The sequence below is a fragment of the Pyrgilauda ruficollis genome, unplaced genomic scaffold, assembly GCF_017590135.1.
Source record: "Pyrgilauda ruficollis isolate IOZ18807 unplaced genomic scaffold, ASM1759013v1 scaffold73, whole genome shotgun sequence".
NCBI classification, from domain to species: Eukaryota; Metazoa; Chordata; class Aves; order Passeriformes; family Passeridae; genus Pyrgilauda; species Pyrgilauda ruficollis.
The window spans coordinates 2,408,416-2,552,594 of NW_024529155.1; positions in this window are offsets into that span (position 1 = coordinate 2,408,416).

Below are 144,179 nucleotides of genomic sequence, written 5' to 3' on the forward strand. Positions count from 1 at the left end.
GCATCCAGAAAAGTGAGTCAGGACTTTGTCCTAAGGGCCTCTCTCCTGGTGCCCAGTGTGCCCAGAGCGCGACAGTGAGTGGCTTTTACAACAGTAAGGGCAAACAGCTCTTTGAACTCCAACTATTTCAGAGCCATCCAGGGAAGAGCTCAACTCTTCAGGAAAAGAGCCAGTGGTTTGCTTTCAACGAGGAAAAATGGAACCTTCTCCTGATTTAGCCCCACCTTGACTCGACACTGTGATGCAGATGAGCTGGGGAAATGTGACTGGGAGGAGAAGGGTTCTGCTCTGTGGGTCTGCCAAAGTGCTGGGAAATCATCCTTTGAGAGTAGGGTGCTGTCGAGTTAAGATGGAATTATCCTGAAAAAATAGGAAAATTGTCCAGGAAAAAAAAAAAAAAAAAAAGAAAAAAAAAAGAAAAAAAAAGAGAGAGAAAATTATTAGTAAGAAGTTTCCCTAGGCTCAAAAGCAGGAATGATAAAGTGCATGAGTAGAAGGTGGGGGACTGGAGCAGCTTTACAGAAAAGAGTACAGATGTTATTTCAGAACCAACACAGAGGATTAGGCAGCACTTTCTTTACTCAGGAAAGCAAATACCACCTTGGGATGTATAAACAGGAATGCAACGTTCAAGATACACAAAGTAATCCCACAAAACCTCAGAGGGAGCAGTGTGTCCAGTTTGGGGTAGCAGTGTTTAAAGAGAAGAGAAGGCTCTAACTGGGAGCAATGCAGATGATCAGCAAGCTGGACCACAGGACCTGTGAGGAACCTGTTCTCCTGCCTGGGGAATCAAAGTGTGACAGTGACTCTGAGGGTTTGAGAATTCACACAAAACTCGTGTCAGGAGGTAGGAACTGATCTAACCCAGACACCATAGACATTTATACCCCACTTCCCTGACAGGCGAGATTTAAAACTGGGCATTTGCTATAGCAACATGGATTTAGGAGAAATCTCACGAAAGCTTTCTGTCTCCAGGAGATGCTCAGACTGTACTGAAGGTCTTTGAGAGGAGGCTGAGTCACATTTATATCAGAAATGCATTTTTGTGTAAAGTCTTCTGCCTTAGGAAAGGGGACATTTCTGAAGCCCTGACCAGGGTGGGGCAACACTACTACAAAACAAATGCTGTTAATTGAGATGGTAGCTGTCTTTTGCACACAATTTTGAAATGTAAAGGGATTTTTTCTTCTTTTTATCAGATACCTTGTCTTCTTTTTAGAAATTATCAGTTGTCTAATTTTAAAATGAATGTTTTGAAATTCAATTCCATGCATATGATACAATTTTATCAAAAAATGACATCTGTTAAAAATGGCACCTGAACTGCCCTTGCCAGTGGTGCTTGATTTCCTTACTTTTAATGCTCTGAGCACAGAGGAGTAAAGGGGAACTGGAGGGTTGGAGAGAATTCAGGCTCCTTGTAAAATTACCCAATATTATTTTTTCCTGGGGCTGCAGAGCCACCCACCCACGGGAGCACATTGGTCACCCTCAGGTGACAGAGGCAGACACAGGTGACCCAGCAATATCTGAGTTTTACATAGGACTGCTTGTAGGCTGTTTCTCTTCCTTCATTTTACAAATCTTACCCAGTAATGTGCTGGAGAAATGTCATCATGATGACCCAGAAAAAGGTAAATTGTCCAGCTCCTAAGCCACGTGGGAGTTTGTCCAATAGAAATGGTTGAAATCAACCAGTCTGAACTAGAGGTTTTTTCTATTTTCAAGAAAAATTTGGCTGTGTGTTTTCTCCCTCTCTCATTCTGCACTCTAATCCAGTGCTGAACAGCTCCTCCTTTTTGTGTTTAGCTGTCACCTAACATTTTGACTCTTGAGCTTTTTTTTTTTATTATTTATTACATTTTAACAGTTTTCATTGCATCCTCAGAGACTTGGTACATTCTTGGCTGGAAACTGTTTTTAAGTAACACTGAATCAGAGTTGAAAAAACTCTGGTAGGAGCCAACAGCATCTTGCTTTTTCCCTTGTAGGTGTTCACTGATCCAAATCTCTAGCTCAGTTCTGGTATTCCAGGTTTATTGTGGCTTTTCACTGCACCCCTACCTACTGCATGACAAATTGTTGGCTACCTGCAGAAAGGGCTGAAAAACTTCCAGCCAGTTTTTTGCCATGATGAATCTGTTTTCTGCAGCACTGTTTCTTCCTGAAATGTGCATGAAAATATCCACAAAGAAAGTATTAATGCCAGAAGACTTCCTGCCTCTCATGGCTAAGCAGGGGCAAACTATAACAGTTCAAGGTCAGACAAATAAATACCTTGAAGGACGTGGGAATGCACATCTTATTACCTACAGTTTCCATACCTATATATGCACATATATAAATGTATGTATTATTTTTCCTTTCTTTTGGGAAGTAATTTTTTTTTCTTCCTCTCCTGGAAGCCAAAACACGGAGTCTATCCGGTCTCATTTTCTTGTGGGTGAGAATGTTGTTGTCAGCTCTTTCAGCCTTCCTTTCCCCCCTTGCCTCAGTGCTGAGATATCAGATGTTTATTCACTGGTGCCCACTGTGCTCTTAGTTAAGAACATGTGTCCTGGCAGGGAAATCATTAGATTCACTAGTTTTTAATGTAGAAGTTCATTTATGTAGGAAAATTATTTCTATGTCATATGTTAATAATAAATGTTGTGGGGTGGGGGGCTGTTTTATTTGGGTTTTGGTTGGTTGGTTGGCTTAGGGGAGAGTTAAGGGAACAGAAATAAAAGAAAAGCTACACTTAAAAAAAAAAAACAAACATTGGTTTTAGTTCACCAATATTCTTTTTTCTGTAGATGCTCTGTGTGTCACTTTTGATTCATTTCAGCATAGAAGATGGAATTAGCCCAGTCAGCTCCATATTTCTTTGTTGTCTTTTGCTTGCTGAAAATCATGATTTAGCAAGGAAGTCTTGTTTCAGCTGCCAGGACACAAAGCTGACTTTAGAAATAAAATCTCTCAATCTAGAAATTTGGATTTGCCATTAGAACACTCGAGTCTGTATTTCAGCTTCTGATCCTTTTCTGCTTGCACAACTAGACATCATTTCTTCTGAGTGTTTTATATGTAACATCTTACTTCATTTAGTCCTTAACCAGCAGAGCTGTCTGTGTCTTTTGTACCAATTAAGTCAGTTTTTATGTCACTGTGATTATTTGACTTTCTGTGCAGACTCAATAACCTTAGTTTGGCCTCCTTTGGGGAGACAGATGATAAATCTCTTTTGTCTTCTGAGCATATGGCTAACTTACTTCAAATCTCCCTTTCTGGCTGTCAGTCAATCACTCTCCAGAGCTCCAGAAAGGAGTTACTCCTAATGACAATATCCAATCACAATTGCCTGGGATGAAAGGCAGACTCTTTTTTTTCTTTCTCATGTAAGAAAAACCAGAGTAAGCAGTCAGCCCCTACCTTTGCACAAAAGGGCCACATCCTCTCTCCCCCTGCTCTGGGTGGCTGCATCCCCACACGTAGGTGAGCTCTGATGTCTCACATTCAGTGGTGGAGCACATCTTTTCCTTGTTTGGGAAAAGGAAATTTACTTTTAGTAATATGGTCATCGAGTTCTAAGATGAAGAGTTTTAGTGGTGCGTTTAAATTTCTGATTCTCCTTTCATATATCACATGCATGTTTCTAAGACAATATTCTGGGCAAGCTGTTCAATATATTGCTCTTTGTTTCCTCTCTAGTTTCATAACTTCTGATAATATTTAGATATTATTAGAGAAAAGATGCATTTGGCACAGTCTGAGGTATGTTCTGAACCTCAGCATGAGAAACTGCAAATGTAATTTTTAAAGTGTACTGAAAAATATGAAGAATGTGTAATTAAGGATTGCTGGGAGTGTTTGTGGCCACTGAGAACCATTGTCACATGTGGACAGTGGTGTTACAAACCTCCACTGAGATTTCAATGTATGAAAAGATTATTGTTATGTATTGGTGGTTTATAAAGGGTTCCTAAAGGCAAGGCTTATTCTTTTTAATCCATTTAGATCATATTCCACAACAAAAATGTGCTGACTTTGTATGTTAGCAGGCAAAGGGCTTAGCTGTTTATAAAATTCAGGCCCCAGGCTCAACATTAATGAGTAAGCTAACCTCTAGCTAAACTCTTGATATTATTAATTTGCAAAAGTAAAGAATAGGTATTGAAACCTCTAAAAGAAGAGAAATAGAAAGTTCAGCTTGAGGCTTCAGTCCATGCAAAGTCCTTAAAACTGTAGCACATACAGTCAAATGTTCTGGTGGGAGAGGCTTTCTTCTCTTCATACAAATGCATGTAATTGTGCTATTGTACCTTCCTCTTACTGACAGAAACAAAGACAAATCCTGGTTTTTGTCAATCACAACCTCAACCCAAATATTTAAAAAATAAAAAAAAATTTAAAATCAATTACCCTCCTTGACACCCACCTTCATTGCATTTATTATCACTTTTTATCATGTTCCACCTCAGCCCTCCCCAAGGTTTCCTGCTTCAGGCATATTCAGAATTTAATAATCTTTTATTTAGACATCTTTAAACTCCAGATGTGTGCACAGATTAGAAAGCTCATAGCTTAATATGTTTTGGGGGTTTTTTTTTGAACCAGCCTTTAGATTTTCTAGTGCCATAAAGTCTATCAGTCAACACCTTGTCTTTGGAAGTCCCAAGGTAAATCCATGAAGGGCTGCAAATGTGTGATATGTATGTACTAAATAATGGTAAATATATTTTTATTCAGTGTAATGAAAGCTTATCCAAGCTTAGTTAATGCATTTGTTAAATTGCTGCATGAACTTCCTGACACTGACATGAATTGAAAGCTTCAGTTACATTCACCACATAACTAAAATCTTGTGGTCAATGATCTCATCATCCAGCCATGGTTTAATTGCTCACTTGCCACTTTCTGATTTATATCACAGTGTGGGGATGTTTCTTTCTAAAGCATTTTACTGATGTTTTTCCTTAACGCCTTATCTCTCATTCCAGGGGTTTATTTTTATGTTGGGATTGATTCTCCATTCTGGGTTGGTTGGATTGTTGAAGTTATCCCTGAACCAAAGTTTTTCTCAGCACAGCTGGTTCGCCCTTTGCTTTCTAGGGAACATCCTTCCACACCAAACAGCAACATCTTAGATTTTTCTGTGTATTTGGGGTATTTTCTTCAATACCTCCACACCTAAGCTGACACTTCCAGTGATACCCAGTGAAATTAATTTCCTGCTGCTTCCACCTCCTAAGGCCACCAAATGCCTTAGGTAAGATGTTCTGGGAAAAGCAGGCTGCTAATCTTTTTCTGTTGCAGACTTTTTTCCCCATACAATTCATTAAAAAAATGGATCTTTTTAAGCATCAATTTAATGTTGAACAATGTACAATAAGATCCTAAACTAAAACTCACTGGGATATGACCTGAATTCACTTTGCTCAGTCAAAATGTCTTCACCTTCACTGTAAATGCTGATGCTGTGAAGATCTGCCTCTGACCTTGACCCTCAGATGTGCTGACACCTTATTTAATGATCTAGCTTTGGTTTCTTGCTAGAGAACAGCAAGGAACACTTGGAACAATGAATGTCTCAATCACACAGGGCAGCAGAACCTTTAGTTTTGTTTTCAGGGGCATTAAGATAACACTGTAGAAAGATGCCAAGCTGAAAAAATGGATCAGTTTAGTAGAAGGTTGCTGGAAGTGTTGGACCTCTTAGAATCAAGGATATTGTTTGGAACAGCATCAGCAATTTGTATTTTATACAATATCACATATCACAGTTTCTCAGGGTGGAATGGCAATCCTGATGACATGATGGACCTGAGGGCCCTGGTATTTCAACTTGTGCAGGCTTGTGAACATTGATGCCTTTGGGCAAGGTTATCTTTGATGTGAAAATTTTCCTTTATCTGGAAAGAAGAATAAACAGGAAGGAAAAAAGGAAAAGATCTTCAGTCTCTGTGTTGAAAACTGGAGGTGCAGGGGGGAGGAAAGCAAGGCTTCCCACAATTTTTTGAGATTTTTTAGACTGAGGGGCCAAATTGGTCTGTTGGCAAGGGTAAAACAGTCATCTGTCACTTTTGAGTTTGGAATAAATCCTACATATCAGAAGTCTGGTGAACAGTGATCCCTAAGGTCAGTTTTACTTTAAAACATAACCTCATCAAGCTTCAGAAACCTTCACAGTTAGAAGTAATGGAGTTTGCTGTAGCAGTGGCACAAACCTCCCAAATCTGCTATGAACAGAGAGTGCTGTGTGCCATCACTGCCTCTGAATGAGAAACAGAGTTTGGGATAAGATGTGGAGCAGTCAAGTGGCATCACTTCATGCCAAGTTTCAGTCCAGAGTGAACATTTATGGGCTCTCACAGCTCTTCTGCTGCGCCATAACAGCTGCCAGATTCTGAGGTTCAGTGGTGTTAGTGGGCTCCCAATACAATACAAATGTTTTCTTTCTTCTTAAGATTTATTGGCCTGTCTCTGTATCTTTTATTTTTTCTGGGGTCTTGGGTAGGGAAGTGGAGTCTTGAGCATGGCAAGCCTCTCTGACTGACAGCTGTCTCAGTGGCACCAGGAGGAGGGGGATTTGTTGGCTGCAGTACCCACTGACCAAAGAAAACTGCTCACAGTTGGCATTGACAAAGAAAAGTGGAGTAAAAATATCACAAGGCCAAATATGCAAACCACTGGCAGCTGAAGCCAAGCCTGGACACAAAAATGGTGCAGCAGTTTGGACCAGCACTTTTTTCCAAGCAGATAAAAGAATTTATATGAGGTAGAGTTGTTAATTTTCATGCTCTGTAAAAATGTTCAGATCTTGGAAAGCTAAGAGTTTTTAAGTGAAGCCATTGACAAAATGAAGTGCTTATTACTGAGGAAGTGCATGCCAGGGTTCCTTAAGCAGTGCCATTACTATGGCAGGGATAATTACCCTGCTGATAGAACCAAGACATAAATACATTGAAGACATTAGGTAAGTCAGGAATTTGAAATTCTATAACTTATGTGTATGCCAGGCTCTGGAAACAGTCTGCTGTTTGTGTGCCTAACTTAGAAACTGAGAAATACAATTTTGTTTTAGCACTCACAGTCTTCAGGAAGAACTGATTTTTTAAACACATGCTAAATATCCAAGATACTTTTCATTACTTATTAATACAGAGTCATTTCATACTGTGTTCAATATTATTTCTCTGTCCAGCTGGCCATTTTCAGCTTTTATTCTGGAAGAAAGCACTTTCAGACACAGTACAACTTCTCTCTCATATTTCCATGCCAGCTTAAACCTTTCTTGACCTGGAACCATTTCAGGACACACATTTTTATTCTCTGAGTTTTTGCTGCTGGAGCTGTTCAAGGCTCAGCCTGCCAGTTCTGTTCACCCATCACTCTGAGCCAAGTCTGACCCAGGTGGTATTTTCCTTTCCCCTCAGAAATAAAACTAAATTCGTTGAAGGATAAGAGCTCTGTCGTGTTTATAATGATGTATGATGGTGTCATCAGGAACTTTGGGAGCTTATAAGAAGGCATCCACCATTCACAGACCTGAAGACAGAGCAGTTTGCAAAGCCTGTATCATGTTTTTTACAATACCACAAGCATGAAAACCCTGTGCTTTGAGTATAAGGTGTGAGCAGAGTGGAATACAGCTGGCCCTTTAAAAAAAAGGCTTCCCTTCTTCATGAGGTGTGGAACAGAACAGAAAGTATCTATTTTCAGGCCAGATTTTCTAAAATTTGGATAGACTGGATAATTTTAGAAAGTTATTTTATACTGAAAAAGTGTAATTAAAGGAGATGCAATATTACCATAAAAATTACAGGTCTGTTCATATTCTAGTTATGTGTCTTCTTTAGCTTATGGCATATTCAATTGACATCATAACAATAACTTTAATTTCAGATATTGAATGTCCTTTAGAAAGACTTTATTGTAACATGCTAGTGACAGAAGAAAAGCTTAGTTTCAGGCTTTTAGCTCTGAATTTTTTCACAGACTTTATTGGTTACCTGCTTAGGAGACTGGAAGGCAGGCAGTTGTTGCATGCTGAGTGGAATGGGGAAATATGACCATGAGGCGCTGCCCCCAACTAGCTTTGGTAATTTCTTTCTGCTGTTGTCTGAGGACTGCTCAGAGTGAGTCCTTTTGGGTGCTGTTCAAGCTTCTGCTTCCTCTGCACCTTGCCCATGTCTCCACTGTTTGTGTGGGAAAGCACAGAGCACTTTCAGGTCTGAAATTGTGGGAGAGAATAAGCAGGGCGGACAGCCAAAGTGTGGGTTTAGTTTTCACTAGATCAATAAGGAAAAGTCTTGTCCCTCTAAACCAGCAATTCCTGAATCAAGCTCTAAGTGTCCTCTCAGTGATGGACTTTTACAGCCTGTGTCAGTGCCTGGTAGTGGAATTTCCCAATGCCTTCAGAGAAGATTTATTCCATGACCATGGAGAGAATCCAAGTCCTCTGTCAGTGTTCAACCTGGCAGCAGTGCCAGCAGTTTTCTCAACTTTCTAGATTCAAGCTAAGACTTGACACAGTTTTGATCTAGTGGCTGGTTTAATAAACTTCTTTGGCTCTAAATGTTGCTTCTCTGAGGTTTAATGATCATTCATTAATTGTGTTTCTGCCTAATATGCTGCTGACTCAGCATTAGGAGGCATTTCCTTTGTGGACACATAAAAAGGGAATGCTCTGATTTTCCTTGGCTCAACTCCTTCCTCAACTGAAAAGAGCAGTCAACAAATCAGAATGCTGATATGTCTCTACAGAGGAAAATATTCATTAAACAACAGTTTGTTTTAAATAAACCTAATTTAAAACATCAGGAAATAATACAGTGCCCTACATTGCAGCAGCACTTCCAGTACATCCTAATAACTGCTGCTTATTTACATCATATCTGTGCTTTCTGGTGAATATTGAATTTATATAATGTAAATAAAGTTTATGTTTACCTGAGTGTCTATTTCTAATTTATGTATTGTTATATAAATACTTCCTTTACATAGTTAGATAAATCTCAATTTGTTTTGAAACTTTACACTGGAGTTTACTATCAGACTTACAAGGTTGGTTTTCTTTTAAAGTAGAATAAATCTATTGCACTACAACATTAATGTTCATTTTATACATTATAGTTTGATTAAATTGTGTAGCTAACAGCTGAATTTAGTGAAAAAATGAGTAAAACTGAACTCGCTTCCTTCCCATCCCTCTGTCTTTGCCTGTCAAATCCATATATCCCCCACAAAATGAAAGACTAGTGAGAGAGAGGCTGAAAAACAAAATGTGCTGCTGGATTTCCTGTAACTTTAGTTGGGAGTTGAGTGTTTATTTTTGTAAAATCCATGTATGCAATAATTAAAAAGATGAAACCATTGCTGTGCAAATCACATAGGAAGTTATTTTTATTTAGTTATCTCTTCAGTCCATGCTTTAATAACTCTTCTCACCAAGCTTCCTCCTCTCTGTTTAAAACATGGTGCTTTTTAATCCATCTCATTTATTATTGGATTTCTGTAAGTCAATGGAAAGGCTTTGGGAAACATGCTGATAGTGCAGCTCCATTTTACAAGCAGCAGGTTGGAATCAGTTGCAAGCTGAGGGTGATATTAATCAAATCCAGTCCAAATTAGTCTTTTCCCCTCCTCCTGGTTTATACCAATCCAGAAGGGAGGGCATATTGCAAAGGAGACACATATTAAAGTTATTTTTCTTTCAGGCGTTTCAAAATGCTTTAAAGCTTGTGCTGACAACCCTTTGGGCTCTCACAGTCCAGTTTAAGCTTTATTTTGGGTGGTTCTTTCAATAGATTTAAGTAGGTATTGATTTGATTACCTAAAATCCTTGGATGCTCTACTCCTTGAAAGCCATTCCATTCCTGATGTTTTAAAGACAAATTCTTAAGCTTCAGTGTGCCAGGGAATAATCTCTTTTCCTTTCATCTTCATGGTTCAATTTTGTCACTTTTCTAGATGCGGACAAAATAGACTGGAGAGAAAACTGTTCACTTTCAGATCAGGCAAGACAGAGGACAAGGAAGGAGGTGCTCTGTGGAGTTCCTTCCTCTTTTGCTGATACTAGAGAATGGGAAAACTGGTCATGCTGTGCACTACATCAGACCTGTGTCAGTGAGGGGGATGCATTCCTGGCTTTCCTCTCTCATCAGAGACATCAGAACAGGGACATCTGTACTATTACTGGGCATGTGTATAAATGCATCTTTGTGCTTTCTACTGGATTCTTTAAGGCAGTGCCCCTTTTCTCTTGTCCTTTCTTTTACCCATAAGACCCACATTAATCTGGACAAAATAAAAACTAAAAATCTTGGTCAAAGCAAGATGGAAATCCCCTTTGGTTTCAGTTATGGAATAAGCCTGCTGCAATAAGGAGTGTGTAGGATATTTTCTATACACTCCATTGTAGCATGAAGGCCCACGGCAGTTGCAATAACTGTTATGTATTTTCTGCCATGGATGACACTCCTTTCTTTCCAATTCTTTTCTCCTGTCTAATTTTATCAACAAAGCACAGAATGTTGAAGGGACCTGAGTAAAACTCCTGTCTGGAGTCAAAGCACCCCTAGCAATTTTCATCATCATTGTATTCTGTGTATGAGCCCAGCAAAACTGCAGAAATTGAGGAAAAATTGAGTGATCACATTGTGCTGCCAACAGAGGATGGGGAAGACAATTAATGTCTGTGGACACTCCTACAGCCCTTCTCTCACTGCCCTTTTCACTCCTGTGAAAAGAGGAATCAGCGCAGTGTCTGGGGTGCATCACTCACCCTCATGGATCACATAGCTCTTACCCTGAATATTGTATTGTTCCTGTTTGCTCAGAATAAAGATAGCAAAAACAGCAGCCAAACTTCCCAGGGACAATTCTGCTGTCAGAGCTTCAGCTAAAACAGCAGTGGCTCAGCACTTTTTTCCCCTCATCAGCGGCCTCTCTGTTTCCCATGTGTTCCCTCTCTCCATTTCCAGTGGGAGCCTTCATCTGCATCCACATGGTGGAATTTCAGTGGCAGAGATTCCCACTGCCTCTTCTGCTGCTTCAGCAAAAGGGATTCTTTGTCAGGTAGCTTCCAGCATTTCTGATGCTTTGTGTTGTAGCACTTTACCCACCACAAATGAAAGCACTCCAAAGTCTCTTTATACTGGAACAGGCACTCAGAGATCTCAGCTTCAAGTCAGCTTTGCTGTGCTCTTCTGTGCATTGTGTATTTTGTTATCTCAGCTATGTGCCTGCATGGCTATATTGCACAGAGCAGCAAACATTTTCTTTCTTTTGCCCCCCTTGATTGTGTAGCTTCTTCTGTGAAATACAAAGCAAAGTTAAACATGCTGCATTATATGTTTTTATTGTGATATCTCGTCCCATGGAATTCAGTGGCAATCAAGTAATTGAATTCAACAGGCAGCCTTTCTGTTGGATTTCATAACTCCTTGTCGCTTCTGTTTATGACCACAAGAAGTTTTCCTCTGAAAGTATTTTATCTGTAAGAAAAACTCTAATTACTATCCTTTGTTTTGGATTCACTATAAAATTTGTATGTTTGCACACTAGGCACGGGCTGCCCCATCCCTGGAAGTGTCCAAGGCCAGGCCGGATGGGGCTTGGAGCAACTTGGGATAGTGGAAGGTGTCCCTGCCCATGGGAGGAGGCTGGAATTAGGCAAACTTTGAGGTCCATTCTAACCCAGGCCCTTCTATGGTTCTCTGAAACCTGCACTGATACAAAAACTTTTGCTCTGAACCTAAACTCCACAAGAATGATGATACACCAGTGACATTGTATTGCTCACATACATTGTATGTGAAAGTACACTGAATTGCTCACAAGGAGTTTGTATATAGAGAATAACCTTCCACTGATACACACTAATCATTTTTTGCTGATGTTGTTTAGTGACTGATATTGCTCTGAGAAGTCAGATTATCTCAGCCCAGAAATGATCAGCCATGCTAACAAGGCACCAGAGGATGGGTTCTGCCACATGACCAATGTGACTGGTGTGACAGTTCTAGAAGTCTTGTGTTTATACATTAATTAAAATTTCCTGGTGATCCAGATGCTGGTTCCCATTATCTTTTAATAAATGTTCGGACTAACATCTTGCAGTGCCCAGAAGTAGGCTGTTGGCTGAGCAGTCCAAACAAATAGCACAAAGTGGCTGCCATAAAATGCTCAATATCTGAGCCTCATCTTGCAATCACACAACTGTGGCATTCACATTCTCTGAGAAAATCCCTTCGCCCAGGATTTTTCTCCTGGGAAACTGAGAAGCCTCAGAGAAAAAGGAAAACAATTTTATCTCATTTGCTTCTCCTGTGTTTTGCTCCTTTGGAAGGTGTTTGGGGATTGTTTACCCACAGGTGATTGTTTCATTGGATTCTGGTGTGAGTTGTTTTCACTCTTTGGCCAGCCAGTGCCAAGCTGTGTCAGGACTCTGGAGAGAGTCACGAGTTTTCATTATTATCTTTTTAGCAGTGAGTAAGTATCCTTTCTGTATTCTTTAGTATAGTATAGTATTCTTTAATATAATACAGTTTATAAAGTAATAAATTAGCCTTCTGAGAACATGGAGTCAGATGCATCACTCCTCCCTGCCACAGGGGTCCCTGCAAATGCAATACAAAACCACATCCATAGATTTGCTCCTGTGAATGGCTTCAGGGATTTCATTGGAACCTCTCAGGGAGATACAGCTATACACTGCTTAAATGTTTAAAAGTTCAGGACCTAAGAGGGAACATGGTATGACTTAGTGAGGAAAAAATAATACCAGGAACAGCAATGATGTAGATGGTAGATATCACTTTGTTAATTTTGTATTATTAAATACAAATAAATAAATATACCTGAATATTTTTATTTCTTTAAGATTTAGGCTTTTTCACATAGTTTAGAAGAGACTTTACTCTGATACATTTTCTTTTGCTTTCTGTTTCTTTGATAAGACCATTATTAATTCCCTTCCATCAAGGGAATTATTTTATACGTGTATATATTAAAATGAAATATTTTCTGTAACTTTGTTTATGAAAGCTAGCATTTAAAAAAATACGAAGAAAAGAACACACAAACCGGGGTTAATATATCCAGGGCTACTATAAAAATAATTATCTTTCAGTGTATCTTCCTAGGGCAGTAAGTCTTTGGTGAGATCACAGTCTTTGATCTGTTACTATTTTCTCCTCAAAACTTTAAAACTGTGATAAGTTTCAGAGCTGACAGGGAAAAGGGACCTTGAAGATAAAACCACTACTGAACCAAAAGGAAAATGTGGCTGTTAAAGAATCTCTTTGATAGGAGATAGACAGACAAGTCAATACAGATCCCAAGAAATGTCTGTGGATCGAGATCACCCACAGTGCTTGTGTCTCTTGGCTGACAAAACCCTGAAGATAAGGAACTGCTCCAATGGGAAGGAGTTGAGCCTTTCCTAGGGTCACTGTCCATGAACCAGGTGGTTTCCATGTGGTGATGTAACTCCAGTTAAGGGGAACAGGTGACCTGCTTTACAAATAAGGTTGTATGCAAAGGTCACTTGCTTGCTCGTCTGTTCACTCCCAAGGAACTGAGGCCAGATGCAGCACCTTGTTGTGCCTCTTCAGTGAAATTGGATGCTCTTACACACAAAAGGAAATAAGAAATGCAGTGGTGCTGAATTCTAATGACTCCCACTGACCCAGCAGTCTTTATCAGGTAAAGGTTTTGTAGCCTCCTTACAGCAGCAGCAACTGGGAGAAGGCCATGGGATTCACTGCTCTGCTTTGACCCTTTGAACACTAACCCGTGGATATTGTTCCTTCCTCTGCCCACATTCTGCCAATTAAATGCACTAGAATAATGTAACAGTCTGTTAAATGCTGGGGATGGAAGCAGCTGCAGAACACAGTCCTGCCGGGACACAGACAGGTGAATCTACTTGACTCCTGGTGCGAGTGAATGGGGGCAGAGGAAGGAAAGTAATTTAACACCACAGCAGTGAAGGCAGGCTCAGGAGATCACTTTCTTCAGGGATACCAGATGGTGAGTGGCTGTAAAGAATGACCCCACCCAGCTCTGCATGTGGCACCCACCGTTTATAATGGATGGCCCTAAATATTTATTAAGTGTTATTAAAAAGCTTATGCTACAGCATCCTTTCAGATGCACCAAAGCCAGGGTAAGGTTACAGAGGTGGCAATATTGAGCCTTTAGTTGGTTTTTTTGGCAAGCATTTACATAGTGTTATTTCTACAGTAATGTAAAAACACTGAACTTGTGTCAGAAAACTTAAATGAAGATTTCTGTGCCGACATAGGAACTCTGGCAGCTGTAGAGATTTTAACAGGTGGCTTTGTCATTTTGAATGCATTTGTTAGAGAAGTACTTTTCTTCCTTCTTTCCTCATGATTTCAGCACGTGCTGGCTGACATAATTAGTAGGTTACCCTCATAAGAGAGGGGATGTGAATGATAGTCTTTGTCACTTAAAGAAAATTGCGTCCCTCACTGAAATCTTCGGGGGTTTGAGTCAGTTGGTTGCTTGGGGTTTTTCTTCCTTTTTTTTTTTTTTGGTTTTTTGTTTGTTTGTTTTTTGTTTTAGTGTTTTTTTTTTTTGTTTGTTTTGTTTTGTTTTTCATGTCTGAATGTGCAACAGCCTTGAGAAAAATGAGAAGAGGGGAGGTTGATTAAAAGGGCTGAGTGCCACAAAGTGGTCATGGTCAGCCTGGCACCCCGTATCAAATTGCAGTGTTTGCTTTGTGGTGTGTCTGGAGTGGATACCACATGCTGACTTTGCCTTTTAAACAGGCCATGATGAGTCCAAAGACAGCTCTCCAAGAGGAGAGCCCACCTGAGCTACACAGGAATTTTGGTCTCCCACAAAGAGGAGGATAGGTTTTCTTCTCTCTTCCCCTGCCTTGTCCCTTATGTTCCTCCCATGTCTTTCCTGGAAAACAAATGTCCTTCTGAAACAGTGCTCTCACTTTGCAGGAGCTGGTTGCCACCAGATTCACATAAAACAATGACAGGAATAGTGGGTTTTCAACATTTTTTTTAGTTACACATCCTAAACATTCTCCGGTGAGTATGCAAACCTCTTTCACAAATGTACACAGCATAAATGAATGAATTAATGAATTTGCTCTCATTTATGGCATTTCCTAGCCTCTTATAAATAGTCTGCAGACTCCAGGTTTCTCAAGGCAACAGCCAGAAAACCAAGGAGCCATTATAGTACCTCCCTGCTTCATCTTTGACAATAATGGCTATGGATTTGAGCATTCTGCTTGACTGAAATAAATCACTTCTTACTTAAAACAGTGGCTTCTTAGAAATGTTTGTTGAAATTCTATTGTAACTGGTATTCATGAGTTAAATTCTGGCTATATGTAAGTAATTTCAGGTCTTCCTTATTGCCTGGAAGCACATTTTTGTCATTGTGTTGAGATAGAGACTGAAACCAGCTGGTGTTAAGGCAGAGCAGTGGTAGTAATGAAAATCAGGATACTGCTAAATCGTTACAGTATCACTATTTGTTTATCTTGAAATGTGAAAAAAAATCTCAGTTTTATAACTTGGTGAGAAGAGCACCTGTGTTCTCAGAGGATGCAGCTGACGCTGGGATGAATATTTTTGAATGAGATGTTGTTTTGACAGTTAAGGTATAAGCTAATGTAAGTAATCTCTTGGACTTTTAACTATGATAAAAATAGATTATTCATTGCCTACCCTTGGAAGTGTTTTTTTTAATGTTAGCTATGTTTCTATGTTCTTTTGCCCTAGAAAGTGAAATAGTGATTGTGTAAACATTTAAATTAGCCTCTTGGGTCTTCTACTAATTAATACAGATGGTTGGCTTTACTTAGATGTGTGATTTCTTATTTTAGGGGAAGTACCGTATTCCTCATGGATGGGGAAAGCTGGCACATCTCATGTGAAGGAAAAGCCCAGGTCCATGCATTTTAAAGGGCAGAAAAGAAAAAAAATCAAGTAGCTAGAAATCTTTTATGTGTTCCTGCAAGACTTAAGGACAATCTGAAATGTCCTTTGAGAAATATTCATGAGTTGTCTTGCAAACTGGCGCCAGTTTGAATTTAGTCCTGTGCCAAACCTCTTTGACACTTAGGAAACCTTCAAGGGACTGAAATCTTCCAACAAGTACTAGACCCCACTTCAAGTCTCATCTGCCTTGTCAGAATGTTGTCTTTACATAAAGTTTTCCTCCAAATCTGTGGAAGTTGTGACTGTAACATATCTGCTGATGTAGGTCTTCTTGGCATGGTCTTATTATTTTATTCAGTACTCTCCTGCTGTTTTGTTTTTTTTTTTTTTTTGGTTTTTTTTTTTTGGTTTTGTTTTTTGTTTTTGGTTTTTTTTTTGGTGTGAAATTTTGAAGGACTAGATGAGAAAAACTTCTGAGGCTCTTTTTTTGGAGATTTTTAGTTTAGTTATATCAACTAAAGTAAAAATCATTGAGTCTACAGTAGCTTTGAAATTTTGCTTCCCAAAAGTATGTTTGGAAACCAGGTTTGAAAACTGCAAAATTTTGTATGGCTACAGTGAAAAAATTTCTTATCAATTCTGCTTCAGGACTTTAATTTTGCAGCAGCAATCTAGGAAGTAAGTTTTGACACTTCCTATACTTTAATCTGTGTTTTCACTTGCTCAGTTTACAGAACAAATGCTTCTTGTAATACATACAGAAATAAAAATGCACACTACCATTATTCACTTCACTCATGACAGCCTGAGACTGATTACTTCTAAACTGTTCTGAAGCAGTTGTGCTGTATTTAAACTGGAGAGAGCTGTTAAAGACTTACTCTGCTGTATTTTTCCAGAGTTTTCTGCTGTGAGACAGGAATACTTGGGTCTGACAGGTCTGACTCAGAATTTGAATATTTTACCCCATGACATTAGAAGCAAAGGTGAAGGTATTAGTGAACAGAGCTGTGTTTTAGGGCACAGGGCAACATATCAAGACATTACCTAACAAATAAAAATGGAGTCTTTCACCTTATTTGTAAAAGAAAATGGTGAAGATTTACTTTTTAGAATTATTGTAACACACATGTAGTGCTGTTTTATGTCTCCAGCGAAGTATAACAGATGGACTGTGGGTTTATTGGGAAAAAAAAAGTGTGCTGAAAGATTTTTATTATGTGAGAAAGAGAGAACAAAACCCAAGGAAACATCTGGACAATTAATCTCTCAAATCTTTGTATATAACGTGAAGAAAAATACTGAAATATTTCAGAAGTCTTGCTCAGAAACAAATTAACTATTGTTAGCAAAGCACAATAAATTACCATCCATCCTTCATGTGAAAAGATCTTTGTAATTAATAATTAATTGATGCCACTTTGTTCTTCACCCCTGGAAAAACAAAGAACAGGGAGGGTAGCATGTTCCTCCTGAGGTTTCTGGTGTGTCATTATAAAGTGATGAATCACTTTCACTGAAGCTGAGCTGATTTGTCATCTCCCAAGGAAGAAAACGTCATTGTGGGGGAAAAAGGTTCTTTACCTGTTATTCAGGCCTGTGTGGTGTCTGGTTACTGATCTGGACCCAAACATCTGGCAGCCCTGCCACCTCTCCCTGACACGTGTGCACAATATGCACTTCTGCTTTGTGGCCCTCCGTGTGGGGAGGGCTTGGCTTTTCATTTTAAAGCTGCACAGTGACAGGTGAGCAGGGAAATAGGTGCTTTTTGTCTGGGCTGGTGAAACATTATCTTTTTTTGAGAGGGCAGGTTGCTGTTTCAAGGGGTGTTTCTCAGAGCTGTGGGGCTCTTGAGCTGTTCTGCAGGGGAAAGGGGAGGTTGCCATCCACACCTGCTGACTGTTTCTCCCTGTGCTGTTCTTCCCTGTGACACTGCAGAGAACAGCCCCAGATCGAACCATCCATGCCCTCATTGCTCTGCCCTTAGATGGGATCTTGCTATGTTGACTTCCTTTCCCTCAGCTTTACACATTTTAGGAAATAGGAAAGAAGTCCATTCATTGGTTTACCCTCTTCTACCCTTTGAATTCTGGTGTTGGCTTCCCCTCCTAGCAACCCCACTGGGGGTTTTCTGGAGACATTAATTCAAACACTACTAGAAGTGTGTTCTTTGGCCTTCCTCCTGCTGCCCCAGCCAAATAAGAACACGGATATTTTTGCTGCACCATTTCAGAACAGCTCTCTCTCTTGACTGGGGCTCCTTTTCCATCTGTAATCGTGGCAGCTCCAAAGCAGGAACACAAAGGGAGCGATAACCAAATCCCACCAATAAATAATTCCCACAGTGCAGGCTGAGTTATGGCCAAAGCTGGGAAATCAACCTCCTTGTTGAAGCTCAGGCTCATGGTCTGTGGCCAGCCTAGGCCATTTTATGTCTGGATGTTTGGTATACAATACCTCCCTTTGAATATTATTATTTTATTATTATTTTTTAAATGATGAATGAAGAAAACTCTCTAGTTATGGAGAGGAATGTAGAATTATTTTAGGCTTTTGGTTTGTTTTTGGTTTTTTATTTGTTTGGTTTGCAGGGGGTTCTTTTTAGTCAATCTAACAGATAGGAAAATCTTTAAATACATAGGCTTTAAAAATAGTATGGTTCAATCCAGGCTCTTGAAAATGGAACTATTTCCAATAACCTGATTTACAGTGCTCAGTATTTATATGATCTCCCTCATTCAGTTTATCTGTTGCCTAATACTGTCCAAAAAATATACTGTCCAAAAATTCCTTAGTGGCAAAGTATTTTTAATCAGACTGTTTAAGATCTAGTTTTGGTAGAGCACTTACTTCATGTCAGCTGCAATACTACTCAATATGGTGTTGCAATTTGGGCTTCTTGAAACAAAATTAGGACAGTTATAAAATTAGGATAATATCTAGTGCCATCAAAAGAAGTTAAAATTTAATTAAAGGGTAGAAGTCTTCAAAAAACTTCAGTAACCGTATTAGGAAACTTCTGTTACCATATCATATAATAAATTCTGCTTTGGTTTTGTCTTGCATGAAGACAGAAAACAAAATGTAAAATTCTATGGAAAAATGTACCAGGGTGTTTCCCTCTGGGAATGATTTGTTGTTTTGAGTCCTGTGTGAATGATGATCTCAGATGAATCAAAGAAGGTTTATCATGTTCTCACCAGTGATTTAGGGAAAAAACCAAAATGAAATGCCATCGCTACTTTCATTGATTCAATGTGTGTGCTGTGTTTGTTTTTCTTTCATGAATCATATTTGAAAGGGCATTAGGAACTAGATTTAAATAGTGTCTTTTAACTGTTGTCTGTATTTCTATATTTAATTTTTATTTTACACTTACCAGTTATATTTGCCAATTTAGTTGATCTCAGCCACCAAAAAAATAAAGATTTCAGGATCTAGATTGTTGTACTGACATCAGCTTCTGTGTCTCCCAGTTCTGCGTGTGAACTGAGATTAACATAAGAGTTTTCCTTTGTGATGAATTTTTTAAACAGCATTGTACTGGGGTAAATGTTATTCTCTAAAATGGACTATTTAATACTTCCTTCAGTTACTGGTCACTGAAATAATCTGAAATTCACCATGGGTATATCCATTATCAATGTATCGCCAAGTCATGTCTGCCTGGTATAATACTATAATTTTTTTTTTTTTTAATAACAATGCTAGAAATGTATGACATAGCATGAAGTTAACTAGTTTCCCTTACAGATCCTAATTCAAGCAGTGTCAGACCTCAGAGGCAGAGGGTGTGTTTGGTTTTTTCCCATGGTTATTTGCTAGCTGAGTCATGGTGGTATTTGTGGCATTTTGCCAGAGAAGTGTGGCAAAAAGAGTTTGATGGCCTGGAAGGACCAAAACACAACACCTTGTTTTGGAAGAAAGTAAGAGATTTTGTTTTTCTGGAGTTTGGGTAATATTTTAATTGTTTAGGGATTAGTAATGATGTCATTAATTAAAAGAAGTAAAAGGATAGCTTTCTTTAAAAAATAACTCATAGGAAAAACCCAGCCTTTTCTCACAATATCATAAAAAATGTAATAGAACCAACCTTCCTGTTTCCTAAAGGAATAATTAAATCCAGTTATTACACATGAACCTGGGATGTTTGCAGGGCACAGCCATGGCCAACCATAATCCACTTGAAAAACTACAGCACCAAATTTCTGCATTAGCTCATTCTTTAAACAAATAAAATTATTTGCATTCGGATACAAAATACATTCTGCAAATGAAGAGGGAAACTTTTTCTGCTTTACTTGCCTAATTCCACATCTGCTGTCATTGATGGTGGATTCAGAGGACACCAAGAAGGGCAGGAATACAAACCAAAGCAGAATGAGGTGGCAAATGGAGACTCCAGGAATTTGGCATGGCAACTGCTGACATCAGTCTCATCCCTCACCCTGCTGTCTCCTTCAGAGTGGAAGGATGTTGGAGCCTCACTTGCAGCTCTGGCATTACACTTGGAAAACAGATGGTTCTTCTCCCCACCCAGGTTTTTTTATTTTGATGCAATAAAAAGCAAATGTCATTATTTATCCTGCACAGAAATTCCTGGCTGCAGGTTCACAGCTGTTTGTCCTGCTGTGGTGCCTTTGGTCCATCTCCCAAGCAAGTCCAGCAGGGCAGAGGTGCAGAACCTCACACACCTCCCAGTCTGGTCAGGCAGATTGCAAAGGAGTTTGGACAATTCACCCTCCTGCCCTCACTGTGAATCACTCTGGCCCAGGCAGGTGCCCTCAAACGTGAATTTTACAAAGGCAGTGAAAAGGTTGAATTGTCATGGGAGAGCTCTCCTTTCACTTGGCTGCTGCTTGGTTTTGGCAAAATTTGGGAATAAAAAAAAAATGGTGTGTCCTTTCCCAGTTTGTATTTTTCTGATAAGTTGGATTTTTACCTTTGAATGCACAGTGAATGATGTTTGTGTCCTTCTTGTATGACTGCTCCTCTTCAAGGTGAGGCTGACAAAGAGAGGAAAAGGCCTTGGAGAGGACTTGTGAGAAGTCCCTAAAAAAGCCTGTTTTCACTGAACAACAGAGGCTTTTCCTTTCTTTTGGTTTTCCTTTTTTTTTTTTTTTTTTTTTTTTTTTTTTTTTTTTTTTTTTTTTTTTTTTTTTTTTTTTTTTTTTTTTTTTTTGTTTTTTTTTGGTTTTTTTTTTTTTTTTTTTTGTTTTGGTTTTTTTTTTTTAAATTAGATGGTGTCTTCCTTCTGAATTGACTTCCCCATTATGTAATGTTTTGTTTTCCTGACTTGTTGAGGACATCAATGAAACCTGGTGAGACATTTTCAGTACATGAGGGCTGAATCGAGCACCTGATTATTCCCTTGAAGTAAGCTCAGTCTCTTAACCTGACAGTATTTCTGAGCCAAAACTGCTTCTTTTCCTGCCACATGCTGCAGTGGCAGGAAAACCCAACCCATGTTGTGTGATCTGGGTGAGCAGCACACAGATCAAACCTTATCTAGGGTGTCAGTTCCTTTGAAAACACAATGGAGCCCCTGCTGTCGCACACATTTTGTACAACAAGGGGCAGGTGTTGGGTTCCCTTTATTAATGAATGTCAGGGCTGAAGTTGCTGGCACTGAGCAGGAGTTCCTTTTGCTGCTCACAAACAACACAGTCCTGTCACAAGGAGCTGACACCTGCAGCCTGTGTCACTCCTCTTGTCCGTGTCCCTGAGATCTGTGTCTGCACACTGGCAGTAAAAGCAAACAAGGAATTCTGAGAGAATTTCTACATATTCCACCTCACTAGTGGTGGATTTAAGTCAATCTTTCAGTGCCTGCTCATTTTCTTCATTTCACTGAGTATTTTTGATGGTGTCATTATGATTTCCATTCCATACAAGTTACTTCTATGGAAAGTGTTCTCTGAACCCATTTTTGGTTCTGTTTTTGGATAAGCTGTCACATTGTGGAGCAGAGACTGAAGTGAGAAAAATCAATTGTATGTGATTCTTGGTTCTTTTGTTGAGTTGGTGGAGTATGTCCTCCTCCCAGGATACTCAGCTTGTCGCAACTGCCATGGGATGTGACAGCAGCTTTTTTACTGTAGCTGTGTGCCTGTAAATGCTGTGCATTTCTTTTCAGCATCTTGTCCAGAAATGCAATATTCGAAGTGGAAGCCCTGTATCTCTGGAGTACATTGTGTAATACAAAACATATTCAAGTCAGATGTGATTAACTGCTTCTGTAACTCTGTACATTCTGTTTTTCTGTAATTCTTATTTGCTCTAGCACTGGTGCACTGCACTCCAGTCTCCACTGTAGTCAGAACTGCACAAACACATAAAAATGCTGTTTTTCTGAAAGAGCCTTTTTCCATACCAAAATGGGCCTCCAGCCCCAATGGGCTTCCTCAGTTTGCAGAGACCCATTCTCTTGCATGAAGTGAACAAATTCTTTGAGTTTGAAACTCTACCAGATCTCTCTTAGCTTTTTATTACTGCAGTAAATCAGGGCAGTTCTATCAAACTGATGGGATTTGTGTCTGCTTTACAAATGCACATAGATGAAAAACACAGAACTATTACATATAAAAAATGGCATTAGAAGGACATCAGTGGTTCAAATGCCATAATTCAGAGGCTGGAGGTTCACTGTGTGTTCAACTCTGTGTGTGTAACCCAGTCTTTAATTGCAGAATCTCTTAGCATATTTCAGTAGAATATTTTCCTGGGGTTGTATGAAAATACATGTTTTTAACAGGTATTTCCTCATTTCTGAAGGCTTGGCTTTGACACCACACTATTCCCTTCACAGAGGTGCTTTTATTTATGTCTGTCTTAAAATGTAAATTCCAGTAGCTGTGATGTCCCAGTCAATATTCTTTAACTCTCATTATCACATTCCCATTTTTTTTAATGCTGGATCTCAGGTTCCTAACAAGTGTTGAAAGTGGAGTCTTTGAAAGAAAGCATATCAGCAAGCAATACAACCCTCAATTTCCCATAAAAAAAAAAAAACCAAAACAAGGCAAAAAAAACCACACCCCCCCAAAAAAAAAAAAAAAAAAAAAAAAAAAAAAAAAAAAAAAAAAAAAACCAAAAAAAAAAAATACACCAAAAAACAAGAAAGTTTACTGGTACTTAAAGTCAGCAATTTAATTAAACCCATGAATGGAGCAAGAATACAGCAGCTATAGAGAATATATTTTTGTTTCTCTCTCTCTGGTTTAGCTACTTTTGTGTTCCTGTTTCACAATTTTCTGTGTAGTTCTAGTGGATATTAATTTTTTGGTTTATAAAATTATTATTATTAGTATTATTTCAAAGCCTGTCAGATATTTGTTGGGGAAGTCAGCATGAGGGGAAAGAATTGGCAGAAGGATCTCAACACTGCTCTTTATTCTTTGTGTGTATGTGTGTGTGTTTCTAGCATAGCCACCCTGCACTTGGAAAAAAAAAACCACTATCAACAACTTTTACTTTCTTTCACATTTATGAATATTAATTAATATTAATTGATATTAATTAGGCAAGGCTGTGCTTAAAATCAAGTTCTTTCAGAAGCATAAACCTGTCTTGAAGTGCACCCTTGTGAAGATTTACAGCCTTTAGGAATATGCAGATTTCCAGAGCACGTTTTGGGAGTATCCTGCTGGGCACTCAGGAACCAAAACACTTCAAATCAATTATATTTTTAGAACCCTTGGGCAGAATTTTCTTGTTTTCTCTGTTTTTCTGCTTTCTGTGTACTAGTATCAGTGGGACAGTGTTATATGATTCCAGGCATAGGGGTTTTTTGGCACAATAAATTTTTTTTTTTATTACATTTTCCAACAATCCCAACAGCTACTGCCAATTTATGTCACTTGGAAACTGAGCTACTCAACCATAATATTTTCATATTATTGCTTTGGCTTAGGATGTTTCTCCCTTGTGTTAGGCAAGCTGGATATGATGTCTAGTGAGGGAATTGAAGAAAAAGAAGTTTAGAAGAATGGTTAAAGTTAATTTGAGATAAAGCATGAACCTCACTCTTGAGGAGGTAAAGAATTTCTTGAGGGGTTGAACTGGATTTTAGCTGTTTGTTGTTATGCTCTGTTTGCCACCAAGCTGAAATTTTGCCTTCCAGCCCCTTCTGAGTTATGGTGTTGGAAGGAGTCATCTGCTGTGTAAGGGACATCTGGGTAAAGCTTAAGGATTTGACTTAAGGGTATGCTCATTGGTGCTTTGAACAGTCTACATGAGAGGTGCTGCTGTTTTGACTTTTGTCATTTTCAAATTTTTGCTATTGATAGGTTTTTTGGAGATGTGAAAGGTGAATCTCCTTTTTCTCTGCTGTTTCTGGGCCAAGAGTTGCTTTAAACCTCTGTGTGGAAGTGGAGAGAGGGGAGGCAAAGGGAAAGAGAAGTGTAATTTCATTTTTTGGTACCTTAACCCCTGTGTGTCAGACTGCTTCAACACTTACACCTGTAACCTGAGGTATTTTGAAGAGTTAATTCCACTGCTGCAGACTGTGATCTAGGAGCAGGTTATTTACTAAAACAGATTTCCTGTCATCAGTGAATGCAGGAACTGAACCTCTCAGTGGCATTTGCATTTGCCTCAGCTTTTCAAGGTTCTCTTACTGGTTGGGAAGCTGAGCTTCTGATACCCCATGAAAATTTAAAAAAAAAAAGGTAACAGAATTAATAGTCTAGAAGTTAAATTCCTGGTTTCTGTGGGATATGACACATAGGAATGAGCTGGACTGAGTTTAGTTCCCACTTTGTGAGCTGACCAAGGCCAGATTCTCTCAGCTCCCATCAAGCAAAGGTTAATAATGAACTGACAGCTCATCAGTCATGTCTCTTCATGGCCAGTGGCATTCCCACTTTGAGATGTCCAGAAAAGAAGAAGGCATTTGCAGAAGAAGAATAGATTCTGGATGAGTGGCTGGTGAATTCCCTTGGAGCCTGATGTGATGAGGGTTTGTCTGTGTCTGCTCGTTAACGAGTTAACTGGAGGAAGAAATTATTACTGCAGGGGCCCTGAAAATAGAATTGAGATATCCAAGGAAGCCAAGTAGTGTCTGGTGTAATTTAAATTTCTTTTACTCTTCCCATTTGCTGGCTTGGCCCTTTTTTGTGTGTGTAGCCGGGGGCAGGAGGAGTGAGGGGGAGAAAAGGTCTTGCACACACTGAAATATTGAATAATTTCAGTTACTGACAGGACCTGTAGGAGAACCATTGTCTAGTGGAAAATCCAGTGTCTACAAAATCTACTTTTTCCATGTGAGAGCCTGAAATATTGCCAAAACACAGCAGGAAACCCAAATTGCAGTATATTGTTTCAGGTCAGTTTGGTGCCCATTAGAATTCCATTGACTACATTGCAAACATTTAGTTTTAAAACAACTTAATATACCTGCTTTTTCCAAGCAGTACATTTCCCTCCAAGGCCTGAAATCCAAGCTGCTTTTGTTTCCTGAAGCCTGAGCTGACCAGAGGGCTAATTCTGGCATAAAATAACAGTTTTCCTTTAGCCAGTCTTGGTTGTAACATAACATGGTCAGTCTTGTGCAACTCATCATAGAGTTACACAACTGGAATTTATTATGGGAGATACAGAAAGCCTAACATAAGTGAGATCTTAACTGGAACTTCTTTTCTCTTCTCAATGGGAAATACATTTTAATGTTGAGATTAACTCAGCTGAAGTGTTCTGTGTCAGCTCAGTAGATTGAAATGAGATACTTTTGTTTAAAATATAAAAGAATATATGAATGTTGATAGAAAGAGAAATACAAGTAAATATTCCCTTGGCCTCCAGAAACTCTCAATGAAAAATTTAACTTTTTTTCTGGTTTTCCTGGTATCCAAATCACCTTAAAATTGTGACAGAAAATAAAGCTTTATTTGACATTACTGCAAAAAAGTTATATTGATGTGTGTTCAAAATAGCCAAACCTCTCAATGAAGAAAGGAAGTTTGAATATTCACAATGGATGTTGAAATTCAGGCACAGTGTGGAGAGCATATGTGTGATGCAGGCAGGCATTTGAGGGGTTTCCTTCAGCCCACAGGCAGCAATTTGTAGTAAAGGCAGACATAGCTGGATGAGGTGGAGATGAAATGTTAATTTGTAAGCACTTCTGCGCTGTGTTTATTTACACATAGATGTTCTCATACTGATAGAGAGATCTGGAGACCTTCCTGAAGAGAAGGGCAGAACAGTGGATCTGTCTAATCATGTTCTGGGAATTTAACTCCATCTTGTTCTCTTTCCTCTCTTAGCACAATTCCCTCAGTTCGCTCATTTTTGTATTAAAGCTCCATTGCTTTAGTAACATAATATTGGTGTCCAACTGCCAAAGCAAATGTAGGGTGTAGATTTTCATAAGTCAGAGCTCTGGAAGTTTTTATTTGATTAACCATTCTAAAGCAACACAAGAGTTGCGTGATAAAAGCTTTGCATGCTCCTTTTACCACATATGCTTACAAGAGAAACTTGGGGGGTTATTTATATGTTGTGGTAAAAAATTGCATTAGCACTTGCTGCCTCAGCAGACTCCTTGGGTTTTGCTGGCATTCTCCTCTGATTATGCACTGGCCCCACGCAGTAAAATATGATGAAGGGCTTTGGGGACATTTCAGCACATCAATTCTCACTTTTATACAAAGGCCCATCCCTGGGCGGGGCGCTTGCCCAGTGCCATGGAAAGACCCATGGCTTTGTTCACACGGTACCAGTGGGCGATTCCCGAAGGACCAACAATACCCAGTCATAACATCAGCCTGGAGCCGGGCAGATGCCTTACCACTGGCAGAAGGGATCATTCTGATGGCCTGTTGGAGCCATTCTTCGGTGCCAGGGCTCTGTGATAACAGCCATTCAGGCCGTGTCTGGGCCGGGCCTGCTTTGTTGTTGCAGCTCCTGGGGTGGAAGTCAGCTGCGGCCTAAGCTGTGTCAATAAAGGCCCAGCACGAGCAGTGGGGCTGCTGTGTTACTGGCCATGTTGCCATGGACTCTTTGTTTGCCCCTCTGGTGGCTGCTGAGGTCAGACGTCAGTCTGGGGGCACACAGAGAAGGGCTCTGCTGGCCAGAGATTACCTCATTAAAGGGCTATGTGCTGTATTAATAGTGGCTTAAACAGTGTTACTTTAGGTAAACCCTTGCTTTTTCTGGCCTAGTCATAACACTGAAACACTTCCTGTTAATTATGAGCTTCCATCCACGGTGCCTGGAGAAGAGACAGATGGAGTGGACATGCCTCTGAGCCTATTTCCTGCCTTCTTGTTTACTGCAGCTTATAAATTGGTGTTATGGTGATCGTGGAATGGGGGGTTGGAAGGGACAGAGGAAGAGAAAGAGGAACAAGTCAGTTGCTTTTCTCTTCCTGCCTCTTCCCACTCTCTGAAAGGGCTCTGCTGAGAGGCAGTGAGCTAACTTAAGAAATGTGGTGTTATCCTTGGCCACACCCTTTCCATGGAAAACCGTGTGTCAGAGCTGCAAAGATGCCTCTCCCCACAGAGCAGCCTGCACAGGCTTCCCCATGTATCCTGGGATGACCTCTCACAGGCAGCATGCACTGTGGTTCCTTGCTGTCCTTCTGAGACCTTAAGTTTTAGCTTTGTTATTTTCAAATCTCTTGCTGTCCTTCTGATGCCTTAGGTTTTAGCTTTGTTATTTTCAGATCCAGTACTGCATTAGTGTATAACTCTGAACTCCATGTGGAGTGTTGGTAAGCTCTCTTCACATTTTGGTCAGGCAAAGCAATCCTTCCAGGCCTGAGAACTAAGAACACCCTCTGCCTCAGACCCCGAAAAGTGGAAACAAAAGTGAGCAAAGGGGGTACATGACTTCATTACCTGAAGCTGTAATTGGAGAATTAACCCCTGATATGCAAACAGACCAAACTTACATCTGTCTGAAAATCTCCTGACCATTGTCCATCTGGGGTGTAGCCTCTTCAGGCTTTTGGCTGCCCCAGGTGTACCTATTGAAGGCCTTTATAAATACCCACTTTATTCCCTTAGCTCTGTCTAGCCCCTGTTCTAGGTAGCCACTCCAAGGCATCACCTCTTCCTTAGCTGGGCTTGCAGCCCTGCTCCACCACTGTGCTCCATAGCCTCCCTGCACTGGGGGCTGGGATCCAATGACCCCTCTGCCTTCTTTATGTTGGCTCCCTGGAGAAAAGTGAGCAGTTTGCTTTCAAAATTGGCCTTCAGGAAAAGTCTTTAGCACAAAGAGGTGTTTTAAGGTATCCGGGACCTGCTGTTTTTGAGTTTAGAGATGGTATTAATTTTGGGTCTTGTGGCCTTGATTGGCAGGGTAAAACGGTTGCTTTAAATGATTCTTGAGATGTAGAATTTGTTCCTTTTGGACCGCTGCCTCAGAAGAAGAAAAAAAAAATTCTGAAAACCCTTTTTTTCTTTTTTTTTTTCCCCAACTGAGTTATTGTCAAAAATCTGACTCTTGTACAATGTTTTGCCTTTATAGTAAAAGATGTCTGTGTGGCTTTTAATATGTTGTTATGCTTTCATAGTCTGTAAAATTGCATTGCGTTTTAATTGGGTGGCTCCTCTCACTGGGGTTGGAGAGAGTGGTTCAGAAATTATTGTTTTGGTTTCTATTTGAGAGAGGTCTTCTATAGCTGAAGAAGTTACTGTAGAAATAACAATTAACCCTTTAGTACAGAGTCAGGTGTGGTGTGTAGGAAAATGAGCAACTTTAACAGCAGTTCCAAACTTCCTCACAAGCTTTCACAGACCACCTTCTAGCTGGGAATCACAAGTACTGTATAAACATAAATATATATGGCTAGAGGAAGCCTGACCCATGGGAATGTTTTGATTTTTTCCTGAGATCACACATTGGAGCCTGGTGAAAGAGTCAGGAAGGGTGCCAGAGCTTCCTGATCTGCAGTGCTTTGTTCTTGCAGACAGACAGTATCTCCTGCAGGCTGTGTGTGTGCTGGCTGCATTTACTGGCATTTGCATGTACACAGCAGAGGACATGAACATGAGATCAAATCTCTGCTAAATACCTATTTCCCAACATATTGTCTGTGGGGAGTGCAACCAATGAAGCTTGGCTTCCTATGGATTTGAGTTTTATGGCTGGACTCTCTGATGTCCAGTGAAATCTAAGTTCCAACTGAAGCTTTTCCCACAGCTGGGATATTGCAGAGCCTCTTGTGTACTTCCATTCTCTGGTGTGTAATAAAATAGAAGTTTATATTGCAGTCTTTCCTGTTTGTGGGGCACCACTGATGGGGGCTCCCTTTTTTTCATCTTTGCTGGTTCTATATTCAGTAGGTTTATTAGAACAAAGCATAATTGTGATCATTGCTCCTCTGTCAAAGTGGTTATAAAAGTCCATCTCAGATATACTAAGATGGAAGGCCAACAAAGGTGTAAAATTATGCAGATATTACAATCACTTTAGTTTTCTTATGGCACAGGGCTAAAAATTGGGTTGTCTTTTCAAGAAAGGTATTGGTTTTTCTTCTAAGTAAAACATGAATAAGAGCTGGTATTTACAGATGGTGATAATACTTGAATATGATAATATGGGTTGCCAGCAAAGCCATAAAAAATTATTAGTCTGACTGATGATGATAATGGATACAAGTGCCTCAGGACTTCTGAGGGGAAGAACAAATCCACTACCAGCAGGGCCTCTGAAGACAGGCAGAAAAACTGAGAAGAAATGAGAGAGTTGATACAATCCAGAAGCAAAAGCGATTGAACAGTCAATTACTTCTAGAAGTTGTTTGTTTAAACATTGAACTACTGCTAGCATTTCGAGTTATCCATCTGTGAACAAATAACAATGCTGCTGTATGTCCCTCAGTCATTAACTGCAAACCCTTAGGAGCAATTCTCTTGAAATCACATATTTTTGACAAAGCAGCAGTAATAATGTGGGCTGGAAATTGCACTTGGTTTAAAAAAAAAAAAAAAAAGAGTTAAACTGCAATTTAGCGCAGCCAGTGAAAACATTTGTTTCACAAGTTTAAACATTCCCATGGGAATGCTGCAGCAGCCCTTCTGATCTCTCTGTGTATATTCAAAGGAAACATCTTTACAATACAGATGCTTGGGAAAACACTGTGGAACATAGACGTTGCTTCTCAGGATCACAGAAACACAACAAACTTACTGATGTTTGTTTATAGTTAAAGGTTTTTTAAAAATACAAGAACAGATTTGGGGGAGTGTTGTTTTTTATTTGGGGTTTTTTTTGGTTGGTTGTTTGTGCCTTTCATGCTGTCTTATCTTTTTCCAAACAGGGGTAGGCACAAACAAATCTCTGTGCACCTGCAGTAAAATAAAGAGGTGATTTTGATGTCTGCAGTGGCAGTGGATGAAGCTGCTGCTGACTTGGGCCAGTTGGATCAAATTCACCTCCCACAGGTCATGTTTCAGTGACTCCAAAGAGACAGTGGAGGAAACTTCCACCTACTTGGTGCTTAGGTGATGTGTCAGTATTCAAGACATGACAGATCTGTAAGAATTTTACTCCTGTGTCTGTGCTGGACATGATTTTGTGCCTTTCCTTTGTAAAACCTTTCCCTCCAAGACGGATGGATGTTACTTGACAAAACCAGGTGCCTTTCCCTGCAGGGCTCAGGCACTGCTGGATCATGTTTCTGCAGTGGCTCTGACATGTAGTTTGTGGTTGTCTTCACAAACATCTCAGCACCAACCTGTGCCCTGGATTGTGGGACCTGAGAGGGGAGCAAAGCTTTCACGTGGCATTCCCAGCCACACTGGCAGAACTGGCACAAATACCAATGCTGGTTATCTCCAGGACTTCCTAAAACACTGGCAGCAGCTCTCCTACCATCATCAAATGGCTTTATGTAATTTTAAGGAGTTGTGAGAATCAGCTGGTGTTTGAAGAAGGTGTTTGTTTTGCAGGAAAGCAGAGTTAGCTGTTCAAAAATATCCTCTTCATTATCAAGTGAGAGCTCAGCCCCAGTGGCAAATGACTGGATAATGTCTGCCAGAGGTGACGAAATTACTCCAGACTGTTTTGATCATTTCTTTGAAATCTTCTGCTAGGGCTGAGATAACCCTAAATCTTGGTTGCTGTGATACCTAAATTAATCACCTCCACAAGGTGATATGAATGCTGTCTGAAGTTTATATTTTGTGATTCAGTCTTGAATATGATTGCTATATTGTTGTATTCCATTTTATGTAAATGGTATGCTCTGTCTCTCAAAACGCACCGCAACACTGTATCATGGTATTTTGGCTCCTCCTTTAACTTTTTTTGGGTGCTGAGATTCCTCAAGGGCCAGTAGTTCAGACCTGTCTTTTAGAAGGGCGCTCAGGATTGTCCTGCTAAGATTCCTGCCGCATCCAGCAAACTGCATTCAGCACTGCTGAATAAAGCAAGTGGAGTTGGGTACTGTTTTCCTTCTCTCTGATCTCACTGAGGATTCTCACTGAGTCCAGTGTCGTGGCTTGCTTTGGAAAAGCTCATGTGGAAGTCACACTGCACATCCTTCCTAGTGGCAATCTGGGAGCATAACCTCATTAAGCTTTTGGCCTTTTTCCTGCCTATCATGTATTTGATTTTGATGTGTGATCTCTGACTAGGGCAAGACAAAAATTTTGGGCAACCTTCAGTAGATCATAAAGGGTCTTTTTGCAAAAGGGTGCCAAATTTCATTCAGGGCACAAAGCAGTAAATTAGTGCAGGACCTTAACCACAGTTATATACTGCAGTCTTGGCATAGGAGGAGTCCTTGCTGCTGACTGCAGAAAGAGGGTCAGTAATGATTTTTGTTACTGCTGCTTGGATGCCTGATTCATAATTCCCTGGAAAACACCTGGTGATTGGAACTAAATCTAAAACTAAATTCCTAAGAAAATTGCATGTGCTATAGGAGACAGCAAGAACGTTTAATTCCCCACAAAATTTATTGGATAGAATCAGAAAAAATACAATGTTCTTTTCTTTTATGTTTCTAGGGTGATGAAGCATTCCTGAAGATAAACTGCTTTAGCCATTTGTCAAAGCCAGTCATTGCTTTATTAAATTAACTGTCAGACCTTATTATAATTTGGGGTTTTTTTTAATACTGTAACAGAAGCTATCATTCGCTTAAACAAAAAGAAGCAAATGTGTCATAGACCAGCTAAAGAGCCCAAAATGTCTGACTCAAACAGCTGGCCACAGGAGTGTGTTTCTCAAATTCCAGCTGCTCCCACTAATCTCTTGCCAGCACACCTACAGCAGCCTGATCGTGGTTTGTATGAGTAGCTGTCCATGTAAACTGATAAAAACATTACTGTGGCACTCTCTTCCAGCAATAGTTCTATTGAAAAGTTCCAGCTGTTGGAGGCAAAAATATTCTGATGAGCACAATGTGGTGTTTTTCTAGTTCCCCTCACTCAGCAGTTAAGGGGATGTTGCCTTTAGCAATATTTGCCTTTTTTCAGGGCCTCCTGACCTGAGGGATCTGTTTTATAGTGCACTCATGACCTCTCATTACTGCATACACAAAACAAGACGTGGCTGGAATGATAGAAATACATCTGTTAAGTGAAAAAGCTAAAGAACATCTATCTGAAGACATATATCCTGAAAAAAGGAAACATTAATGGAAGGTACTGAAGATCCACTAAAGTGAAGCTGACAATGAGTCTGGCATCCCTTACTCTGAAGCTTTAGTTTTATATTCATGCTGGTCCAGTGGCAGGTCCTTTTTTGAAGAGTGCAAAAGCCACATTCCTGTGTCTGTCTCTACAGTTGATGTTCATAATAAATGGTTTTGTCAGTATTCAATTATTGTGGAAACTCCTATATCTTGCTGTTCATACCCCTCAAACACTCAGATGTTTATAGAGATCTGGGTGTGACCTCAGTGTGCTCGTGTCAAACAAAGTTATATTTAAGCAGACTAACTTTTTTACTGAGCTAATTTCACAGAATTGTTGCACTAAAAATAGTCTTTTGAAAAACTTGATTTAAGAGGAATCAGTTTTCAGCCTGAGTAGTGCCTGCATCCAGTGATATCAGGTTGCTCATAGTTTACAGCATCTTGGTTCATGACCAGAGTGCAAATATCACTGAATGTCCCATTTGATAACACATGTGTGGTGGTTGTCTCAGCAGTAACTTGAACAGCGTTGGATATGTAAGGGTCACTTTTGCTGCTGACCAGCAGTTGTTCAGAACACTAAGAGAATTCACAGTGCGTGGAGGGCCAAACACTCCTGGAGGTGCACAGCAGGCACAACTTGCAGCCAAAGGGATTTACAAATATTTGGAAGGGAAAATACTTCCCATGAGAGAGGGAGAGGTGTCTGAAGGTGTGTGAGGTGTGTAATCTCCATCCTGAGAAATACTGAGCGTTAAGTGTGCAAGGCCCAGCCAAGCAACTCGACCCAGTCTGAGAGGTGGGACTGGGAAATCTGTTCCAGAGAGCTCTGCTGCTGCAGCCTGCAGGGTGATGCTGTAAGGTGCAGTTCAGTGAGGCTGTTCTGGGGCTGTGGGACAGGTGTAATGTTGTCTAATCCAGCCAGGGTTCAGGGCTGGACAGGGCTTAGAGCAACCTGGGATAGTGGGAAGTCCCCCTGCCCATGGCAAGGGGTGGAACTGGATGATCTTTGAGGTCCCTTCCAGCCCAAACCATCCTGTGGATCTATGACTTCATGGTTCTAACTTAGGGGACTTGCTACGTTGTGGTGCTGGAACCACACTTTATCAAAGAAGGTGCATCCTTGTTGATAACAGCCGAACAGGCCCCTGGAATTAACATTTATTTTATAAAATACTATTTTTTTTGTTTGTTTGTTTGAGCACTCACTGCTTTCCAGCAATGAGACCAGAAATTCTTATCATACTTCAATGTGCAAGAAACCTCCAAATATTTCACATTCCATTCCCAAGGAAATCTGCACTCTGTGAAAAGTATATGCTTTGGGAGTTGTATAGCTGGACTGTCTTTGATAAAGAGAAAAAAAAAAAATGGAGAAGAATGGTACTGAATTGTGACCCTCATCAGGAAAAGCTGAATTTGCTGTTCAACTGGATTAAATGATTTTTCATGAAGAGCATGATATCATTAAAGGCATTTAAACCCTATGCAATAATTGACCAAATGATTGCTAAATTGTCAAAGACCGAGCTATTAAGCATTTAAGTTTCTTAAATACATAACATTTCTCTGTAGTTTGGAAATTAACATGAGCTAGCTCTTAATGACCTAAAGTCATTGGCCAAAACTGTTTGTATAAAGGTACTCTGTTCGAGGTGTTTTTGAATCCGTGTTGTATGGCTAGAAAAAAAAATTCTGCTTGAATATCTGTAAGAAAGAAAACATGGTCTTTTGACTTCAACATTTTGAAATCTGAATTGTTTAATTCTGAATCAGTGATAAGAAATAAATAAACAGGTTGGACAGTTTCATTAAAGTGCATATTTAGAAGAGGATTTTAAAATCAAGTGTTGAATCTGTCTGATACAGCTGATGTGAGTGTGGCATTTGTAATGCAGCAGCTGGCAAATCACACCACATTGGAGGTGATCTTAAAAGTGCCTATTAAAGTGCATAAATACTGATCAAGCTCTTTCTCCTAAAATCTGAGACTGTGATCACTTTGTTACAGTCTGAAGATCAATTACTCGTTAGGAAGACAGGCTATAATAATGATAATCTTCAATATCTAAAAGGCTTCTGGCATTATTCTGCCGAAATAGTGAAAGTGATCCAAGTCTCTCTGAGTGTCCCACTGTTAATTATTCATGTCCTGGGAAGATGCTGGCAACATCAAAACAAGTGACCAAAGTGCTAATAAGCACCATTTTGTCTCCATTCCACAGAAACAAAAAGTCTTGTTTAAATTTTAGAAACGCAATTTTATTTAGCATAAACCAGGGATGGTTTCTCCACTGTTACGGATTGTTTGACTGTTGGTTTGTTTTTAAATTGAGAACTTGATGTGTGGAACTCCCAAGGTCTTCAACAACACTACTACTAAATATTAATAGTTTGAGGGAAGTGTTTATCTATGAGGTTTTGTAGGAAGTTAGAATATTAATTTCTATCTATAAAGCAAAACAGCTAATTATGTAATAGGTATTTTGACCAAGAACACCAGCTGGGCCATTAAGAGGTTGCTCATATTGCTGTTAATTTCTGAGATCTCATGCAGGGTTGCATATTTAGAAGCTTTGATGTGATTGAGCTACATTAGTGAAGACTGGGGTTGAGAGAGAGTTTCAGCAATAGCAAATAACTGGGGTTTTATAGGCTTTCTCAGCATGTTTCTAATATGATTATTGGACACCTGTGTATCCACTGTATTTTATCTCTAAAAATCTCCATTTTGTACTTGATAAATAAAAACCATCCTGTAAAAGAGAAGCTCCTGCTGGGTTAGGATGTGTCCCCTCAGTTGGTTATGGGTTCTCCATTAGCAGTGAGGCTGTTTTTCCTGAGCTGAGGCTGGATGAAGGTTCACCTGCATGGTCTGTGTGGCTCAGTTCCCTGCTCAGTTGAGGGCAGGGGGTGCAGTTGTTTTTGAGCTCATTGTAAGCATTACAGCTTGCACTTTCTGCTGTGTAACAGTGAATAATGATGCATTTTCAAAGGGGTTTCTAACACCCAGATGTGCCACCGGGGTACCTGACATATCCTGGGCACTGGGGAATAAAAAGGGAAGGCTCAGGGGAAACCTTGCTGCTGTCTGCAGCCACCTGATGGGAGGATGTAGAAAAGATTTCATTCCTGTGACAGATCAGGGCAGCAGGAGATGCAAACTGGGCTATGGGAAATGTTGGGTGGATACAGAGAAATGTTTTGTGGTCATGAGGGGATGGGACAGCTGGTGGTGGGAGAGTGGGGACTCTTCATCCTTAGAGAGATGCACAACTTGGTGAGACCAAGCCTTGAGTTATCTGGCCTGGGATGGCTGTGCTTTGAACAGGAGCCTGGACTAGATGATCTCTGTCCATCCCTCCCAAATATTCATGATTCTGTGGTTCACTCCAGGACTTCTGAAGCAGTGATCTTTTACAAAGTTAAGAAAAGCAGCAGTCAATAGGAGCCATTCAGATTTACTCAGGTGCTATGGAGGATATGGTGCTTATTTTGGAAAGTGATTGTGGGTTCTGTAGCCACTGTGAACTGGTACCAGGTCTGACCAGGATAAATTAATGTAACAAAAGTAGTGAATGGCTCTCCTGGAGCCATCAGAACATCCCCATTGTTTTCTTAATGTTCCAATACCTAGGATATTATCCTAGAAGCCAAATAATGTATTTTTAATCAGAAGATATATCCCGTAGAATATTCTCCTGATTTATCTTTGTTTTCGGAGACACATAAAGATACTTTATATATTATTGTTAATTCAAATACGTGTTTTGAAAGAACAGCTTATAATAGGAAAATCATGATATCATAACTCACAAATTAGAACAGCCAGGAGGAAATGCCATAATCACAAGATTAGCTCAAAGATTTAAGTCAGGTCAGAGACTTGACTCACCAGTTGTACTTTGACTTTTTTCTGAATTAAATGAGGGAGCTGTGTATGAAGGCAGATGAGCTCTGTAATTCATCTGTAATTTTTATTCCATTCTTATTTTGGGGTGTGCTGGTTTTTGGCATTTCTGGTTCAGGATAGCAGTAATGACTCTCTCTTGCTATCAGTGTTATTGGGCATTTACCACAAACCTGGTGGCTGGCTGTACATAACTTTTCAGAACACAATGATAGAAATTAAGGTTTTCCATTCTCACTCAGCTGTAATACAATTCTTGTTGCTTTTCTTTCCTCTTTTCTTATGGAGCCATTGGTAAATTGAAGGAAAGCAAATCACTGCTCCAAAAGAAGTTAGGGAAAGAGTTGCCTCATGTAACATCACTACTGTGCCATTGGCTGTCCCTTATCAGGGACCATAAACTAAATAAAGCTAAGCCTGGTCATTACTTGGCACAAATGTTTTTTGTTGAAATATCCTTTTTTTGGGGGGGGGGGGGTTGTTCTTGCTCCATTACTGCAACTGAGAATTAGAAGGTCATCCTGGCACTGGAATTATTCAGATGAGTTTTGAACTACAGATCCAGTAAAAAAATCAGGAGCAGCAATGTGTATACTTAGGCTTAGCTTGGTAAAAATCCAGTGTTGGTTCCTGGCACTAAAATATTCAGACATCTTTGCAAATGTGTTAAGTGCTTTGTAATCCAACTGGCATCTCTTCCATCCAAAAAACCCAAAAATTCACAGTCCAAAATGCAGAACACACCTGCAGTTTAGCACTGATTTTTCTGAATCAAAGGCTGAAGTAGGTAATTGATTTTTGTTGCTCATTTTTATCACATCTTTCACAAGAAAGGTGAAAGGTCTTTAATTGACTGCATTTAAAATGCTATCACTCGTGAGAATTGCAAGGCTTAGAAACAGATTTGCACAAGCCTTAGTAGAATTTCTTAGTCACAGATGAAATCAACATTTAAAGTGAGTCTCAGATGAAGACCTTACACAGACCTAGATATTTTCTGAAGGGAAAAGATATTCTCCCTCATTACATGAGCAGCTAGCCACAAGAAAATGAAATCCTGGGCTTATAGGTTACCAAAAAATGTTCTTTCATGTTAGGAATGATGTCTTTAGCAAGTGTGCTCATTTAACTCAATGACCTAAAAATGAATGGTTGATTTCTAGTATCTAGTGGTATTGGAAACAAGGGTATTTTGCCTAAAATTCAGCACACCTGTTTCTAATAGAAGCACATATTACTGCAGTCTCCTGGCTCTGAAGCTTTTGATCCATAAACCCAGGATCTTCAAACATTTCTACTCACCAGCTTATTTAAAGATAGGTTTTATCCCACTCATAACTTAAATTGAAATCATGGCCTTCACTAAAAGGGAAAGAGAGAAGCACCACTTTTCCCTCTGGAGAGAAAAACTCTGGGAAGCAATTAGTGGGAATCTGCAAAAGGAAGTTTTATACTCCACTCCTCTGTGCTTTCTAACAAAACCAGCCCTTCCAGTTGGCAATCATCAAAGCCCTTGTGAGCAGACGCAGGGCAGACAAAAAGGGCTCAGTGAGCCACGGGGATCACAGCTGGGTGTTCCCTGAAGTGCTGGACATGCAGGGGGAGCCCAGTTCCCAATATCAGCAGCCCCAAGTCCAGCATGGAATGCTGCCTCGATTCCTTCATTTTGGGCAAGAGGAAGAGTTCATTGGCACTATTGCTTTGAGCATTCAGAGGTCACCTAAGCCTTGGCACTTCTGGATTTTGCATGGCCGTGACTAAAATCTCAGTGTGTTGTGAGCACCCAGTACTGTACATGGTGGTGGGAACAGGACAATTCCTGCACACACTTCCCTGGATTGTGAGCATGGTGTTGAGCCCAGCCTGAGAGCCCTCCTCTGTCACCACTGTTTTTGTTTAAATTTCTCCCTTGAAAACTGCCCATTCAGAATGTGGAGAGTATCAGACGTTTTAAGCCAGGAAGACTGGATTTTATTTTTTTTCTCCTTTTAGAACAGGCACTTAAATGCTTTTGTGTGTGTGTGTGCAAGTTTGGCAGGCACTCTCTGTACAATGTAGGTCTCTGGTGAAATCAAAGTCAGCTGATCAAGCTGCACCTTTGGAAATGCAGTAAAGTAACTTTTTGGAAAGGCAAGAATTTAATTTGATTTAACATGCAGACAGAAAATTAAGTTAGAGAGCCCCAGGGTGAATAATTTGTTCACTTGTACCTTGTGTTTCTGACAACACAACAGAAAGCTGGCATTCAATCCACTATCTCCAGAGCTTTTCTAGCACTTTCACATCAGAGCTGGAATTCTCCCAGACTGTGACCTCCATCCTCTGGCAGAGCTGCAGAGACTCAGCCAGGTAAATCCTGGCTGCTCTCCTGGGTGAGGAGTTGCTGTTGGCCTGCAAAAACCTTTTTTCCCTGTACAAGGGAGACCATCTCCATTTTCAGAACACAGTGATATCCTGAAAAATTCCTGTGCTCCAGAAACCAACTGCCTTTTCAGCTGACTCCTTGAGAGTGTGTGACAGCATGGGTAACAGAGTGATTGTTAAGTCTGGATGCTGTATGGAAAAGGGGAAGTAAATTTAACAGATATTATGAAAAGGGAAAGCCTTGATTTTTGCAAGTGAAGGATGATTAAGGCAGGGCTACCTCAAATTGGGAAGGAGGGGAGGTGGGTTTGAGGTTTCTTACACACACATCATTTTCTGGCCTCATTACAAGTTCTCTGTGGCAGACTAATAACTTCTCTGACCTCAGGTTGTCTCTCTCCAATTTAGGCTTATTACAGATAACTATCAAGCCTTCTCTCCACATGTATAAATCCATAATTAACTCTGGTTGCAGCACAGACTGTAAGGGGACTTCTGCCTCATAGGCTCATCAAAGAATTTGAAATCCCTTAGACGACATTGTCCATTTAGTCCTTAGCTTCTTATCAGTGGCATTTCCTGCTAGCCTAAATACATCCCCAATTAAATCACATACCTCAGCTTTCAGCCTGTTTTACTTGGGTAGTTTCTACTGCTCCAGTGAGCTTGCTTTCTCCCTGCTTTTTGTTTGTTCTTTTTCAAGAAGGATTTTCATACCCAAGAAAGCTTTCAGACATGCCAGACGTAAATCCTGGCTGATGTGGAGTGATGCAGATCTGAGCAAAAGTGCCTTGATTCCACAGAGGAAGGTTTGGGAGGATCCAAAGAAAGGAATCTGCCTTTTCCACACTGTCCTTTGAACCTGTTACAAAAAGACTTGCCAGTTAGTAAAGGGAATAGAAGGTAAAAAGGTGGCTCAGGTGCAAAAGGCAGCAGGTCTGTGAAATGTGTGATGTTCCTGTGGAAATAAATCCTAAAGAAAGCAGATGGATGAGTGTAGTGATTGCTTCTTGGCAAGCCCCAGCAGTGGTGACTCACCAGTTCTTGTCTAGAAAGAAAATAATCTCTCCTTCCTTACACATGATTAATTTCTTGAAAGGCTGTTAGCAAGGTGACAGCATTGTTCTTTAATCAGAAATGATTTTCTTTGTTTTTCAAAATGAAGCTTTCTGATCATCTAATTATTGACACTGGAAACTTGGAGCTCTCTTGGTTTTGGTTTTTTTTTTTTTTTTTTTTTTTTGCTTTTTTTTTTTTTTTTTTTTATGTTTGTCCTTTCTCATCTGATTCAGTTCTGGCAATTCAGAATTGGATCAATGTCATTTTATGGGTAACAGACTCCAGTGTCTCAAACCCAAGACTGTTATCCAACGGCAGGATCAGGCAGAAAGAAGTTTGTTAATTGTAGTTCTCAGCTCTCAACTGAGACTTAAAACAAGAAGTAGGGAAAGTTTGATTTTCCTATTTTTTAAGTGGGTTTTTTCCCTTATTTTTATTCTTCAAAATTCACTTTGTGTCAAAAAGATTTAAGAGAAACCTGACAGACTTTGTGCTTTGTGTATATCTGGCTATATTTGCTATTTACATGCAGCATCATGTGGAATTCAAAATATTTTAGGTGAAATGCTATGACCTCCTGCTTTCTTCAGACTGCTGGAATATGCATCACTCAGCTGTCATGGGTGATGATAATAGTTCATTAAAAATGGCACCATTTAGCAAGCATATTTCTCTGAGTATGAGAAAAAGCACCAACACCCCAAAAAGTCATAAAAGACATTTAAAAACATACTAATAATTTTGTCTCACTGTCCTTTAAATTTTTTATTTTAAAAAATCTTAATAGAAAGAATTTTAAGGAACATTTTGTTAGGATGGGATTGTCCATCTGCCCCCACCATTTAAACACTGGGGTCAAGACACCCCCTGTTGTTCCTTAACTTTAGTCCCTTATGTTTGAGTCAACAATATCTTTTATGTCTGGATTTTTGTGATGGTCTAGAATTCTCAGGAGCCTTCTTTATCTTGCTTTTCCTGAATTAAGGACCCTCCTTATGTTTTATGGTTGAGAATATTGCCACTCACATAACCATATTCTCCCATTAAATGAAAGGGAAACTTCCAGTTATTTACAGCATATTAAAGATCTGTTGAAAACAAATTTTCCCATTCAGTATTTTATTACAATTTTTATCAGAGAACTGTAGCAGATTAAAGGAAATAATAAAGGAATGGGTTTTCATTTCAGATACACAATTGAAATTTTTCTTACTGTTGTAATTTTTTAGTAATCTCTCTCATTCTTTGAATTTTCATAAACTTATAAATCTGAAACTAGATTTTTTGAGTTTGATTCTAGATTACATGAGCTACTTAAAATTTTCCACAGTCATGCATTTTTTTCAGTGCCTTTCTTTGCATCCTGTGCATAAATTTGATTCCTTGTTTGGGTCTTGAAATACTAAATTATATAGGGATGGGGGAAGAAGTGGGATTTTTCCTGGATTTCAGTTTAAGACAGCTGGCAGGTCTGCCTCTCCTCCTCTTAGAACATAATATTTACTGTCCTAGCATTTCATCCTCTTGGGATGGTTTTATTTAGGGGAGAGCCCAATATTACCCTCAGCAAGGACACGTTGAGCCCAGAGCTATTTATTATGCTGTTTTTCTTCCTGAATTTCAAACTGCAACATTGCTGGGGTTTTTCATGGTGGAGAGTGGATGCTGGAGATTCAGTTACAGGTTTTTATTTGGCTTCTGCCCCTGAGGAAAATCCTGGCCTGGAACAGTCTCTGCTTTCATAGCGCAAGCCTAATAGGTGTTGCTTTAAAAAATCCTCTTAGGTCACTGTGTGAAAGCTGAACTGGGAAATTTTCACAAGAACCTCCATTGCCACAATATGTGTCCTGATGGACTGATGTGGGATGTGGAGATGGACGGCTCAGCACTCAAACCCATCCTGCTCATGGACGCTCTGTGTGCACTGCAGGGACAGTGGCAAAGGCAGGGATCAGTCCATCCCACCTCCATCCTGCCACAGGCAGGGACACGGCTGGCTCTGCCAGGGAAGGGGCAGACTGCTGGGCTGGGTTGATTAAGCCTGTGCACGCGTCTGGACAAAGGAGACATCAGCTTTAATACCCTGAGTTTCTCTCTGCTCCTCTCTCTTGCAGATAAATTTCTGGTGCAGGTCACAGGGGGAGCACCCCACTAAAGCAGGAAAGTAATCAAGGGTAGAAACTTATTATCTTACCCCTCTTGTTTTCTTATCAGGTTTATGAAGTCTTAAATAATCTTAAAATAAGAATTTCTAACAAATTAGCTGAACTTCTCCTTACACAGCAGTCACAGGGAATATTAAATGTTTTATATCCACTTAAGAACTATTTGATAATAAATTTTTGGAAATGCCAGGCTCAGAATTTCTCAGTTTGTAACTCTGATCTCTGTTTAATTTGCTGGGGAGTATAAAACAGGAAACTATTTTGGTCATAAGCTTTTCAGAGAGCAACTGAATCCTTTGTAAAATACATGTGTATTTCTTTTTATTGGTTTACAAAAGCATAGTGATTCCCAAGTCTGCAAAGCCTTCAGGTTGCAGTAGAAAACACAGTGTATGTTCATTGTGCAAAACGACAAGGAGCTGCCAGATACTGAATTTGCTATGCATTTTATTGTTTAAAACATTTGTCTAACTTGTTTGAATATAAATGTGAGGTGGAAAAAAAAAATGGGAAGGGAAGAAAAAGCCTGGAAGAGGAAAAGGAACGTAAATAAAAAAGCGAAGAAAAAATTCACAGTTGATCTGTGATTGAAATTATTGTTGCTAATGTATTTCAGAGTTGTCCTCAGTAGTTACAGCACATATAAGTAATTTTTTATAAGTGCTGGCCTATGCTAAATAACAGAAATTGTTTCCTTTCCATGCAGTTAAAATAACGTACAAACACAGCAGTTGTTTATTATTTCTAATCTCTTGGTTGATTAGGTATCAAAATCCCTTTTGTTATTTGAAGTAAGGGAATAAAATGTGTCAAAAAAAGTATTTGAATCTGGACTTTCACCTCTAGGTTTCCTCTACAGTTCTTTTTGCTGGATCCTGGAATATGCTCTAGCACGTCTTCCATGCATCTCCAGGCTCTGAGTTGCTGAGCTTATGCACTGTTTCTTTTCTTCCTCTAAGGCTCTGAACTGAAGTCCTTTGGAGACTTGGGAGAATATTCAGCTATTTCCAAGGAGTTTCACTGTGGCATGTTTGGGTCTTTGTTAAGCAGAGGTTGCCACAAGTTGAAGGAGACCAGAGAAAGCATCCAGGATACAGCAGCAGGAATGGAGTGTACTGCCCAGGGAGGAAGTGTGGGATAAGAACTGAAACAGACAAGCATGAAGGATTTTAATTTTAACTTGCAGATCCTATTAAGTCACAACCATTTGGCTGAATGTTAAAAGTTGAAAATTGAAAGATTGACCTGAACTGAAGCTCCTTTGGTAAAATCCAGGATGAACCACTGCAGCTCTTGTGTATTGGTCTTTTAGAAAATAGTGTAGGTAAACTTCATTTATTCAAAACTCTGCTGTTGGCTCACAAAGTTTGCCCAAAAGATAAAAAAAAAAGTGCTGAACACTTTGATTCTCAAAGATCTGATTATGCTTTTGCAGAACCTGGGGTTGTTAATCCTCCTGGCCTGGCCAAGCTGCTGCTTCAAGGATTGCAGTGAGATTTTCCTTCACCTCTGCTGCAGTCATGATTGACCTTGACTTGGCCTTGATTTCCTTCCTAGTCTTAAATAATTGTGTCATCTCACTGAGTTTTGTAAACCCTCCTTGTTCTCTGTCTGTTGGAGGCTCAGAGGCTGCAGCTCAGACATGCAGGGGAAGCACAAGAGCAGTTCTTCCATCCTTTCCTACACTCCTGGGGCTAAAGCAGGATTCTTTCCCTGGCCTTGTCCTCCATTCCCTGAGCTGATCTCCATGTGCAAATCCCAAATCTGTACCCTGGTGCTGCACATCCCAGAAGTCTGTTTTGTGTAAATATTCCCTCCAGTCACAGAGACTCTCTTTTGCCCAGGTAATTCCTCATGCTGAAGACCTGATACTGAAGAAGAATTTTCCTCTCTTTCAGGCTGGGAATTTACATCCCACTTAGCCAGGCAAACCCGTGTCCTTTGTTTGACAGGTACTTGTCGTTGAGCTTGATCACATTTTGCCAACCCTGCTGCCAAGAATCTGTGACAGCAGTGAGTTACATCAGTACACAACTGCAATAGCTGAGAATAATTCATTTTACCATATGGAAAGAGTGGTTGTGTTGTATTTTACTCACCAGAAGGAACATCTCCAGCAGCTAGATGTGATTTCTTGTTACTACAGATACAGGGTCAGATACTTTTATGAAGTTACACTTTTTCCCTCATTGTTTTGCTCTGCTTCAGGCTAGGGCCTGGAAGACAGCCTGAAGTAATGAGAGCTTATCATCAGTTGCAGAAGGAATGTGCCCAATTTTTATGTTCTCCCTTGGGTGAATTAAACTCTGATTTCAAAGCAAGGCATTATTCTCTTTCAGCTTGGCATTTATAAGCCTCCATTTATTGTAAGGTATGGTTCAATATAAAATGCTGTATTTTTAGCATGCCTGTTTTTTTGTTTTGTTTTGGGTTGTTTTGTTTGGGATTTTTTGTTTGTTTGTTTGTTTTGTTTTTGATTTTTTGTTTGTTTGGTTTTTTTTGCTTTTGGGGTTTTTGTTTTTGTTTTTACTGCTGGCCGGCATTTTTTTTGTGCTTTTATTTTATTTCTACCTGCACTTTAGTGACTTAACTACAAAATGTAAGGCTGGATTAAAAAATATACTACTCAGGGAGTAGTATCTGAGTGAGTTGGGCTACTCTGATTGGGCCAAACCAGGTATAATTGAAAGTTTTAGTAGCAGAGAACACCATTCAGTAGGGTACTGAATGAAACAACCTGTTTCAGATGCTCCTGTTGGACAGCTTCTGAATGGATTCCTTGACCTAAAAATTCCTGATGGAAACATCAAATTCTTTCACCTTTCTGTATGTCCTTTATGTGCAATAGCTTATGGAAGGCAAATGTCCTTATAATTTTACGTGTTTCTTAGGCCTTCTGAGTTTAACATATTGAGCCCTTCTTCCTGCTTGCTGATTTTGGCTTTTATCACTTTATTAAAAAAAAAAAAAAGTTTCATTACTGTGGTGGATGGTCATACTAAAACCTTCAGTTATATCTGTAAACTACTCCATGACCAGAGTATCCCAACTCCCTTATAAAAACTGAGTGGTGTCTTGTTTAATCAAGCCTTACACTTTGTAGTTAAGATGCTAAAGTGTAAAAAAAAGAGAAAGAAAAACACAAAAAATGCATTTCAGTAGATAAGCAATAAAAAATACATTGTTTTACCTGTGACAGAGGGGGTTTTGGCAGAATACAACAGAACTGTAAGGAAAAATAAAATTATTTTGAAAGATGTTGGCCACAGTGTAAAAAATCTGCTCTTTTTGAAGGAGGACAGTGGCTACATTTACATTACCAAATTCCTTTCTGCTTTTAACTTGCCTTTGGGTTGTTCACAAGCACATAGGGATTTAGAAGAAAAAAAGAGAAACTCAAAAATTTAAAATGGAGCTAAGAATAATGCATCATTAGAAACGCAAATATGAGGAAACAGAAAGGAAGGAAAGTAGGATCATAAAATAATGAGATACATTGAATGAGCCAGTGTATCTAGAGGTTTTGTTTTACAGGCAAGGAGACTGCACCTAATCACCATATCAGAAAGTGAAACTGAGGACTGATATTCTGATGTTGTAGTCTGGTAACAGCACGTGCTGGCTAGCAGGATCCCTGGCCCAGAAATTTATGAGATTCCTGGGTCAGCCAAGTGCTCATTTTCTAGGAGAAGTGGAATTATCATTTTGAGATCTGCATTGCTTCAGTTCCTGGCCTAAATGTACTTTTTATTTGTATTTCTTCTGAAAATGTTTCTGCCTATGTCCAGATCCAAAGGGAAAAAATTGTCCCTAAGGTTGCAGTCCAGACAGGCAGGACTAGACCAGAGCAGGGGCATTTCTGAGATTGAAACAGGAGAGAAGTGGATTGGCTGGCCAATCCATCCCAAAGGTATTGGGTTATTTATTGTATTTTCATCAACAGCATCCTGGTGTGAGCCTGTCTCATGTTGCAATGTACAGAACACCTCTAATTTACTTGGACACTTACGATTCCAGTCCCAGCCTTCATTTTTGGATCTTTTTGCAAGGATTAGGCTGCGGTGGCAGCCCTGGGGTGCTCTCAGGGGAAGATCAGGGACCTCATGGAGGCCAAATCCTCCTACCCCCAGCTGCCTTAGGTGTTGTTTCTTCCAGTCTGAGCAGAGACTTTGTGGGAAGAACTCCAATCTCCACCGTGGTGAACACATTTTATAGCAGGAAATCCCTGCCCTTTCTGATGGGTGCAGCTTTATCCTTGTCCATGTCATCATTCCTGAACCATCTTCTTCCTGAATGCCTTCCCTTCGAATCTTGAAGAGTGGGTCATGCTGGCATTTTCTAAGACTTGTTTGAAGCTTGTGAAATCAATGCCTTTTAGTCAGGGGTTTAGTCAGCTCAGAGCTGGGGGCTTGCTTTACATAATTATACCACAGTCAAGGCTTGAAACAATCGCTCCAAGTGTTATCATTCTCATTAGGAGGCCCTGTGTTTCAAAGATGCTATCAGGTTGTATGACATCTGTAATTACTCCATCATATCAGCCTCTGCAGCCCTGTTGAAGCATTTTGGGGTTGTTTTTTTTCTCCCTGGCTGTGCCACATTGTGTCACAAACAGCCAGTTGTTGTAAACACTGCAGGAACAGAGGGGCACACAGACAGCCCATTGACAGCTGAGAGGCGACCCAGAAGATAATTGTTAACATTGGTTGGGAAAAAAAAAAAAAAACCCAAATGTAGCCAGACAAGGAAGGATATGTTTTTATGAAAGCAGACAGTCTTAATTCCAAAATTAATTGTGTCTCCAGCCACTGATAATTAAAGGGGGGAGGGAGGGCAGAAGCAGTGCTTTTCCCTTTGTTCTGTAATTTACCTTATCAGAAAAACCTGCTCACATGGAACAAGACAGGTTTGGAGGATGGATCAGCTGGCTTTGTTTTGGAGGTTTAAGCACCAGAGAGGGAGTGGTTTAGCACCAAGAGGCTGCAGGGAGACTTGTGTCCAATGGGTTTTAAATGGCTTTAGGTGACAAAGTGTCTTCCTATGTTCACTCTGACATGAAACCTGGTCACATTTCCCAAGCAGCACAGCCAAGTGCACCAAACCAGCCCTGTGCTGGGTCAGAGGCTGAGCAAACAAAACACATTCTCTTGGCCAGGACAGCCAGGGCAAACCCAACTGGCTCACTCTGACACCCAGACTGTGAAACACATAGTGGAGACACAGGCACTGCTATTCAAAGTGCAAAGCAGCCTGCAGAAGGTTTCTAGTTTTGCCCAGCCCCATCTAAAGAAGGTGGTACTCAGGTGTGGATGTCCTGTTTGACTTTGCTCTTTGGCACAAATGCATCCTTTAGGATTAGGAGCTAAGTGAGGAAGATTCTGTGGCTGGTTTTGGAGAGTAGAATTACACACCCACTGTATCCCTTGTTGTGTCCATCCTTGTCTTCACACCAACAGGGCACTGGGAGACGCTGCTGTGGAACAGCTCCTGGGGAGTTTAAATGGCTCCTGCAAGTTTCCAAAGTCATATCCCAGCTATTCCTCTGTACTCCAAACCAAGCACACACACAGAAAATAGAGCTGACAAAAAATTCAGTTTGCACATCTATAATTGCTTTATTTAAACACAGAAAATCACTAGAAAAAATACCCCCAACCAATAAAAAAAAGCCAAACAAACAACAACAACAAACAAACCCCAAGCTTTTTGCTGCATTTAAAATAGCAGTTTACTGCTACTGTGTGCGAACAGTATTAAAGGGATAAAACATGATCATTGTCATTTCTGATAAATATAGCTCTAAAAATTATTACTGAACAGATAGCTGAGAAAAAGGGTCTAGAAGTGTTGGAGAAAAAAAAAAGGATAGAGCATTTCATTCCATCTTTCTATTCCCAATAGCTGTTTCCTCAGCGGGAGTTTCCCGTATTCGCAATACAAAATTCAGATTTCCATTCTGTGCAGGTTCCCAAATCCCCTTCACTGCCAGATCTGCACGCTGCAGTGGGGCTAACTTCTGTCACATGTTGTTGGTTAGCTTGGCACTTCAGCCCTGGCAACATTCACGTCCATAGCTCTATAAATTGAATTTAATCCAACAGCACTCGTGCTTAAAGTCTGAAATGAAAAGCAGGCCAGTATTAGGGAAGTGTGTATTCAGTGCAGTGCCACACATGTAAAAATAATCTGGAGGGGCAGTGATCAGAACAGGCACTGAGAAGTTACACATGAGTTAATTCTCTCACTCTCGTGACTATTTTGTTTGATACCATGAAACTGGAGGAAACAATGGTCCCAATTCATCCAGTCCAGCAGTTTAACTTGGCTGATGGAGTAATTGAGTATAAACAACCCTCGTGTAGGTTTAGGGAGATGTGCATGTTCACAGACATGTCAGGGAAATTCCACTTTAGCAGTACAAGGCATTTTTATGGTGCTACAGTTAGGTGAAGGCTCATATGCATATAAATATTTCAGGGAAAGTATTAGATCCTCAGCCAGATTAACTATGTTGTGAAAAGTAGTAATAATGAATCTCTCTTTATATTCATTCTCAGGAAATATAGGCCAGAATTATGCAAGTGATTTTCCATTTTGGAAAAAAAGAGAATACAGTCAGAGTTAGGAATAAATCAGAAACAATGAAAATATAGTTATCCTTTTTAACCATGCTCTTTTTATTTCATGGATTTAATGCATTTATTTTGGTACAAATTTCAGTATTGAGCCCTTTTAAATGGTTACTTACATCTGCCGTAATGCAATTGTACAGTATTTTTCCTCAAAGTAGTAGGTGAAATTGAACTGCCTTTGTCTTTAAATGCTGAATGACAGAAATGTCTCTTGGTTGGCTAATAAGAAATCATGATTCCTGTGGGGTAAGAAGGTCAAAGCATTACATTTTGCTAAGTGAACAAGCATTTGTTACATTGAGGAAGGTCAGTCCAGTATCCAGTGTCATTACTGCAGAAACACAATGTGTTTAATTCAAAGAGGGAATCAGATTTCTTCCTGGGTGGACTCAGCTGCAGCCAGTGTCCCAGGGAGGAGGACTAACGATTTTGAAAATGACTGATGATGTTGAATACCTCAGCTGACATTTTAAAGAAACTTGACGTCTTGAAGCTATGGGTCATCTGTTATTAGAGAAAATATCCTACTGCAGTTTCCAAGGGGTGGAAAGAACAAACAGGTCACTGGGTTTTGGAATACGTGCTGTTTCAGCTGTGCTTGGGGACTGATGTGTTCTCTTATAAACTCTTATAAACTCTGCACTGTAACCAGTGGGGGAAAAAACCACAAACACAATAATAAATAAGTTTTTCACCAGGGATAATTTTGCTTATAATTTGTGTTTCTGGACACTAAGGTGTCATTGTGTTAGACAGGATGGAAAACCAGAGAGGGCAAATGCCATAAATGATAGAGGACAGTATATTTTAACTCTTTCCCAGCAAAGGGATCAACTTCTGAGTAGATTGGTGTAATCCCAGAGCTGCCCACTCTCATGACATTAATTGCCTTTCAAACTGACGCCAGCCCAGCCTGGAGTCTGACAGAATTAAGGCTTTGGGGCATCACAGAACTGAGCTTGTTCCTACTGGGGTTTTGTGGACATGGCAGTATTTGAACAAGATAAAACTCTCAGTTCTGCTGTGGAGCCTGTGGGACGTGTTCCTGCGTTGTCATGGCTAACTGCACTCATGTGACTCTGCTCTTTTACCATGGCCGTGGTGTTACACTCATTCCTTTTCCAGTAGTGGGAGAGAGAATTTACACATCCTTTGGACAGTGCCAGGCTTTAAATCACTTGTAACAGCAGTGGAAAGTTAATATTCTACACCTTATATTTTTAGTTACTATTTAGTTACAAATACCTTCCTAATATCCACATTTAAAATACACTCTGTTTTTGTTCTAAGACATGTTTGATGTACTTTTCAAAAGCCTTTCCTAGTTTGCTTCTTAAATCTAAAGCATTTGAACTTGCATTCTACTCTCATATTGCCTTGCAGTCAATTTTGGTTTGTAATGAATTTGCTTTGACTGTGTAGACAGGTGTTTTGAGTTTGCAGATCTGAAACACCAGATTTTTAGCAAATATTGTGAACAAGTACTGCAAGTTGTATCTATCAGAGTTAATCCTTGGGAACTGTTGGCTCTGAGGATTATGAATGTTATGATACCTAAGCAGAACTAATTGAAACATTTGCAGTCATTCTTCAGGTTTTTTGCCACCTATTTCATTATTGTTTTATCATTATATAAGAAGGGTTTGGTACTGAGCTTTGCTGAGCTCAAGAATTGTTCATGGATTACTTCAGGGTACTGCTGAGAAATCTTATCCCTCACTACATAAGAGTAGTAGAATCTTTCCTTTGGAGAACTGGCCAAATCCTGCCAACATTATTCACATGCTGTGTGCTACTAAAATAATGTCTTTAAATAAAGTGGCAATCCAAAGTATTGTAATATAATGCAGGTTAAACAATCAGTGTGTTAAAAAAATAGCTCCAGCTATAATAATATAAAAGACAATGACTGGAAAGTCTGCGAGTGGATAAATTCCCAGGGCAGCTGCCTAGCATGCAGACATCAGCTCGTTTCTGATGAGATCCTTGATTTTAAATCACTTTGATCCTCCTTAAAGCACATCTCACAGAATTCTTACATTATTTTGTATGTGGTGGAACATATCTGTGTTGTTGATAATTGCTCTTTCTAACAACTGGATAGAAAATACACTTCAGGTGTGACTTCTCAGTCTGCTTTTGAGCATAAACCATGACAGCACAAATGGAGCAAAAGCAAATAATTGTTTAGGGTTATTTTTAAACATTAATTTGATGGATTTGGTTGTCTTCTTGCTAACCACTTTTAGTCACTGGTCAGAATTAGTCAGAATAAAACAGTTTGACAGGTGGATGCTTCTCAGAACATCAAGCATAGGGTACTAATAGATTTTTACATGTTGAAATAGATTAAAAATGTAAAGTCTAAAAATCTAATCTCACACTATGACTTCTAAAGGGACATTTTAAATGTAATCTTTAAAGAAGTATGACATGGTGGGGCTGTTTTTCAGTTTGGATTCTAAATGCAATTAGAAGTTGCTGCACAAAAACAATAGATAAGGTAATAATCGCAGCTCTTCTGCCTCTCAAAGTTTACCAGTAGACTTCTTATTGTATCTAATGAGCAGTGCAGCCAAAAGTTCAACCAGTATTGCCATTCCAAAGCATTCCAAAACCGCAAGCCAGAAACCTCAACAATCACAAAATGCTGCATTATTATGATTAATTTTCAATTCTTCCATATTTTATTCCAAGTTTTGAATCGCAGACATCATACACACATTTTTCATGAGCCCTGGGAGCTGGACCTTCAGTAATTCGTACACAATGCCTTGCTGCCTGTGGCATGGGACACTGAGAAAGTCATGGAATACCATGGGACTGTCCGTTTAGTCTTGTCACAAGAGTAAATGTTAATTAGCTACTTCAGAGCTCTGATCTCATGCCTGTAAACAAGCATATCCATGAGTGCCCAAATTTGCTTTTTATCTGCAATACTTTACTTGCTTCTCTATGTCATGGTCAGCATAGAGAGTACTTTCAAAACCTGGCATATTCATCTCCCAGGAATTCTCTGAGGCATAATTCTGGTTTGAAAATGGGTTTCACATCTCAACAAAACATTTTCTGAGCAGAAAAGGTGATTCTGACAATCCTCAGTGGTGTGGTCCAAAATAATTAGTCCTGTCTTTAGGATTAGTGTTTGTTGCCAGATTGCATGAATATATTTTTATGACCCCATTTTTAATATTCGTTGCTGGGTAACCTGCTGGTTTGGATCCTAGCAAGAATCCAGTCAAATCAAAGTATTTAAACTGCTGCTAATTGCCATTTTGTTAGATTATTGACCCCCCTCTGTTCTGTCTCTGCCTGCACTAATGGCCAATTTTCAAGAGATTGTTTCCTAATTAATTCTGCCACATGATGATTAGCATTGTCAAATATTTAACATCTCCTTCCAAACGGAGATGTTAAAGAAGAACAAAACTTGCAGGTTTTTGTTGTTGCTGCCACAAGACCAGAAAGTTCCTGACTTGATGATAATTCAGTTCTTTCTGTGGAGACCAGGAGAATGCAACAACCTTCTGCTGGTGCTGCTTAAAATAGTTACATGTACTAAAAATCCTCTCTTCTTCTGAGGATTTTTAATAGGTTTTGCCCTTCCTTTAGGGAGGAAGGGAAGTTAGGTAGGTGCCCACCACAGTTGTTACCCCATTCTGCAAGTAGAATATGTGCCAGTGGTTTAATGCAACACCTCAGTCCAGCAAATGAGTCTGTCACAAAGATTTTAAAGATTCTTGTTTTTTTCCATTACCCATTTTTTCCTGCTCTAAATAGCCTCATGTTCCATCTATTAGAAAGAATAAAAGGCAGATTTTCATTTTCTGCCTATTATATTTGTAATTTGGTGTTCAGCAGAAAATCATCCCAGTTTAGGCACCTGGTTTTCCAGTTTCTTCAGCAATAATGGGGTTTCCAGAAGAAACATGGATATTCTGTTGCTCAGAGCAGAGCTCAAGGGTTTTGTGAGCAAAGTGATCATGCCACGGGGGCTTATTTTCAGGGTTAAAAGAGCTGAGCATTATGCAACCTCTGCAGATTTCCACAGGAATTCTCTAACTTAATTGGCAGTGGAGTTTGGCTATCTGAGTTTCTGGAGAGAAGGGATCTGAGTTTTTAAAACTGCCTTAGATGTCTTAAATTCAGAAAGAAAGTGGTCACAGTTAAAAACTTTGTTGTGGAGGACTAATACTGGTTTAATTAAGCTGCATTTCAGATTCCCAAGGAATAATCTGGCTTTCAGCTTCTCTTCCCTGACCTGAGAGTTTTTCCTGACAGAAGTTGCTGTTTCATACATTTGCTTAAGAATAAACACTGCTGGGAAAAGTCCCACTTGCTCTGCATGTGCCTTTCGCTCTGAAACCCTAGCTTGGATGTACTGATAGTTTTATTTCCACATTGGCCAACAGAAATAAACAACTGCATGAAAACTGTCAAATATTAAGAAAGGGAAAAGTCAGAAAGCTGAACATGTTGTTTGTTTGTTTTCTTTCTTTTTTTTTTTTTTTTAAGAAAGGAGCGGGAGGGAACAAAATAATGTCTGTAACAGGAAATCTCATCCTGAGTGTTAGAGAAAAGTAATTTCCCTCTCCAACTACTTTGCAAGAGAGGTTTCAGTCCCCATGTCAATGGCAGACATCATTGGAGAAAGCACAGTCAGCACTTTAGCATAAAACCCCTGAAAAAAACCATTAAGTCACAGAACATGCTGTCCCAAAGGCTTGGCAGGCTGAGGTCACCGAGGTCATGGGCCTAATAAGGGAGTGTTTTAATAGGTTTCTACTGTTTCTCCCCTGACATCCCTCCTTTCCCTCCCTCCTCCCCTCCACCAACCTTCACACCTTTGATCCTTCAACTGCCAGGATTCTGAAACTGTATGGAGAAAACTGCAATTATCCAAATATCACCATTACTGTGACACGCTGCAGATAGGGCAGCAGCGGGCCTCCACTACTGAGTAATCCTGTAAATTGCTTAAAATAACAACGAAGAGAAGTATACACTTTTCTCATCCATTGTCAGGCTGAAATAAATAGGTCTTTCTTTAACATGCCTAATCCTGCTAAACAGTACAAAATCCTATTACTCAATGAATTATAAATCCTGCTTCAGCACCTCATTTGTCCCGGAGTGTTTCATTGTGAAACCCAGAAATTCAATACCTCATTTTAGTCACACAATCCCTACCATGACTGCTTCTCCCCATCCCTTCCCCCATCCTCCCATGTGGGTTGTGCTCAGTGAGGTTTGTGCTAGGGCCACTACAAACCCTGGGGAGGCAAGTAAAGACAGCAGCAGCTTGTTTAAAACCCAACCTGCACCTTTCTGCACCTGCATTCTCACTGTGCACTTTGGGAGGGTAATGGCAGATGGATTGAAGCCCTTGTTAAGTTGGTGTGATGAACTCTCGAGCCACATCTCTCCTTCAGGAGCACCTGTGATAGCAGCACATCTTTATTGTTTTCCCCTTCAGTGAAACAATTGTGTTTTTCACATTGAGGCCCTGCCTTCACCAAGTTTCTGGGATCTTTGGAATGCACCAAACCTGCATAAAGTAGTTTAAGTCACTCAGGGTCTTGTCTTTGGAGAGGTAGGAGTACAGCCTGCAGCTCTCGGTGGGTGCTGCCCCTCTCCAAAGGTCCCTGCTTGGACCTGTGGATTTGCTGCTATTCCTGCAGCAGGAGTGGAGCAGGACTGTTTCACCTGCTGGTGTGGAAATCAAGACAGTGTCAGGCTCATAGGATCACTGTGAAAAGGAAAATTGGTGCATGGAGGAAGAATTTTCTAAAACAAAACTCTCATGAAAACCAGCTGAGTGAGGGCAGGGTTAAACTTGATTAATTTCCTTTAGTTTGCTAAGTGTGGGTCAGGCAGAACCTGGTGGCACAGGAGGACAGAGGAGGGAAGGTGAAGAACTGTAATTCCTTACCTCACACTGCAAGGATTTGGTACAACCCAAGGCCAGGATCCCTGGCACTGACCCAGAAAGGTGTCAAATACTCCTGGAGCTGCTGGGTGCATAGTGGGAGGGAGAGCATCCACTCCTGGAGGTATCTTAGCTGGCTGTGCTGGAACTCCTCCTGGGCTCTCCTGCCCTAGCTCACATCCTTGGTACCCTGTCCTGCTGGAAAAGGAAAATCTAAACCTTGGAATCTCAAGGATTGTGTTTCACAATATGTACCATCAGTATCTCCCAGCTAGTTTGAGATCTTTTCTCTTGCTGTCTTGCCATTTCTAAATGCTCTTTAAGATGTGGTGAACACCTGTTTTAACTAGACCTTTTTCATTGAATTAATTTATAATCCCTTATCTCATGTGTCAAGCCTCTCTCTGCATTTAACTATTTTACAGTTTATGAAATAAAGGATTCCAATTATTTTAATGAGTCCATTTTCCCCTACCTTCAATACATTTAAAGGGGAAGATTTTTCAATCAGTTCTGTTTTCCTTGCAAACTGCTCGTGGACATATTTTGCTAAAATAAAAAAAACATTTAAAAAAACCCAATCAAAATGAAGCAAACAACAACAAAAACGACAAAAACCCAAAAGCAAAACCACCAAACAGCTTTTTCCCATATTGTAGTTAGAATTCAAAGTGAACCTTTGAATCACAGTCTAAGCAGAGGGAAGATCACCTGTAGCTATGTCTGATTAGATATTTCAGATTACATGGGGTTTTTGTTGTGCTTACACTGTTCTTGAAATCAGGTAGAACTCATTTCTTTTTGGACAAATTAAACCCAAGCAAAGTTTTTTATGAAATATTTTTTTTCAGAACTAACACAAACATTTTGGCTTAAAGTTTGACTTAGAAATATATGTAAATTTTATTTTTTAAAGTAATTTTGCAGATATGAAGCATTTTTCCTTTTTTTGGCTCAGCCCAAGATCCATACATGTCTAAAATTACCTTCCATCCAGTACATCATGTTGTAAACTACAGAGCTATCCTAAAAATCCTTGAAATTTCTGAAAAAGCATTTTTGTCTCGAATAATTGGTAACTTGTATCTGAACTAGGAGATGATGTTTCCAGCAAGTCACCAAACAGACCAGTCAGCAAATTCATCAGAGTAATTTCAACTTGTGGTTTTGACATAAATTTGGGAAGTACAAGCATTTAATGAATCTGAAACAATTCACAGAAAATTACTGCTTGCATGCCTCTTCCTAAAGGTACACAGTTAAAGATTAAAAAAAAAAAAAAAACAACTATCAGCAAACAAATGTTCCTGGTGATGTGAAGAAACCAAAAGCCTGGAGCAGGTCAGAAAGGGGGAGAGGGGTGGGGGGTGTTCAACTTGTTTCAGAAGGAAAGAGGATGCTACAGCTGTAAGAAATTAACACAAAATAAATATTTTAAATGCTGATACTGATCAGAGGGGAAAAAAATCCAGACTGGGAACACTAAGATTTCAAGATTATAGGGCAAGGATTTACAAAAACCTTAGAAGAAAAAAACAGAAGTTACTCATTGGTAGTAGATTTTGCGTTTAAGGTTTGTCATCTCTCACATTAATACAATTCAAGGCAGCATTACTGTAGCTGCACCTTTTTGAATGAAGTTGTACAGGCAAAAATTAAAAATCTCTTATCTCAAACACTTCATGGTTTGAATCCTCAAATTTTGATCCCTTGAATTTGCCTGTCTTGTCACACAAGTAATTCCTGAGAAATTCTAGACACGTGAACCCATCTCCTTGAGCTCAGGGAGACTCAGCACATCAGGTTTCGTGGGTTATGACCCACGTGGGCAAGGACACAAAAAGATGGGGGAGGGTAAAAATGCTGAATGTGGGAAATCCGCAGGGAATGCTACAAGGGAGCAGGGCTGAACTGTGCAGGGCTGCACCTCCAACTGCACACAGAGACATTTCTGTTTTTCTTTTGCCTGTCAGGATCTTTGATTGCTTCTGACTAATCCTTTCCTATGTGCTCTTTCCTTCTATTTCAATCCACATTGTGTTCCCACAAGTACAAAAGTGTCATTTCATGTGATTTTGCTACAATGAACCAGGGCAAAGCCTTTGTTTTCATAACATGTTATAAAATGTATTCTTGAAATTCTTCATTGATTCTATTAAGCTTTAAAAACAGCCCTTTCCTTCCCCCTCCCCACCTTCCCCCACATGCAGCAAAAAAAAGGAGGAGAAATCCCCCCAAGCCCCCTAGGCAGAGGTCTGGAATGAGTGGCAGGCTTTGCTCAGAGGAGATCCTGGATCCCAGTGGGAAGGGTGGCTGCAGGTCAGGACAGGGGCTCATTTACAGAGGATGGAGGTGCCCAGGAGTGCCCAGGGATCAGCAGCTGGGCCAGAGCAACATGGGGAGCTCAGGGCGCTCAGAAGGGACCTCCTGGAGAGCCTTTGGGGAGCCCCAGGGCTGGAAGAGCCAAGGGTGTCACAGGTCAGGACAGAGGGGTTTGGCAGTGATTCCTTAAGGAGCTGGAATAGAGGCTAGATGGATTTAAGAGGAATAAAGTGATATTTATTGAAGTGCCTTCAAAGGCACTGGCAGTACCAGAGCCACAATCGTGGCTCTGCCCAGATGGATCCAAGATGGAAGCAAAAGAGGGCTTGGTCATGAGATCTCACATTTTTATATGTTTTAATGTATTTGCATATAGGAATTAATTGTCCAGTTAATAGCTTCAAATGATGAAGTTTCATCCTCCTTACTTGCTTGTCTGCCCTCCTCTTTTCGTACTGTTTATGATTTGGGCCTGAAGTTTGAAGAGATTTTCCTTGAGTCTCCAGCTAGAATAGGATTGTTTTGTCTTCACCACCCTGTGAAAAGATCCTAGTAACACTTAATATAAAGCCAGGGGTGCACACCAAAGCAGAACAGAAAAACTTAAAACCTAAGGTATCAGCAGAGCCGAGCAGGGATGCCATGGCGGGGTGACCAGGTCACCAGCACTGGTATGGATGTGTGGGAAAGAGCTGGCCTTGCTCCGAGTGAAATACTCTTGCTCCTGCTCCTTGATGAGTGCTCTCTGTACCCCTGAAATAATTGTTTTTAAAGCCTGCTCCTCTACAGTCTTAAAATAGCCTTTTAGGTATGGCAGAGAGGTGACCCCACCGGCTCCAGCGCTGATCACATTTTGTGTTGTTGCATAATCAGTGATTTAAAACCAAAGCAAAACGGACTTTTCCAAGGATCTTGGGAGTCCTGGGTTTACCAAACTCCCAGGCTAGAGACTCCACAAAGTCTGCAGCTGAGGGGAGAAGTCACTGTGGATTCCCTCGGGGCTCAGGGCAAGATCCAATAAACAGCCTAAGCTCTGGGGTATCAGGCTGTGATCTGCTAACCCTTACAATAATGCCTTGCACTAATTACAAGGTAACCCACGTGGGCTTAGATGAGGTCATTGCACTCTCCAGTGATAGATGTTAGAGCATAAAGTTTACCTCTTCTTGGGGGTGGATTTTCTGTCAGCAATAGCAGGACTTTGTGAATAGTTGTCTGAGCTGCTCATCAAAATAAAATGAGAAATGTGCTTTGAGGGAGGATGGAATTAAAAAAATGAAGTTAACAATTGTAAAGCTAGGTCTAGAGCTAGTTAAATAATTTCTGACCTCTTCTTTTTCTTAATTTTCTTCCCTTGCAAAAGTTTGGGAAATATTCAGGTTTTATGGTAAACTGTTGTAGATTGTATTGATTCATTTTTTTTCAGTATATGAATAGTAACCTCCAGTAACATTTAATTTCATGTGAATAATGACAAATAAAGAGGAAAAAGAATTATAGCTTCACAGTTATTATACGTTTGCTGAAAACTATGGATGTTACTACATATATTCTTACCCACCAAGGGATTAAAAACACACTGTTGTACCCTGCCATACTTAAAATACAGAAATCCAAGTTTAATGACCAATTGGCATATGAAATTTTTTTAACCGCCTGCTATAAAAATAACACAAATATAAAAATAATAACAACATCATTAGAGCAGTGAAAGGATATATTTAAGATTACTATTACTATTATGTTGGAATGAATAATGTAAAATATTTTCCGCCAATCTGTAAGTCAGTCTAAATGTAGTATTCTATGTCAAGTTATTAAGTCAGTGTCCTTAGCCTTAGGAATAAATTATGTCAAAAATGCAAATTTTAAAAAAATTGCAGAAAAAAAATTAGGTTAATCTGATCTTCTCTCATGTTTCTGGGATATATCTGAGTTTTCATTCCATAAATTTTCTGGCTTGCATTGTGCAGAGAGTTTTTTCCCTCCCTTCCTGTCCTACTCTCTGTTATCAACAATAAACCCTTGCACTGCAAATGTCAGAATATGTATTTGTGTGTGTGTGTGTGTGTGTATGTGTGTGGGTGTGTTTGTAAATGCTTTGCTGGAAAACACAAATTCCTCCTGTGCCCTGGCTGAAATGCTTTGCTGGACCCTGTCACAGGGGCCCCAGGTCCTGTAACAATATTCAGTATAACAATGGACAGGATCCTACTGAAATATTTCAGAAAGGGGGCAACTGAAGGTAAGTCTTGTAGACATTCCTTGATGTACTCCCAACAATTCTTTCCATCCAGAAATGTGAGGAGCCCTAGGAGAATGCTTTTTTGGCATAGTTAGATGTCCAAAAAGTACACCTTGTTCTGAAGTGGTCTCACTGCTGTTGGCTAATACTGTGACATATCGGTGGTTCACATTGCTCCTTGCCCCTCGGATTGCTCACAGTCTCCTCTTGGCTTGAACCACATGATAAACACTGGAAATTCTTTCTTCTGCTTTCCTGCACACTTCAGTGCTGACTCCTTCATCTTCAAGAGCAAAACACCTCAATAACATCTTTTCTGACCTTTCATGCCTTCCCTAACCTTGCTTATTTTTCTGTACAGAACACAACTCTTTTTTTGCATGCCCTGCTTCTCTCCAGGCTGGGTAACTGTTCCATCATGCTCCTTCCTCCTCTCCTCACTTACATCCCTCCAGGAACCTTTGCCTCTCAGAAACCCTCTGGTGATGACTCACAGCAACAAAAACATCAGATCCCTCTTGCTCTTCTCTGGATCTGCTCTGGATCTACTCTGAACTATATGGAAAGTCATGGAAAAGGGAGGCTTGCCCTCCTTTCTTTCAAAGGCCAAAAGACTGTAAGAGCAAAAAGAGGGGAAAGCTGTGATGGAAATAAATTTAAACAATACTGAAAGGCATGGTTCCAATGCGTTCACGTTTTCACTGGGATGTGACATTAAATACAAGGTTTCTATTTTTAAATATAGATGGGTAGTGAGGGACTGGTTTAAATAAACAAAATATGCATTTACAGTCACTTGGTTTACTACTAATGCTGGAAAAAACCAGTTTATAAACAGATTAAACATAAGTGTGTCTGTGCATTTGAACACACAAAAAGGTGTTCTGGGTTGCAGACCCATTTTCCTTCCATTTTTGGGTCTACCAAAAAAGAGTTTATTGTGGAAAACAGAGGAAGGTAGAGGAAAATTAGAGCTGGGAGAAGTACTCTGTTTCCTTTCTCAGTTTTCACCAACAATTTCGCTACAGCTGAATCAGCAGGGTCATCCTTTTAATTCCTCCACTGCCTAGGCAAGAAATGCAATTCACCACAATTTTAGCACCAGGTAATAATCATTCCATCCACTTTCAGCATAATGCTCACTTGCATACTGAAATAAATTGCTTTGCTGAGTAACAAAGATGTTATTTTTGTCCTTAAGTGCTTTGCTGAACTACAGACTGTTTCTGGGCTGTACGCACAGATATCAACAGATTCTGCCCCTTTGGAGCAGATCTGAGCTGGAAACAGGAGAATGCAGCCATACACATAACAGGAAACAGTACATAGTGCAGATAACTCATGCAAAATAAAACAAAGATGTAGCAACTGTGTGTCACTGCAGAGACAATTATAAACATTTTTTTTCTGTGGTTCTGTTGTGAAAAGAAACAAAGTGCAGGCAGTATTGCTACACAGTTTGTGAGATCACTGGAGAACCACAGCTATGACAGACTGAAATTTTAAATAAGCATTAATAAAAATAGAGTGGATATGCAGTAAAATAAGGCCACATATTGCACATGGCTTTTGAATAAAAAAATTGACTGTTAAAAGTCTGATATACTTTTTTAATTCTCAAGTCTCAGTCTTTCTCTTAGTTGGCATACAAAAACTGACAAGGTAAATTAACCGTTTCTCCTTTATTTTCACTGAATTTCCAGTTCTAATCTCAAGTGTAATGTAACCCAGCCAGCTGATTCCTTCCCCTCCTTCAATAAATATCCTGGGGGATATTTATTTACATCTATTCACTGAATTTAAAAATTGCAACCTAAACTTTATGGTAGAGATGACGACATCCTTCTGACTGGCACCATTTCCAACAGCTCACATGTTTGGCCCCAGTTCAGTAAAATGTGGTAAATAAGGACTGATAGTCACTAGGGTAAAAAAGGTCTTAATTTCTACCTGGAAAAAACTGCTCTTGCTCTTCATTAGTGCCATTTGGAGACTCTTCAATCATTTAAACATATCCACCATTGCTTCTCTGGTTGGATATAAACCCTCAGAAAGACAGGGTCTAGTTCTTTTTCATTGTAATGGTCAGAAATCCGGTGTGTGAACAAGCAGGTAGTCAATATTGACCCATATAACTCTGAGAATACTCAGAATATTAGAAGTCTTTAACATATGACCTAATGATGCAAAAAATCTTGTCCTAAATATCACAACCATTCTAAGATTCCATATGGGCTATTTGACAGCTGTGACTTGAGGAGAAAGAAAATTTCAGCCATCTCAAAATTTGCTTTACTCTTTGCCCATTTTCTACCCTTTCCCACCCCAGTCTGGGTACATTGGTGCAAGAGATCCTCCAGCATCCACTTCTTTTCCTGCATGTTCTGCAGGAAGATCACAGATATTGTGATCACCATTATGCTTCCAAATTAGCTACTTCTTTTTTCTCCACACCATGCACTAATAGTGTATGACTGTTATTTTCAGAATACTTAATTCTACATCAAATGGGAGTGAGTTTCGGCATCTACCTTGGTTAGGAGCATCTTAAAATCTAATTTATGCCTTTTGAAGGTTTTGTGTTGGGCTCAGGTCTGGAAAGAACAACATGTGGGCAGGCTATTCTTGTAATTAATTGTTTGCTTTCTCTGGCTGCTCTGAGAATCTGTTCTTTGTCCCGTGGATCTGATAATGTCATGACTCTAAGGTTCTTTATAGCCACAGCAGCTAATGTACCTTAATGCATTTATATTTCAGGGTCTTCAGATGGGCTCCAAGCTGGGGTCTTGTTAACAGAAACCAGAGCAGGGTGGAAGCAGCCTTCCTGATAACCACACATTCGAGGCCTCTCATGGTGACTCTTCTCTCTTGCTGTTCCCGTGACCTCTCCCATTCCCCTCACAGTCTAATCATCCTTATTACAGTAACAAACATCTTGCATTCTCTAATCTATTGTTTCTAATCTCACAATTTGTGCTCGTCTAGAATGTCACTTTTATAAACAGAGTCCAGTGCCTTCTGTTCCCAAAGTACAGGCATCCACCATGAGAGTGAGTGAGGAACCTTCTTAGGCTCTGAGAGATTTAGGGTTCATGATTAAGATCCCCTTAACTTCCAGGTGTGAGGTGCTGACTTTGACTATAGAGCAAGGGAGGGTTAAAATGTAGTACACAAACAGCAACATGAGAAGAAGCCGCTGTTATTTTTGCCCTTTTGAAATGCTTGGTTTAAAATCCAGCAGCAGTGGGCTCATTGCAGTTAGAATCTCAGCTAACACAAAGTACCACGTGGAAATGCTGAACGTCAGAGGCCCCTGGGAGGATTCAGCCCTTCCATCACCATCTCTCACCAGCAGGATTCCCACCTAAGAACTTACTGAATAAAGAGTCTGCCCAGCCTCATCACCTGCCAGTGATGTGGATACTTTATGAAAAATAGAGGAGGTACCCAGTGATACTTGCTCACCTTCCCAGCACCTCTGGCTTAGAATTCCTCAGATCTCATGTAAATATTCATTCTCTATGTTTAGTGAGTCAGATGAACCCAAATACACACTGTGGAGTTAGTCTAGGCATGTTCAGTTCAGTGTTCTGAGATGTGGAGGTGTCAGGTTTCCTGTCTGTGCACTGGTGTTCCTGGAAAAACTTACAAATTTAATACTGTGAGTCTGCTGCATATGCAGCAGTATTTCCTTCCAGGAGTCTGATACAGGTAGCAAACAAGAGGAACAGAAAATGAGAACAGAAGAGATCTCTGCTTGAGGAAAAGCACTAACAAAAAACAGTGTTCACTCTGTCCAAGCAGGACTTCTATCAAAATGATTCTCAGCACTGTAAACAGCTGTTCAGTCTCCAAATTACACTTTTTTACCTGCTCATCAACAGTTATCAGGGCTGTACCATAAACCTGAGTTGTCTTCAGCCATGGCAATGGGTGCATTTGACCTCTTTGACCATTTTCTGCACAATTTATCCAGACTGAGATCTAATGTTAAAAAAAAAAAATTTGCAGATTCATCCATGCTCAATAAAAAGAATTCATGCTCATTTCTGGCATCTCCCAGTTTAAGCAGGTGAAAAGAACAGCAAGAAAGGAAATTGCACCAACCTAATTATCTAGAGACATCAAAATAAAACTAGTAGGATATTAAAAGTTAGCTGGGGGAAAAAGGCAATGAAGAGAAGCATGCAGGGCAGCAGAAAGCAAATACATGATGGGATGAAAGAGAAAGGGAGTTTAAGCAAGTGGTCTTTTGTCAGCAAGAGCAAAGAACATAAAACTGGAAAATACCATGGGATCATCAGAATGGCAGCTGGATGTCCTTATCACTCTTACTATAACAGCTTTTAAAAGGGTGGAAAAATCCTAACTGAATAACTGTTCCTTTTTTATATTTTTAACAAAGCATATGACTTTCACATTCAGAGGTTTCATTATAACCTCTGGCAACTGAGTGCTAATGGGTTCAGTTTTCATGTCTGCACTTCAGAGTGAAAAAAGGGTCAGAAATGAGTTGCATTTTTTCCTCTTCTCATTTAAAAGAAATGATATTTTGACTTGTAAGGAGCCAAGTGCAGTTCACGTGCTTGGTTTCCTCTGTGCTGCACATAAAAACAGGAAAAGCCCGTCTTTTGGCTGTGCTTCTTTTTATTGTTGGTTGTTTGACATGTTTTTCTATTACAATTCACAGCAGGGAGCGTTTATCTCCGTTATGAAAACCAGTTGGGCCATTGTTAGGGAAGAAAGCTGCACTTCCCAGGAGGAAGTTAAGTGTCTCTGCAGTGTGGTAGGAAGGCATTCTGCAGTGGAAGCCAACGTGTGTTGGTGCTGGGGGACTCTGTGCTTTTTGAAGGAGGTGCTCAGCCACTCTTTGAGAAATGTCAGGTCTGTTCACTTAAAAAAAAGCAAATATTGCCTCTTAAGTTTTCTTTTTCTACTTCCCCTTTCCTTCCAAAACAGTAAGAAATATAGTGTTGTCTTATTAATCTTTTTTTTTTACAGTCCCAGTGTTGAAAGTTCATTTTGCTGTTTTTCCCCAAATGCAAATTCCTTATACATTCATATCAAACATAGTCAATATGGTTTTGTAGCTCAGAGGTGTATGTTGATTCCAAATTAGGCCATGGGATTTGTCTTTTGGCCAGAGCTTGGGTGGCATTACGCCTTTCAGAAGACCCATAAGTCAAATTCATTCCAGGTTGAATAAATATGATTTCATCTGTCTACATCAAATAATGAAATGAATTTTAAATATCATCCCAATAATTTATTAAAGATAGAAAGCTCAGACTGTGTGAAATTTCAAAGGGGACCTCAGCCAGGAATCAGTATCTGCTTTTTTCAGCAATATTCTGATCTGAAGTCAAACTTTGCATTTGCATAATGTTATTGTCGAAATCTGAATGGAGAACACAGAAAGTAAGATTTTCATCTTGATGTATATTGTATGACTTGGTCATATATGTAGTAGGGTTTAAAATACATAATTGAATTATTCAGCCTTCTTTTTAAGTTATATACCCAGTGTACCGGATTGTTATGGTTTGTTAATTTATTGGGTTAATCAAATTATTGTGAAATCCTGTATTTATTATTATTAATATTTCTCTTGTGTGAGTATTTGTTTTTATACACGGCTTACAAGCCAATAACAATAGCTTTAAGACTAGAAAGCAAAATAAGGATAAAACATAGCTGGATTCTCACCTTTTAAACTGCTGGTCCAATGCTTCATTTTGTGCACTTGCTTTTGGGCTCAGTTTGACCTTTGTAAAATATACAAAACCAGGAGACCAGACTGCAGAGTTCATATTCAGACTTCTGCCTTGTGGGCTGGGATTTCTTTAATACGTTGGCTCTTCAACTGGTGTTTTTGTGCAAAGGCTGTGAATTGCCTGTGAAATTTTCATTGTTCCTTATGACTTTTTTTCTTTTAATAAGTCCTCAACAATTCAGTGCACTGGATTGCCTCTGTGGAAAAAATATTTATTCCAAGAGATCTCACAAAGATAAAAAGCTCATTGAATATAGCTCTTCAGTTCTGGCTGAGGCAAAATAGCAGTACAAGACAAATAATTGGTTCTAATGAAAAAAAAAACCAAAAAAAAAAAAACACAACAAAGCAAACAAATTCCGGGGGGGTATATTTTAGTTTGTTTCACTACGACTTAAGAATTCCATATAGCAAAAATTATAAACTTCTGGATCAAACTGTATTATAAGTCCAGAGTCCATTTCACACTTGAACTCCTCTGTGTTCCAGCTATTTGAAGTTATGCAACACTGTGTCCATGGGTAAATCATCAAAAAGTAGTAAAAGCTACAGATATCCAGCATTTAAATCATCAACTGACATCCAATTCATTGTACAAAAATAAAAAAAACATTTTGGTAACTCTTGACACAATGTACAATATAGGGTTTTTTGCTTGCATGCAGTGTAGTTGGGCAGTTTTGGCACAGTTTCTTGCTTATAAAACTTACATTGAGATAGAAGTGACAAATGTTTGGGACTGAAGTATTTCTACTTCTATTTCTGGAATAGAAAATGACCCGTTGGAATATTTAGATGGTGAAGGCACTCTTGTTTTGATACAAATCATATTGTAAGTCTAAAATGTTAAGATTTCACTTTGTCAGTCGAGGGGTATATTTAATATGAGGGTTCAGAGCTTTCCAGGAGAAGAAACCCATTCCCTGGCAATGGATAAATTCCCAAAACATTTTGAAACAGAGATCAAAGTGATTTTTTGGCCTTGCTAGGTTTGCATCCATTAGCAGAGGTTACTCCTAAAGAGCAAATACTTGCCTTTGAAATGAAGTAGACTGCCTCAGGTATCAGGTGTTTCCAAAAACGTTCCCCACAGAGGAGAGAATTTTTTTTTTTTTTTTTTTTATCTCCCATTTCAAGGCATATTAGTTTGTCTGGGAATTCATATTATCCTAAAGTGTATTATAGGAAGAAAGTAAAAATATTTCCAACAAGGCTGCTTAATCTATTTGCTTACTATCTGCTACCTCCTCCTGAGACTGCTTTTTTCCTTGACATGAAAAAATAAATGAATGATTCATCAGGCTCCAGTGTATTCCTCCTTCTTAGAAGCATTTCTTGGAAGAAACTAAAAATTCTTCTGGAGTTCAGAAAGGGGTAGTTCACACAGGATGGAAATGAATTTGAAAAGAAATTCAGGATATTACTGAAAACTCAATACAGTAATTTCATTGAAACTTGGAAAGTAAAGAGGACACTCTTGAAAATAAGAATATAAAACAAGTTATTGGTGTCATTATGAGGGACAACTGGATGAAATTTCACTAACAAACACAATCATTATCATTGTTATCTGTTTCCTTTCTCTAAAATCATTTAAACATCTTCCCATTTTGAAAATAAGGAAATGAAAATGTGCTTATCACATGCAACAAAAATCAGCTCTAACAGATTAACTGTAGGTTCCCTTAACAGACCCAAAGCTGATCTTTAGCCTTCAGTTTGTGCAGCTCTGCCCCTACATGCATTTTCATTGCTGGTTTTGCCTGCTCTAGCTGTGCATTAAAATGTGCTGTCATAATAAACTCTTCAATGAAAAAACCCAGCAAAGCTCCTCACAAGTAAGTGAGTAAAGTAAATTCAATCCCTCTTGCAATTTGCCTAATTTGGTTCCATCTTGCTTGTCACTGTTGTTATTTTTCTGTAATGCAATAGCATCTGTAGGTCCCCTGCAGGATCAGGGGCTGGCTGTGTCAGACACTGTGTAAATAGACAGGGAGAGACAGTCCCTGTCCCTGAGCACTCCCAGTCTAAATAGACCCAGTGGGGAGGGAAGCAGGAGGATGGAGCGCTGAAGTGATTTTGCCTGAGGTCACACAACAGTTCATTAGTAGTTTTTGGGAAAGAAGCTGGTTTTTCTGCTGCCCTTCCAAAATCCTTCCCATAAACCTCTCATATGCTGATTGAAATTTTCTTAAACATTTGCAGTCATAGTGTTGTCTTTTACTTGTATTTCTGCGTAGTGTGCTGGGTGATTTTCATGCCACAAAGCTGATCCCAGTTCCTTTATGTGATATTGCAATACAGCTTGCCAGCCTGATGGGCCTCTGGGGTTATTATTACCTCATAACTGGAGATTCTGCTCCAAAGATTCTCAAAACCTGAGCAACCTGACCTAACTTTGACATTAGCCCTGAGCTAACATGGGATTGAACTGCACTTCCAGCCTGGATGAGTGTACAATTATGATTTTAGTGGTGACTAAGTTACTTCATTCTCACACATTTTTTATAGCTCTGGCAGAACATCATCTAATTCTGAGGGAGTTCATGTTACCCATTCTGTCAACCCAGCATCCTTTGCATGTAGGGAGAAACGTTTCTGAAGAAAAGGTTCAGAGCAACATTTTCTTTAGGAACACTTCTAAACACTGACAATTCTGTCACTGCTATGTATTCTGTTCTCTTGTTTTACTCTCTCTCTCAGTCTTTGTTATCAGGGAAGTCTGAATGAAAGGGAGACCTTTCCATCTGAAGAGTTAATCTTACTCTTGTAACTGTTCCTCACCTGAAGTCCTGAATTGTGTCCACAGGAGCCATTTGTGAAAGGCTCACACAGACGGTAATGGCAGTGGGAGCAGATGAAATCCCAGGAAACAGATACAATTCTCATATGAACCCATCTCCAAAAAGAATGCAAAGAAAATATATTCAGTGCACTCTTTTAGTGAAACCTTATGGTCATGAAGTCAAAGGCACAAAAGTCAGAAGTTTCAGCAGTAGGGTTTTGCGGTTTTGTTGCATTTTTTCATTAAACTTTCAGCTTTTGTGTCTGTCTCCCATCCTGATTTGCCGCAGTGGATCTGAGTTAATGTCTGAGGTAAATGTCTGTCTTCTAAATTTCTGACACAAAGCCACCTCTAATAGGCACCATGGCTTAAGTTTGCAAACTATGAACACAAGTACGGTAAAAAAACCAAAAAACTGAAATTAAATTTCTCTATGATCACTGATTTGAGCTTTCTGTTTCTCCAGGTGTAAAAAAAAAAAATCTGCAGTTATGTTACATGCGTAGAAAGCTTTTGTACTGACTTTTCTTCAATGCTTTTGGGTTTTTTATACAGTGGGACATTATGTCATCTATTCATTTCCACTTCTTTATTTCTTCATTGAGTTTGCAATCAACTTCTTGGACAAAAGTAAGGCCTCTGAGGAACCCAGAGTAACCAAAATCACCAGGAAAGCTGCACAGACATCTAAGCCTAGCCTGACTCCCAATTTGGTACAAATTCCTCTTGCATGGAATGGGTCATGTGCACGTTAGTTCAGGCCTTTGACACACAAAGTTTTCAGTGTTCACGTTGCTGACTCTGCAAAGTGCTGTCATGCCTGAAGAAAGGCACACCTGTGGTGGCTTCAGTTTTTCCTTCCCAGCTGAGGCTGGTTAGTGGCTGAATTACCTGGCCAGTCCGTCTCCAAGTGTTTCAGACTCTCACCTTTGTGAGGTCAACCCAGGCACTTGATTTCCCCACCACCTTTCTCTAGCTGGCTGTTTGGTTTAGGATTATTCTAATGTTTGTGCAATGACCCAGATTTGAAATGAATACAAGAACTGAAGCTTCCCTGCTGCGGTGCTATTTTTACTGCATGGTATTTTCTTTACATTAAAAAAATAATAATTGCAGTCACCTGAACTTTATTGTAAAAGCCAACATAAATCAGGTAAGGGAGACTGTAGTGAACTTCCTCCATTCTTGGCTGAATGTAGTGCAGAAGATAATATCTCAGTATATTTTCACTCATTTTGAAAACTCCAGCAATCCTAGCATAATGCTAATGCATAGAAGCTTCAACTGAGTTTGTGAAGGTACCTAATATACAGCATTTCCTAAACTCTTCTGGTTGGTGCTGCCACCCTGACATTGTTTTTTAAAATTTTATCAGTAATTTTTATTTCTGGAATGCATTTGCTGTTGTTCAATAAACAAAAATACACTTTAGCAGTAATGACACAGTGGCATCCTATCCTTGATTCGGCACTTGAGTTGTAAAACTGTTCTGTGGGCCAGCTGGAAAGGAGATACAGAACAATAGTATTTAACAACTTTTTTTTTTCTCTTTCCTGTCTTACCAGAATCCATTGCAATGGAAAACAGAAAAAACCTATGTAGAGATGTGGTTTTTGGAGATCTGTCTCCAATATAGGTGTGACTACTGGTGTTCTTGATTCTTTTGTTTTGAGCAACACCTGAGATGACCTTAAGTTTGCTGTGTTTAGAGGTGAAACATGAACTACAAGAAAATCATGTTAAGTCTGAAAAGAAAAACAATAATAAGCCCTTCCACCTTAAAAAAAATAAAATAAAATTGACACAAACTCAAGGAGCTGTTGCTTGCTGCTGATGCAAAGGAGAGGAAGAAAAACTATTTCCATCTGCTGGGAAACACACTAATGCTGCAAGGGGAAAAAGTATTTGGGCACATCTAAAAGATTCATGGTGATTAGCAAATTGCTGGAGTAAATTCCTAAACCTCAGTCTGTGCCCACAGCCCATGAACCTGCCTGTGCTCTTCCCTTGGCACCAGTGATCTGAAGCATCCCCTTGGCACTGGGCAGCTGCTCAGTGTGTGCAGCACGGACACCCCAAGGGATGTTGGCATCCAGGTGTGTGGGATTCCTGCAGAGAAGGCAGGGCAGGGAGCAAGCTTTGGCAGCTTTGCAGGTGGTTGTGATGCCTTAGGATTTTAGCCTTTATGTTTTTCATACATTTGTAATCCTGCAATTCTTTAGTGTATAACTCTAAAGCTCCATAGCCTGTCAGCAACTGTTGTCCTGTTTTATTCAGACAAAACAATTCCTCTCTGGGCCTGGGACTCAAGGATACCTTACTGCCTCAGGCCACCAAAAGTTATAAACAAAAGTGAGTTTGGGGTGAGCAAACTGGGGGTACATGACTTCATTACCTGAAGCTGTAATTGGAGGATTAACCCCTGATATGTAAATGGACCAAACTTATATCTGTGTGAAAAACTTGTGATCATTGTCCATCTTGGGTGTAGCCTCTTGAAGGCTTTTGGGTGCCCAAGGTGTACATATTGAAGGCCTTTAATAAATACCCATTTTTATTCTCTTAATCTTGTCTAGACTGTGTTTCAGGTAGCCACTCCAAGGGCCAAGCAGCATGAGCAGGGTGGGGAGCAGGGGCTGCAGAATGCAGTGAGGAGCCTTCTCCCATGGCAGCTGGGTCAGCAGAATGCTGGTGCTGAGGTGTGAGTGAGCTGGTCTCAGGGGTGTCTGCAGCTATGCTGAGCTCCTGGGAAAGCTCAGAGCACCTGGGAACTCAAACTCACCTGACCGTGGTCTTTAGGTGGGGATTTGGAGGAGGGGAAACAGCTTTTCATGAAGACACACAGGAAAGCTGCTGATACTGTGCCTGTGATTTGGGGGCTGTTTGGAACCTTCCTGAGGAAAAGCTGCTGCCATTTAAGGGAGTTTTGTGTGGCAGAAATGGTGGTGCAAAACAAGGCTCTCCTCCTCTGCCCAGGAACTTCCACTGTGAGTGGCAAAACCCATTGGGAGTCTCCAGGTGGGGCTGAGCTCCTGGCTGAGGTTTGGGACACCCCAAGGAGCTCCCTCAGAAATAGATCTGGGACCACACATTGCTCTGAATGCTGCACTAGTTTTCTGGCTTGTAGGGAGTCAAATTTATTAACAATTTGTGTACTTGGAGTTTTGTGTGCTGGGCAACACATCCTGCTCTCATTAGTGCTAATTGCAATAGGAAATCTGCACATAATCCCCCATCCACTGCCATTTGCCTCTAACAGTATAAGTTTCTAGAAAACAAAATTAAAACATGTATGTAATAAGAGAAAATGCCTACGACTTGACTTTATTTCACCTTAGATCTCAGTGTTTTCTAAAATGTTAAACTGCTTGGTATTAATCAAGTCAAGCTGGTTAAATTTGCTTTTTTGATATCTAAAATGGAATTCTGTTTTATAGCTTGAAAGATTGTTTTTTAAGAATATAAAGTTTTGAGAACCTTTGACTGATCTGTAGTAAAATATTTTACTGCAATTTCATTTGCCTGAACAAATATTTTTAGAACATTAACAGAAATTTATGGCATAAATTTCAAAGCCTATCTTATAATTTCATGTACAAATATTTATATATGTGGTCCCAAGGAAGTTAAAAGTGTAATGTTTTTATAGAAAATATACAATACAGCCTATACTCTCCATACAGTATATATTATCTAAAATGAGGGAGGGGGGAAGTTTCTTTCAATATCACCCAGAAAATATCTTTAATTTAGAATACAGCTGATAAATGTTAGCAAACTGAAATTTTATTTTGTAGTACTGCTACACCAAGAAACTCAAATACAGAATTAAGAAGATGCTTTTGATGGAGATTAAAAAGCAAAACAGTGACTGCAACTTTGGGAACTCTGTGTGTTGTAGAGGGTAGCCTTTAGTCACTAAATCTTCTTTCCCACACATCATCTGTTCCAATTTATTGCTTTTTACAGTGAACAGTCAGAAGCTGCTACTCACAGAATATTTGGGGAGAAGTTTGTAATGCAACTTAAACCCAGAGTTGAATCCTTGCTTCAAGCCCTCACCCTTCTGTTGATGTTGTTAAAGCCTAGACCTGAGCTAAACTCCCTCTGACCCTCAGTGAGGAACGTGCCAGTGCCCTGAGCTCAGCACAGGGAGATGAGTTCTACCTTGCATATAATGTAAAAAATATTTATGTAAGCCAGCTCCCAGCCAGCCAGTTCAAGTGCCCTCGATCTCAAATCAGCACAGGCTGTTTTCACTGCTAATTTGCCCTCCTCCCCTGCCAGATGCAGTTACAACTCTTGCTTCTCAAACCTGCCAGGCTTCACCTATTTTTTCACAAGCTGTCAGACGCCTGTTGTAGCACATGGTGTCCCTGAGCTGAAGGAGCGAGTCAGGCTGAGTTTGAGCCAACACAAAGCTCTCCATGACTGATGGGCAGGTTCTGCTCCAGCTGCACATCCCTCCCCTCCCTGCTCTGTCCATCATCCTGGAGATCCAGCTCTGAGCCAGTTCACAAAGTTGCATCATTCTCACTTCAGTGCCCTGGAAAATCATGGAAAAGATGATTCTGGGAGAGATTGAAAAATGCCTGAAGGACAGCACAGTCATTGGTCACAGCCAGCACGGCTTCATGAATGGGAAGTTCTGCTTGTCAAGTCTGATTTCCTTCTACAACAAGGTAACCATCTGGCTGATCCAGGAAAGCCAGGAGATGAACCTTTTTGGACTTCAGCAAAGTTGTGATGCTGTTTCTCACAGGATTTTTCTGGACAAACTGTCCAGTCCACAGCTGCATAACATGATGGGTGAGTAACAGGCTCACAGGCTGGGCACAAAGGGTGACAGTGGCTGCGGTCACATCAGGCTGGCACTGGTCACTAGTGGGCTTCTGTAGGGCACCGTCATCAGCCCTGTGCTCTTCAACTTCCTCAGTAATGACCTGGATGCAGCACCCTAAGGAATACTTGGTCAGTTTTCTGATGACACTAAACTGGGAGGAGCCGTCAACACCCTCAATGGCCGGGAGGCTCTGCAGAGAGACCCCCATAAATGGCGGGGCTGGGCGATCACCAACCGTGGGAGTTCAGCAAGGGACAGGGCCGGATTCTGGGCCTGGGATGGGGCAGCCCTGGACACACTGGGAATGAGAGGCTGGAAAGCAGTGCCAGGGAAAGGGATCTGGAGGTCCTGGTCAATGGCCAGCTGGACATGAGGCTGCAGTGTCCTGGAGCCAGGAGGGACATCCCTGTCCTGGGGGCATCAGGCACAGCTGGGCCAGACAGGGACTGTCCCGCTCTGCTCTGCTCTGGGGCAGCCTCACCTGGAATATTGTGTGAAGTTTTGGGTGCCACAATGTAAGAAAGACATAAAGCCATCAGACAGTGTCCAAAGGAGGGCACGAGGATGGCGAAGGACCTTGAGGGGAAGGCGTGTGAGGAGCAGCTGAGGGCACTTGGTCTGTTCAGCTGCAGGAGACTGAGGGCAGACATGGCAGTCACAGCTTCTCCTGAGGGGAAGAGGAGGGGCAGGCCCTGAGCTCTGCTCTCTGGGACCAGCGACAGGACCTGGGAAGAGCCTGAGGTACTGTCAGCAATATAATGCCTTTTTTCAAAGTGTTTCTTACTGTGTTACTTTCCATTGTGGAAAGAGTCTGAGGAGTTTTAATTCTGATGCTGATTATTTCTTTAACCTGGGTGTGTGTTTATGGCTGGTTAATCTAACCACCTGTTGGATTTTTATACAGTGAAAGTGAAATTAGTGCTCTTCCTAGGAATTTGAAAGGAGATAGCCAAGGACTGTCCAGGAGAAATGTTCATTGTTACCAGGAGATATTGATGTTAATATGAAATCTGCAGGCTTGGAGGTGGGGGGAGCCTTATTCTGATTTTTCACAGGAGTGCTCAAGTTTAACACCAGGTTATTCTTAAGGATTTCAAGATTTCAGATTGTGATTACTATTGAGTTTCTTTTAAATCAGAACTGAACAGAGTAATCTGAATATACCTCTTACTAATAAGTACTGTGATGCTGGGCAAAAGAAATAGCCCTAAACACTTTCAGGACCATTAACTTTAATTTTTGCTGGATGATGAAAGAATAGTCCAGGCTCTTTGTCTGGGCTTTACAGTATATTTCTTTAGCAGTGCAGTGGCTTTCATTTGGAAACAAAAATGTTCAAAATTAAGAAGTGCTGCTGTAATGCACACTTAATTCTTGAACAGAAAACATCTCATTTTACATCCCATTTCAGATTTTCAATGGCAAGTGTTATGGGATAGAGCAAAGCCTGCATTAAATGAACAGTTGATTTTTTTTTTTTATGTATTTATGCTTCTGACATAGTCTGTAAAAGTAGTTGATGGCTTATTTATTTTTGCCCCATGTAAGATATGAATGTGAAGTTTTGCTTCACAAACACAGAATTATCCCATGTAATGTTCACAAGAATAATCAGTCTGGTTCTCTTCCTGAAGTCAAACATCTACACCTTTTCTCAGTTATATTTGTTTTTTTAGTACTGTGTAGAAACTTGACTTCTCACAGATATATCTGATTTGCCTGTCTCTCATTCAAAAATCCCAATTTGAGCATGCTCTTCTTTTTAAGGGTATATTTCACCTCTGCTAATATTATATGACTCTATCAGTTATTAATGCAGTCAACTCATAAACACATTTTAAGGGGTACTGGCCTTGGAAGAACTTTCCAGGAGACCAATATATCAAATCAGTTCTGAAGTTCCTTGACCTCAGGAATAGAATTACAGGTTAATAATTTACTCAACACTTACATGACCCAGAGAACAAAGGATTGCCAAGTCAGTCAAAACTAAATTACTCCTGACCTTAAATTAGTCATTTTCATGCTATTAAAACTATGGCTAAATCACTCTTGAGAGATTATTTTGAGCTTATTAATGAGGTTTGTATTTTTCCATATTTATGCTCACAACCTAGAACTTTGCATGTACTTTAGTGCATGTTTAATTATTTTCTGAAATTAACCAAAGAGCTTAACTCATGGAAATGAATTAAATGTGGTGTTTTATACATATATGTGTCTGTCTCCAAAATGCCCAATTTTCTTGTGAACAATATGAAAATATGCAATAAAATCATGCAGAAATAATGAGGATAAATAACTGAAGAACACTCCCTGAACACCACTTTTAATTGCATCATCGGGCTGCCATGTTGCAAACTTTAATTTTGAATATGGTTTGATACCTGTCCACAGCCTCTGCTCTCAGGGAAATAACTCATGTACAGAATTACTTGGATGTGGGTTTGCAGAATCAAGCCCTTCATTAATTCTGAACAGATCTTGGCCTATGCAGGTATTTTTCCGCAGTCATTTGGAAAGTTAACTAGTTCCCCATTCCCTAGGTACTTCCATTAAAGAGCTATTTTGGAAGGTGTAGGAGAGGTGTGTAAACACTTTCAGGGTTTAACTTTACAGCTGCCAGGAATGGAAACTGCAGTTTCAAAACCCAACCTGAGGTATCTGAAAAACAACCCACAGGGATGATACATTTTTTAAAAATTCCTGTGCATTTTCAAGAGTCTTCATAGTCTGTAAGTGTCCGTTATCAATTATCTTGATGACACTTTATAATTCAGAGAAATTATCAGTTATCACTCAGACTCAACAGGTTCACCAGTACAGGTGATTATTCTACAGAGAACATATTTAAAGATGGGTTTGGGTAGAAGAAAATGGTTTTATTTCCCCTGTAGTTCTCACAGCATGAGGCTTGAAAATTTGAGAAAGATTGAAGTGATGACAATAGGAATTTTAAGATAGGGATAAGAGCTTAAAACTTGAGATTATGAGTCTTTGTGGTTAGCAGACTGCTAATAGGAGAGATGAATTATTGTGTTAAATGTGAAGTAGATCATGCTCAAAAATGTTCTTGTTTGATTCCTGTTTTGTCAGCCTCTACTTGGTGTCATGTGAAGTTAGGTACCTTTGATTCATGGAATGTTGTGTAAATGTCTGTTGATTTCTATCTGTTCTGGTTTGCACCTCTGCCCTGAGGTTTGCTTTGAGTTTCAGGTTTGGGCAAACTGAAATTGTCAAAGAAAATTCACTTTAAATTGCAGCCTTTCAAGTGGTTTTGTTTCAAATCCATGCCAAACCTGAGATTTTACATAGTTTCTTTTTGCATAGTAGCCAAGCAAAAAGATAAATTGTGTCAAGCTCCTTTGGAATGGGGTTGAAGTTTATAGTTTTGTGAATTTTTAGAAAAATACACCTGTAATTCGTTATCAAGCCAGCTCAATGTTGTGAGGACTTGTTGGAGGACAGCAGAATGCTGGGAAACTTCTGTGTAAGAGAATTAAATTAGAGGAGAAGTATGTTCTTACTTCAGCTCCAAATGTACAGAGGGTCGTGACCTATTTCACTTTTTGGAGCACTGAAATTTTGGGCTTGAGTACGTGAATGCTTGAGCTGCTGCATCATCTCTGGAGTAAGTTCCTCCAGAATAAAGCCAGTTACTCAAGGAGAAGATAAAATTGATTTGAGGCAATTTTTATATATCAGTTCCTTGGATAAAGAAAATCATTCCATTTCAGTGGGAGTCCTGATAGCATCATTCCCAGTTTTTATTTCATTCTTACACAGGGCTTCCAAGAGTTCTCAGATTGTTGTCAGAGAACAATCAGTGGGCATGTGTCAGATGAAATAAAGATCCCCTTGTGATTTGGGGTTTTCTTTGTTTGAACATATTTCTGTATCGAGATCTTAAAAACAGCTTTCAGCAGTGCTAACATAATTAATTGTTTATATCAAGTGTTCTAATTACAGCAATTCAGGTGGTTAGCCACCTAAATGAGTGCATAATTATTTAGAAACACTTTTGATTGAAGTACTGGCATCCTCAAGGCCCAATTAAAAAAACCCAAACAAAACACACACAAAAAAATCAAAACCCAAAAGGCTGAGACTTTGAAGCACTAATAGTCATTATCCTGTTAATTAGCTCACCTCCTGCACTCTACAGTAAATGGCTATCTTTTGCTTCCATCAGATATTCATTTGCTAATAACTTTCCATGAAAAAAGATCTGATGATTTTCAAAAGACAGGGAAAAAACACCTTTTAAATGGAGTTTTTCCATGACAAAACTTTGGCGGGCAGTGGAAGTTTTATTAATTTAATTTTGTAACAGATGAGTGAAAACAAAACTCTCTTGATGCAGGCAGAATTCAGGACACTGTTATTAGTGGAAAATTGTCAAAGTCTGTTCCATTATCTGAACTGATTCTTCCCAGGATCATTTGCTGTTTCATGGGATTCATAGCATGGATATGCCCTTCTTCAGTAGTATCTTGTAAACCAGTTTACATCTTCTCTGAGACATGTGGTCTTCATTCTGCACCAGATGATGCAGGGAAGTGTCCCAGTTACAGGGAGGTGAAAGGGCATAAACCAGATAAAATGTATTCATTTTATAAGAGGATAAAATATTTCTCTTTTGGAATCAAAAGTGCATTTAAAATGGAGGGGGAGAAATGGAAGCATATTATCATTTCAGGTTCAAATGCTTTCAGAATCTTTTGTTTCGTAATGACTTTTAAAGTATTTTTCCTTTGTGTTGGGATGGAAACAAAGACAGGAAAATCAGAATTCCCCAGAGCACGAAGGCACAGATTTCCTCACTTACATTGAAAACAGAATTTTTCCTGTTCTTTAATAGTAAGTCATAAGCAATTAGTATATGAACACTTTCCTTCTGTTCATCCACTGGCTGAGCCAAAGGTCTGCCAGAAAAATAAAAATGCCAAGAGATAGCATCTTTTCCTGAAAGTAAAGAAAAAAATGCACAATCTTTGAACAGAAAGAAGTTTCTCAATGAGCAAGTGAAATCTCTTGAAATAAGCAGCTCAGCAAAACTTCTGGTTTCAGTGATTGTTTTCACAAGTGATGCTTGCAATTCTTCACAAGATATTTATTTCTATTGTAAACTATTGATAAGCACTGCATATTTTCAGTATTAGGCAAGTGAGACCTGTAGGATTTTTATGCATGTTCTCACATGAAATACAGGGTGGAAAAATAATACGTGTCTGTGGTCACGTAAAGTTCCCTGTGAGGTTCTACAAGTATGATCACTGTTGTCTGCAAAATAGTTCAAGCACACTAATTTTTTTCTTTTTAAAGATACATGATTTTTGTCTGGTTTTGAAATGGCAGTTCCTCCAGTGGCAAAGCAATATCCTTTCTTGGCACACGGGTTTGTAGAAACTGGCATTGGAGCTCAAAATGGGTTGTGATGGAAGTTTGCATGGGCATTGTGAGGATATCTGTGGGTTTGAGAAGACCTTGAAAAGGCAAATCTGCAGGTGATCAAATAGGAGATACCTTTGAGAACCAGTTTTCAAGAGGCTTTTCTGCTGGTATAAACTGGTTGTTGTGTTCCAGTGCTCAATACCAAACATTAGCAGAGGGCAAAGTAATTTTCTTTGAAGATGGCAAGTTTCAGCCATTCACATCCCATAGCCAGGTACCCACAAATACCATCCTGTGTGTCCCCCAGCCTGTGTCCCAGCTCAGCATCCAGTGGAATGCTCAGGATTTCTTGCCGTTGTGTGGAGGCCCATGTAATGCTCTGCTGAGTCTTCATGCTGGGACATCCTCAGGATCCAGGTGCCACCAAACCTTTTTTGCCTTTAGGAGCTGCTAGTGACCAGGATCTTTTATTTCCTCTGTGCTCTGACAACTCTGGGAATGATTAGGGTTTATTACCTCTACTCTGTCTTCTTACCAGAGTGTCTTAAGACTCCAGCCCTGTTCTGTATTGTCCTACCATCACCTCTTCGTGGCCTTTTCTGACTGAACCTGTTCCTTTGTGTTGCTGAATTGGGTATTTTCAAAAGCTGTTCATAATTATGCTGTGATGTTCATGCACCTGCCACCCTCACAGGGCTTCCACACATAGACCTTCCCATTCATTCCCCATTCTAGCCAGTCTAAGCATTTCCATTATGAATCTCTGTAATTACTGGTAGCATGATTCAAACCACAGGCAGAAAAATAATGAAAAAAAAAAAAAAAAAAAAAAAAAAAAAAAAAAAAAAAAAAAAGTAGGATTTCAGTCTCCTCTTGCAATTCCAGAGAGAGAAGTACTGTACTCTCTCTTTCCTACACCAGAGCCTGGTGTCCCTGCCAGGCCATGGGCAGTGCATCTGCACCTCTGAAGGTCCCTGGAATAAAGATAGGCCTGGAAAAGGCTAAAATTGCTCTGCTGCTCCAGTTGGAGAGAGGAGCCTAGAAGCTGAATACTGACAAATTTAAATAAAAAATAAGGCACTTTTTAATAGTATATAAAGGTCTTTATATCAAGGCCAGTTGCCTTTCTGGAAAGTTACTTTAGTCCTACACAAGGTTTTTGGCTCAGGGTAAGGGCAGCTGTGTGAAATGCAATCCCCTGCACTGTTGAGCAGGTCACATTTATGATCTAATGGTCCTGTTTGGCTTCAGATGCTGTGGGTGTCTTGCATTGCCAGGTAGCTGGTGAACAGGGAAACAATTCCTACATGGATTGCTCAGGTGCTCAGAGGAGGAGCAGGGCAGGTAGAGAGCGGAGAATGCTTTGGAAAACAGCCTCTGCTCAGGGCTCATTGACTTGGCAGCTTATCCCAAGCCTGCAGACCAGTATCCCTTGTTTCTTATCACCATTAAGAGATAAACATATTGTCACTACTCTTTTTTTTTTTTTCCCCTGCTGACTCATTCTATAAATAAAATAAGACTTCATTTGGGACTGCTAATTGCCTTAAAATCCCCATGACAGCTCCATGACTTAGACAGGTTTTACACCTATTTTATAGACCTATAAACTAGAGCACAGCCAGGTAAAAGAACTTGAACAAGATCACCCGGAAACACAGAGGCCAGTCACATCAATCAGTTCAAGAAACCAGGAGTTGTATTTCCATAGCCCCTGCTGCAACTACTAAATCACAAGAACTACTAAGGAAAGATCCTGCCAAAAGCCACTGGTTTTTTGTTTTTTAAAACTACAAGAAGCATTTTGCATTATTCCACAGTGTCTCTCCCTAGTACTTGGTGCACATTAATTAATTTCATATTTTTAAAGGAAATGTGAAGCTTTGGGCAGCCCAAAAGGCATTGAAGTTTTAATTCTCAGAACTATTCCCTGACTTGACTGTTATCCAGTTCCTATTCAGGCAAGATAGGAATTAAGATTAATGACCCCAAACAAACTGGTATTTCAGAGAATCAGTCTTTGCCAGGCATTATATTCTCATGACAGAAAATCATTGAGGCATAAATACAGCGCTCAGTCATTGGTGTATATTAACAACACCACGTTGTTCCCATAAATGCTGAATACAGAGAAGAGGAAAATGAAGTCCTAAAGTTCATTAATTTTGTTTGTGGCATTTTTTTTTTAAGTGAGCAAACCAGAATCTATGGAATAAGGCCATCCCATTCCCATGCTGCACAGATGTGAAGTCTATTTAGATTCCAGAAAGGTGTCTCTGGGAAGTTGTTTGGACTTGGTGATGGCTGTCTCTGAAGTGTCTTTTAGCCGCTAGACTGTCTGTAGGAATTTTTTAAAAGACAAATTGATGAAGACCAAGTTTTAAAGAGAGAGAATTTTAAAAAAAATTAATTACTTAGCCGTTAGGATCAGTGAATATTGTAATATGTAGGATAAAAACATGTCATTATCTGCCAGCATCTATCCACATCCCAAGAAGGGGTTTGTGGCTTAAGGGTGTTTTCTAAGCAAATGAGAGCTGGCATGGAGACAGGAGCATTTCACCTATCCTGGGACCAGCAGTAGTGATGGTCAGAGCTAACACAGGAAGTTGTTGTGGCAATTTCTAGAAGCTGTTTGCTCAGGAAAAAAAAAAAAAAAAGAAAAAAGAAAATCTTTCTGTGTTTGCATTTCCACACTGAAAAGGCATCCCTGTGACATCATCTTGTTTGTTCTGACATTGCAAGAATGGAAGAAATAAAATGGCAGAAAAGAGACCAGGGACTTTTATTTTGCTGCCAACAAAAAATAGAAGAAAGATGTAACCACAATATCCAATGGCTACTTTAATTCTCAGAGACAGTTCAGCAGATGAGTTGTTGTCCAAGGGCAATTGGGCTCCCAGACACAAGAGCATTCTGTAGTGAGCTTAATTACTCATTTTAATTATGCATTTTAATTAGCAAGGGACTAACACAGTGCTTTTCTCCCACTTTCTCAATAAACCTACTTTGTAATATTACAGAACAAACTTGTAACTGAAAACTCCAACTGTCTGCAGTTGAGAAAAACAACTCCAAGTTCAGAGGCTCATGAAATCACATTCAGTGAGCATGTTACATCCACCTCGGAGCATTTTCAGGAGCTTTTTGCTTACTTTATTCTGTTCCTGGACAACATGAAGAAATCACCCTGTGCTGCTGCTTCTCCCAGCGGTGTTTCCTTTGCCAATATATTGTCTGGACTGTTTTTCCCTCTAAACACGTCCTAGTTCTTCCTCTTCTGGCAGTTTGCCCTCAGAGCTGTTGTCCTGTCCTCCCTGCCCCTAAATTCCCTGCTGTAGGAAATCTGTGTTCTTTCCCCTCCAGGGAAGGTTAGAGGGGCAGGTAGAAATAGAGGCAGCTGTGTTCTGGAATGAATTCAGAGGCAGCACTGTATGTGGGATGGGTGGGTGGGTGAAGACAGAAAATGGCACAAAATCTTCAGCAAAGCAACCAGATCCCAGAAAGCAGCCCCTCACAAGCTGTACTTTCTCACTTCTGTACTCTTTCCTAGCTGGGATTTTACCTGCAGAGGAGGGATTTGCAGAGCCTGCAGCATTCCTTCACAAACTGAGGCTGTCAGCAGAGCATGGTGAAGCCAAATAGGCCTCCAGGCTGCTCTGTTCTGAAAGAAGCCAATCCTAATTTATTTGTAGCTTTGAGCCAAACACAGACTTGAAAAGGTTCAGGTAAGGATATAGTTACAATAGAGGTGAGGTAGATTTAAGGTGGAGTGGTGATTAGGAATAAAGGGAAAAGAAAAGTTCTGCCAAAATTTTCTGAAATGTTCCCTCAGGTTTCAGTGCAAATAGCATCTTATATAATTTCCATCATGTAAGGGGTGGAAATGCTCCAGAAGTGTCTGTTCTTTACAAGGCTTTGATGAAATATTACAAGACTGGAAACTTCTGGTGTTATATTTATGTTGTACTTCTCTGCTGCTCCTGGCCTGGAATGAGCGCTGGAATCAGGATCATTGCCTGACAGTTCCAGGTGTTTGCATGTCAGACTCAAGCTGCAACCTTCTCTTAACTCCTGTGGTTTAAAAGGCTCGAGGCATTTTGTCTGGCTTGGCTTAGCTGAAGGCAATAATATTTTCATTTATAGGGAAGGTGGGGTTTTTTTTTAAATTTGGATATTGCAGCTTCCCTCAGTTTTAAAACCACATTATATAAGATCCTTTCCCTTGTGATGAGAACCATGTCTCTCCACCACTTTTTTCCAGCAATAGAAGGTCCATATTGTGTGTGTGACTTCATATGGATCAACTGCTGCATCTGCCTGCAAAAAGTTCTCTAATTTTGTCTTCTTTCTGATTTCTCTGCTCCCACCCTTCTTGTCCCTTGTTTTCAGTGCAAATAAGATTTCCTTTAAATTTTACCAATAAAACATCAGCCCATTAGAGATGATTGACCATGGAAAAAAATTGAAAGTTCGTACTAGGAATCAATGTTCTTCCCAGAAACAGAGTAGGAAAGTGAATAATCTTAATCAAACGTGATGAGAAAGCAAAAAGACAGATGGAGGGCTGAGTTCTCAGGTAACTTCTGCACATTTCAGTTGCCATCACTGATCTAGTCCCTGTTTGTGGTGCCTTAGAAACTAATGCCAAGTGGACAGCTCCAGAGCAGATGATGCTGTATGTTACTCTGGGCAGGAGTTACCAACCACCCAGGGACCAGAGTTAGTGTGACTCTGGAGGGATTTTCCTGCTAAGCAGTGAAAATCTACAGATGAATGATGCTCAGCAGTAACTCACGTACTGTGAGCGTGTATCCTCAAACCAGTTTTGCAAGTTGGGACAGAGAACTATAATTGGCCTTGCTGAAGTGGCCTTTGTTTTCCACAGCTCATGATGTTACACTTAATTACTCCTCTAATTCATGACACCTGAATAAACGTCAGGAAAACCAGTGTGAAATGCACATTCCACTATCTGCAGCCACCCTGCAGCCCAGCCTGGCCAAAGTCCCTTCCCTGATCCCTACACTGAAGTCAATTCTAATGATTAAAAAATGCTGCTGGACTGAAAATACATCCCACTGATAACAGGCTTGTTCGGAGACTTGAGCTGTACCTCAGCATGGCCTTAAGGGTCCATTTAGGTATCTTTTTTCACTTAAAATATTCCCTGACTGCTCCAAAGCACATTAGGCTGGAAGTTATCAGGCTCCATACAGAAGAATAAAAAGAGTACATCTGAACTGGTCAGCATCAGCTTTTAACGAACAGAGTGCCGTATCAAAGAAAGATTATAAAAACTTTCCTGTGGGATAGTTTTTACAGTTGCTTTGGGTTTCATCATCTCTATTTTGTCCTCTGGTTCAATTATTTCTAACAAAAAAGAAAATGTTTGGCTTCTTTGGCTTAAGCTACAGCCTTCCTGCAGTTAAATTGAAAAAAAAAAAAAAAAAGCCAGTCTTAAATATATCCAAGTGTTTTAGCTGAAAGTGATGCCTTTCAGTGCTGTCTGAGCCCTGAGCAGAAGAGCAAGCCCAGCCTGCAGTGGCCCTTGGGCTCACAGCTGTCCCACCAGGCTCTGCACCCACACAGGCATAGCCAGAACCTGCAGGAGGGGCTGAGCCAGCCAAGAGGAGTCCCCTTCCCCTTCCCCAGCCCTTCCAGAGTAGCTGCCAAGTGATCCTGAGCATCCCCGAGGGTGGGGGCTGTATGAAATCCATGATCCAGGACCACCACCCGCTCCCCTTCCTCCCTGCCCTACCACAGGCTCGGCCCAGGAGCCAAACTAGGAATGTTGTAATTAAGGGTAGTTGTGAGCCCTTTTAAAATTGAGCATCCTGCTGAGAAATCCTTGAGCAGAGAGGTAAGGAACACACACTGCCTTGGGTCCTATTGAAGACACAGTTAGAGATGATGTCAGTACCATTTATGGATCCAAGGATATGTTATTTCAATAGACATTTCATGGTATCCATTATAGTTACAGATGTTGCAAGCTTCAATTATTAATTTATGTGCTCATAACTTTCCCAAAGCCAGATCACTTCTGTTCAAATGTCATTTTGTTCTCCTTTACAAAGTGTTTTAAGGGAGGGTTTTGACAAAAGGTTATTTTCTGTTGTTTAGGTTAAAAGATGGAAAAGCATGGAATTGTGTGCCAATAAATCTCTAATTATATTCTTTTGAGCATAACATACAGACAAAACAGCACACCCAATACTAACCACCCACCCCCCTCAGTGTGGACTCCATCCTTATGAGGAGAGCTTAAGCTTGGGTTTCTGGGTAGATTTTTTTTAAAAAAATTAAATGTTTTAATGTGCTGGAAAGCATCTCCTTGTGTGTGTGTGTGCCACTGCCCTCTGGTGCACAGAGGCAGGAGAGTTTGGCTGCTCTTTTGTAGGGACAGAGGTGTGGGCACCCACCCATTCCTGTTCCTGCCTAAAGCCAGGGCTCAGGTACTGCTATTTGGGAGCCAGGCTATGAAAGGAGTTAATTCCTCACCCCTGAGGGAGTTAGAAACCACAATCCCTGTGTAAATCTGTCCCTTTCTGTACTGTTTCCATAGAAGATGCCACATGGAAAGAGTGTGCAAATGTGGTGTCAGTCACACCCCCCTCAGGCTGTTATCTCATCAGCTGCTTGTCCTAAAATACCTGGGAGATTTCCTGCAAGTGGTGCTTTGCTGCTACTGAGCACTACCAAAGCAGGGCCCTGAGCATCTCTGACCATTTGTTCTCTCCTGGTGGGTGTTTCTGGCACATGACAGACTGACACCTTCAAGCCTGAAAGAGTTTTGCCCAATCCAGGGGTTTGGGATAAAATACAAGGTTTAGCAGGGTAGATATGTTGGCTTGCATTCAGGGATAAATGTAACCTGGTCAGTAGTAGTTGTAATTATCCATTATGGACATTAGTGGTCGGAAACCTATGAAAATCATCTAAAATCTCAAAATATGTTTAGGATCATGGCCACACTGTCCCAGCCTCCCATCAGGAGGATCGCTCTGGTTGCTGTACAGAGCAGGACTTTATCTCAGCTGGAGCTGCTGTGCTCCCTGGGGCAATTATTGGGGCAATTAAGATGACTTATCCAAATGTCTCAGTCTATGGATATGCACCTTTTCATGCTATTTTTCCATCAAAGTCAGGTTTCACACATTTCTGACTCTCAGTTTAACACCAGTGACCATCAGATCTGAGCAGTCACTTCTATTTCAGAATTTTCTCCCAATGAGACTGGTGTGAGTTTTGCCAATCGGAGCACGATGATATCAAGTGCTCTGGAATGATAGTTGGGTGACCTTCTTAGCTGTATTTGACAAATAAATTACTTTTCTCTCTAAAAATTAGGCCTGTTCAGCTGTGCATCAAGTTCCAAGAGTTTAGTCTCATAGTTTTGAAAACTTTGGTTTGATAACACAATGGAAAAAGTTCTGTAGCCCTGATTTGTGCTGAGGGAGGGAATTAGGATGAAATTACTGCCTTGGTTTGGTTCCATCTCTGACTTCTTTAATCTTGTCTATTTAAGCCTGTTTAAACAGTGCCTCAACCATCTCATATGGATTGGTCTAATAAAAAACCCCTCAAGTATACATATGAAGTTTCACATAATTTATTTCTAGGGGATAATTTCGAGTTTTTATCTTAACTGCTACACAGGGGAGATAGGCTAGCCCCTAAACCTTAAACTGTGATTTTTTTGTGGTTCTTAAAAAAAAATTAGTTGTAGGGGCTGACAAAGATTTCTCTATCAGTTCTGTGCTATTTGCAAGCAGAATGTCATCTCTGTTCTAGTCAGCAGCCACAGGAGCTCAGCTGGGGCCCTGCATGTCAAGCTGAGAGCTTTTTTTCCACCATAATAAAGGTCCTGCAGGCTAAACTGCTGCTAGCTCGTCAGTGACACTTCTGAAATCCCCTTGATGGGCTTACACAAATGTAAAGATTCCTCCTCTGCAGTGCTGCTGATGGTGTACAACAAAGGTAGTTCTTCAGTCATGCTCACCCTGCTTTGTCTCCTGGGTGTTTGTGTATGTGAGCGTATTTATGTGGACATCTGCATGGATATACACAGATAAATTAAATATGGGCATACAGGCAGGACAGATAGTTATTTGTGCATGTATTTAATGTTATTCTGGGACTTGAAGTGGAAAGAGCAAGGAAAAGCTACTGAATGCTTATTTTAAAAGCCTATGACTATGGCATCTTCACCCAATCAGAAGCTCTTAGGCACAGGGTAGGGTTATTTGGGTACCAGGATTTGGACTCAATGATCCTGATGGGTCCCTTCCAGCACAGCATATTCTAGGATAAGCACTGTTTTCCCCAAAGAATAATTATAAAAATGAATTAGTATGCTAATTCTTACAACACAGTCCCTGCTTGTTTAACCTTTATTTCCTTCAATTTGAAGTAATCCACTGTAACCTTTCCAATTTTTAAAGACTTTGTCTCTAAACTGTGGCACCCAAGTAGGTGGTCAAGCCAATACTTCCTTTTCCCCAGCCAGACACATTGGGAAGAGGCAGCAGATTGTGTTTTCAGGAGATTCTTTCTGGAAAGCTTTGCTGGGATTATCATCACATGTCAAGGATGATGTCCATATAAAACATAGATTTCCCAACCATACAACTTCCTTGGAAAGAAAATTTTGTTTTCTTTACTTCACTTACTTTGAATAAAGGAGTCCATGGTGAAGGAGTCAGTCCTTCAAGAAAATACTCATTCTTATAATTACCATTTCCTGCTTCCTCTCTACCCTGCCAAAATTCACCATAAAGAAGAGGTGTGGTAATTAATTGCCTGCCAAGTGGCACAATTAGTGTTCTGCAAATGCAGGATCCTCTAGGTGAAGTGATACAGCTGAGTTATAGAATGTCCCATTCTGTGTTTGAATACCAGTACAGACACAAGCACACGTGTGCTGAGAGGATGTGTTGTGTGCTTTTTTTATTTACTTTTTCTTTAGGACACTTTGATTTTTCCTTCCTTCAAAGTACTTTTTGAAGGACTTAATTTCTGTGCAAGAGCTCATGGGCAAACAGTAAATGCAAAATAAGGAATGCAGTCATGGTTCTAAAAACATTTAATATTCTTCAAACTGATGCCAGTTGTGTGCATTGACAGTAATCCTGTCTAATCCCTTCCACATGTATTATCTTCATACACCTGCTTTCATTGTCTCACTTATCAGTTTTGAATACTTAGAACCACAATTTGCAGGAAGGCAAAGCAGCAGAACAAAGCACCCACGCACTCACAGCTTGCAACACTACAGTTTTGCATTGTAAAGATAAAACATAATTCTACATTTCGGTGCTTGGAGTCAACACCTTCCATTGAGATATTTTTCCTCCCTCCTGCCCCCCCAGCTGATGTCTGTCTTTGTGTTCCTTGGCAGACTGACTGAAGCACACAGAACAGCTGTGAAAGTCATCAGGAGAATGCAGTATTTTGTAGCCAGAAGGAAATTTCAGGTAAGCAGCAGGATTAATCCCAACTGCATTTCGTAAGCTCGCGGGACATCGAAGGCGCTCTCAGAGGGGACTTGTCTTGGTGAAGATGGTTGTAACACGTCAAAGGTGTTTTTGAGGTTCTTGGGCTAACACCTTTTGTGGATTTTTTAATGGCACGGGAAAAATTATCAGTGATCCATGGATGTAGTATGCTACAAACCCCTGACTTTGAGGAGTCAGCATCGTTATTTTTACTTCTCTTTTTTCACTGCACTTGTTTTTTGGGCTTCTGCTTGTTTAACTGTACTGACAGTACTTACCCATCCACTAGCAGAAGTGAAGAAAACACTGGTGTTGGGGTGAACAAACCTCTGTCAGGGTGTCTGCAAAAATACTGATCATAACAAGAATGTTATCAATCATCTGATCAATTAGGGAATGTTCAGTCCCATGCTGTGTATGGCTGACAGATCAATAGACTTCACTGATGAGTACTGTGGGTGCAAAGTTGCTTTCACAGGTGTGACTCACCTTTCCAAATGTATTTCCCAGAAAGGGACCTCCTAGGCCATATTTTATAAAATTGTGGAGCATTTGCTGTCTGGAAATTTGCTGTCTTTATGAAGTGTTCAGTTAATTTTCTCAATCAGGTTACAAAGTGCTCAAACTGAATGCACAGAAAATACTGTTTCATTTTGCCTGTTTAGTGAGACTTTTTATGATAAATCTTGATTGGGATGCGATCCTGATATCATCATTCTCATCATCCATGGGCTGGAAATGCCATGGAAATGAAAAATTAACTTCTGGACTGATTTTCAAAGCTCTCATTATTTCCATCTCAAGGTTCATGCTTTTTTTTTTTGTCCAAGAGGATGCACTGCAAGTTAATGGCCTTTCATAATCCTTTTGAAGAGGTTTTAAGAAAATAAAAGAACTACATTTCAGGGAAGTTTGATTAGAGCTGAGCACTTAAATTCATAGAAGGATAGAGGGATAGAAGCCTGAGATAAGATCCCAGCATTCAGAAGACTCTAAATTAGGGCGGATACAAGATCTTATATATTTCCTAATCCCATGCAAGCATGTATCTTCAGATAACCCTGCCTTTTGAAAGAAGACTAGGAGAAGTCAGTTTGTTAAATTCAGCAAAAAACATGAGAGCAGGATTATATTGTAAATATACCAGAGAGATAAACACTATGGGAAATTAAAAAAAAAAAAAAAAAAAAAAAAAAAAAAAAAAAAAAAAAAAAAAAAAAAAAGAAATTGAAACATAAATTTTAAAAAAAAAAAAAAAAAAAAAAAAAAAAAAAAGAAGAAAAAAAAAAAAAAAAAAAAAAAAAAAAAAAAAAAAAAAAAAAAAAATAAAAGAGGAAGGAAATAGGGACACTAGTTCTGTAAAATAAAAACAGTTTATAAATGAGTTAGGTTAAAAATTAGGATATTTCAAACCACTAGAGATCTAATGTTCTGGAACTGTCAGCCAGTAGCACTCATGCCAAACCTTAAAAACTGAATTTCATCAATTTATGGAGAGAATTCTGAGTCAGTGACAGGGTAGAAGAAGAAGAAGAAGGAATAATATTTTGTTTCTTCCTTTCTTGGGGCCATGAAATAGAGTTTCTAGAACTCCCCATGCTAATTAGATTTTGGAGTTCAAAGCTGAGTAGTATTATTTATTTTACATGCTGAATGTGGAATACTGAGCTGAAATGGCCAGGATTTGGGATTATGAACAGAAGGAAAGTCAAAGGAGTTGTTCAAGTGCTGCATTTACCACACTTCTCTGGAAGCCCATTACCTCCTGGCTTCAGTTGTATCATTCTAGCATTTCCTGATAAAAACATGACAGGAGATTGTGCCAAAGTTTGGCAGAACATAAGATGCCCAGATCTAAATCTTCATGGAAAAAGCAGAGGGGAAAGTGGTGAAAGCTGGAGGGATTTTTTTACTCAGCTTCAGAGGACTCAGGCAGATTGCAGCACTTTGCAACTGTAGGATTCAGAGCTGATGGTTTGGTAAAAGGGATAACTGTCAGAGGACTTCTTTTGAGGGGGAAAAGAAATTTCACTGGGAATGAGTAGAATTAATTATGCACATAGTAGCCCACTGGGGAGAGGGGAGGGAAAGGCTCCCCAGCACATCCAGGCTCTGTGCCATGCACAGTGTTTAAATACAGAGTGTCCAAAGGAAAGGACACAGGCTTTAGCCAAAATGCTCTCCAGACACCCCCCTTAGTCCATCTAAAGAGTGATACTGGCATTGCTTCTCGGGGTAAAGACAATAGGCTGCTTTTCTGGCCAGAAATAGTGATGTGTCAGCGTCTGCAAAACGTGGAGCTGGGGAAGGGGGAGAGAAAAGGCCCGACCAAAAACCGAATGATAAGCTGAAAGCTGAAACCTCTCTCCCCCACAAAAGCCTCTGCTCCCAAATGCACTCAAATGCACACACGCACACCTCCAAAGCCACAACTCTTCTGAAAGTACTGGTGCAGGTAAGTGCTGTGTGCAGGGAAGGCATTTTGTCACAAAGAGCTCTGGCTTCTTCATTCATTTCACAGGATTTGTTTCCATTCCAGTTCCATGCTTTCATTTGAAATTTCTAGGATTGTGTGGCAGCCTTCCAAGCATGACTCCAGCACATACTGTAGGTGTTCAATGCATGTGTGCAGTGGTGCATGCTAATGGCTCTGGCTGAGGCTGTGACAGAGTGCAAACAGACAACAAGATGACTAATGAGCTGTTTTCAGTAATTTTCAATTACTAGATTTGCAGTTTACCTTTTCTTTTTTTCTCCCCCCCTTCTTTTCTTGAGTCAGAGCCAAAAAGGGAGACATTTTGCCCCACATTTCCCATAAGGGTTCTCAAAATGCTGGTCTTTCCAACAGGCCATGATTTGCGTTGATACCTCCCCCATACACGTTGATTTTACTTGCTAAAATTTCACCATGCTGCACTTTTTATAACCACATCACTTTCTGCAAATTCTCCAGACTTTTTTTGAAATTTGGCCACAGTAGTTGCAGCAAGAAACCAAAGCTTGGCAGAAGCACCTGGATTCTCATTAGGATGGGAATATAGCTGGGCAGGTGGGAGTGTTTTCACTCTCTTGCAATTTTTTACCTGTCCTTTCTTATTTTAACTGCCCTTTTTTTTCTGATGTCAAAGGTATCACGAAAGACAAAGGAGGACAAACAAAACACATGTGCGGCAGTCTCCTGACTTATGCAGAGCATCTGTCTTCCCCGTTCCTCAAGCAGCAGTATTTCTGTCACCAGACATCTCTGGTCTTCAGAGATGTTTGATTCTGGGTCCAAGTGCTCTGAGTTGGGCCAATCCCTGGGGTTCAGTCCCCTGACATTATGATTAACACATGGCTTTGCAATGAGCCAGGAGATACTGCACATGGGAGTCCCAGATAAATTATCCATCTTGGGTTTGTGTTTCCCAAATACACTGTGAAGGGCTAATATTTTGCTCAGTATGGAGTAACATGAAGACATGACTCTAACTGACAGTAATGGGAATCATTTGGCTCCGTCTCCACAACAAATATTCATTCCCACAACGGCTGCATATTTTTTTATTCATTACAACAACTGTTGCAAAATGGCAGGCAAATGGGCAGACAAAAAACCAGGATGAAGGCCTGTCTGAAATAGAAATCCAGTTTGGCCAATGCTCACCTTTCAACTTGCTGCCTGCCTCCTTTCCCAGCAAGCTCGGAAGCCATACGACGTCCGGGACGTGATTGAGCAGTACTCCCAAGGACACCTCAACATGATGGTTCGCATAAAGGAACTTCAAAGGAGGTAGGCCCTGTCTACCTCATGAAATATCTGATTCCTCTAGTGCCAGCTGGCTTTAGGAGAGATGTGTTCTTAATGAACAGTAATTGTCCAAAATTGCAAGCACAACAGGGAGCACAATATCTGGAGGATTTAACTTGGAGCCATTTTTAACCCTTTCTATGACCAAGTTTACAATTACCCTTTATTCTCCTCTCCTTTTTCTCCAAGTGGAATTAAAAGAAATGAAGGTGCATGCTGTGAAGTTTATAGTGTGATCCAAGCTTTTCTGTCCTCTCCTTAGAAAAGGAAAACTTTTCAAATAATGATTTACCTTTCTGTTTCCACTCTGTGGTTCTCCACAACTGAAAGAAATTTGTTTTGCTTGTGCTGCACTATCTGGAACTTTTCCCTGCCCACATTCCTCCATGCACATGCTTTCTCCAAGTTTGGGGTTTGCAGCTGAAATATTTTGCCACAAAACTATTCTCTTCTGTTTCAGCACAAAGTGCTTTTCTCTTTACAAATTAATGCTGTGGACTGGGACACCAGAATGAACTCCCTGGCCCTTAAATTAAATGAAAAAAAAAAATCCTATTGAATGGAATCTACTGTGTCAACATATACAGATATTAAATCTGCCTGCATGAGGCTCTAGGAATAGTTGCAAATGTTATTAAGAAGTCGTTCTGTTTGTATAGTCTTTGTTATTAGATTACATAGGACACAGGAGAACTATGTTTTAGTTACAACTTGAAAGTCTGAGAAATATTAGTACTCACGAAAATAGCAATAATAATATGGTTTGATTTTGGAGGAAAACTCTTGAAGAGCTAAACTGCTGACTGTGTGTGCAGAAAGTCATGCTAGTCTCATGTTTTTGCTTGTTTTGGTTTGGGTTTAGAGCTACTGTAAATTCTCATGTAAATTATTCTCCCATGCTTAGCAACAGAGTTTAAGTTGTTTGGTAATTGCTCTGCTGGTAATTTTCTGTTTGCTTCTCAGGTTGGATCAATCCTTGGGAAAGCCAGGTCTTTTCCTCCCAGGTATGGTGACTGCATTTTATGCAAAATTATTATCTTCATAACTTTGGGAAAATACCCTTGGCTACAGTAACGTGGATTTTTTATCCAGCCAATCATACATTAATGTAATTCTGTTAATAAGCCCTGGAATGCCTGTGTAAAGATAAATACATTTCATTCAGGTGGTAGGGAAGTAAATGGAAATTAAGAGTAAATGTTAAAATGTGTATTAGAACATGATGAGATGGAAATATCCTGAGGGAAATCCTTCTACAAAAATAGTCTTTCTAAATCTTTTGGTCTGGGCCTGGGATTACAATATATGTTTATTCCACTTAAAAAGGTTTCTTCCTTCCTGAACTCATGTCCCATATCCACAAGTGACTTGGAGCACAACTGAGTGTGGCAAAGTAATTTCAGAGCCTCTAAAACATGGCATGTTGTCAGTGGTTAATATTATCAGAACAAGGAATATCATTCAAAACACATTTTCAACATCTGATTGCGGCAGAAGGCTCAGTAGTACAATCCTTTTTCCCTGTAGCTGGTTTTGGACCACAGGAAAAGAATCTGTCAGCTTGAATACTTCTATAAATAGTTATGCATGGGATTTCATTCCACAATGTGCGAGCTAAATTTATAGAAAAAACGTCCCTTACCTCCAAGAATGTATTATTTTATTTCAAGTATAGCATTACCAAACTGAAACTGCAATTTGTGCTTGAAAAGACTGGTGTTCGAAGCACTTTTTATCAAGCAGTTTCTAGTTTCAGAGGAGGTGAATAATTAGAAGCTCATTGTAGAATTATGTTCTGAGAGGTTCAAGAAGCTGGAGATGATCAGAAAGTTTGATCTCACCAAATCTTGAGTCAAAAGGGTCATAGAAACCACTGGGAGGGTCTTAGGTGGGCCTGTGGCTTTGGACAAGTGTTGGAAAGAATCTGAAGTACCAAGGAACTGACTGGAAAAGGTGGAATGGTGTTTAGGGATGCAGAAGCTGGTGAGCTCAGTTAGGGAGTTGCAAGACCAAAACCAGAAGTTATTTGATCTAGTAGTTATTTTATCTAAACCCTTCACAAATCCAAAAATAAGATAAGTGGTTGCAGAGAAATGGTGTGCAGAACTAAACCTAGTTTGCAATTACTCCTGGTGTTGTCCAACCCGCCTTTACTCCCAGGATTTTCCAAGTGGTGAACAGTGAAAAGTGGGTGCAGTATTTGTTTCTTTGGGGTGAAAATAGACTTTTGTACTGTCCTTCCCGAGAAAAAGGGTTATCCCTGAATTTCCCTCAGAATGCATGTCTTATTCTACATTGAAAATGGATTTTTTGTATAATACTTTTCCAGGCATTGCTAAAATCCTCATTTTTAACAATATGGGTGTTTCTCTTAGACTATGTTATTTTTGTACTGATGACAAGCAAAAAAGAAATGACAATGCAAAGAAAATTAAACTGCCACGGAGAAAAACATGAAAAGAATTTTCCTTTCCAGCTTCTTTTATTTTTTTCCTGTTTTATTATACTCCCATTCAAAGAATCTTAAGGTCTGACTCCAAGCCCGCTAAAATTAACGGGAATCTTTCCAGTGACCTCAGTGGGGTTTGGATCAGTTTTTTTATTGAAAAGTCCCTGTTGTGGACTTTGATAATATTATATAAAAGCAATTGCAGCCTGTCTGTAGTATTATTACCTTTCAAAAGTGAATGATGTCATAAAAGACCCAGAATCTGAATTCACTGGAAGCAATTATTGTTATTTTTCAAGTTAGTTTCTCCGAGATAAAAAAGCTCTAAAAGCTGTGTTAAAACAAGATAAGGATACAAGGAGAGAATAAAAGCCATGCTGGGTCAGAGCAGTCCTGACTCCAACGGGGCCAAGAGCAAGGTGCTTTGGGAAATGTGTAAAAAAAGCCTCCAGCCTTCCTGTCAGCTTTCAGCCCCTTGCACATCAGAGGTTTCCTGACAAGATTGCAGTGTACTTAGTCTCCAAAATGGTTTGTCCTCAACGAACTTGCCTAATTATCCCTTTAAACTTACAATATCTGCCATCTTTTGTACAAAGAATTCTAATAATTCCACCTTCACGTGTGCATATAGGGAAGAATTCTCCCTTTTTACTTGTTTTGGTCTTGGCATTTCCTCCCTTTCTTTGAAACTCCTTCAAGCAGGAGTGGATTTAAAAGCACTAAGGTAATGAATCAATCTTCCAAGGACCTGGATCCTACTTTTATGAGTATATTCAGAAGACTCTCTCTGAGTTTCATTGGAAGCCTGTACCAGTGTTCCAGGGGACACAATTTTGTCAGATGAAACAGACATAATATGACATTCCTGTCATAATAAACATATGCCTTACTAATGGAAAGTGTTGATGTAGAGGGAAAGAGCATATTAATTGAATTTATGGAATCAACAAAGTAGACACATATTTTGATTTGTGATGCAAATATATTGTCTTGCTTGACTTTCACTACACACTATGGAGTTAACTGCTTTTGAATGCAATTTTCAAGACTTACTACAGCTTTTCAGGAGCAAAGGTGAAGAATAATGCCAAGGTAAAACAAAAGATCCAGTGTTTGGGTTCAGAAAAATACACAAAAAGCTGATGTTTATCTGCAGTTTATCTGAACGTCTTGGTTCTGCATGACACTGGTAGGAATGCCTGAAGGGCTTTCTTGCAAAATTTTGACAGTTCCATTGTTTGCTTTTTTTTTTTTTTTCATTAAGTGCCACCTAAGATTTCTGATACTTTTTCCTTCCCATCTGTTAAAAAGAAATTGGGCCACTGTATCTTTTGAAGCATAATAAATATGCTCAGCTTAAATTTTATCTTTTTGAGGTCAATTAATATTTGAAATGAGAGATACCTGTATTTCTGCAGGAACTGATTTATCCCACCCCTCCTGGAGATGAAAATATTTTGGCAGTTTACTTTTTAGGCTGTCCAAAGGAAATCACAAGTGCCTGATCCAGGACTATGCCTTACCTTTTTAAATTCCTTCTACCAATCAGCTGCAAAAGGCTCTGACTGACAAGAAAAGAGACTCCAACCAAAAGCCGCCATGACTGAGGCAACTTTGTTATTTGCTATTTTTTGGGCATGAAGGGGCAATCCTGACCTTCTTTTTGCATGCGCAGTTTACAAACCCGAGAATCCAGATCTTGCCATAAGCGCATCCCAGTCATCCCTGGATGGAGCTTTGGCAGAGCTGGAGCAAACACAGGTCCAGAGGGCTGCATTTGCACCAAGGTAGCCAAAAGAAGGCAGCGGTGCCTCCTGCGGGGGCTGTTCTGCTTTCTGAGGTACCATTTACAAAGGTGTCTTGGTTTGGAAAGACAGGTGCCTGCTAAGGAAGGCAGGAGCCTCCCCTGAAATGGAGAATGCAAACCCCCTCCCTCCGAATTGTTAGAAATTTGAAATTAAGGGGCCCTCAGGCAAAAATATAGGAGCAGGAATAACAGTTCTTTATTAGGGAAGAAAATAAAAAGATAAAATAAACAATGCAATAAACTGAAACAACACTGACAGAGTCAGAACACAACCTGGCACCCTGTTGGTCAGGATGCTGGTAGCAGTCCAGTTGGAATTGTGGCTGCAGTCCTCCTGGAGCGTCAGGTGTGGCTCTGTTGGAGCAGGGATCCTGTAGAAGGGTGGAATCTTCCTCTGAAGATCCAGTGGAAGAGGCAGCTGTTCCTTTGGGAAATCCAGTGGAGAAGCCGTCTTGCTGTCCCAGGAGCTCAGATTTTATCCAGTTGGGAATGCTTGGCTCCTCCCTCTGGGTGGAGCATCTCACAATGGGTTGCTGTAATTCTTATCAGTCATGCAGTGACATTCAATGGCCCCTTATCAGCAGATGTGTCCCCAGATGGAGGAGTGGTTGTGGAAGAGATAAGGAAAAACTGCGTAATTAACAGAAGACAACTGCCACACCTCTAACAGATGGCAAATAGAATGCATCTTGCCTTGCCATCTGGGACAAAAGGTTTGAGGGGTCTTCAGCAATCTGGACTATCCGGTCAAATTCCTCATTTTCTGCTGAAAAGAAGCTGATGACTTTCAGAAAAATATGAATATTTTTGAATTAGCTCCCCTCTAGCTGTGTAAAAATCAAGGAAGGACTCTTGCTGTATAAAGCAGAGTTGTTTCCAGCTTTTACCATTTTCAGACCATCTCTCTGCAATTCATTCATTGTCCTAAAGGTCCCCATAAATACTTTTTCCCTAACCAAAGGAAAAAAAAATTCTTTTAAGTTTGGTATAATCTGATGAGATGTAGCACTCTAACTGTGTGAAAAAATAAGATTAAGGTGCCATTCCTCCTTTGATTCGCTTTCTTCCTCCTGCTCATCTCAGTTTATGTTATTTATAGCATGTGCTTCCATCTGGGGAAAGAGTTATCATCTCTTGAACTGATGTGAAGTAAACCTAAAAGTGTTTGAGGTTTTTTGTTGTTGGTTTTGTTTGTTTGTTTGGTTGGGGTTTTTTTTTGGGTTTTTTTGGGTTTGTTTGTTTTTTTTTTTGTTTTGTTTTGTTTTTGTTTTTTTTTTTTTTTTTTTTTTGTTGGGTTTTTTTTTTTGTTTGTTTGTTTATTTGGTTGGTTTGGTTTTGGTTTGTTGGTTTTTTTTGGTGTTTTTTTTTTGCAAGAGGCATATCTTGTTCTTTACTAGGAAAATAGATACGCCAGCTTTGTGAAAATATTTGAAAATTAATATAGGACTGTGTTGTTTGAAAGTAGAATACTCAGGAAGGCAAAGACTTCCAGGGAAGAAATGTCCATATTAATAAATATGTTATTATTATTAATCTGTATTAACAACTATTCAGTCTCCTGAATTAGAATGCCTATTGCTTATTTACTAGTATTTTCTCGGATTCAAATCTAAGTATATAAAATAATGGGTCTGTATCATACCAACCATGTGATGCAAGATGCTTTTGATATTTTTTTTATTTCTGAGATAAAATTCTCCCATATATATTTTCATCCAGGTATAAGTAATTGTGCTTCCTTTCATCCTTTGTCTCTATGCCTTTCCCATAAGTGTTACAGTGAAGGATTGCTTGGTTGATCTCTGATTTAGTGCAACACAGAGTAAGAACTCAACACTAAAAGGAAGTTATTTTGGATTACAAAGCTAAGACTGGAGAAATTTAGACATTTCATATTTATAGTTGGCCATGTAATCTTTTCAACTCTGTAAAAACGAACAATCTAATGATGTAGGAAGTCTGAAATCATCTATCTAGAAAAGACTCGAGAGAGAAACAAAAACATGAGGTAGAAATCACACGTACTGGAGCGACTTTATCTGAACTTGTGCCCTCCCTCCTTACACCCCTGTTTGGTGAATTGTGCGCACACCACATTTGCTCTTAAAGATGGTCTCTGTTAGAAGGAAATGCTTGTAAATTAGGGCTGGATGCTGTTCCCTGTGGAGGCTGATAAGAAACGGGGGAGGACCACAGCATTTTGTGTCTTTCACAGCCTGCGTGCCAGCACAGGGGTGTATGAGACACAGCTCCCTCCATGTGCATCATTCCTTCCACTTCTGATTTTCCACATCTTACAGCAGCGCCACATGCCACAATACAGCTTCTTACTGCTTATCTGCTCCCTATTTTCTTTCCTGTTCCACACAGTTTCAGGAATAACTAAAATAGGAAGCACTTAACTTGGTTTGGGATGTCTTGGTGATTATCTGAAGGATGGAATTAGAGCTGGTGAGGAAATTATTATTTTATTATTTCTTTTAAAAGAAATAATAACTTTTTCTTTTTTTAAAAAAAAAAAAAAGTTTTTTTAAGTATTTCTTCAGGTTTGGGGGACTTTTTGGGGTTAGACCTAAACAAAAATACTATCTGCCCACTGCTGTTCAAACCACATCACAATTTAGAAAACTTAAAAGTCATGCTTTTTTCTGATATATACTTTGAAAGATGTGTTTAGAGATTTACTAACTATAAAGTAGACAGCAGACCCAATTATTCATTTCAGGCAGAGATGAACACAGAGATAAACTTGAGCCTCAGCCACTTACATTTTAGAAGTTTCTGAGGTTATGAACGATGAATAGTACACAGGTATGAGCCAAGCTGTGTCACTTATTGTCTGTCCCACATTTTCTTTCCTGATTTTATTTGCTCCTGCAGGTTCTCTGGGGAAACACTTCTCTTTTCTAAGCCTACAAAGAGCTGCCGAGGGTACAGGACCTTTTAAAGGTTCTGGGTGGTGTGTGAAGGAGAAGGAAAGTGCAGAGTGCTCTTGCCAGCCCTGCTTTTGCTGGTCTTCTTCTGGGATTGTGGTGTGTGCAGAACAAGTTACCTTGAGGTGAACTTTGCTGCAAACAGATCACTGAACATATCCTATAGCAAATATAAATGGTAAAGCAAGCATGACTCCCTAAGAAATCCAGGAATGTGATGAGCACACACAGGCCCTCACTGTGAACTCTGGCACAATGTAAATTCATATCTCAGCCTACCTTCCTTCATATCTCAGCCTTGCTCAAGCCCTCAGCAAAACTGACTTAGCTTTAAAAACCAGACCTTAAGCACTCATGAAAATGGAGCAATGAATGAAAAAATCCAGGAGTAGTTACTCCAGGTGTTGGAAATATGCTTTAGTAGAGAAAAACATCCAACTTCCATTGGCGTCAGCTTGTAAGTTATTTCAGTATTGGACTGTGGGTTTTAACTTGTGAATGTTGTCTCCCAACTCAGAATATGTGTGGGTTTGTTCTTCATTCCCTGTGCAATAACACCCTCAAACTATGGCATTCCTTAGCAATAGATCCTGTGAGCAGAAAGCACAGACCCCATTTTCTACAGTTTTCACTCTTGGCTCCCAATCCCACCCTTTGCAGTGGGAGATGTAACTGGGCTTTACTAAGCAGGCCTCATAAAGAGTGAGAGGGAAAATGAGGATGCAAGAGCTTTTCCCGGTGTCACTCCTTTGCAGAGGAGATGGATGGATGGATGGATGGATGGATGGATGGATGGATGGATGGATGGATGGATCTCTGCTACTTCAGCCCTTGACCCGCTGGATATGCTGCCTGCTAGACCTGCATCCCCAGTTGAAAACTATTCTGATTTCTTTATGTATAGCAAGTTTACCTTGCTCAGGCCAGTAATCAAAATTGCAAGTGGGCCCAGGTACCTTGCCCATTCCATCCAACTGCTGAAATAATTAAACAGCAAAACAATGTTACTCCAGACTCCATCTATACCCCTTCATGTCCACAGATTACCTCTACCAAGGTCCAAATTGCCCTTTAAACTAACTTAATCTTGTCAGTCTGACAAACTAATTCCCTTCTCTCCAGCCACTCTCTTTCACTTGTTTCATTCTTTCTTGTTATGTTATGTATTTTATGCTACCTTACTATTACCAGCTTTTTTTTTTCTTTGAATGCCATAGATATAATTCATAGTTTGAATTTATTCTCCACCTAATGAATGTCCCATTTTTATTCTTCTTTCTTTAGAAAAAGGGGTAGACAAAGGATACTACAGTATAGGAGCCAGACTGATCCGGCTGGAGGATAAGGTAAGTGCATGAAGGCTTGCTTTTTTTTTTTTTTCTGAGCAATGATATCTGATCTAGAGACCTGCAAGATAGTATCTTGGCATGATTTACTTTAGAATTACAGGGCTCCATAATAATGAATAATATCCTAATTTTTGTGAGGGAGTTGATGAAGTTTCATGTGCGTGTTGTTCAGCATTAACCATTTACCTGCTATGCAGTCCTGCTTCTTGTTTGTAAAAGGAGCTGCTTTCATGTTTAAGTCAAACCACACCTCTTGTATACTGGTGCTGTGAACTGGCTGGTGTTTGTCACACAAGAATTAGTGAATGAAACAGAAATGTTAGTGTCAGAAATCTTTGTGAATAGCAACAGTTGACATATAATTTACAAATCCTGAGATTCTTTAATGTTTACTGCATTTTTTTCCCCCTGTGCTATTACCTTTGCACATTTTCTGCCTCTCCCTCACTGTCTTCTTTCCAGGAATATGTTCATCTTTGTTATTAATTAGAGTTACTTAGCAGTGTGCCCAAAGGCCAAAGCTCAGTGAGGCTCTGTTGTCTTAGAGCTCTCCCAAACATCTTCCAGAGCTTTTTCCACTCAAGTGATAACAAAAATACAAGTTTGCTCAAAACTCAGACTCTATTTCTCTAACAGTGCTTTAGTCAGCTCTCTTAACTAGCTCTAAAAGTTCATGTCCCTCCATCAGGGTACTTTGGGTGGGCAGGAGCAGCACAGTGGCTTTGCTGGGGGGTGTGATGGTGCTGAGACAAAAGTCCATTTGAATTTGGCATATCCACTGCTTGTTTGTATCCCTGTCCCACTCAAATTTGTCATGCAAATTCTCTTTTCACTTTTTTCTGGGGAAGTGAGGTGAGAAGGAAAGAGGAAAGAAACTTCTCATAATTCTTAAGAACTGTGCATCTTGCCAAAAAGCAAATTGAAATTAAACTAATAGAATCAAAAATCAAATTTTTAATGATGATTGCTAGAACAACATCGGAAATATGTGACACTGCACTGTTAAAGGACAGATTTTCTTTGATTTTTAGTTTTCTTGCACAGTGTCAGAGAATCAGCCTATCAGATAAAGAGATTATCTGAGCAAATTTTAAAGTGGATTGATCCCTTGTACAGCCAAAGCTGTTCAAAGTGAAAATGGTTTTCCTTCAGATTGCTTTACTCCTTTGCAAGAGATAAATTGCTCTCTGGCCTCTGTGTGTTCTGTAAATTCATACCACGGCTTCATTCAGATTTCTTGAATGTGCATATAAAGAGAAACCCCCAATACAGATTGGAAACTTAGCAATAAAATGTCTGCGATAATAGTTGGAGTGTTTTGAGTGAGAAATGCTGCTGGTATTGTAAATACCTCTGGAAGAAGCAGTCATGGTCTCCTGACTTCTCCATATTTATGAAGAAGAGAGGTGAGAAGGTTTTTACTGTGTCTGGCCTTGGTCCAGCTTTAGCACAATATGTTGTGAATTTGATCAATTTTATTTCAAAGCCTGACTTAGAGTGCTGCAGAGGCATCTTGGTATAAGAAGAGGAATGTTACAGGAGATGCAGGAGATGTGGTGACTAATCTCTGTTGCAGATACCTGCTTGTGTTCTGCCTTTAATTTAGGCATGGTCTAAATAAAGTCAGTGCAACCTCAAGCCATTAGTGAGCAAGACCAAGCTGCTGTTATGTTTGAAGAATTAAACTTTAAATTTTGCCTGGGAACCAGTGATTTCCCCCTCTCTCTACTTATTGTTGTGGAGAAAACACGTAGAAAAGAATAAAAATGTGTCAAAATGTTTTCATAAGATGAGTCAATCATTGCAGCTTCCTTTTTGTTCTCAGACCAAACTGCAAATGTAAAATAAATGCCAGACTCAGAGGGAGCCCAGGGAATTTGCTCTTTCAGTACAAATTATCATTCTTTCAGGTGTACAAGACTTCAGTCTCATATCCCTGCTAAGTAAGTAGACGGTGCAGAAAAAGGGCAAATATTTGTTGTGTTGGTTTGCTTCAGGTTTTGGTGATGTAAATTTGGGGGTTTTGGTTTGTTTGAGGTTCTTTTTTTATTTGCATCTTTTTGGCACATCAGGCTAAAATACATATGTTTACATAATGAATACAAAGTTAAGCTTCCCAGCTATCTCTGTTTTAATGGGACAATAGAAACTACTGCATCCTGCTCTCAGACTGCTTCCCTTAAATTATTTTCCCATGTCTCAAGGGCTCTCCTGCTCTAACAGTTCACTGTGTAGTAACTGCTATGTGTCCAAGTGTGAAACAATATTGGAATCAGGAAGGACAAGCTAAGTTTCAACCTCTGAGGAGAATAAATGAAGCAAGGGCATGTCTGACATCAGGCTCCAGCTGGTGGTGAAAAATGATCCCCCCCTTGGAACTAGAAAACCTTTGGGATCAACTTCTTCCCCCGGGAGAAATTATTTTGACATTCAGTCACCCAGTCTAGTGATGGCAGCCTCCCAAAGGAGTGACACATCTGATAAAAGGACACGTTTTTGGACAAAGGCCAGTTGGTGCAGACTGATAAAAATGCAGTGTGGATTTGAGAATGTCATCTGCCTAAATGAGCTGTATCAATAAGCAATGAGCACACCTCTGGTTCAGACTGACCTTCCCCACAGCATTTTGCAGTTCATTTGTTTTAGCTGCGTCTCCTGAGGGGAATCAGAGTGTAACAAACCCATTGAGAGCTGTGTGTTGTTCTGCATAAAGCCATAATTACTCTTTTTGCAAAGTAAGGGAGAGGGAAGCACACATCTCTGATGGTTAAGATGAACTCCATTCCCTGGGGAGGTTTGCTATTATTTCAGTAAAAACATGGCATTTGCTGTACAGAAAGACAGAGGCACATGTCTCTGAAGGGGTTGCTTGGTGATAGGTAGAAGCTTTGAGGCAAAAGTGTTGCAAAGACACAAAGATAACAGCCTTCCATTCATGTGGCATGAGAGCACTGCCTGCAGCCGCTCTTTTGTGACCAAACAGGCTCCTTCTGGAACTTTAAAGTAACAGGGAAGACGTAAGAACCAGTTTGTGGAGGATGAAGTACTGTGCAACTCCAGCAGAAAGAAAAGTCTACTCCTTTTTGCCTTAAAGCATTGCAAAGCTGACTAGAAACAGGTAAAATGCATGGTGGTAGCTCTCAGGCAAAAAAAAAAAAAAAAAAATCCAAACCCGTTTTTGGCAGCATCAGCGCTGTGCAGGGCTTCACTCCTCTCACTGGCATGGCACATTGCATAGTGGGAGTTTGCCTGGAACACTTTTCAACCTGTTTTTCCTTGAGCAGAGCATAAAATTCTTATTTTGTTGTGGCCAATGTAATAACCTAGTGTGGTTCTTTTCACAAAAAATAACCCACTGAGATGTTTGAAGAAAGAATGGGGCTTCCTTCCCAACATGTGATGTGTGCCATTTGGCCGACCCCTCCTTCAGTTCCATGGCAGGGTTTAATTTTATATTGTGGTATGTAACCATTGACAGATCCTTTTGAAATGTATTAAGAGGGAGATTGGGTCCAAGATGATGTTCTAGAGCTGGCGTTAGTTTCTTTTCAAAATTGTAAACTAATGCTTCTTTATGATGAAATGGGTATTCTTTCTTTTCCTTTTCTTTTCAAAATTAGAAACAAAAATCATGGTGTGCTATGTCAAACTGCACGGCAACCTATAAATAAAAACAGGAGAGAAAAGAATCTGCAAATGAAAGGTTAGAAAGGACAGCTGTGTTGTCTTTGAAAAAGAAATCTATTAGGTATTTTTATAATTATATGGCAGTCTTTTTTATGTGGTATTTACAGTTATGATTTACGTCCATATTACCATAACTATTTCCATACTTATAGACAACATATGATAATGCTGAGAGCCAAAAGCAACCATTTGGTAGCATTTAAAAAATGCAGGAACACTAAGAGAAAACAGGGCAATAAAGCAAACCCTTCTGAGTTTTATCCATCTGAGTAATGCGAGCCAGGACAAAAATGTCATCCAACATAAACAAATGTAGAGGTTGGATTGTGGCAGTAAACTCTCTCTTTACCAATTTAAACACTCATTTTTGAGTTGGGAGCTAAAAAGATGGGCTCAGAGAAGAGTGGTAACAATGGAGAGATGGATGTTGGTGAATCTGATTCCTGCTGTGATTACATCAGGAGTCATTAAATAGTAAATTATTTATCGTGGCAGTGCCTGCAAGCACCACAGGCGTGAAAAGCTGGTAAGAATTTCCATTCTAATTTGTGAGTGGGGTGATGGGCATAACTAAAATGCATTAAAAAAAAAAAAAGAAGGAACAAAAAAGAAAAACAAAAGCTGAAAATTTGTGCACGATGAGTCAGTTGCAATATGAGCATGCTACACTTTTGAGGTTTCAAGAATATGTCTGAAATAAACCCCTTTGTTAACAAAACTGTGTTAGTTACACAAGGTGTTTGTGGGTTGTTTGCTCCCAGTTCCTTAAAGATGGAGTCATTCCATAACAGAAAGCTTTTCAGCAGGCTGCTTGCAAGTGGGTGTTGTGTGGATTTTCTTAGGTCAAAGCCTTATCACATTTACTCTGGAGCAGTCCAGCATAAATCCATTGACTCTGTGCCATAAACATGATGTCACTGGAGTTTTATTTTTAATCTGTTGCTGAATTAAAACAAAACAAAAGTAAGAAAAAACTAAAGCCCTGATGCCTCAAGCCAAATTGTGTTTCCATTTATGCCAGAGAAGTTACTCAGGATTTATGCAGGTGTAAATGGCAGCAAATTTCTTAAATGGCTTTAACAAGATTCCAGCTCCTGTGTTCACATCCTGCCCATCAAGAGTGAATTGACAGAGATGAGGTGAAAGCAGAAATAGGGACTCAAACATTTCAGAATTAATCTGAGTGAAATCCTGGTTTTCACCTGTTATGACTAAGGGAGTCTTTGTAGTAAGCTGGGTATTGTAAAACTGAAATTGTGTTCTTGTAACTGAAACATCAAGACAGACTTTTAATATGCAAACAAAGTAATGGAAATTTAACTGCTTAGATCTGAGCCACACAACTTTTCTAGTCTGCTATTGACTCCTCAGTACAGAGATGAACTATTGTAGTCCTGAATTCTTCTGACTGTCTGGGATGGGTTTATGCTTCTCAGATAAACCTTGTTCAATACAAGGTGAGAGGGAAAGGCTGGGTTTGAGCTGCCTGGTTTTGATGGTAATTTCTGGAGGATCAGGCAAAAATAAGAGCTAATTCTGATACCTTTTCAAGTAAGAGAAGAGACAGATCATATATTCTGAGGCATAACAGAAAGAATCCTCACTCAATGCTTCCCTTATGTTTTTTGTTGTGGAGCTGTATCATATGTGGTGCTTGGTAGCACCCTCCTATTATTAAGGTTCTACACCACTTTCCATTACAGAGCTCTATTTTCAGTTTCTTCCATCTTTGCCAAACTCCAGTCATCTGGGCTGAAATTCTCAGAGGCAGATGTCTGCCTCAGGCTGAGATCCTTTGGAAAATTTGTATGTCAGAATGGGTCATCCTTTCTATATTACAGTAACCTGACCCACTGTGAGGATTCTCCCAAGAGTAAACATAAAAACATTGATGGAAAACACTTGAACTTCTTCTAAATTTGAGCAAGAAAATCGGACATAAATGGGATATGATCTGCCACTCTTGGGACCAAGAGGCCTGATCCAAAATGTTGTGAACTCATCAGGAAGCTTTCACATGGATCAGGCCCTGATTTTTAATGGGTGAGGGAACAGAGAGTTTTACACAGTGAATGTTTGCCAGGAGGCAATTCACCACCATAAATCAAATGTTAAATAATTCCAAAGCCCAATAAATGAGCATGCAGATGGCAGTGTCTGCTCCCCAGGGACTGCACTGACTGGGATCCAGCCCCAACAGTTTGATCTCATTTAGAGCAGTCTCAAGGATTGCTCTGATTAGGCACTTGGTGCAGTCTTGTTGCTTCTCTGCTCTCTTCGCTGAAACTTCATTGGGGAGCAAACCCCCCCCTTCCAACGCTGCCCAGGACATCTTGGAGCGTGCAGGGCAGGGGTTTCACAGCCAGATGTGGCAGAGCAGCTGGAATTAGCTGGGTTCAAAGCTTCCCTTTAATAAGAAAAATGGAGTCACTTGCAGAAGAAGAACAAGTGATCCTGGAGAAGAATACGAGGGAGAGAAAAACACCACAGTGACTTAGGGCTGCTGGGAAATGCCACAGCAGGGAACTGTTAGAACAGTGGGAATCTAATCCATATTGAGGCAGCCAGCTGTTTAACCTGCAGGGAAAAGGTCCTGGAAATAGCAGCGCTGACAGAGAAGGCTGTAGATGACAGGCTGTGTCCGTGCTTTCCTGTCCTCCACCAAAACCTTCCCAGCATCCCAACTGGCTTTGACCTACACAGAGGAAAGGGTCCTGAGCTTGGAGATGGTTATTTCCTGTAAGTTTTAGAGAAAATCAGTGCCTGGGTAGAGGACAGGCACTCTGGAAATCCCCAGAACAGACTGCAGTGAGTGTGGCTCTTCTCAGGCGCCAGAAAGTCCAGCCACAAATGGAGAGGAGTCACAGCTCTGCTGGTTCTGCTGCTTATGATGCAATAAAGTAATTTATTTATTGTTATTGGGTGAAAAAAAAAGAATATTTTCGAGATTTTGATCTTTTTTTTTTTATAAAAAGTCGGATCGTCCCATTAAGAGTTTTGACCTGAACATCCAAAGAATAACAAAAATCGGATCACCTCTAAGTATTTTGCATCTGCTTTTTAAAATTTTTAATAGGTTATTCTAAATAAACATAATGTTCTATGTGATCCTGGGCCCCAAATCAAAATGCCTTTGACTAGAAATGTGAAACTGGAGTATTGTACCGATCCTCTTGAGGGAAAAAAAAAGTGTAAATGCATTAAGCCTGCCTTTTCTTATGAGCAGTGTTGCAGTGTTTTAAAAATTTTTATTTTCTGATGGAAAAATAATTCATTTGAACACTTTCTGCAACCTCCAATTATTGCAGATGTTAAACAATTTAATTTAGAAAGCTTTATTCAAAATATATTTTGAATATATTCAAAATATATTTTTGTATCTGTTGGTTTTGCCTGTGCTAAGTGTTGCTCTTCCTACAGACAGGTTGAGAATATTTGTTTGGAATGTTTCTCCATCTGAAAATGACAATTTGTTTCCAATGGAACATTTTTTTGAGAAAGTGTCACATTCATGTGACTTTGCACTTCAGCACAAATCATGCACTGAAGGAAAGTGTTTCCAGTTTTCCACTTCAGAATGACTTTCTGAAAATGAGAATTGGGGTGAAATACTCTTTATTTTCTGAGCACTTCAGTTGAACAGGTTTATTTCTAAATCATTTTTATGATTGAATTAAAGATGTTCCAATATCATGAAGCCTTCACAGAGAACACAGATTAATTTTCTTATAGGATAAAAATTGATTTTCCTCTAGGATTCTTTACCTCAGAATTACTGTAGCTATTTCACCTACCACATTTTTCAGATCAGTAATTTACAGGACAATTTTAAGGCTATTTGAATGCCATGTAATATTGACCTCTAATTCATCTTGATCAGGGAAAGTACACTGAAGAAAAAAACCCCAGATTTTTACTATTCAAATAGTTCCCAGACTAACAGCTGGATTTCTGTTTCATGCAAGAGTTGTGGTGCTGAATCAGAGCAAGCATCTGTTTAATGCTTGAGCTATTCATCCATTGATGGCAGCTGAGGGATGGACTAATTCAAGCCTAATTTGCTATAACTGGTCTCTGGGTGTTTGCAATGGACTATATGTAAGAAGCAGTATGAAGAACAGTGCTGTGCAAGGCGAGTTACAGGATGACAGCACTCTGTAAAAGAAAAGAAAAATAAAAACCAGAAAAAACTCACCAAGTCGCTGCAGTAATGTGACTGCGTTCCTTGATGTATTGGCTGCATCTAGGGAAGAGAACTTTCACTCAACAGAAAATTCATATATAGGGACTGCATATAGAGGCTTATGATGTGAGGGAGAGAAAAACTGAAAAACTCCTTTTTTTCCCTGTATTTACCACCAGCTTGTCCTTTTCAATACATAACTTTGAATTTTATGGAGCAGGAAAAAAGAAAGCAGGCCAGTAATACATATTTCTACAGTATAATTACTTTTCCTACTAGTAAATAGCGTAGATAAAGTAAAATAATATTTTTCCTGTTGAGAAGTTAGGGTGTTCTGTGGTGTTTGAATAAAGCACATGTTAGCCAATGTGTCTGTCACACACTGCAGTCCTTTGAGACCAGGAGGAGTGGGTTTGAGCATGAGAAGAAGTGGTCCAGAGTACCACAGATCTCTGCTGGTCATGTGGGGACAGTGTTTAGTTTGTTACAGGCTCCATCCTCAAGTTTTGCATTTTTATGCAGTGTCAGAATACAAATAAATATTACTGAATCACTGAGCACTTTACCCAGGGGTTTGTTCATGGCATTGTATTTGAAGAACTGTGCTTTTTTTCTTTATGAGGGAGTGCTTTTTCGAGGCTAAAATGCCCATAAAATAAACTGTGTGCTGTCATAACAGCCCAGATGAGTTCTATGAGTTCTAGCATTCTGAGTTCTATGGCTGTGATGCCATAAGGTGCCTTGGGAGTACAGGGTACTTCAGCTTGCAGGGGAGCTCAGGAGGTGGTGTAGTCACTGCAGCATCCACCATCCCTGCTGTGGGTCTAGCACACTGCTCCAGGGATGCTGGAGAAGCTGCAGATGGACAAATGAACACTACAGATGTGCTGACAAGCTGTCACAGAATCACAGAGTCATTTAGCTCGGAAAAAACCTCCATGATCATCGAGTCCAACCTGTGTCAGATCCCCACCTTGTCACCCAGCCCAGAGCAGTGAATGCCCTATCCAGGCCTTCTGAGACACCTCCAGGGATGGGGACTCCACCACCTCCCTGCGCAGCCCCTTCCAAAGCTTGACCATCCTTTCCAGGAAGAAATTCTCCCTGATGTCCAACCTGAACCTCCCCAGGCACAGCTTGAACTGTTTCCTCTTGTCCTTCCCTCGTTCCCTGGGAGCAGAGCTTGACTTCCCCCCAGCTGCCTCCTCCTGTAGCTGTAGGTAAAGATCTCCCCTGCTTGCTCTGATTTAGGAGGTACCATCAAGGACCAAATTGGAAGGTCTGTATTTGTTTCTGAGACCTGCAGCCCACAGCTAGATGGCACATGTGGCCTCAGTGTTTTCAAAACCTAACAACTAGAAATACTGAAAATTCAGTCACATTTTCTCTTCTGAAAAACACTAACAAAAATAGGAGGCAATAACTGACTTAAAAAGGACTGTTTTTCAAGAGGTGAAAGATACAGCAAGGTATATAAAGCAACTTTAACAGGTGTGGAATAGAACCAAAACAGAGTAATGTGAAATGTGGGATAGTACAGGGCTAGGCTGTTGCTGCCAGTCAGGGTAAGTGTCTGACTAGATCTCCCTCTGGACTGAGGGTCTGGCTCACACAGCTGCCTTTCCTCTTCAGGAGTAGAGCTTGCAGAGATTATCAGCAGTATTAGCACAACTCTCCTAGTACCCTGTGTGTTTCTTAAGGCTTCTGCATTTGGAGTTGTGCAGTTATGGGACGTTAAGGAAACTCCCCAGTCAGACCATTCCCTCTGGGTCTCTCTGGCAGTGGCACTGCCAAGGTCAGAGACTTTCTGGGACTGAAGGCACTTCCTTGGCCTGGCTCCCCACACACCCCACTCACATCACACCAGCTTTGCCATGGCAGAGGTGGCAGAGTCCCAGATGTCTCATTCCATAAAGCCACTTGTTCCTGGGGCAGTGACACAGAAACAGCCCAAGCTGCTGCCTCCAGGGAGGGACCCCAGCAAGGAACCCCTGGGATTTTATCTCATCACAGTCTCCCCATGGCCAGTCTCGCTCCTCCTCCCAAGTCTTCAGCTCCTGCCCCATCTCTGTGTCCATTCACCTCACTTCCATCACTTGTTTTCATCTCCTTTGTTGTCCAAAAGGTTGGCAATTCCCATCTGCTGTTGTGTCTCAGTGTCCATTCACCTGGCTGGCTGTCACCTGCCTCTGTGCCCTTTGTCACCCCAAAGGTCAGCAGTTCATCCTCTTGTCCTGGGCTCCCACCCAGAGCTCAGCCTGTACTTCATTCTACGTTTAAATCTGCACCTCAGCCTGCATTTCCATCTGCAGCTTGCAAGCCACCTGCACCAGAGGTGTTCCTCAACAGTGAGAATTCTTAAAATTCTTAAATTCTTAAAATTATTTACTTCTAGCCTTTGCTGTTACATGCCCATGAAAAACAGAAATTCTGAAGCCCCAAAACTCCCAAAAGGAAGAGGATGAACATGAAATGCAGAGTGTGTATTTAAACCGTTAGGCTTTTGAAGGCATTTTAATTGTACTGACCGTAAGTAGCTGTTGCAGACTCCGGTTTATATTCTTACGCATTGTCCAGGGGAGGAAGAAAAAGCAGCTGAAAGGCCAAGTCAATGCTCAGAACTAGAACACCCTGGCCTCTCTGCCCTCATAAACCCGTTGGCACCATCCCTGCCCTGGGGATGTTTTGCAGGAGTTCAGGTCTCTCTCGAGCTCTGCCATCAGGACATACCCTAGGAGGCAGCAGAAGCCCACGTTCTTTCACAGCAGCTCAAAACACACTAAAGGTCTTTAACTTTCCTCCTCAGCCTTACCACAAGCTGCCTGTTAATGTCACTTTTGTTACTGCCTTCCGAGGGCTGGGCAGCTTTGCACAACTTGTCACTGTAGGTATCTGCAGAGTTTCTGAAGCCACCACCAGCAAGTCTTGCCTGTGGGAGGCTGAGCCTGGAACTCATACCAAAATTGAGTGGGTGCCATGCAGAGAGCATTTCTACCTTTGTGCAGTGCTTGGTTTGCCTCACGATTTGCAGCCAAAGAGGAGAAATAGCTGTTTTCTCCACTCTGTTTAAAAAGTTCTGTAGTGCCATAGAAAGAGGAATGTCCTTGATGAATGCCCAGGAACTGAAGCCCAGCAGTCTTTTCCCAGCACCACTTTACATACCTGAAATTAGTCTGGGCAAGCCAGTTAGAAATCATTTTTCAAAGGGCAGGACTATATCCAAAGTGTATGCTCACCATAAAGCCATATATTTATGATTACCATGTAAATGGGATATCCATCTTCAGAAATGAAGGGCTGGGTAGGCAAGGCCACAGCATTGCCCTCAGGACACACATTTCTGTGCCCCCCTTAGCTCTGACCTCTCCATTCACCCTCACCATTAAATCAGTGGGCAGCTGCCCCAGGGTAGCAGTGTCAGTGCAGCATGGGGGAGATGGCTGGGAGGTGAGGCCCGGGGCAGGAGCAGGAGCTTGGGAAATGGTAGCTTGGCAGAGGAGAACGGTGGAGGTGAAACAAGAAATCATTCTTGATGGATGTGGAAGTGGCAAACAAATTTGATTTTCTTAGAGAATTTTGGAGCGTGAGCTCAGAATCTGCTTCAGGTGTCACCGGAGTCTGGTCTTGTAGCCTTGCATGGCTGTGTCTTAGGCAGCAGCTTTTTTGGTGTACTGGATTGTGTTAATTGTGTGTGCAGTAAACATATAGAGCTCTGACTGATATTTTGTAGTTTCTGCACCTACATCTTTTTTTTTTTTTGGCTACATTTTACATTTTATGCATTTCAGCCTCCATTTTTTAGAGTCTACAAAGAACTTAGATTGCTCTAGAAGTACTGAATACTGCTGTTATTTCTAACTGGAGCTTTTGCTAGGTACTCTCAGGTCTTCTACTGTAGCACATTCTGAACTCACTATCCAGAGAGAAAAAACCTCCAAAAGAAAACAGTATATCTGATGTTCAGAACAAATTTATTTCTAGCCCCAGCTAGAGGGGCTGTTACTGCAGGGATCACTGCAAGGGTGTCAGATCCTGGAGTCCCAATGAGTTTTGCCCTGACGTGGGATTGCAAAAATAGACTTCTGATCCTGTGTAAAACATAACTGCTTGGGGGGTAAGATACTGAATGGTGACAGGAACTGCTGTAAAGCTAACAGAACTTTAATATGTGGGGAATAGAGTACTCCATATGCTGCTGTGTGATTTCCTTCTTTGGCTTGGAAGGCAAAACACTCTGCTTGTATTTGGAAGGCAAATTTCAATCCCCAAAATATCTTCTCTGAATTCAGTTAATTTTACTGGCTGGTAGAGCAGGCTGACCATAGTTCAGACCGGAGTAGAGGTTATGTCATTCAGCAGAAAACTCCCTTATGTGAGCAGAATTTTGTTTCATTTTATTATTTTTTCCTTCTCTTTTTCCTCCTCCAAGATTATACATACAAAGGGAGGTCACAAAATAAAAATAAGCTGTAGCCAGCAAAGTTCAGGGTTTGAAATTAAAAAAAACCCTCTGTATACTTATTAGAATTTCTTGTTAATGAGGTCATTTATGTCAGGGCAGGAAATGTACAAAATAGCACAGGATAGAAAAATCTAGACACTATAAAACACGCCAACAAATTTGGCACATGCATTACTCCCTTAATATGCCCCCAATGTAATCTATAGATCCCACAAGTGACCACACTATGTTTATGTATGCAAAAATTCCTATATATGTAGCACTCATAAGAGTAGCAATTTTACTAGTGGGAAAAGATTATTGTGGTCTTTTTATATAGCATATAGGTTTACTTAGAGTTAGTCCTTGTAGGAGAATGCAGGACCATGAAAAACTGTTAAAATGTCATGATTATATTAATTTCATACTTAAAGGAATACTTCACTTTAAGTTATGGTTCCAAAATTACACTGCTCATTCATGATGTTTTTAGTGTATAATTGGCTGCCTTCAAAAATGTCACAGTAGGAGGAAAAAAAAAATTCATTTTCCTTGGCGTGTGTACTGTTGCTATTCCTGTGTTCATTTGGCTTGGCTCGGGGAACCAAATGCTGCAGTCTGAAATAACTTTTTATATGTTGACATGTGCATTTAACTAGAATAAGCAGGCAGAGTGGACCAAGTTGGATTCAGCAAGGAACAGAATATATCTTGTGTTGCACCTTTTAATGTGTCAGCCTCGGTTTCTGATTCTCATTTCATCATTGTCACGGCACACGTGGAGCTCTGAGCTGCACCCAGCCCCTACACAAAGACCAGCAGCAAGGGAACACCAATGCGGGGAGGAGGGAAGAGTAAGAAGGAAGGATGGAAAATATGTCTTGAAGATAAAACTGGGAAGTGAATACCATTAATCTGTTGAAATTTGTTTAGCAAAATTTATTTAGCCTGTTGTTTTCCAGAGCAAATAGATCTTTGCTGCTTCTTTGGCTGTCCCTCAGTGTGGCCTAAGGAGAGGCCCCTCCAGACCCACACGTACTGAGCTGGATTCTTGAGCCCTCACCTCACGTTCACACCCCTGGCCTGAGTCTTGATCATTTCTAGATTGATTTGAACTCCAGGTACTGGATTTGGTCTGATCTCTAAACCTTGGGCTGCTGACATTGGTGTTTGACAACAAGCCTCAGGAGAAAGGCCTCACCCTGCAGGTGAGGACATGGAGGTGCATGGAGCTACACTGTCTTCTCTGTCCTGTCTGCTCCCCATTCCCCCAGCACACAGCTGGGCTGCAGGAACCTGCCATGGCATGGTTAACATGTTCATAACACACCTCTTCTGCAGCTGGGGTGTTCCTCAGCTCACAGGGATGTCCTATAGTCTAAATCATGGTTATATCATCACCAGGACCTTACACAGAGAAAATCCTAAATGCTCACAGGGCTGCAGCACAAGTGGACACATAAGGAGAATCCCAAGGAAATTTTGTCTTCAGTCCCACTATTCTGAATTGGCATTACTTTAGGGGAGGAAAAACACCCACTCTTCTGTACCCACCTCCATACAGTCCCATGAGCCTGAGAAACACCCTCAGAAGAACTGATGGCTGTGCACTGTGAGAAGTCTTTCTGGGAAGCAGAAGTTAAGGATCAGCAGTGGGCAGTGCCCTGCTTGTTTTGCAAACTAGGCAAAAAAGACACCTTATTCGGTTATAAACAGGAAACCCCGGCCAAGTTAGTGGAGGTTCTTGTCCAGGACCACTCCCTAGATGAGCTCAGGCTCGATGTTCTTGTCAAGATGAAAATCATGACACGCCCTGTGCCTTGTGCATTGTTGGGACCTGCTCCTGACCACATCTCAGCAGGGCTTTCTGCCTTGAGCACGTTCAGATTTGGTGTGCAAAGAACTAGGGGTCAGTTAGGAAAAAGAAAATCCAAGTGAGCAATTAAGGACATTTAGGAAACTTAAACCCATGCACTGAAGTCTACTGCATCAGTGTGACAGCTTATGATAGACCACTAAAATGCTGGGATTTGGGGGCTTTTTGAATCATTGTGTCAGTCTTGCAATGTTTTAGGTAGATGTTTTGTTCTTCATGACATCTGTTGCCCTTCCAAATGAGGATTTCTGTGTTTAAATCCCAAGGTGACATTTGTGTTTGTGCCTCTAGTTCTCCTGTTTCCTCAGTGAAAACAAAGATGAACATACAAGAAGCTATTTTTTGATATCTGCAGATTTTATTGACTTTTCCCTGTGATATACCTGATACTGGGGGAAAAAATAATCTTTTGTTATTTGTGTGTTGACTAGTTTACTAAAAAAACTCCCAACAAATCAAATAAGACTTGAACTGAAAATACTCAAGAAACCTAACCTTGAAGTCTTTGATTCATGTTTCGCTCCATGGTCAAAACTGCCATCTTCACCTGAGGAAGTAATATCCAGTTTTAGAATTAATCATCTGGTTTATTTGCTCTTTTTTCTCTCCTTTTTTTTCTTATCTGTCCTATGTTGGAGGACAAATATCACCAATGCAGGCTGTTTTATAAAACAGCTTTGTAGTGCAAAGTCAAATAGATTTTGGCTTCTCTGTCACTGGGGGGAATGTGTTCTCAAATACGGTATTTATTAGCATTTAAATAGTCTGAATTTTACACCTTTGTGTGCACACATGCATTTAACTTCTCAGCCCTCTCCACCCTCTCCCCCCCAAGGCATTAATGAAGTTTGTTGTTCTCAAAATAGCAGTTCTGTTTGGAATAGCTAATTGCTGGGTTTCTGTTGAGGTGTTTTGGTCAGAAAAAGCCCCGTAAAGAGCAGCCCGTGTGTCCCTGGCTCAATGGGGACCTGTGTTCCCCTCGGGGAGCCTCGTGGGGCTGTGGCTGAGGATCTCAGCTCCCCGTTTCATTTAGTCCTCTCCTGGACAAGCAGCACACACTCTATTGATGGGCACTGTAAAAGGGCTGCTGGAGCTGAATGATTTATTTATTTCTTGCTTCTGTATTTATTTATTTATTGCCAGTGTCAAAGAAAAGATTGTGCTTGTGGGCTTTTCATCTTCTCCCAAGTGCTGCCTGCATGCTGCAGTGCAGAAATATTTCCCCCTCTAAATGCACTTGTGCTGACTGGAACTGGATCCTCACAGGCAAACTGCAAGGCTGCTGCTGCTGCTGCTACAATGTTATAATATTTCATAGGTCATTTATAAATATTGTTGCCAGGGCAAATAAATTTCTTCAGAGTACTTAGTCTACTGCTAATAAATAGTTTGTTTAAGCTTGTAAGAATGGTGACATTTCACTTGGAATATCTTTGGCCTCTTAAAAATTGTTAGTGCAGGGAAGCAAAGGGGAAAAATAAACTGGAAAAAAATATGCAGCAGATCTTTTGATATTTTTGCCTATGTTTTTACTTGCTTAAAAGGGCCCTCTTGTCAGACAGCATGTCTCTGTGTGAAGATATTAGAGGGTTTGATTAATGTGGACTATTTGACATCTTATTTAGAAGATCATTTCCTCCTTTTTTCTCTTTCATTCCCTCTTTTTTTCCCTTTCAGAGCTGCGTGCAGCTGAAATAGTGGTTGAGCAGGTTGCCTCTCACATCAATAGTAGCAACTGAATTCCTTCTGCCACTTTCCCCTTTTAGGATAAACATTATGGACATGGTGGTTGCATTGTATTTGTTTATTTTTTGATGGTTTGGGGTGGGTTTAGATTTACCATTATTATTCATCTTGCTCTTTGGTTAAAATGCTGGGGTTCAGATGGATTTTTAATAGTGATATGAAGACACAGACCAGAAGGGGGGAAGGCTTGGTTTTTGTGGTGGGGCTGTGTTCGTTTGGGGTTTTTTTGACAGCAAAGGTGTCAATTCTCAACTCTTTTCATTCAACTACTGAATTCACATCAAGAATAAATGCTAAAATTTTCTTTCATGTGCTTCCCATAAAATGTGTCATTTCATTCAAGCTCAGGAGGAGGTACAAAGCTGATGATTTTATTTGTGCATGTTTGGGAACATTATATTTCTATTGCAATCATCCAGCATGGAAAGAAAAATAATATTCCATTGAAAACCTCCAGAGATTTTTGAACACAGTCCTGTTTAAAAATTACAATCCCTGCAGTTCTAGAGATGCTTAATACCTCTCCTGGCAGAGTCCATGCCAGTCTCTCCCAGAAGACAGGCAATCTCCAGAAGCTCTGAGAACAGGCAGGGAAAAACCTCAGGAAATTCAAAATATCTATAGGAAGGGGAATCATTTTATGCTAAGGGAGCTAGTGGGCACTTGGTCAAAGACTTCTGGTGTAAAGAGCCTGGAAAATTTTGTACATACCTCAACCAAATCCCACATAAGACTGGGAGGAAGGGAAACAAACCTCCCGTGTGCTCTTTAGCTGACAAATGACAGGGTTTCCAAGAGCAAAGCAGGAAATTCTCTGCACTTACTTACAAGTTTATGGCAACACAGGTGTACTCTCCTGCAGACTTTGGACTGCACATGATTTTGTCATTTAAATAGATGGGGAGCAGAGCAGAGCTCAGCTCTTCTGACTTGGATTTCTTCGTTCTGAATGCGTTTCTCCTCCACTCGTGGTTTCTGCCTCAGAATACCATGAGCTGTTCTTTTTAGTTGCCTGTGTAGGAGATTTATTGTCTTGTTTTCCTTTTTTTTCCCCTTTTTTCTCTTGGAAAATATCAGTCTCTGAGCAGTGCTTTCATTCACTTCCTTCCACAACACATTTGTTCTGAACATTCCTCTTGATCCCCACTGCACAACAAGGATGCCATTGAAAGGCATAATAAGAATTTTCCCTGTTGTGTCAGAGCAAGTGTCTGAATTAAAAGACAATAAAAAGGCAAATCTGTTTTTAGCCAGGTTTATACAGATGAAAAAAAAAAATCTTCAGGTTCAGTATTCAGTAATGTGGCAATATAATGTGTGTGCATCACTTTGAGAGAATTTGCACAAACATCCTCTGCAAACTTACTATACCTCTTGATCTTCCAGCTCTGAGAAAGAGTACAGGAAGGGGGGAAATGTCTCCAAAGCATCAACACTGAAACAGCTTCAGTGGTAAAGCTCTAGGGTGGTTTTTCTGTGCAAAAAACTGGGTTCCTTTGCATCCCTGATATCCAGGAACAGGTCTCAGTGTAACTGAGAGTGCAACATGAGAAGCCTCTGTGCTGATTCCTGGCAGCACTGCTGGTGTTTTCCACTGAAAATTGAAAACTCTGTTCCTCATTCCCAAATGGCCCCCCAGCTGCTGGAGGGGCCGCAGCTCAGCAAGCCCTTGTGCTGCACCTGTGTTGTTTGCTCTCCAAGGAGGGGGCAGGCAGGGAGCACAAAAGACTGCTGCAAACAGCAGAATTACTTTCCAGCAGTATCTTCCATGTTTTTCCAGGGGATTTATTGCAACACCACCTTAGCCCCTTTCCTGACCATATTTGTGTAGGCTGGAGACCCGTGCAGGAAGGTAGGATGCCTTCCAGTTGTTGATTTTTTTTTTTTTTTTCGGATCTTCAGGGCATGCAACAAGCAGTATAATACTTCATATGTGTGTTAAATATCAGTGGAATATTTTAGTTTGGACTTTTTCCTTTATGGGCTGCATAAAGACACATTTTGTGAGATTTTAACTTCCCTCATAAAACCCCTTGCTGCAGCAAGCTGCATTCTGCTCAGTAAAGCTGTCAAAATTGACAGATTCATCTTTGATCATAGTAACAAATCTGTTTGACCCCAATTTTCAGAAGTGTCCCTTATACATAGGGAAAAAATCCTTGCACTTTCCAAAGGCAAACTCCAAAGCTTAGGAAAAATTATGCTGTTGTATGCAAACATTTTGACTATTAGTGACCCTTGCTGAAGGAAGCAGCTTGAAGTTTAACTGAGTACTGAATACAACAGCTCCTGGAAAATAACTTTTGTGTTTTCAAAGGGTGTAGTGAGATAGGTATACTTGCAAAATGCCTGTTTAGCCTATTGACATACATAGAGCTAATTCTTTAGATTTCAGTGATGTAATCAGAAGAGTGAGATTTTGGGATAAGTAAGTGTTATAACTTGTGTGTGTGGTAGATGTTATCAGCCTGAAATACTACAGATATTGAAAACTGCTGAATACCATTTCCAGCTATTTCAATGTTCTTCAGAGAAATAACTAATACAGAGAAGTTTGCAATTGTAGAAACCCAGGTGGGCCTGGAGCCAGGCTCTCACCTGGCTGAGATCAGAGCTGATGGGGCTGAGCTCCTGCAAGCAGCTGTTCAGGGTTTCACTGCAAATTGTCAGAAGTCCCAGAGCTGGAGAATTTACTTGGAAGTGCTGTTGTGTCTATCCAGAAGTGGAGAAGGTGGCTTTGCCTTTGAGGTACCTCTCAGATGACTGGGTTTAAATTTGACACTCACCTTTCACAGCGCTGACATAAAATGAGATGTGTCCTTTTTTTGGAGGTTTGTTTTTTGGGATTTTTTAAATTATCTGTCCACGTTGCTGGTTTAAGTGAAAAATACTCTTAATCACCCAGAGAAGAGTAACATTTTTCAAGATATTAAACCAACCCTATAAATACCTGTAATGCCAGGATCTTAACCTCAGGGACAGCATGGCAAAAGCAGTTTAGATCTGTTCTGTTCAGTCCTTCATCAGAACAGTGCTTTCTTTCTCTGAGTTTTTAATAGACATCTCAAGTTGAGATGACTGTCAGCACTTTCTTCTGGTAAGAGTCAGTTTTGCTAAATATATATTCTACATTTGTAGCTATAAATATATACAGATACAGAGTATACACTTTCTGCAGGAAGCCAGGTTCCATTTCTAGTTAATTTCTGATTCATTCAGTCTGTGTATATTGCTTTAATTCCTTTTTCAAAATTTTAATTTGCATATGCTCAGTTGTGAGAAATCTTTTGACATTTTACACAAGTCTGCTTTCAGTTCCTGTGCCTTGGTAGCTGATGAGTTCATTTCTGTAACGTGGGTCTCTGTCTTGGTTGGGACTGGATCCTGTGGTTCTGAGAAGCAGACTCTTATGCTTGGAAGCAAAATTAAATTATCTTTAAAAAAATCAGACTATTCATATCCCATTTAAATAATTAGTTGTATGCTTTTGTAGACAGAAGGGGTTATGCAATGCAATGAAATGAGAAATAAAAGCAAAGGCAAGTTAAGGCTATTTTCGTTTCCCCAAATAAACATACTCACATCTGTGGAAGTCAGTGCTACTTAGACTACCAAGTGGAAGAGGTTTTGCAGGATTAGATGCTTTATGAGTATCTAGAAGACATTATTAGGCATTTTCTCAGACATATGGCCCATGCCTACCCATGCCTATCCATGCCTCAGAGCCTCATTCTAACCACTACATGATGGATTTAGAAAGAAATTTCTGCTGTGGCCAGCTCATCCCTTATAACTATCCACTAATAATGCTGTCACCTCTCTGTGAGACATCTTTTTATCCATCCCAGATGCTAAACCCTGTTTTCCTTTGCAAAAAAAAAAAAAAAAAAAAAGTGCTCCACAAGAAAAGCCAGAACCTTTTAAATGCCACAAGACTAAAAATTCTCTGAAGTTCAGGATAAGCCTTCCAAAGACAAGGTACCCTGAATTTAGACTCTGCAAGTGAGAGCTGTCTCTGAACAACAGAACAGTGGGTGTAAAAACATGTTGAAGGGTGCAGGAGCTTCAGCTGGGTTTGTGTGTGGCTAAAGGAACTCCCTAAAGTAGAACCAGGCCAGCATAATCAAAACAACCCTTGGTGTTAAAAATACATTGCTGGCTTGGGCTTTTGGTGTGGCAGGACAAGGAGGATTATACCCTGCTCAAAAAGATAACTCCCTTTCAGCCATTTGAACAAAATCATTAACCAGGTTGCACATATGGTTAGTCAGTGATCCTTTAGGCTTCTCTGAAGAGTCAGATCCTTGTTGTGTGGCTTGTGAGGATCTGAGGGATGTCATATTTGTAAGAGTGCTGTTCAGAAAACAGCCGGCTATCCTGAAGTCACAGTGAATATCTAAGATTTCTGTGTCTAAAACTGAGGTCCAGGCAGCACTAGAGTTCTCTCTACCTATGGATTTCTCCTCCTCCAGAAAGAGGAATGACAGGAAGGGTAGACAGGTACAGAAGTTGAACTCACTGCTGCTAAATTCTTCTGTTTATTATCTTTATCAAGCAGTTTAATCTTCAGTGCTCTGCAGAGTACTTCAGCTTGAGAGAATTTCTCTCAGAAATTAAGCTTCCCCTTTGCAACTCATTTCCAACACACACTCTGACACAGTTAAAGCAAATCCTCTAAAAAAATATTTGTTAACAGAGAGTTAAAATTGCCCAGTGGTTTCTCATGTCTTTCCAAAATGCCTTGCTCAGCAAAACTCCCCCCCTGAAAAACACAGAAACTGAGAAATCCTGGCATAAACCAGCAGAACCTTAACTGTGACCCCCTGGAAGTCTCAGTCCCTGGAATTACTGGCATTCTCTCCAGATGAGTTCAGTGCAGTAGGTTTTTTCTGAGCCTGATGCTCCAGAACAGCATGTGCTATCAGCAGGCAAGCTGCAATCTGCATTTGTTTTTATTTTGCTTGCAGTTTTTGGCAGTAGAATCCCTGCATTTTAAACAGTATCAAAGAGATATTTTGATGGGATTTAGAAAAAGATGTTGTAGTCATCCCTCCCCTTTCATTGCAGTCAGTTCTCTGCCTGATGTATGAGCAGTGTGTGCCTTACCTGGGCACTTCTGGAAGTTCAGACATCTGCTCCTTTTCCTGTCATTTCTACTGGATTTTAGCACACTTAGGGGGAAGAATACACCACTGGCAGGCTCCTCACACTTGCTGACTGGGACAGTCACTTCATCATGCTCCAGCTTCTCTTCCTCCACTTCTTTTTGCACTCCTGTTTTCCAGCCCCAAGAGTTTCCCCCAGGACCTCGTCCATGATGCCAGAAAACTGCAGTGTAAGCTAAATATATCTCTAGGTTTTTTAGGTACTTTAAAATCAGCCCAATTTCAGCCTAAATTTCAAGGCTATCCACTTTAGTTATGGTGAAACCAGAGTTCTGCTACAATCAGCATTTCTCCTGTGTTAAAATGGGAAGCAAAAAGCAATACTATTACTGCTCTGTTTCCTTCAAAATATTTAATTGTTCATAGGCTATGAACAGTAAACCTCAGTAAAGTAACCTCAGTAGATACTCAGGGGAAACAGAGTTGTGAAATGCTGTGCAACATCAGGCGTTGTGTTTGAGAATATCCAGTTTCTCACAAACCCAGGACATTTTAATGGATAAAAAAAAATTAAAAAGCTGTAAGAAAATTCTGTTTCATCTCAAGATGTAGTATGTGTAGTTTACAGGAGCAGTAATTTCAGGCATAGTTGTGATGTTTCTTGAAGTAAGGGCACAATATCAGCTCTTTAGTTCCAAGATGGAGCACTGCCAGATCCTTTGAGTTAGTGCTGATATTGGTAAATAATGTACAGTTTTTGGCTAACCATACAGGTACAAATTTGTGGGTTAGACCAAAAAAAGCAATACCAGCACACTGACAGGAATTGATTCAGATGTAGATTCTCTAATAGTTGGGCTCTTGTTCCAGTTTTTCAGGCTGAAATGAAAGCTCTGAGCCCTTTTGATTGGAAGCAGAGATTTATGGTTAATTACAGCATTTCCCATGATTATATGTTTGTGCTTCAGTAATTGCTAGATGAGGAGGAACGCTGAAACGATTTTAGGGCTAGTATGTTGCTCTACCAAAAGATATACCTTCAGATATCTCAGCATGGGCCCTTCCTTATTTCTTAATAAGGAAAAACACATGGCAAAAGTTCCACTCCACTGGTCCTTCAGAAAGGTGGCAGCAGGAGTCGGTGCTGCTTCTGCCTCCACTGCTTCTGTCCCACACCTTTTCTTCTACAGACAAGTCCCTCAACATCCCCATCTGAAAAACAGCAGTGAAAAACAGTCTGGGATGAACAATGAGCTCAACTCATCCAGACCATGAGTTCGGCAGGGATCAGACAAAATATTTTGCCATACAGAGCACAATAGATTTGGTTATGATAATAGATCCAGGTGCCCAAAATTTGGATGCTGTACATGATAGTCACAGCATGGTTTGACTTGGGAGCGACATTTGAAGATCCATCCAGCAATGAGCAGGGACATCTTCAACTAGATCAGGTTGCTCAGAGCCCCATTCTTGGCTTTTGTGGTAATTCTGCCCTATATTCCAAATGTATGATTGCACATTGAACGATAAGAAACATCGTTTCATTATCTGCAACATAATTGCCTATATTTAAAAAGAAGATCCTATGAACAGTGTATTTCTCTTTTAAATTTACTCCCACGGAGAATAGTAAAAAGAAAACTACTGTGCCAGATGTTCAAAGACTTTTTTATCCCCCCCATCTACTACTTTCATGACCATGGAAACATTGCCTTTTTTTTTTTTTTTTCTTTTTTGAGTAGAAAAGCTAAAGTGAGCCTTGATGAACTTAAAGCTAAAGAACACATCAGATTTTAGATAAGAGTTCACTACAGCCATAACTGTGCAAGAGATACAGCAAAGAAATACAAGTATAGTTTGGAGATATTCAATTACTAAATCAGAAGATCATGATCACAGAATCACTTGTCATGGAAGTTGAAATGACACTCTTACCAGAACTACAGAATTTATATTTCCACATCCACACCCAGAAGAGCCAGGGCAGTAACTTCCACAATCACTACAGACAGGTGTTAATGTCATACATACTCTGAGCAATTAAGAAATATAGGTGATAAAATAAATGATGGCACTGCCTACTGGAGCAAGCCAGCCCAGGATCTAATTTATAAGATATAAATTTAAGGATGAGCTAACTCCCTGTATTGGAAATTTAGAAGAAAAGATTTTTTCCCATATAATTCAACTTAGAGCGCATGTCTGACACATGCTCTTTTTTCTGGAAGTACCTGGTTCTCTCCACTGGCTGCTGAAGGAGTCTTGATATCAAGCTCAAGCACAAAGGAGAGGGGATCCATCCAATCCCAGTGCCTGGTGTAGAAAGAGATACACTTTGTTATCAGCTGAGGATGATGTTCTCTCACTGGCAGCTGAGTCTGGAGGGGAGCTCAGTCTTTAACCAGGTGGAAATGGTTCAGAATATGGTCTGGACAAGCTGCAAGAATGCTGCAGTCTGCTTATTCCTTATCCTTTCTCTCTTGGTTGCTCAGGACATTGAAGTCAGTATTTTTCTGTTTCCATACACATTTGGTACATTAAAATCTCACTATGAGGTAAAGCCACTCCTCACAGGCTGGAATTTTGCTCTTGAGATATGGTCCTTGCTTGATAGTCCTGTGATCTTCTGTGCTTGCCTAATGCTCCAGCACAGGCTAGGGAATAAGACCTTATTAATACTGCTGGCAAATGACTGCTGAGCACCTTCATATGAAACTGCAAAACAGGATACAAAAAGCAAAGAGATTTATTTTAGGCTGACTTTAAAAAGAACCAAGTGCTATTTTTAGTGTGTTTACTACTCGTCAAAGGGATTTTCTGTTGTCTCAAACCCAGGCCACTGAGGTTTACCACTGCTTGTATAACATTTTTTCAATAGTGCTGTTCCTTTTTCAGTAATTGGTGTGGCTTCCCATGGCTCCAGCAGCCCTGCTCTCCCTGGGCAGCCTGGGAGGGGGGATTTGCCCATGCTGGGGTGAAAGAGGCTGCACTTTCTGGATCTGGGTGGGGTCCCTGTTGAGTTCATCTCCCTTAGAGTCAAGCCCTGGACTGTTTTGGTGTCCCTAAAGCCTACTTAGTTTCCTGGTAGGATACATTTCTAAATATAACCCTTACATTGGATGCAGGAATGTTTACCCATGCAAAGTCAGGCAAGGTAAACACTACTAACATTTTTTTTTGGTCGGTACCTTTTTAATGGAAATGAGGCTTGAATTATATTTGGCATCATCCTGGCATGCTAGAGCTAAATACAGGGACTGTCTTCCTTTTTTGATATCTGTGATTTCTAATTTTATTTTCATGTGGAAAGGGGTGATTTAGTGATCCTTCGTTATAGGTGTGTGGATTTTTCATTCACCTTTTTAATAACACAGCCTTGAATGAATCTGTTGTCAGAAGCTAAGCAATTTGAAAGTATGCAATGGGATTATGACAGAGGGCTGTGCCAGAAAAAATACAAGCTCTTACTATGCTGTTACAGTTGCTTAAGCACACATTAAATACATACTTTGCACTCTCTTTTGCTCTCTCTCTCTCTTTTTCAAAGAATGTATTGTGAAGTACTTTTATTTAGGACCGTGCCATTATGTTAATGCAGCTTTGATTCTACTGATGGATTTCTTTATTTAATCCCTCCTGTCTATTTGTGATAAGCTCTGACTCGAGATTTGACGTAAGCTTGTCATTCTGTTCACATAAATCTGATTTAAAAGCTATTTGTGTGAGTGGTTTGCTTGAATTTCTTAAACAGGAAGATGCATTTGTGAGCAGTCTGTTACTTTCTCACAGGGTGCAATCATCTCCTCAGCTGGTACCTCTGAGGAGTAGTGAAGATGCCTCTTTACCAGTCATAATGAAAAAGTTGTCATGCCATATCACACCTCATGGTATTTTCTATTTACTCTTGTGTAGGGGAATAACCTAATTTTGGTACAAGGTAGGGAAAAAAGAAAACATTTGAAAGAAATTGATGGCTTTTTGAAAATCAGTATCCCTTCAGCAAGCTCCCTACACAGGACACTTTTACACCAACACAAGTGACTGGTGTTCAGACAAACAGGGCCAGCACTGGAGCACTGATTTGGTCCTGCACTCCCCTTGTTCTTCACCCCCATCCTGTGGCCTTGCACTCATTTACCCTCACAGAGTCATACAGTCATGGAATGGTCTGGGTTGGAAAGGGCCTTAAAGCTCATCCAGTTTCAAAACCCCCTACCATGGGCAGGGACACCTTCCACTATCCCAGGTTGCTCCAAGCCCTGGCCAACCTGGCCTTGGACACTGCCAGGGATGGGGCAGCCACAGCTTCTCTGGGCACCCTGTGCCAGGGACTCATCATCCTCACAGGGAACAATTTCTTCCTGATATCCAGTCTAAACCTCCTCTCTGTCAGTGTGAAGCCATGTCCTGCACTACATCATATGTGTAGAGTCTCTCTCCATCTTTCCTGTGGGATCCCTCCAGCCACTGGAAGGCCACAATGAGGTCACCCCAAAGCCTTCTCTTCTCCAGGCTGAACAATCCCAATTCCCTCAGCCTTTCCTCCCAACAGAACTGTTCCATCCCTCTGATCCCCTTGATGTCCCTCCTCTGGCCTGGCTCCAGCAGCTCCCTGTCCTTCCTGTGCTGGGATCCCAGGACTGGAGGCAACCCTGAAGGGTGGGCTCAGCAGAGCGGGGCAGAGGGGCAGAATCTCCCCTTTCCCGTTGCCCATGCTGGGAGATCAGCCCAGGGCATGGGGGGGTCTGTGGAGTGGGCCATGTCCAGCTTTCACCACTGACACCCCCAGGTCCTTCTGCCAGGGCTGTTCCATCTGCTCATCCCCAGCCTGGATTGCTCTGAGGGGTTCTCCTGGACCACGTGCAGCACTGGCTCTTGGTCTTGTTCAACCTCATGGGATTCCCGTGTTGCTTTTGTTCTTCTTTTGTTTAAACAGAAGCAGGATGCTCCTTCAGGAATAGACTTCATCCATAAATAACACAGTGCTATGTGTGGTCTGATATATATGAATTTGAGTGTTTATTTTTCTGTAATGACATTATCTCCCTTATACAGAGGTCAGGAGGAACTTGCTAGTTCTTGTAGTGTATTCCTTCATTGTACTGCAACAGTACACCAGAGCCCCAGGTCTACAGGAAGACACTTCACTAACATAAAGTAAAATGCAAAAAGAAGTAGGGTCATCTTGTAGGAACCATCCTTGCTCATGCTGAAGGTCCCTGTCCTCTCTGAGGAACCCCCTGTTCCCAGAAAGAGCTGAGGAGCTGAGCAGCACCAAAAGCAGCCAGATGGGAGGGGGAGCAATATGGACCTGAGACTTTGTCCAGTGCTCTAGAAAGTCCTGTGAATTGGAGATCCTGGAAAGAAATTTGGCATCAGAGTCATGCTGCTCACGCGTGGTGAGTCATGGGGCTGGGAAGTCACAGACAAGCCTTGCCAAGTGTGGGCAGAGGCTGGGGAGCTCTGGATGGACTCCCTAGGAAGTGCAGGGCAGCAATGTCCCCTCCCTCCTTCCATAAGCCACAAGTTCCCCTGTGCTTGTCTGTGTGACATCCCCTGATCAGCTGGGGTATTACTCCGGTTTGGGGAATATCCATCTCCCAAACCTCTACCAGCAGCCCTAATGGTGAGAGCACTGCCACTGCTTGAACTGCTGTTGCTTTCTCCACTTCCCTGCTAATCCTGCTTTCCAGCCCAATGAGGGAGTTCTTGGGGATATTGGCCAGAGCTGGTGACAAAATGCACGGCATCATCCTCTGAGTGCTCTGGAAGGAAGCATAATATTGGAAATAAAAATAGAACAATTGATTTGTGAGCTGAGCTCTACATTGACACAAAAAGGGTCATTGAAAGGGCTTTGCAAAAAGCAAAGGAGGATATTTGAGAAAGTTCCCAAGCAGCAGAAATGCTGAACAATGGGAGTTTAACTGTAATATGCTTAACTACCCTACCCAGCAGTTGTGACAATGTATGTCATCTGTTGACATGCAGAGAAAAATTGAAGCCCAGTCAGAGCAGAGCTATTTTGGGGTGTTTGTTCCAGGCCCTGTGCATGGCTCAGGCCGTGTGTGTGAATGGCTGCAGACGCCTCCCCAGTCAAGTAGCCGTGGGTTTGGCAATGAGCTCCCTCCCACTGGGAGATAAGGCAGTTTGTACCCTGTCAGTGACCAGAGGCAGCCACAAAACATTAGGCAGGCTCCTGACTGTCGAGAGCTGAAACTGCTTGAAAACACCAGGGTCAGTCTGCTCTCAAACACACTGGTATTATCTCATTAGCGATGGCATTTACTGCACAGCTCAAGGAGCAGAAAAGGGAGTTGTTAAAAAAAAAAAAAAAAAAGGCAAACAAATAGTATATGAAATCGTTATGTGGAGGGAATGCTGTTTGTATGAGGGCTTTTTCTTATTAAAGAAAGTTGTAGTTAAGCTACTAAGTGAATCATATACAAGCAGCAGATTATCACTTCCTTATCTTACTTCCAAATTACATTCGCCTTTCAGCTGGCAGGGAAAGAAGGTATTTTATATGAAGCGCAGTCTTTGTTTATAAAGCTTCTTTTTTTTTTTTTCTTTTTTTTGTTTTTTTTTGTTTTGTTTTTGTTTTGTTTTGTTTTTTTGGGTTGTTTTTTTTTTGCAACAGAAGAAATACAGTGTAACTCACAATGTTCAGGTTTAGGAATGAGAGAGAGGCCCTCCTGTCAAGATGTCACAAATGTAGCTCTGAGTTTACTGTGGCATTATGGCATCAATGTTCAAGAGAAGACCAACCAGGAGGATAAAAATACCAGACAGCACACGAGTGGCACATCCCTGGGGGCCATCAGGAGACGTGGGAAGTGCACAGGAAGCTGTTTCCTTCAGCAGCACTCCAGTATGCCCAGCAGATACACTTCTACCAGGCTGGAAACACGGTCACAAACACAGGAATATCTGAGGCTCCGTCCCACAAGGGGACCCGGAAATGGAGCTGCTTCACCCTGTCCCTGCTGAGGATCTCAGGATGGACTTGGACTGGCAGCAACCCGACACCTGTAGCCTCCTGCTGTGGCCATGTGAAGTTCTCCCAGGCTTGGGAGCCACTTGTCAGATGAAAGGCTTTGCAGGGTCAGAATATTTATCCCTTCCAAAAGTGTGCCTTGGGATACTTCTTCAGAAGTGGATCCTCCTTGTATTCTGTGTGTGCTCTCTGCTGCAGTGGTGCTCTCAGCTGTGACCAGTGGGTGCGGGTCACACAAATCATCCATCAACACGGAAAGTTATCAGAGGAGCCCTGCTATAGGAAATAAATAGTAAATAAGGTGATATCAGAGACAAAGGAGCTCTCAAGAGGGAAGAGAGCAGCACATACTGAAAGTGTGTAGTGGAAGAGGAAGGGGAAGGGTCTTTGTGTTTCTCTTGGTGCAGCCATGTCATGGGGATTTGATTTTAACAAATGAACCATATACATGAAGATATGCTTTTTACAAAACTGAAAGAACTCCTCGGGTTTCCAGAGTGCAAGCTAGTTCTTAATGTGGTTTCCTCAGATGTGTATGTTACTAGGCAGATAACATAAAACCTGTGCATTCCCTGTGAAGGATTTTCTGTCTGAGCTGTGTTGGTGAATTGTACTTTCTCAGGCAGAACAAATTATATGATTTCATTTCTTGCTGAAGTACAGGTGTAGTTCTGGCTCACATAAGTTCACATATACAAGTGCTAAAATTACAGTTTCCAAAAAAATGTAGGGAGGGCAAAAACCTGTTCTTAATTTCTTGGCTGTTTGGCTAGGGTAGTTTTCAGAAGACAAACACAGAGAGGAGTGTGCAAAGAACCAAAGGAATGTGTTGAAAGTGCAAATGCACACAGACACAAAAGTATTCTGGGACAAGCTCACCGGTATGGGGATCTATAAAAAGACACTGAGTTAATGATTTGCAGCTTTTAGAATGAAAGTTTATGCATCTAAATTGTCCAGACAAATATTTTTCCCCCCAAAATCGCCAATTTCATATTTTTTTTTAGATCAACTTTTCATAAAATGCATAACAGTGGCTTTAGGCTGAATCCAATTGTGTAATCTACTGGGGGTTGTTACATTAAAATAAACTTTCAAATGATAGGGCCCCTCCTGTGCTTGTTGTCATACACAGACATGCTGCTTTATAGCACCAGAGGGTTTGGTTTCAGACAAGCTAAAAGTGCTTCTAATTTAATTGAAACAGCACAGGCCAAGTTGTGAGCAAAGAAATTGATACTGAGAAAAGAATAGGACAGGAACTACACTGAATAATGCTGCTGCAATTCAGCGCCAACAGAAAATGTGTTCCAGTATTTTTTGACTAAGATGTAGATGTGTCAAACAAAACCTGTCAGGGAAAAGTTACCTTTCAAATTTCATCCTGAAAGCCAGGAGATAGAAATAAGGTGAGGGAAAATGGTGCAAGTTACAGCATAGCATGTTTTGTTGGTTTTTTTTTTAAGTATTATCCAGTGTAGATGATATTGGTAAAATATAAATTGTATTTGGTTTGCATTTATTTCTTACAATCTAGAAGATATGTATAATTAAGGTCTTTTTCTTTTGCACAAGCTCAGAAAGCTGAGTGCAAACTTACTGGGAAAGAAATTTCTTAAATGCTTTCAGAATTGGTATCGTTATGAAGCATATAGTTATTCTGGCCTCTCCACAAATGAATCTTTCCTTCTTTATTTCTTTGTCCATTTATTTTCTGTGCCCAGGACATGTTTACATTAGGTAGGTATTCTTGGATCCATAAATGAAGTGAATGCAAAGAGGGTTTTTTAAAAATCACTGCTCAAGAAAAAATCAGCAGTATATCAGCTCTTAATAATTGTAGTTTCTTCGCACAAAGGCTGCATGTTTGCTGTTCTCTGGTGTTCCTCTGCATACCTGGGGATGTACCAGCAGGTGTAAGAAATATAATGAGATTAAAACATCATTAAGATGTGCATGGGAAGCCGTACAAGAGAGGAATGCAGGAGTTTTCATATTCTTGAGTGGCCATTTCTTCTTTTTATAGGTTGGTTTTATTTGTTATCATATGCTATATTTAGCTCACTGATAAATTCATTCAGGCTCCCCCAGTTTTTCTTTGTGAATGGAAGTGTAGGCTGGCACAGAGAGCAGGACAGTTCTCTGCATGAGTCTGGGTGTTAAACTGCCTCAAACAAACCTGTCAGGACAGTTAAAATGCACTGTTTATAGGTGAGACTGAGCAATTTGATTGATCATTCTTCACAGTACTGTAAAGGGATGCTGAGAGTGGTGGAAGAGTCTCAGCCTGTCTGGCAAATATCCTGCAATTTTAATTGTACTCAGACAGGAAAAAATAGAAGGCATTTGCTGCAGCTAAGTGAACAATCCAAAGTGGACAATGTATTTAACACATTAAGGTTGGGAGTCTGGGCTGCATCAAAGCCTAAAGAGCTCCTCGCAGGACAGCTCCAAGAGCAGCCAAAAGCAGAATTAAGCAACCTCCCCAGTCCCTGCCTCAGCCTTTGGCACAGCCTTTTCTCTTATTGAAGGTCAAAATGGGTGTGATTTTTGCACAGGTAATACAGTGGAGGTGTGGGGACAGCTGGGTGACATTTGGGTGGCCTGGAAATAATCCCAAAAACCTCTGAGACTGCAACCTGCGACCTGTAGTTCCTTCAAGGCATTGCAAGTAAACTCTGATCTTTCACTTGTCCAATGCCTCTGAGTAAAAGTAAACAGAGATTTATTTATGTATATGTAGCCAGTCCTCTGATTTACCCTCAGCTTTTAGAACTTTTACATATGAGTTGATCCCAAATAGTCCTTTCTAAAATTGGCATTTATTAGCTCAATCATCTGGCAATGCTTCCATTCTTTAGGGTGAGAGTAGAAGCACACACAGAACAAATCATCAGGCATATTTCAAAGTTGGTTTTCTGCCATTTGTGGTCCTAGTGCAATGCTGGAATTGAAGGAAAAAGAAGTACACAGATTCTTCATACAAATGTTGCTGTGTTTATGTGATTTTGTCTTGCTGACACAAATCCAACAGTTGCAGAGTTGCAAGGGAAAAGAGAGGCAGAGTCAGTTGTTCCTTGGGAAGAGCAAGGTGTAGCTTGTTGTTGCTGCTGTTGTTTGACTTCCACTGTTACCAATCCACTCCAAAAGCAGAATTAAAAAAAAAAAAAGGATATGTCAAAGACCAGGGTCATGTCTCTGAAAATACCATGTACAACACTGGTTTTCTTTCCCATTCTTTCCACTTCAAGACACGGGAGCCATGAAGACTGAAATTACTCAAAAGAAATTATTTTACTTTCACCACTTTCAATTTTGACATTTCTATGTCAGAACTCCTTGACAGGAAAAAAATGTTTTCTAAAAAATCAGATGTCATGCAGATGTCTCAGAAAAAGAGGCACAAAAGCTGCTGCTCACTCTCAGAACTGAACTCTTGTGCATCTCTGGAAGAGAAGTTAGGTTGAAATGAGAGTTTAATGTGGAAATCAAGGTGCTTTCTCCTATGTCCCATGACATGAAGGTCGTTCTAGATGCTCATTAGTGAAATATGTTGCTAAATAATAAAATGCCACTGTTTGTCTGGTCACATTCCCTTGACATCCATAACCCTCAGAGCACTTCTATTAGTGTGTGTGTGTGTGTGTGTGTGTGTGTGTGTGTGTTCAGAGAACAGGCATTTTGCTTAAAGCTCCTTATTATATTTTATATCACAAGGAATAAGGGCAGATTCTCCTTGTCTGAAATCCATATGTGTAAATAAACAATGGACTGCAGATTAATTGCCATATTTTACAGAGGAGGTGTGGGTAATGTTCTGATGAAACACAAATTGTTTGAACTTCATTGATAGTTTTGTACAGACTATAAATAACAGAAAAATCTACCTTAATGTGGGGAATAAGCTGGGTATTAAATATACTGTTGTCTGTCATTAATAATACTAATGTTTCAGAGTTAGAAAAAGTACAGAACAGAGCAGCCAAAGCAGCCTGTGACAGGGAGATGGGAAATTAATTAACCAGAAAGATTAGCCAGATTTAGGCAGATTGATAATAGGAGACTCTTCAGGAATATGCTGAAGACAATACTGAAACCAATGAAACCAAGACAATGGATCACATTCATCTTTTTAAGATAGTCCCTAATTTGAAGAGCCTGGAGTGTGGGATAGCAAGGGGGGTGACTCAGAAATGATAAGTATTTCCGGCACATTTGTTTAGTGTTGTTGAAATATTGAACAAATAGCTGAAGTCAAGAGCAACAAGTCAGAGGTTTAAAAAGAGCTCGTTTGTTTTCTTTTTGTGAAGGATTTTTGAGATTACATTAGCTACATATTTGAACTTGCCATGATAAGTTCTAGGGTGATTTGTATTTATTGGGGTTACAAGGGCAGGCCTCAGTGGACCATAAGGTATTTTTACAGGGCTGTTTCCATAACCAAAATGACACAAAACTGTATTAACTTTTCACAGATTGATAGAGAAACAAACTGTCTAAATAGATGTGTTTGTTTAAAAAGGGCTTGAGGTGGGGGAAATCCCTGCAGGTTTTCTAAGCAAATGTGTACCTATAGGTTTGAAGTTTTAAACTGGGTATTTATTTCCATTCTCCTAAGAGAATGGAAATTCCGCTTCTTTCTCCTGAAAAAAAGAAGCAGTGGGAATAAAAAAAATACAAGGAGCAAGAAGTAAGGAGAATAAAGAATGAATGTGAATCCACACAGAGGGGGAAAAAGAAAATAAAATCTCACTTCCAGGTAGATTATATAGAACAGGATGTGAGAAAATTCACAATTCCCTTCACCTTGGAAGACTTGGTCATTTCTTCAGTTAAAATTTCTTTTCCAGCTGAACCCTCTTTCTTCCTGGGTACAACAATTTGAGTGGAATATTTCCAGCTTCATTCTTTAGAGCTGCCATAAAGATACACATTGGCTTCTAAAAATTAAATTCTTCTATAAATTTTAAAAGCAGATACTGTGATAAAATCAGATTAAGTAACTTATTATAAGTGAACAGTAATTTAATTTTGATTTATTTGAAGCATTATATATCTGTTATTACAACACATTTTGTGTCTGTAAGCCACTGATTACTAGAAGGTGGGAGAGAACAGCAGGGGAAAAGATCATTTTTTATCTTCTTCTCCACTTTCCCCTATTAATCATGGTACCAGACAGGATACTGGGTTACATGGAGCACATGTTTGGCCCAGAATGGCCAGTCCTATAATGTACAGTTTTATGAAGTGATGAATTCTAGAATGAGAGTTCCAGTGTGCTTTTTTGTAATAACTGGGGGTTTTGACATGCTTTTTCACTTACAGTAATTATTCCAAGGCGGAAAATTGAACAAATGAAAACGAGAAATACAGAAAGCTGACTTTACATGAAAAATGACTAAGATGAATTTCATTTTGGGACTTAACATCAAGTCCTGTCTGTACTGCAGAAAAGACTTGCTTAATTTTCATACCTGAGGTTTGTTAACTAATACAACCTAAATTCCTAACTCAGACAAAGCAAACTGTGTTTTTTGCTTAGCTCATCAAAGTGCCCATGAGGGGTGGAGGGGAACTCATATAACTTGTGTGCATTTTATTGTTGTTTAAACACAACTGGTGATAGGTGAGTGTGTTTAAGCCAGGAAGGCAGAAAATAGTAATTAACCAACTATGGCATATTGACATCATCAGTCATAAAAAACCTCTGTTCCAAGTCATATGTCAGAAAAAGGAAATTGACAGAAATTAAAATTTCTCACAGATGGTTATCTGTGGTTGCACAGTAACTTAAAAATTACAGATAAAGCCTATCTATAGCCCCTAGAGAGGGAGGTCTCTGTGTTATCAGGAGAGAGTACAGCCTGCTTGAAGCCCCTCCTATGCTGGGCCAGCTGTCCTTGGCTGTGTTAACTGAGTTTGTCACCTACAGTTTTTGGTGGCATTTATTGATGGCAAAGGCACAGACAAGTGTTTCTGTGGAATGGCTGTGCTGCAGGCACAGGCAGGAGAGTAAAGCATCAGGCACAAGGCCATGTGAATTATCATGGCAGAGAAATACAGTGCTGAGAGAGGAAAAAAACTCCATAAAATGCAGGGCTACGCTTTGACTCTCTCCTGACTATCACTGATAAAATTTAGTATCAGGTAGTAACCAGTGAGAATCCTCTGTCTGTGACTCAAGAGCTGAGTTCATCATAGTCATGACATGGCCATCCCTGCCTACCAAAGCTCAGCCTTAGGCAAGGCTTGCACAAGCTGCTCTCCAGACCCTCTTGGTCATGTTGGGCAACAGAAGTTCTGCAAAGTGCTTTGGATCAGGACTTGCAGATCAGGTTTCTCAGAGGGTTTTTGGTTTTGGCACCCACATTCTAACAAAATAAGTGAGCTCCCATTGATATTCCTAAGCAAGCACATAAGAGGTGTCCTTGTGTTGTAAGACCCCTGAAGGACCTGTGCAAACAGGACAGAAATTCAGAGCAGTCTCAGGGGGAGCAGGTTGCTCTCTGCAGGTCAGCTCTGGTCTGAGTTGTACAGCAGAATATGGAGAGCCTAACCAAGCACAACCTGACCTCCAGGCCAGTCTGACCAGATACACCTTGGCTTCCAAGGTGATTTGGCCTAAGTACCAAAAAAACTTTACTAATCTCAGGTTAAATCTGCATGAGCATGAGGAGAAGCACTTCCATTTCAGCAAGCATCCAGTTAAGGCACTGAGCTGGTGCTCAGTAGAAATGAGTTCAGTTTCCAGATGAGAAAGATCACCCCTAACATGCAATTTATACTCTCTGCACATCAAATCCACATCATTAATCTTGGGCATAACGCATCTTTTCTCTCATTTGTGGTCTCTGAATTTTAAATCAACTGTGAGGTCTTTGAGTGAGGGCCTGGCCCTTACTAGATGCATTCACATAATCAATCCACTGAGATCAAGCCACACAAATTGGCACAAACACCTTTACAGACAGGCAAGGAAACTGAACCCTTACACACAGAGCCACACTCCAGCACACTGTCCTGCTGAGCCCCTGTGTGCTGCCCTGTCTCAGCACCCAGGTGGCCCCAGGTAAGCCCTGGGTGGCACTAACCCATCCACCCTCCCCATGCAGCCTGCAGGAGCATTTTTGACACCTGACCCACTCACTACTGCCAGTTTACATCCAGAAAGTTTTGAATTCTTCTTATGGGCAAAGCCCCCTTCCTCTGGGGATCCCACTCTGCTCCTGGAGGGAAGCCAAGGCTCCCTTGGCAGTGCAGCCCCAGGTGTGAGGCCGCCCAGTTTTGGGTGCAGGCCATGCCTTTGTGAGAGGACTCCTCTCCAAGGCTGCTTGCTCAGCACAAGACACGTCCTTGACACCCCAAGCAGGTGGCTGTGTCCCCCAGGGCTCATGTGACACCAACCAGGTAGCTGGGTGACCACAAAGGTGACCACAGGGCAGGGCAAATTCTCGTACCTCAGAATAACCTCGTACCTCAGAAAAGGGAAACTGCAGAGAGGGAGGGGGACTGAAGGAAGAGCTGGCTTTCTGGTCAGCAGCAATTCATCCAAAAGCCCTTCAGAGATGCAAAAGAAATGGCCCTGCCCCCACTTCACCTTCTAATAATTCAATGTCTTTGTTTGTTGCCTGCTAGAATGCTTTTTTTTTTTTTTAACTTCATGAGAAAAGGAAGGTAGGATTTTAGCAGAATCCTATTGCAAAGCATGCATTTCTTCTTTTTCTTTCCTTCTCCCCTCACCCCCTCAACAAATCCCCAAGGTCAACATTGTAATAAACAGCAGGAAAGGCCCAATTTTCTGCACCTGTGGCCTTGTTTGTCTCAATATTTCTATAGGTGAATGGGCACTGGGGACACAGAAAGGAAGTGAATTCAATGGATTGGTTTAAAAAACTCAGCATGGTAATCAGCAGGCACTCAGGTGAAATGGCTTTAAAACCCTGTTAAAACAGACCCAGACTGAAACAGGGTGTGTAGCTACAGTGCATGCAGCTTGGGTTTTTTTTTAATATAAAAATGTGGCATTGTTAAAAGCTATGCTGTAGTCAAGTAGCTTGTTATTCAGGACACAAACCTCCTGTACCTCCAATCTCATACACAGAGCAGAAGAATGATGTTGGGTTTAATCTCCTTTTTCATCCCATGAAGATTTAGTGCTGACAAAAGGTACTAGACTAGTAGAAAATGGGGCACTTCCAATTTTTTTTTTTCTTTTTTTTTTTTTTTTGGAAATAGGATGGACTCAGGCACTATGAGTTCCCCTACCAGCACCTACAATTTGCACTCTGCCGCAAGCAGCTCCTCCCTGCAGTGCAGGTTTGGGAGCCTGGATTAGCCTGGTGGAGCCTCCAACTGCTAACCACTGCTTGGAGTCATGTTTTTCCCTAAGGGCAGATGTTCCCTCTCCAGTGCAATGTTCCAAAATGGTGTAATACAATTTATTGGGGTATTTTTCCCCAAAGATGCTGCTTTGTGTGTAATTATCCCACATTTGGACAGATTTGTTTTCAGAGTTTTTATTAAATGCCTAAGGGGAGTGACTTGTAAAGCTAAAATACTGCAATCATTTATATTCTCCTGGTATTTCAGTTCACTGATGCACTTTGAAAAGAGCAGATCTCAAGTTGAGCTCCCAGATGGTTTGGGTAAAAAAGACCATTAAACAAGATAAACACCTTTTGGCAAAAGCCAAACTGTTTGCCTTCATTTGAGTTTACCACTGGGTTATTTCTGGCTCTGTTGTTTTTCCAGGTCTCTCCTGAATAGTTGTAGTATCCACCCATCTGAGTACATCTCCCTGCTCACATATCATTGCTGCAGAGGCACAGATTCAGACCCTGGAGCACTTGTGGGGTTTAATTTATTTGCACATACTTATTTGGAAAAAATTAAGAAATATTCTGAAATAGAAATGGGCCTCACTGAATTTTTTTTCCTGGTGCTCTGCTCCTGAGTGGAGCTTCAGCAAGAATGTGCGCTCTCTGTTCCCTTATTTTCCCAGGGGTGTGCAGGGAACATTTACTACTGAACTACTCCTTTCAAAGGATACTGAGGCTTTAGGCATTGGTAGAGGAGAAAGAATTCAAAATGGGAAAACCAAAAGCAACTCATTAAAGAAAAGATCACATCCAAACCTTAATATAAAGCATTGACAAGGACCCAAATAAGTGCTTAGTTGAGTTGCAAGGAGATAAGGACAAGTGTGAGTTGGCTGCATGAATAATTTCTTTGCTTTTTGACCAAAATGCCATTTATGGTCTAGGCTCAGTTCCTCAATAGTTTGGCTGAACACACGCATTCACACTTGTATATGTGTACCTAATCTCAAATACAAATACTCCACCGTGGATATGTTTGTTCAACCCTCTGTTGACTCTGGTGATCAATTTTGAAGCCTAAAAGCTGGTTAACAGCACTGTAAATAGCTCAGAGGCAGCTGTTTATTTGCTCATGATATTTGTCGAGCATTTTTATAAAAACAGACACGCAGAATTACCTTGTGTTTCTTCCTTGATAGCACAGACAGATAGCACTCACCTGAGCTGGTGTTCAGCAGGAACTATCCTGACTGCTCTGGCTGGTTATCCAAACATTCTGTTCAGATTGGGAAGGCCCTGTGACCTGTATCCTGACTGAGGCTGTTCCCCAGCTTTGGACAAATTGCTTCACCTGAAGAGATGAATCAATGGTCAGTTGGTCAACACCCCAGTTTGCCTCAGTCTGCAGATTGAGGATGGTTCTAGGTTGTGAGCTAGGCACGAGTGCTAACTTGCCAAACATATGACCACAAACATATTCATAGTCTGGGGGATGTGGTCAGATGTTCACTGTAGGAGAAGGAGTACAAGTCATCCAACTGACCTGCAAAAATGAGATAAAACCCAACAAAGCAGCTAACAGAGATCTCTAGTTCTGTATTGTCTACTCTTTTTCCTGATTCAGTAGGCCTCCATTTAGTTTGAGGTGGACCAAAAAGAAGCCTGTTTGACCTTTTTCTCCCTCCTTCTCCAAGACTGTTTGCTCTTACTCACCAAGGCAGACAAATCCTCACTCCCTCCTTGCCCAGATTTCTCTGCAGCACAGTCAGTTCTAGCCGCACAGGACACCTGTATTATCTCCAGGACTTCAGCAACAGCCAATGCAAACAGCAAACAGCTGGATGCCAGAAAAGACCAAATCTCTCACAGCCTGACATGCTGTGTTGCCTCTGCAGCAACAAAATTACTGGTGGGTCAGCAGAAACAGCATCCAGAGTAGGTCAGATCTGCTGTGGAAGGTGCCTGAGATGACTTCTGAGTTTCTACATTTCATTGTTGTTATTTATGGCTTTGGTTGTTGATGAATACTTCTGGTAAATTTGGTGCAGAGCCCATGGTGTGAGTGTTATGTCACTGTGTTCCCAAAGCATTCTGAACCAGCCTCCCCCCTGGGGTTTGCAGGCATTCACTATTCCAGTCAGGAGTTAAGGGAAATGTAGGGACCACTTCAGTCCTTGCTGATAAGTAGCTGCCAGTGAAGTGACTCTCCATAGCTGGGTGGCAGCACAGCAGCAATAATCAATATCTGAAAAAAGGACATTGGGGTACTTCCACCTGCTGAAAAGAGAAAGTGCTGTTCCCCAGCCTGGCATTATTATGCATGTTCATTGATATGGGGGATGGGGATTTTGTTTTATCACCATGAAAGAATTGTGTCTATAAACAAAAAAGAGAGAGGAGAGCTATTAAAATCTAACCTCAGCTTTTTTAGTCAAGGTTTTTAAAGTCATCTCCAGTCCCTAGAGTATTTAATATCAAATTTGTAGTTCAAGGCTATTGGTCCAACAGTAAATGAGTTAGTCTGGAAGAAAATAGCAGAGTGAACTTGCTCCCACTAAAATAATTTTGCATTTTTTCTATTGTGTAAGTAGAACCGGAGCAAATCTAAAATTCTGATCTAGCTTAAAAGTCTACCTGGGCTTAAATACACCCTCACAGCAAGGTTTCACTTCTCAAATTAATAACTTTATAATAGTACAGTTTCATGATAGACTATTGCTTGTTTTGGGGTACTGAGGCTTGTATTGGTGGAGTTTTTTACAGTGCCGTTTTCAATTCCTGAAAATAATTTGGAAGGACGAATTATTTTATTTAATCTGATTAATACCATAGTGATGCTGCTGTATCTTCAGATTGTGGCTGAGAGGAGCCCCGTCGAGAAACCCAAGTGCTAAAAATGCTGATTTCAGTAGGTGGCAGCATCCCCTCTGTGTCACTCCCAAACCAACCCCGACGTGCCGCTCTGGGGATCGAGAGCTGTAAAAAACCTCAGTTTGCTGTGGCTGCTGAAGACCCCAGTTCCACCTCCCAGCAGTGGTGGCTGCTGGTTCCTACACCTGACCCCAGGACAGAAAAGCCTTCCCTCCCTCTCTCTTCCACTGTATGAGGTGCTTTTGCTTGGCACGTTGGGTTTGTTTGAGAGGGGAGTCCTGAGATTCTGCCCTCGAAGTATCAGACTTTTTTGTGGTGCTATTTTAGCAGCTGCTCTGTCCCAGCCCAGAAAGGCTCCAAAGAATGGATGAAGTACCTCCCTCACAGGCCCAGCCATCCTTCATCTCTGCCTTGCAAAAGGCATTGTTTCATTTACTGCAGTGAGAATCACAGTGGTTTGCAAGCTAATTCAGGAAAGACTCATTCTCAACGTGAAAAAAATAATACTCTTTTAGGGATATGCAGTCTGGTAGTCACAAAGCTCTACAACAGTGTATCAATACCTGCCATCCATCCCCCAATAATACACTCGTGTGCAATTGCAGTTCAGTCCCTTCTCATGGCTGTTAGGCAATATAAATTAATATATGGATTAATTTTTTAGGACAGCTGTAGAAGTCGTCCCTCCCCTCCTTTCCTTTTCCTTAAATAGTGTATTTATTTTGGTTGGCTAATCTTCTCTCTTTCTTTGGTGATAACAAACAAGCACAACTGTAGGGCAGGGTTTTAGAGGCCTCCTGTGTTCAGTGAGCATCTTCAAAAGGAGAAACCCCCAAATCAGATTTCAATGCAATGTGGCTGCAGATCTAAAGCATCTTTTGTGGCATCCCGTGGTAATCGTGCCAGCCACAAACAGCACTTGGACCAGGTATGTTGTGTTGGCTGTAACAAAATTGGAGGGGAAGGATACTGTTTAGGAAGTGGCTGGAGAATTTCTCAGTCAGGGAATTTCCAACTAAAGAGATCCAGCCTGGTTTTAAACCTGGCTAGGTTCTGGGCTTGAATCGAGTTCCATAGGCTTTAACTGAAATCCTTCTTCCTTTTTATTCACTGTCATTCATCTGGAATGCAAGTTTAATGCTAATTTTGTATGTTGGGACAGCATCAGAAGGCAGTAGTTAGGAGTCAACAGCATCAAAGGAAACTTTCCATAAATCCCATCTCCCTTTGCCAAGCGCTGTTAGGGCCATCTTCTGTCCTTAATATTCTGTCCATGAACATTCCTGTGTATTCGCCACATAAGGCTAAGAATAGTTCAGCCATTTAAGGGCCTGAGTTTACAGACAGGGACTGTATGAGTATGGATTGCTGGGCTGGATCACTGCTAAAACCTTCTAGCAGTCCATGTTTATCAATAATAAGGTAACAAAACATCACTACCTGATTTCGACTTTCTTACCTTAGCAAAATATTAGTTCTTTGTCAAGCTGAGTTTGGTTTTCTATGCATAAAGAAACAGAGGTGTGTGTAATTACCAGCTTTCTGTTAGGCTTGGTGATGATACTTAACCATGATGTCAAATATTTGTGTATTTTCTTAACCTAGCTTGTCAATCTGTGTTCAGTCAATGGATGAACATAAAGTACAAAATTAAATAACAAAAAAATTCAGTAACACAAGAAATAAATTCATCAAAAAGAGTTCAGATTTCTAAAAGAAATTTGTAAATTCATTTGTAAACCCAAGCCTCTAGTAACATATTCATGTATCCTTTAAGATACCAAATCAGTCTTCAGTGTTACTCTGCCAGGTGTCTGGATCCACGGAATCACAGGATGGTTGGGCTGGGAGGGGCCTCTGTGGATCATCCAGCCCAACTCCCGTGCTGGAGCAGAATCACCTGGAGCTGGCAGCACAGGATCAGGTGCAGGTGGGTGTTGATGATCTCCAGGTAAGGAGAGTCCATGGCCTGTCTGGACAGCAGTTCCAATACTTTGGCAGCCCCACAGTAAATTAGTTACTCCTGGGATCAGTCCCTGCCCGTTCCTCTGGTGCCATTGCTGGGCCCTGGAGCAGAGCCTGGGCCCTGCTCTGACCCTCCCTGCACACAGGGACACCCAGGGCTGAGGGCCCCTCTCAGCTGGGGCTCCTCTCCAGGCTGGACAGCCCCAGCTCCCTCAGCCTTTCCTTTCCAGGGAGATGCTCCAGGCCCTTCCTCACCTCTGCAGCCTCTGCTGGCTCCAGGAGCTCCATGTCCCTCCTGTCCTGATGATCCCAGAGCTGGACACAGCTCTCCAGCTGTGCCTCACAGGGCTGAGCAGAGGGGCAGGATCCCTCCCTGACCTGCTGGCACTGCTCTTCCTGACTCACCCCAGGGTTCCAGTGGCCCTCTTGTCCCCCAGGCACTGCTGGCTCAGGGACAGCTTGATGTCCACCAGGTCCTTCCCCACAGAGCTGCTCTCCAGCAGATCAGCCCCCAGCATCTCCAGGGGCATGGCTGGGAGCCCGTGGGGCCTTACTGTCTGCCTGCACTGCCACCAGGGAGCTTCAGTCTTGTTTTCCAGTAAGTGACAAACTATTGCCCATATCCTAATGGTGGTGGTGACACTCAAACTTCTTTTCTCATTCCTCCTTTGCTGTTGTGAGGCCTAAACTGCTCCAGAAATATCAATGAAAATGAGCACACTTATAGGAGGCAGGATGAGGGGAAAGGAAAGGGGAATTACTCTGCTTTCTACAAAGTTTTCTGATATTGGTGTGTGCAGAGTTAATTTTGGAAACATTCCTCATCACCCAGAAGAGCTTTTTCATATGTTTATTTTCAAGGAAACAGATTCTTGTACTGACACCATGGTTCAGGAGTAGAGATGCTGAAAGTAGGGAGTATTTTGTAACTTTGCAGCCTGGTTATCTGTATTTTCCTAAAGAAGTACCATTTTCATAACTAAGTATAGACTTAAGTACCAAAGTACCACAGAAAAGTGGTTTCCAGCTTGTGATCTGCAGCTCCATGGATGACTTAGAGAGTAGCCACAGAAGCCAGTGGTGAGTAGTAAGTACTTAGTCAGAAGACTTAAATACTTTACACAGAAGTCCACACCCATACAAAGAAGAAAAAATAGTGGTCCTTATTACTGGCAAAGTTTGAAAACCTTGATCCAAAGAAAGATACAGAAATAGAAGAGCAGGCACTCAAACAGATTTCAGGAGGCTCAGTGGTGAGGAGACCATGGGTGTGTCTTTGGGCAGCCTGACCTACAGCCCTTGGAGTGGCTGTAAATGAGCAAGGCCAAAGAGTGGATGCTTTCTAAGGAACAGCCACATGGAGATTTGCAGGGGCTCAGTGGCGCTGCTAAAAAACATTTCCTTGGACAGGGCTTTGCTGTGGCTAAATTGCTTCTGGTGCAAACGGAAAATAATTCCAGGCTTGCCATGTAGAGTTCACTCCAAAGGGAAGCTGGAATAAACTGCTAATTTCTACAGAGTCCAGATGAGGTAAATGTAAGGAAAGGAAGGGCACACCAGGGTGAAAGGATTTTTCAGGACTTCCAGCATAGGTAAGGAGCATAATAGGAAGGAGAGAACGGGGCAAAATAAAATTTTGCACTAAAATATATCAGTGGACAGCATCTGACATGTTCCCCCCACCCCAAAGCTGTACTTTGAGCTGCATCTCAAACCTATTTGTTACATAAAATGAGTCAAGAAAAGAAAACAAGATGTTTTCCTTGACATTACATACTATAGCCTACTTCAGAAAAAAAGCCTTAAAACAAACTTACAGAACTATTTTAATGGCTTGGTATTAGTAAATTATTCCTACTATGTAACGAAATAATAAAAAAAGAGGACAAATCAAAACCTAGCCTGTAAAAAATAACTCCCTAAAAAAAAATTGAAACATTTAATATCTTGCAATTTCTTTTGAAGTCAGCACATTTTTAAGTTTTCATTTGGGTGAGAACAGAGTTTTTCATATGACAAGTGATCCAGCTAAATTTTTCCAGCAGACTGTGCTGTTTGTTCTAGAGTATTTCCACAGTAAGGAGTCTCCTTGTTCCTTTCCCAGTGCAGAGAGGAAAGCAGGCATCCTCTGGGTATCTGTCCTTGGCAGGGCTCAAGCTGGGTTAGCCAGGGGCACCTGGGTTAGCCACTGGCTCTTCAGGCTGTAAGTGACAATAAGGACCCTCCTGTATCCTCTCTGGACTGAATATAAAGCAAATTAGGCACCAAAATTCTTCAAGTTATGCAGTTGGGTTGCTGGGATGCTCTCTTAGTTAAACTGACAGCCCCAGGACACTCAAAGTGAGAAGAAACAGTCCTGCAGTGCTCCCCTGATTGTGTTTGGTCCAGCAGGCAGCACTATGGTGGAGTGTGTCTGTGTGTGTGTGTGTAAATATACATATAAAGGGGGGGAAATGGTTTTAAAAAAGGTATTTGAGCAGAGTTCCCATGAGCATTGTTCTCCAGTATTGCCTTTCCTGAGAAGAGTCTGTGGTGTCTCACCTTCCTTAGGGTTTGAAAGAAGAGTTCCCTAAGAACAGAGAGCTTGTTTCCAGATTTCTGGTCATCCCAAGTTTACAGGTAGAGGAGATCCTGAACGTTTCTTTCTTTGCCATGATGGGAATGAGACCTAAAGAGAGATTGCATGGTCTGATGGAAGTCTCTAGAGGAGGCTGGGAGCTCACAGTGGCTGACCAGCTGAGCCATGAGGGCTTGTCTAGGAAGGAGCTGCCCACCTGGGTATGAAACCTGCAGGGAGGCCAGCCTGGGGACAAGTGCCCAAAAATGTGCAGTGGCTTCTTGGTGGCACCAAGCTCTGGCAGGAGGGGCTTTGTGTTTTCCTCCCTAGCAGTGTTCTCATCCTCTGGTTTCTCCCAGTCCCACCACAAGCCCCTCTCTGCCATCTCCTTCACCCGCCTTTCACCCCGCGGGTAAGGGAGCTCTGGGTGGGGTGGGTCTGCGGGGGGACAGGGCAGATTTGTGAGAGGTGACAGCTCCTGTGACAGGCTGCAAGGGGGGTGCCCTGGCGGGGGGCTGTTTACAACGTGATACCTCAGCAGCTGCTGCAGCGCTGGCCCTGAGCTGTCAGTGCCTGCGGTTTTATGGCACTTTCATCACCATCTGTCACTCCTTTAATGGCATGGCCTCCATGTCCTGCCACCTTCCCCTGCCACCCTGAGCCCCCC